Here is a 144,179-nt window from a genome sequence, read left to right as displayed (position 1 = left end):
TTTCTAAAAGTAACATCAGCATAAGAGTATAGTTAAGACTCATGTTGGTACTTCCTCATTTGAATGATGGAGCATGGTGTTTTTGTCTAGTTTAGGACCTGACTGGGGCTGTGTCTGGCTCACTACCAGACACTAAAAGGCATAATCTCCACTTGTTGTTTCTGCCTAATTGTCTCAGTTATTGTCAGTTGTGGCCAACTAGTGGACTCACAGTCTGGGCCAGCTTCCCAGTCAGCTCTCTCTTGAGGTCCTCCTGATCTAAGCCGTAAGTGTGGGCCAGTTTCAGGCCAGTTGCTGTTAGAACCTAAATTCTACATTTACACTTTCCAAAACAGATGTGCTAAATGATCTGTTAGGGTAAGCTGGACATTTCAAACGTGGTCTAGAAGATGGCCAGAAACCCCCACACAATTCACCAATGGGAAATTGCCAGGTTATCTAAATAAAATTATGCATTTACCTATGCCTAATTAGCAAAAGACTAAAACTATTGCTTTTTAAGTTCCATATTCATTCATTAGAAAAATATTTATTTATTTATTTTTAAATTTTATTCATTTATTTGAAAGACAGAGAGAGCACCAGTGGGGGGTGAAGCAGAGGGGGAGGCAGAAGCAGACTCCCTGCTGAGCAGGGAGCAGAAAAATATTTACTGAGCACTTATTATGTGCCAGGAAACTTTTCTTAGGTGCTGGGAATGTTTCTGTGATTAGAGCAGATAAAAACTACTGCCCTCATCTAGCTCACATTCTAGTAAGGTAGGACAGACATTAAACATAGTAAGTAAAACGTACATTATGGAAGGGAATGCTATAATGTCTGAGATTTACTTTAAAATACACCAGAAATAAAAGTAGTGGGGGTATAGGTTAAATAGTACTGGTAAAATATTGATAATTATTGAAGCTTGGTGATGGAAACATGGCAATTCATTATACCATTCATACACACACACAGCACATACACATAATTGTTTCTGACAAACACTATACAGAAAAGTAAAGCAGAATAGGAGAATAAGAAGTAGTTGGGGGTACAATTATAAACAGCATGGTCAGAGAAGGCCCGCATAAAGATGACAGCTGAGCAAAGATCATAGGGATAGGGTCACTCATTTATTCACTATTCTTAGACATACAAAAACAATGACATCTTTTCTTTTTCTACAACCTATCTGGTCTTCCCTGTGAGCCCCCACTTGCTTTTGGGAAGCAGGAAGGGAAAAAAAAATCTAAACTTAATCCAGCCCAGGAAAACCTCAGCCTAATCTACTTGTTGCCTCAAAGGTGTAGAATGGGACACACTAATGAGGCAATGCGGAGACACAAACTTCTATTATCCATAGTGAACACAATCTTCTCAGTTAAACATAACACGTCTAAGGCACCTAAGTATTTTCTGTACATGCAAGTCTGTACATTTTTTTGCCTAACCCAAGTTTATCATTTTTATGTTCTCATCTTTCTTCCACAATTTGTCTTCTCCTTACCTTCCAGTTGCTCCCTAATTTTTCCCCAAGGTGACAATAACTAGACCACAGATTGCTCTACCTCTGTTTAGCAATTACTTCATTTTCTTATTGTATTTTCCTATTAAAATATCATGATCATGAAGAGGGACTCCATTGTTCAGGACATCAGGAGTGGGGCCTTATACAGCATAAGTTAGTTAGAGCCTGTTCTTTGGTCAAACTCCATTTGTGGTTTTTAGCTCATCCTGTGCTTATCATCATAAGAATGTAAACATTTTGCACTTGCCTCATCCTTATCTATTTTTCAGAGTGTCTTGGTGACCTTATACTTTCCCCTGAATTCAGTGACTTTATACATTTTGTTTTTTATAACCTACATTAATGTAATTCCATCCTCCAACAGAAGATATTTTCCTTCTGATCAATTCTACTGGACACCAAGAATTTGAATACTCTGATCCTTCTGATTCTCTCCCTTAAGCATTGCCCCAACCCCTGCCATTCCCCCCAGAAGCTGACTTAACCACTCTCCTTTTCCTAATTGAATCCTCCCTTCTGAAAAACCACTAGGCTAGTTTTTTTGTTTGTTTTTAACTCTGATCCCAGTTCAGTGCATTGTGAATAGTGTATTAAAAAGAAATGAAATTGGGGCGCTTGGGTGGCTCAGTCGTTGGGCATCTGCCTTTGGCTCAGGTCATGATCCCGGGGTCCTGGGATCAAGCCCCACATCAGGCTCCCTGCTCTGCGGGAGGCCTGCTTCTCCCTCTCCCACTCCCCCGCTTGTGTTCCCTCTCTCGCTGTGTCTCTCTCTGTCAAATAAATAAATAAAATCTTTAAAAAAAAAAAAAAGAAATGAAATTGTAGTGGATAAAGTATATCAAAATACATTGCAAGTAGTAAGAGTTTTTTATGTAACAGTTTTGTTTCAGCTATCATATTTATACTATATATTATACTATATATATATACATATATATATATACATATACATATATATATATATATACACATATATATAATGAATATAATACGTACATTTGAACTGGGTCATAACACAATGTTTCCTATTGTGGTTAGTGGGTGCCTTGAAAGCCCAGTAGCTATCAGGCCTAGCTTTTGATATGTTAAATGCAAGTAAAAGGAGTTTAGGAAAACCTTTTCACTCTCCAGGTTTGCAAGACAATTATCTTCCTAGAGAGGTCAAGAAAGTCAGCTTTTGAGTCTAAAGCTCATCAATGTTCTTTTTGGGGTAGCTTCTTTTGTACAATAGCCTCCAGCTCCTTTTGTGTAATAAGCCTCAAACCCAGGGGGAGGAAGGCTGCAAAAAAGCACTAAGTTGTATCAGTATTATATTACAAACTATCATCCTCTTAAATGTGCCTTGGGCTTCCATGTGGATTTGCAGTTCCTTAAGCAAGAAAGGCATTTTTTCTCATTGACCCCAAGACATGTCTGCAGAGATGAAGCAATGTTGGCTTGCAGATCCCTAGAACAGCTGTGTGAGAAGCTGCTGGTACCTGCAGGACAAGCAGTTTCTCTTTTTAATGAACTAGTTCAGCCAGGTGGGTAGGTATAAATATTATGGTCAGCATTCCCCTCCTTCACCCTCCCTTATTTTTGGGCTTCAACGGATGCATTTACCCACTAGAACACTAGAATATAAGGGTTTTTGTTGACAGCTATATCATTAGTAGCCAGAACAGCATCTAGCATATAGCGTGTGCTTAAAAAAAAAAAAAAAAAAAAGTTCAAAAAAAATGCTGATTTAAAGTGTTTTTTTGCATGTATCTTTAAGAAACGTATGCTCCTAGAATCAACAGTTAGCAGCAGAATGTCTATTGTCCCCACACAGGGATTAAGCTTTAAGCTACCCTGGGTGGCAGACCTTCGAGCATGAGAATGACTATGATAACTACATTACCTGCATTGGTCCAGAATTAAAAAAAAAAGACAAGTCAGAATCCCAAGATTCAAGAATTAAGAGCCAGAATTTACACACAAATGCCAAGTTTAGGAAGTGGAAACGATGGAATGAGGACTCCGGGTATGTATAAGAAATGAGCCAGAAACAGGGAAGTGGGTCCAGAATGGTTTCTGCAAACACCACTGGGTAGTCTCTTATATAGGCCTATAGTTAAATGAAATGTGGTAAATTAGACTGATTAAAAGGTACAGGATTGAAAGCAAAAATGGGCAGATGGCTAAAGAAGTAAAATTGGATATATAGAGGGGCTTAGGGGCAAAAAAAAAAAAAACGAAAAAAAGTGAGGGCCTGAATAAAGCAGAAGAAAAAGTAGATTTTAGACACATTTTTTATTAGAATCTTTAAGACTTGGTGACAAATTGTTAGTAAGCTCTTAAGGAAGAATAACAATGATTAAGGTAATCTACTTTGAGGAACTGGGAAGACAGTGAGCGATCGTATTAAAAAGGAATGGAGACTATGGGGGAACAGTTTTGTTCACTTTATGAGTTTAGTTTTGAACATAATGAATTTGAATTGTCTGTAGAAAATTCAAGTTGAGAGATCAAAAAGGCCTTTGGAAATTCTCATGTAGATCTCAGAAAAGAGATGAGAGTTGGAACTAAAGATTTAGGAATCCATTTGTAAGTACTAATGAATTTCACAGGAATAATTTGAATGTAAAGATTGCTCATGGAATCAGAGAGAAAAGAGTGAAGCATGTAAGGATGAGGTAGTTTAACATTTAGGGATAAATGGAAGATCATCCAATAAAAAGAATATAGATAAAATAGGAGCAGTGGTTTTTCAGAAAATGAATTTGATATCCAAGCCTTGTTTTCTTGTCCTTCACTCATGATTATGCCACATGTGATAGCTAAAATTAATCACCTCATTCAGATTTCTTCCTTTCTCTACCCTAGTTCCATATATACATATATGTATACTATTGCAGGGTGGGATCCTAGGAAATAGACCCTGAGATTCTGAGATCTGCATGTAGGAGGCCTGTTGGCAGTGGGGTTTCCTCTCAGAAACAAGATCTTCAGTGAGCCATTAAGAGAAATAAGATTGGGCAGAGGGAGAATTTGAACTGTGATGCAGTTGTAACACAGGCCTCAGTTGACCCACGTGAGCTCTGAAGCCCACTCAGTTTGCTCATGTTGTAGCATCAAATCGGGAACTGTGTCATATTACTTAGAGCTACCTATAGGATAACAAATATAATTTTTGCCAGAAATTTTCAAAGCCTATCAAAGTTCCTGCTAAGAGTAATTTTTGACCAACATATAGATATAATGTGCTGTAATGATTTTTTTTTTGGAAGGGACTTACACTGTTTCTGCTTTGGTTCACTTGGACCTCTCAGCAGCACCCCAAGACAGGGAGGGCCAGACTCTGGCCAGGACTCTGGTGTCTGGAGGTTATGTGCACACATCCTATCCAGTGTTTCAGCTTTTGGGAGGGAGGGAGGCAGGAATGATAGTTCAGAGGAGGGAAGGCCCCAAATGCACCACGAGCAGGGCAATGTAGACTTCTCACTGGCTGAATAATAAGAAAAGCATCTAGTCGAGCAAAGCAATATAGACCTGGGATTTAATAGATAATGATTTTTATATATCATCCAAACTTAGTACTGTAGTGCAAAGCAAGCTCAAGACTTTTATGCTTTGTAAAAATATGTTTCTGGGTTGTCTAAAATCCTCTTTGTAAAGAATTCAGATGTATAAAAATATTAACATACTAATAGAAATAGTCAATGAAAATGAGGAATAGGATCAGGAAGAGGCATCAGATTTATTTGTGAATGAAGATAATGTAAATTAATATTTTTTTTAAAGATTTTATTTTATTTTATTTTATTTTATTTATTTGAGAGAGAGAGAGTGAGACAGAGCATGAGAGCGGAGAGGGTCAGAGGGAGAAGCAGACACCCCACCGAGCGGGGAGCCCAATGTGGAACTCAATCCTGGGACTCCAGGATCATGACCCTAGCCAAAGGCAGCCACCCAACCAACTGAGCCACCCAGGCGCCTATAAATTAATAATTTTTTACTCATTTTTTTGAACTATTAAGTAATTCTGGGGGTAAACCTGACCTTATTCAAGACTAAATTTCTTCAGATGTCTTCAGAATCCACTGCAAAAGTTCATAACTAGTTTCCATTTCATGGACACAACCTAAACAAATGGTTTGTTGTGGTATTAAGGACAAAATTAAATAAGTTCTGCCATCAAGTGGTTCGGTAGTCTTAGATGTATCACATAAGCTCTTTAGGCTTTCATCTTCTTACCTATAAAATGAGGGGGTTAGATAATTAGTAAGGAGCCTTCATGCTCTAAGAGATACATGAGAGGTTTAAATGATTCATTAGTAATGAATTTAAAGAGCACATAGCACATATTACCAAAGGAAGCATTTTAAAAGCAGAATTATAGGATTTTGCCTCTGAAATATATGTTAAGCTATAGAATTCTTGAAAGTAGTCTATTACTGCCCTCTCCTGTTAATTATATGGTGAAGATAAGAAATAAACCAGAAGACATGTGAAAGGTACTAACAGGTATATGTAAGTATACACAATATCACTAGTCATTTGGGAAATGAAAATTATGATCACCATGAGATATCACCTCATGCCTGTTAGAATGGCCATCATCGAAAAAACAAGAAACAAGAAATGCTGGCATGGATGTGGAGAAAAGGAACACTTGTGCACTGTTGGTGGGATTATAAATTAGTACAGCCATTATGGAAAACAATATGGAGGATCCTCAACAAATTAAAAATAGAACTACCGTATGATGCAGCAATTCCACTTTTGGGTCTATATCTAAAGGTAATGAAAACAAACTAGAAAAGATATGTGCACTTCCATGTTCACAGCAGCATTATTTACAATAGCCAAGATATGGAAACAATCTAAGTGTCCATCAGTGGATGAGTGGATAAAGCAGTTACCCCCACCCAAACACACACAGTTGAGTATCACTCAGCCATTAAAAGCAAAACAAAACAAAACAAAACAACAAGGAAATCCTACCATTTGTTTTGTGATAACATAGATGAACTTTGAAGGCATTATGCTAAGTAAAATAAGTCAGATACAGAAAAATAAATACTGTATGATCTCACTTGTATGTGGAATCTTAAAAACAAAACCCAAAACCAAAACCAAAAACCAAAAACCCCAAACTCATAGAAAAAGAGATCAGACTTGTGGTTAACAGAGATTGGGGGAAGGGGAACTGGAGGAAAGTGGTCAAAAGATACAAACTTCTGGTTATAAGGCAAACACATATTAGGGATGTAATGTACAACATGATGACTACAGCTAATACTACTGTATGATATATAGAAAAATTGTTACAATAAATCCTAAGAATTCATCACAAGGAGAAATTTTTTTCTTTTTTTTTCCTTTTATTGTATCTATGTGAGGAAATTGATGTTAGCTACCTATTGTAATCATTTCAAAATATATGTAAATCAAACCATCATTCTGTATGCCTTAAACTTATACAATGATGTGTGTCAACTAGTTTTCAATAAAACTGGAAAAAAAGTAAAACAAATATGAAGCATTTTTATTTTAAACTAACTTATAAAATTCTTAACACCCCTCCCAGCAAAAATTCACTTACTCAGAAAGGAGGAAATATATTAAAATACTGCATTCAAATAGAAACCAAAAGAACAGTAGAATAGATCAACAAAATTGGAGCTCGTTCTTTGAAAGAATTAATAAGATTGATTAAACCCCTGGCCAGACTCATCAAAAAGAAAGGAGAAATGACCCAAATAAATAAAATCATGAATGAAAGAGGAGCGATCACAACCAACATCAAAGAAATACAAACAATTTTAAGAACATATTATGAGTAACTATATGCCAGCAAATTAGATAATCTGGAAGAAATGGATGCATTCCTAGAGATGTATAAACTACCAAAATTGAACCAGGAAGAAATAGAAAACCTGAACAGACCCATAACCACTAAGGAAATTGAAGCAGTTATCAAAAATCTCCCAAAAAACAAGAGCCCAACGCCAGATGGCTTCCCAGGGTAATTCTACCAAACATTTAAAGAAGAATTAATACCTATTCTTCTGAAACTGTTCCAAAAAATAGAAATGGAAGGAAAACTTCCAAACTCATTTTATGAGGCCACCATTACCTTGATCCCAAAACCAGACAAAAACCCCATCAAAAAGGAGAATTACTGACCAATATCCCTGATGAACATGGATGCAAAAATTCTCACCAAAATACTAGCCAACGGGATCCAACAGTACATTAAAAGGATTCTTCACCATGACCAAGTGGGATTTATCCCTGGGCTGCAAGGTTGGTTCAACATCCACAAATCAATCAATGTGATACAATACATGAATAAAAGAAAACAAGAACCATATGATCCTCTCAATAGATGCAGAAAAAGAATTTGACAAAGTAGAGCATCCTTTCTTGACTAAAACTCTTCAGAGTATAGGTAGAGGGTACATACCTCAATATCATAAAAGTCATCTATGAAAAACCCAGAGCAAATATCATTCTCAATGGGGAAAAACTGAGACCTTTCCCCCTAAGGTCAGGAACACAGCTGGGATGCCCACTACCACCACTGCTATTCAACATAGTACTAGAAGTCCTAGCCATAGCAATCAGACAACAAAAAGAAATAAAAGGCATCCTAATCGGCAAAGAAGAAGTCAAACTCTCACTCTTTGCAGATGATATGATACTTTATGTGGAAAACCCAAAAGACTCCACCCCAAAACTGCTAGAACTCATACAGGAATTCAGTAGAGTGGCAGGATATAAAATCAATGCACAGAAGTCGGTGGCATTCCTATACACCAACAACAAGACAGAAGAAAGAGAAATTAAGGAGTTGATCCCATTTACAATTGCACCCAAAACCATAAGATACCTAGGAATAAATCTAACCAAAGAGGCAAAGAATCTGTACTCAGAAAACTATAAAATACTCATGAAAGAAATTAAGAAACAAAGAAATGGAAAAATGTTCCATGCTTATGGATTGGAAGAACAAATATTGTGAAGATGTCAAGGCTACCTAGAGCAATCTACACATTTAATGCAATCCCTATCAAAATACCATCCACTTTTTTCAAAGAAATGGAACAAATAATTCTAAAATTTGTATGGAACCAGAAAAGACCCCGAATAGCCAGAGGAATGTTGAAAAAGAAAAGCAAAGCTGGTGGCATCACAATTCCGGACTTCAAGCTCTATTACAAAGCTGTCATCATCAAGATAGTATGGTACTGGCACAAAAATAGACACACAGATCAATGGAACAGAATAGAGAGCCCAGAAATGGACCCTCAACTAATCTTCGACAAAGCAGGAAAGAATGTCCAATGGAAAAAAGACAGTCTCTTCAACAAATGGTGTTGGGAAAATTGGACAGCCACATGCAGAAGAATGAAACTGGACTGTTTCCTTATACCACACACAAAAATAGACTCCAAATGGTTGAAAGACCTAAATGTGAGACAGGAGTCCATCAAAATCCTAAAGGAGAACACAGGCAGCAACCTCTTCGACCTCAGCCGAAGCAACTTCTTCCTGGAAACATTGCCAAAGGCAAGGGAAGCAAGGGCGAAAATGAACTATTGGGACTTCATAAAGATAAAAAGCTTTTGCACAGCAAAAGAAACAGTCAACAAAACCAAGACAACCGACAGAAGGGGAGAAGATATTTGCAAATGACATATCAGATAAAGGGCTAGTATCCAAAATCTATAAAGAACTTATCAAACTCAACACCCAGAGAACAAATAATCCAATCAAGAAATGGGCAGAAGACATGAACAGACATTTCTGCAAAGAAGACATCCAAATGGCCAACAGACACATGAAAAAGTGCTCAACATCGCTTGGCATCAGGGAAATCCAAATCAAAACCTCAGTGAGATACCACCTCACAACAGCCAGAATGGCTAAAATTAACAAGTCAGGAAATGACAGATGTTGGCGAGGATGCAGAGAAAGGGGAACCCTCCTACACTGTTGGTGGGAATGCAAGCTGGTGTAGCCACTCTGGAAAACAGTATGGAGGTTCCTCAAAAAGTTGAAAACAGAGCTACCCTACGACCCAGCAACTGCACTACTGGGTATTTACCCTAAAGATACAAATGTAGTGATCCAAATGGGTACGTGCACCCCGATGTTTATAGCAGCAATGTCCACAATAGCCAAACTATAGAAAGAGCCAAGATGTCTATCAACAGATGAATGGATAAAGAAGATGTGGTACATATAAATATTTATATACATATAATGGAATATTACGCAGCCATCAAAAAAACATGAAATTTTGCTATTTGCAACAATGATAGAACTAGAGGGTATTATCCTAAGTGAAATAAGTCAATCAGAAAAAGACAAGTATCATATGATCTCACTGATATGAGGAATTCTTAATCTCAGGAAACAAACTGAGAGTTCCTAGAGTGGTGGGGGTGGGAGAGATGGGGTGGCTGAGTGATAGACACTGGGGAGGGTATGTGCTATGGTGAGTGCTGTGAATTGTGTAAGACTGATGAATCACAGACCTGTACCTCCGAAACAAACATTATATGTTAAAAAAAAAAAAAAAAAAAAAAAAACATAGTAGGAAGGGAAAAATGAAGGATGGAAATCGGAGGGGGAGATGAACCATGAGAGACTCTGGACTCTGAGAAACAAACTGAGGGTTTTAGAGGGGAGGGGGATGGGGGGATGTGTTAGCTCAGTGATGGGTATTAAGGAGGGCAGGTATTGAATGGAGCACTGGGTGTTATACGCAAACAATGAATCATGGAACACTACATCAAAACTAATGATGTATTGTATGGTGACTAACATAACAAAATTTTAAAAAAGTATACTTATCACAATGAACACAGAGCAATGTATAGAATTGTTAGAATCACTATATAGTACACTTGAAACTAATGTAATACTGTATATTAATTATACTGGAATTAAAAAAATAAATTTTTAAAAATCCTCAAAAAAATACTGCATTCATGTTGAGTTAATCAAACATTATAAATTTTTATAGTTAATAAAAAAGCCCATGATTATCATTGCATTAATTGATCCAAGGAAATAATATACAATATATGAAGCATCATGAATTCATGTCATTAAATGTCACTGTAATACTTACAAAGCATAGGAACATTTTTAAATGTCATAAAGGAACACAGCTGATCTGGTCATTATTTTGCCTCTGAAAAAGCAGCAAGGAAATTTCTATTAAAAACATGCTTGCCAAAATCTCAAAGTTTAAGGGTATATCCCAAATATCTTTAATGTCTCCTGACAACTAATGTTGCTATTAGGTATTTTATTTAAATTTCCTGTTTTTATTTTGTATTGTTTTATTTTTTTGGTTCTTGTTGTTGTTTTATTCTGAACATCAGAAATCAACATTTTAAAATTGCAACATGAATTCCGTTTCTTCTACGTTCAAAATGCAACATTTCATTCACTCAACAATTTTTTAAATTGGCATGTAACTCACATCCCATAAAATTCACTCCTTTAAAGTATACAATTCAGTGGTTTTTAGCTAAGTCACAAGGGACAACAACTATTTATTGAATGCCTACTATGTGCCAGGTTTCTGGTCAATTTGATATTCATGAACTAACAGAGTTTTCAAATTACAACATGAACATTCCTTATCTATGCCAGATAAATCAGGCAAATTTGTAATAATTTTTAGTTCCTGACCAGAGATGAATTTAGCCAATGCAAAAAAATGAAATATGCTTCCAGAGTTAAAGATAATGCAGAGTTGCAGTTAAGATGTTTCCCCTTTGGCATAGTCTGGCTTGCTCATGAACTTAGATTAAATCCCTGGTATCACCTGGATAGATGTGAAATGGTTTATAACCATGTAGAACTGGAGATCATAGAATTTTAGAGCTGAAAGGTGCCTTAGAGATCATCTACATCTTTTATCTTCACTGTGCAAATCAGGAAACCAAAGACCAGAGAAGGTTAATGACCAGTTCAAAGTCACAAACTCAGAGCCAAACTTTCAAATTCTTTCCTAGTGCTTGTTTCTCTATAACACTTTCCAAACTGTACTTCTCAGGGGCCCAGGATTCTTGGGAGGAACCTATGGGATTTCGGAGATGAAAGAGGAGTGTCTGAGTCTAAGAGTCTCTGCAGCCCTCCCTAACTTCAATTCTAGCATCTCCACTTTTACTTCTTTGCATACATTTCTAAACAAGCTTTTGTTTAAAGATAGCTTCACAGGGTACCTGGGTGGCTCAGTTGGTTAAGCGACTGCTTTCAGCTCAGGTCATGATCCTGGAGTCCCTGGATGGAGTCCCGCATCGGGCTCCCTGCTCAGCAGGGAGTCTGCTTCTCCCTCTGACCCTCCCCCCTTTCATGCTCTCTCTCTATCTCATTCTCTCTCAAATAAATAAATAAAATCCTTAAAGATAGCTTCACTGCTAAGAAATAAATACATTTAAAATTTTGGAAATGCTCAACACCCAAGAAAACAAATAATCAAATTTAAAAATGGGTGGAAGACGTGAATAGACATTTTTCCAAAGAAGACATACAGATGGCTAACAGACGCATGAAAAGATGTTCAACATCACTCATCATCAAGGAAATGCAAATAAAACCACAATGAAATATCACCTCACACCTGTCAGAATCATTAAAAACAACAAAAGAAGAAACAACAGGTGTTCGTGGGGATATGGAAAAAGGGGAACCCTCTTGCACTGTAGGAATGCAAACTGGTGCAGCCACTGTGGAAAACAGTATCAAGACTCCTCAAAAATTTAAAAATGGAACCATCCCAAAATCTAACAATTGCATTACTAGATATTTACCCAAAGAATATAAAAATACTAATTCAAAGGGATACATGCACCCCAATATTTATAGCAGCACTATCTACAATAGGCAAACTATGGAAACAGCCCAACAGCCCATCAACTGATGAATGGATAAAGAAGATATGGTGTGTGTGTGTGTATAATATGGAATATTATATGTATATATAATATGGAATATTATTCAGCCATAAAAAAGAAATCTCGCCATTTGCAACAACGTCAATGGAGCTAGGGGGTATTATGCTAAGTGAAATAAGTCAGTCAGGGAAAGACAAATACTATATGATTTAAGGAATTTAAGAAACAAACAAATGAGTGAAAGGGGAAAAAAAGAGACACAGAGAGGTAAACCAAGAAACAGATCCTCAATTATAGAGAACAAATTGATGGTTACCAGAAGGGAGATGGGTGGGGAGATGGGTTAAATAGATAATAGGGATTAGGAATGCACTTGTTGTGATGAGCTCAGGATGATGAATGGAAGTATTAAATTACTATGTCATACATCTGAAACACTGTATGTTAACTGGAATTAAAATAAAAACTTAAAAAAAAATTCTGGAAATGGCTTAAGTACTCCATATTGTCCAGAGGAGGTATGCACCTATTACTGCACACAGTGTGAATATTCTGTGTAGAAAACTGCTCAACACCACCTGAACACTTAAGAGGTTTCTTAGTAAATGGTGTATTTTAGGAATTTCTCCTTTTTCATGCTAGCAGAATTTAAAAATATATTGTATATATTTGAAAGTCTAAAAAGGAAAACATTTTTCATTTACTGACCTCATATTTAGGTACTGAAACTATAGAAAAGAAATACACGTGGGTAGATGATTGTATTTATTAACTGAATGCAAATCTACATCAAAAAACAGATTTCTGACTATAGTTTCTGTAGTATTAATCTGAATTGAAAATAGATTAGCATCTTCCCAAGAACACTCGATTTTTAAAAGTACTTTTAAAGGTTTTAAAGTCTAATTATGCCTAAAGGAGTCATAAAAATGTTTTGCCTAATAGCCTACTCAAATACATACTCTAGTACTAGAATAGTACTGCCAGTAATATAGTATTTATTTCCTAAGGGAACTGGTCTTCCAGGAGTACAAAGGCTGATCTGGCACCTGGAGTGCCCAACTGAATTTGGTGGTAAAAAGAGTGGGGTGCAGCCACTCAAGAGATCAATGCTCTTTGAAAATCATTTCAATAAGTGTTCTTCTGTAAACTTTGACACTTTCTTGAGTCACTTACTATATTAGTTTTCCCAAATGAAGTATCACAGATTGTGTGGCTTAGAAAATAGTTCAAGATCAAGGTGTCAGCAGGGTTGATTTCTTCTGGAGCCTCAATCCTTGGTTTGTTCGTGGCTGTTTTTTCCCTGAGTCCTCGCATGGTCTTCCTTTTGTACCTGTTTCCAAATTTCTTTTTTAATGAACACCAGTCACACTGGATTAGCTTCATTACCTCTTTCAAAACCTTGTCTCCAAATGCAGTCACATTCAGAGGGATGGGGAGTTAGGATCAATATATGTATTTTGGGAAGACACAATTCAGTCCACAGCACTTACCATGAAGCAAGAAATACTGCTGGTCAATATTTAGCAAGCAGCTCTTCAAAAAGGAAAAGCTCTGAATTGCAGCATTTACTTATTTCTATGGTAAAAATTCTCCCACCATAGACAATTTCAAGCTATCAGTGTGATATCTCCGAATGCAGATTTGGGGAGAGATATGCCACGGCACACCATTTTTTATTATTTCTACTGTAGCAATATATAGATGTAAATAACCTTAAGAGATCAGAAGTCAGCAGATTTTTCCGTATAGTGCCAGGTAATATTTCGATTTGCTCAACTCTTGCATTGTAGCAAGAAAGCAGCCATGGGCAGCATGTAAACAGATGGGCCTAACTGGGTTCCAGTAAAACTCCATTTTGCAGTTGGACTTTGCCTAATGATACAGACTTGGGGAGACGTAGTGTTGTAATTGCTTCTTCAGCAGCTTTCAATCAGCCCTCCATGTTTCAGCCTTCCTTCCCATCCCCTTGATCAAGTTCTTCGGCTACTAGTTGCTGGCACACCTATGCCTTTCCAGGCTAGATCAGCAGGACAGCCATGGAAGTGTACTACTTCTATCTTCTGTCAAGATAGAACTTGCAGTTCAGCTGCAATTAACACCATTAAGGGAACTGCCTCTACATGCAGCATTTTCAAGTTTTGATACAGCATTCCAACTGAGGCCACCTCTCCTGCTCAGCCAATGACTGAGCATGGTGATGGTACTAGAGCCCCGCCATCTTTACCCAGTGTAGGATTTCCCCAACAGGCAATATTTGCTCCAGAGCTCCACACTGTGTTGGCTGAGCTTCTGTCAGATTTGAAACCTTTCTTTCCCAATCCTGCTTTCTCTCGCTTTATCTTTTTTCCAATAGACTTCTTGTACAACTAACTTTATGTCATCTACTTCTTCTTGGAACACCCCAAATGAGACACTTGATTAAAGGAGTAGTCTGAGAAATCAGTAAGATGGGCTTTGGGAAACTGGATCAGGACCATCCCACTGTCAGTGAACCTCACCACATGTGGTATCTGGGGCATGGATCGTCTCTGGTACAATGTGGGGGCCCAGTTATGAAAACATTCACCAGGTGTCACTAGGGAGACTACTCTGAAGCAGAGGAATGCCATGGCAGGGGCAATTCAAAAGTGTGTGTACGTGTGTAAACAATAGATACAAGCTATTATTTGCTGGCTATTATTTAGTTGCACTGAGGCCTACAGAAGGTTAATGAAAACCAGAGAGCAGTTAACCAAGTGAAAACTCACTACTTTCCTAGTGGCTTCTAAAGACACCCTTACCTCCTGCCCTGAGAAAACAGAAAAAGCTTGAACACCAGGGAATATGGACAACTGCATGGATGTCCCCAAAGATTCTGGTCCTGAGAGACTCCCGTGAACACTCAGAGCCTACAGAAGTTGCTCAATTTCTGATTAAAAGCTAGCACTCCTGGGACTCCTGGGCAGCTCAGTTGATTAAGCAGTTAAGCGGTTAAGCATCTGCCTTCTCAGGGTCCTTGGGCTCCTTGCTCAGCAAGGAGCCTGCCGCTTCCCCTCCCTGGGCTCGCTCTCTCTCTCTCTCCTTCTCTCTCTGTCAAATAAATAAATAAAATCTTTTTTTAAAAAATTAAAAAGCTAGCACTCCTCTCAGGCAGAGAGTCACTACAGTGAATGCTTCTGAACAAAAGAGGGCTCTTTAGGAAACTTAGCCCACCTTCTCTCATGGCTGCCACACCAATAACTAGGGTTAAGACACAGCATAATCTGAATATGCTAGGCCTGCTCTATACTCCAAAGAAGCAGCAAGAACTAGTCAGCATATACTGACAGGAAACAGGGGAATACGTGGGCAGATTTTCAGAGTGCTTGATCAAGACAGCTAGAACATGAGAGTAGATAAGGGCAAGCTTATTGACTTGGTGGCATTCTTGGGATATGGAATTTCACACCCTGGCAGGGTCCCAGGGGATAGTGCAAATCTCCTGTTAGCATGGTTCCTAGAAATCTAGAGAAAGTAATGGCCTATGCTGAGAGATGTAGAAATGCCTGAATTGCCTGGCAGACAGTGGAGGGAAAGATTTAAAAGATCAGAGAAGTAGATATATTATGTGAGGCCAGAAGCCCATATGGAAGATTATGTTGCATGAGAGGGATCAGAGGATACACTATTCACCAAAATCAATGGGCATGCCATGGTAAGAGAGGCACTACCCTCATGAAGAAGTTCAGTGACAGCTCACTTGTAAAGGCCAGAGCTTACTGTAGGTGATACTACCATAGAACTTGGCTTATTGATTGCAATGGGAATGATGAGGCCCAGAGGCATAGTAGATCCAGAAGACAGAACTTAATACCAGAGGTCAGCATAATCACAGTTATCCTAATGACTGACAAAATCAGCATGATGGCCAAGGGAGTTCAACCCGCAAAGAGTTGTGGAGATGTTTTCTAGAACTAAGTGTCCCTAGGAGAAAAAAAAATGATGGCAGGCAACAAGGATCCTGCCTAACATATGTAATCAAGGAAAGGAAGAATGAATGAGGAGACAGAGCATGGTCACTACAGTAAGAAGTGTCAGGATCCCTTGCCCAGTTCCCAGATCGGAGCTAATTTTTAGACCCAGAAGCTGTAATCAGGTCCTAGAGGAAAGGACTCCACAACACTATGGCAAATATATATTGTAATGATTCTTCTAGTCCCTCCTGCAAAGGGACCTAGGCCATTTTCTCAGGTGACTGAACACTGAGGAAAAGGAAATATCCAGACATTTCAGGGAAAATTAGACATGGGGAGTGAGTTGACACTGATACTTAGAAACCAAGAGTATTATCTTGGCCTCCCCATTAAGAGTTGGAATACATAAAGGCCAGGTAATAAATGTAATCCTGGACAAATCTGGACTCACAGTGAGTACACTGGGTCCATGGAAAAAACTAGTGCTCATTTCTTCAATCCCTAAAGGTTATAATTGCAACTGACATGCTTGGCAGTTGGAGTAATCCCCATATTGGGTTTTAGCTCTTAAGTAAAAGCTGTTACAGTGGGGAAGAGTAAATAGAAGTCTTGGACACTAATACCCAGTGTTCTTCTGACCAAACAGCAGCAACAACAAAACAGTATATCATATTTTGGGTATGGACGGTGGAGATGAGTGCCACTCCAATCTAATGAAGGCCTGAATAGAACAAATAAGGCTAAGTAAGGGATAATTTTCTCTCTGCCTGACTGTTTTAGAGTTACGACATCAGTCTTCTCTTGCCTTTGGATTCAGACTCAGACTGGAACTTACATCATCAGCTCTTCTAGTTCTCAGGGCTTTGGACTGGAACTGTATCATTAGCTCTCTTGGGTCTCCAGCTTGTTAGGTGTAGATCTTGGGACTTCTTAGTAGTCTCTAAAGCATGAGCCAATTCCTTAAAATAAATCTCTTTTTATGTGTATCCTATTAGTCTGTTTCTCTTGAGAACCCTAATACATGGTCCCTATCCTAGGGCCCTATCATTTGTCTGCCCCCTGCAAAAACTGGATGAATCCTGGAGAATTACCATATACTACTGTAAGCCCAACCAAGTAGTTAGTAGCTTTGACTGCAGGCCAGATTTGGCCTGTCTGTTTACTAGAGCATATTAATATGGCTTCAGTGACCCAGTATATGATAAAGCAAACTGAGCACAGAATCTTCTGGATGTTTATGCTATTTTACTTTTTTTTTTTACAGCTGTTTCATATATACCCTTATCTGAATATTCTTAGCTAGTTGACTTTCAGTTTTTCAAAATCATTCCACAGAATTTTCATAGAAACTATTGCCTTCTTAGTTCATCAGTTTATGTAATTTTTTTCAATTACATAACTGCACCAATGAGTACAGCTAGCATTAACAGGCTTAAAAGAATAAATACATAATTTAAAATATGCAATTCAACTTACAGAAGCAGAAATGTATGTTGCACTAGAGTAGCTTATCACATATAAGCATTTAAAAGGTCAGCATGTCAATGACAGCAGACAGTATGTTTTACAGAGGGGATGGAGAGGGTGGGTTATTCATTCCAAGGAGTTACAGTGGATTGAAGATTAAGTGGAGCTCAGTTATGACTGTGTTTATACTCAGAAAGGACATGATCCTCCTCTCCTTCTTCCTAGTCCCATGTATGTGTATATGGTGGGAGGTGGCAGGGAGGGAAGGCAGTGGTAGGGAAATGTACTTTAGAACTTTCCAACACTAAGCAGATCTGATCTTCTCACTTCCCTGCTCCTAAACCATCATTAGTTCTCACTGCTCTCAAGATAAATATAAACTCCTTAAGGGCACCTGGGTGGCTCAGTCGGCTGAGCGTCTGCCTTTGGCTCAGGTCATGATCCCAGGACCCTGGGATCAAGCCCCATGCCCGGCTCCCTGCTCAGCAGGCAGTCTGCTTCTGCCACTCCCCCTGCTTTTGCTCTCTCTCTCTGACAAATAAATAAATAAATAAATAAATAAATAAATAAATAAATAAATAAAACCTTAAAAAAATAAGAAAAATAAAAACTCAAAACTCCTTAAAAGTGGTGTGTCCCTTCACCAGCTCAGAGTCCCTATGTTTTCAGTCATATTTCTACCTTGTGCCCCTTCCCCCACCAATCCTCCTGTCATGCCACTCAGTCTAGAATTAATTTTTCCTTCTTTTTTTAAGGTGATACATAATTTACTAGCCATACTGGTACATATTTAAGAGCAAAAGGGGACACTAACCAAATGAGACAATGGGAAAAAATATACAAACTGGGGTACTCAACAGACTTGTGATCTCCCTATTCATTATGGGCCCAATGATTTCCTCATTTCTGTGATCTCAGGGCCTAACACTCAGAGAATGCTCCAAAAATCTGGGTTGAAATTGATTATATATTCTATAACCCTCTCCTATTGCTGTTTTTATTTCCCTTTCCAACCTTGGTCACCAATAATACCTATAGAAACTTTGTGTGAATTATAAAATGTGCCCTTTCTTGCTGGTAGCAAATTCCAGAGTACATAGCAAGTGGACACAGGATGGATTTCAGCCACTACTTTCCCCTCACATGGGCACTTTTCTGTAGTAAAAAAATTACTCGATGTGTCTCCAACTATTTATCCTGTATAAAAATTAAGTGGTTGTGGAAGATCCTGAAATACTCCACTGAAATATATGTCAGATGACATTTGAAATCTGGATGAGAAAAGATGCAAAGTGAATTTGTAGTAAGGGGAGAAAAGTATCAAATGTTTATCTAGAATTTTATGCAGAGTGAACATGAGAGCACTCATCTATTGGGGGGCAATAAATTTGCTTCACATTGAAACAGGAAAAGATTTTACAAGTGGAACATGGGGCCATAATATTATTTAGAGAAAACATACTATCAATATCAATCTAAGAAAAAGAAAAGCCGATATTCTCACTGCTCAGAAATGGGCCATATATATAAAATGTCCATTTTGTTTTAAGAAATCTATCTTAACAAACAAACATTCAGTATTTTTTTTTTTGGTTATTCAATACCTCCCTAACATAGTACATATATTTTAGATATTACCCACTGGGGAGTTAAAAAAAAAAAAAAAAAGACGAGGGGCCCCTGGGTGGCTCAGTTGGTTAAGCGTCTGCTCGTGTTGTGATCTCAGCGGTCCTGGGATCAAGCCTTGAGTCCTGCTCCCTGCTCAGCAAGGAGTCTGCTTCTCCCTCTCCCTCTGCCCCTCCCCCCACTCATTCTCTCTCTCTCAAATAAATTAAAAAAAGATGAAACTTCAAACTTCTTATCCTTAAGACCCTGACTTCCTTTCTATGTCCATTCTATGTACCCCACTCCTCTATTACCATTCTCTACATCTAGAACAACAAATACTTTGATTTTTAAACTGCCCATATTAAATAGTAATTAAATAAATCATTTTTTAAAATGGACTCAATTTAAAATTCTAAACTTGGGGGTGCTGGGTGGCTCAGTTGGTTAAGTGTCTGCCTTTGGCTCAGGTCATGATCCAGGGTCCTGGGATCTAGCCCTGCATCGGGCTCCCTGCTCCACGGAGAGCCTGCTTCTCCCTTTCCCCCTGCTTGTGCCCTCTCTCTCTCTGTCAGATAAATAAATAAAATATTTAAATATATATATACTGAAAGCTATTTCTTCATTTATATATTTTAGATAATGTCTCTTCACCTGTTGTTAAGAGAAAGTAGGATTTTGTCAGATAGGATGCCTCAACTTCTAGGAATGCCAATCCCACCTCATTTAAGAAATAAGAACTGTGCTGATTTCCACAACTGGAAGCCCAGAGTTTATTGTGAACCTGCATCAACTTCATTCAGTGGCACTAGCTCCATTTCTCTGTGGTTCCCTCAGGTCTGTTATCCCTGGAATGATGTCCCCATCCTTAGACTGCCTCTCCTGTATGGGCAAATGAACTGTAGCATTTCCTGGTCTCACACTAACACAGCTGACATCCAAAGGAAGAGAGAGGTTCATTCTTTGATTTTTCACATTAGAATAAAGAAAATCTCTTTTTCTGAATATCTAGACAAATCCCTTATAGATCCTTTTTTTTTTTTAAAGATTTTATTTATTTATTAGAGAGAGAGAGAGCACAAGCAGGGGGAGAAGCAGGCAGAAGGAGAAGCAGACTCCCCACCAAGCAGGGAGCCCGACACGGGACTTGATCCCAGGACCCTGGGATCATGACCTGAGCCGAAGGCAGACGCCTAATGGACTGAGCCACCCAGGCATCCCCTCCTTACAGATCTTTACTACAAATTGGGTCATATGTTCATTCCTGAGCCATTCCCTATAACCTAGGGAATGCCATGGATTTATTGGGTCAGAACTGCCCATCCACAGATTTATTAGATTGGCAAGGGCAATCGGATTGCACTTATCAGTTTAATCAAGCTGACCCCTAGAGTGGTCTACATGGCCACTATGCAATGGGGAAAAGGTGGAATGGATGTTGGACAAACAATGCCAACCTCTCCTGTAGGCATTTAGCACTCACATACCACATCCACCCATACCACTCCAAGAGAATCACATCACCATATTTAGGTAAATCACACTTAACTTCATGATAACCATGAAAAAAGCTGGCAATAGGGTACTATAATTTTATTTCCTTTCTGTAGAACATTTATGTTTTACCTGTAATTTTTGTTTTGTTTTGTTTTACCTGTAATTTTTGATTGCTTTTAAAAATTCTACAAAATCTACTTTTAACATATCCCTAACTTTTCCAAATGTTTCATCTGATCAATTTACCAGGGAGCTTACCTTTTAGTAGGGGGGAAAACAAGAGGCAAGTAAGACAAGTAAAATGCGGTAAACGTAAATCCTAATCACTATATTTATGAAGAAAATAAACAAGGGAACTAGAAAAAGTAACTGCGGAAAGCCTCGTTAGAGAATGCTGTTTCGAGGGCCTCTCTGAGGAAGTGACATCTGACCTGAGACCCAAAGGATGACGAATAGCCTGCATGAGAAGAGCTGAGAGAAGCATTCCAGGCCTAGAAACAACCAGAGCAAAAGCCTGTGAGTGGAAAAGAATTTGTCAGGCTTGTGGACAGAAAGGAGGCCAAGTGACTGGGACAGAATGAGTAGGGGGGAGAATGATGGGGTAACACTGCAGAGTTAGACTGAAGTCAGGTCATACAGGCTCTTGGAAGACCATAGAAAGAAGGCTGGATTTCTCTGAAAGGGTGTGAAACAGCAGAGCAATAGGATTTGCTTTATGTTTTTAAAGACACCCCCTGGATCCTTTGTTAAGAGTTGATTTAAGAGGAGGGTGGGGGATGGAGCCAAAATGGAAGTATGAGAATCAGCAGGATACTGGCTGCCACTCTTCCTCATAGCAGTTCTACTAGACTGCACTCTTCAGCCTATGTTTTTTTAAAAAGAAGCTTGAATTGTTTTGAAAATGTTCAATCAGCTTTATTTATTAATGACTAGATGTTCATTTAACTACTAAGACCCAGAGAACAACAAACTTCGACAAAGTACTTGTACTTATTTCTCTTATTCACTTATTGCAGATGAATCATGTAGGCTCACCTACCATCTCCTCTGGAAGTTTTGTTAGTGACATATATAAAATGATAATTTCAATAACTTTTACTTACATTCCTCTAATTAAAGTGATCTTAATTCATCAAGGAGAAAAATAGGTGATCCACAATAATAACTAATATTAAGAAACCACAAAATCAAATTGATTTTTAATTTTTTTTAAAATAAAGCATTTATGCCTTATTATGTGATGCCAAATCCCTAAATACTTCACATTTCAGGTTGAAAAATTAAGATCTATGGAGAATTTAAAATATGAAAATAGAGAAGCTTCTAGCTAAATGAGCACTTTTACTTCCTCAGTGTTAATACAAAAATTAGTATAAACAAACAAATAACTAGTATGTGAGTGCTCACTCCACTGAATTCAAATTAGATTCCTTGCTGTGTCATAAACATAATAAGTACCCTCTAGCCTTAGGGCTTTTGTCCTCGCTCTTCCTTCTACATAGAATGCCCCTGTCCCTGCCAAATATCTGCAAGTGTCTCTTCTTCACTTTATTCAGTTTTTGGCTCACATGTCTATGACCTTATCGAAAAGCTCTCTGTGACCTTGTTTAAAATACCATCCCCATCACCCTCTATGTAAATATGTAAATATGTAAAATACATATTTTTTCTTCATAGCGCTTACCACTACCAGATATAACATACGTTTACTTTCTGGCCCCCCAAACAGGAATATAAATTAAAAAAAAAAAATGCAGAGACTTGGCTTTCTTGTCAATTGTTGTATCTCAAACATCTAAAACAAATAGCACAATACATAGATGTTTCACATACAGTTGTTGAATAGAATGTGTCCTTATCAAATTAGGAACTACATTCTTAGCATTAAATGAGTCTAGGCTGTCTTAAATTAATAATGACTCAACTATATTCTTTTCAGCTGAAGACTTTCTTTGCCCCTGTATAGTGAATCTCAGGGTCAGGATTAGGGACATGTCCTTCTTGTCTCCAGGAATATAAACTCCTTTGAAGCTGGTATGATCAGCTCGATCAAGCTGGTCAAGTCCTGTACAGCTGTTCACTTCCAGTCATTCTTTTATTTATTGACAACATTATTTTCTGGTTTACTATCATATTTCCCCTTTCCAACACTATATGTGGTCATTCTCAGTGACTTTCAAAATATTTGTAGATGACCCATCCAATAGCATAGTCTTCCAGTTCTTTTCTGTTACAGTGTTTTTGTTTTTATTTGTTTTTAAATCTGTAGCATTTCTTTCTTAGGATTTCCATCTCTCAGCTCACATTGCCCATCTGTTCTTGCATGCTGCCTACTTTATCCATTATTGTTCAGAGTATATTAGTCATTGTTGTTTTAAACTCCTTGACTGATAATTCCCAACAACTCTGTCATGTCTGGTTCTGATGCTTACTGTCTCTTCAAATTGTGGGGTTTTTTTTTGCTTCTTGATATACCTGGACATTTTTTTCTTGATAGTTGGACATAATGTACTGGATAAAAGGAATTGCTGTAAATTGGCCTTTAGTGATGTGGTGTTGAGGTGGTGGAAGAGAAGCATCCTTTAGTCCTGTGATTAAATTTCCGTCATTTAGTGAGCCCATGTCTCTAGACTGTGAACCTCACAAGTGTTTCTCAGATTTTTTTCTGTCCCCCTGTGGTGGGACAGCATAACTAGAGTGGATAGGAGTTGGATATTTCCCTTCCCCTAGGTCAATTAGGCTTTGAAAATAGCCCAGCAGGAAGAACAGAATGGTCTGGAATATTTCTGAATGGTTCTTTTCCCCTCTTCCTGCAGAAAGCACAAGGGGATTTGTGTCAGATATTTATTGTGGGAACCTAGTCAAGCTCTTGGAGGTAAATCTCACAATATTTGTGAATCTCACCCTTCTATGACTGGGTCCCCTGAAGTTTTTAACTCAGAGTTGTTTACACAAATCCTCCAGAAATTCATCAATTACAGTTCAGATTTTCCTAATCTGGTCTTGTTCCCACAGTGTTTTCTGCTCGTCTCTGCTCAGGTAAACCATGACTCTGTGTATTCGCTTGTCTTGCCAATCTTGGGAGCAGAGGTCTGTCCTGTGTTGTCTCCCTTCTCTTACTGATCCAAGAAGAGTTTCTGATTTTACAGTCTGCTAGCATAGAGGGGAGACTTCCTAGCTCCTTACCATGGAACTAGAAAAGACTGACTTCTTTAACCTTCATCATCTCCACAGACCATCACCAACCTCAACTCATATCCTGGACTAACCCTGGACCATGTAAGCACTGATAACTGTACTACCTGTGAAATATCAATTTTGAAGATCCTATTTGGTCCACCCACCACCTCCTATCTGTCCAGCTCACTTTAGCTTGGCAGTAAGTCTTTAGCTTCTTACAGACCTCCAGTTCATTGATACTCCCCTCCACTCCCACTGCTTTTTAATTATCTGTATTCACTCCCACATTTACCCAGCTTGGAATTCATGTTTCATCATATAATCATTCCTTCTGAAGTACAATCAAGTGCCTTGGCTCCCATCTCCCTCTGTTGAACTCATTTCACAAAATCTCAAACCTGCTTGAATTCAAGTATTTGTTCCTTTGTGCAGAGACCCAAGCAACTTAATAAAGAAGTAATACAATTAGCTGACTCATTTCTCTTTAAATTCATGACCACAGACCACAAACGAACACCTAAGCCAACCTGGCTGTCCTTCTATGCTTCCCTAGGAAGTTCATCTTTACATTCTCTGAGGTAGAAATGTCATATTTTTTTTTCCTGTTACCTCAGACTCCTTCATTCTCCTCATTTTCAGCTGATGATACTACTCCCTATGTAATTCATTGTGAATACAGAAATCATCAGAGAAGATTTACTTCATCTTCATTCCAATAGATATCCAAACCTCTCCGCATCTGTACTTGTCTTCTCAGCCTTCTTTTCTGTTAAAATTGAAATAGTATGATTTTCCCTATCAGGGGCAATTTTAACTCTTGACACCTATATTTTCTCTTCTTCTCAGTTTTGCTTCTTCAGTTATTACATTTGTCTACTACACATCATCAAATTTTCATTCTCTGCTTATTATTCATGCCAGTCTACCAACAGACTTCAGTATTTTCAACTAAAAAGAAACACTTCATTGACTTACTCCATCTATTACAACACACCTCTCTAACGTTTTCACAGCAAAGGTTTGTTTGTTTTTTTTAACATTTTATTTATTTATGTGTCAGAGAGAGAGAGAGAGAGAGCACACAAGCATGGGGAACGGTAGGCACAGGGGGAAGCAGGCTCCCCACTGAGCAAGGAGCCTGATGCGGGACTCGAACCCTGGACCCTGGGATCATGACCTGGGCTGAAGGCAGAAGCTTAACCCACTGAGGCACCCAGGCGTCCTGACAGCAAAGGTTTTATACACACACACACACACACACACCAATTTTTATTTAAAAATTATATAGAATGTTTACGGAAAAAAAAAATATTTCCCTCTCCCAGCCCTCTCCACTCTCAAATGCCTTCAACATTTCTAGCTCTTTGATATTTATCTCCACATTTCCAAACAACATACTTGTTTGCTATTTATTGATATATTTAGATACTAATGTATAGCAAATGATGACTGCAACTCAATTGTCGTCACTCTTACATCCCAAATTAATCTAAATTCCATCTTCTCTACATTTCAAAGCTACTCCTCTAATCCTAACAGCTATTATATATTAGAATAGCTTTTTACGTGGAGAGCTAGAGAGAGCCGCTTTCACTTTTCCTACTATTATCCATTTTCTACATAGCAGCTACAACAATCTTTTAGAAAGTAAATCAGATTATGCTATTCTTTGGGGTAAAGCCTTTCAATAGCATCTTCTTGTGTTTGGAATTAAACCCCAGTGCTTTTCATAGACCACAAGGCTCTGGTTCAAAGGAGATTCCCTGAATGTTTTTTTGACATCCAATATCAACTTAACTTTTCATACACTATGCTTCAGCTATACTTGCCTCCTTTGGTTCTTCACATATAACAAACCCCTTCTTACCTTAGGGTCTTTGCACTTATTCTCCTTCCTGCTCTTCCCATGGTTCTTCCTACAATAGGCACAACCTCATTCTACCAGTTACAGCTTGAAGAAGTCTTCTCTGACCACTCCATTGCTCTTTCCATTTGTCTCCTTTTTACTTTCTCTGACATTACTTCACCTTTCCCCTACAAAACCCATCCCAATTTGTAACCTTATTTCCTTAATGATCTCTCTTCTTTCCCTCCTCCAAAGTAGAATGGCAACTCCAAGTGAGAAAGCCCCTTGTCCATCTTAACATGTTTTCCATGCCCCTACCCCAAGGATAGGCATATAAAAAGCACCCAAGAAATACTTGAATTAATTCTGCAATATGTGGACTAAATATAAATTAAACTAGTTTAACTAAATTATATATTATATCCAGCAGGAGTGTGATAGTAAATAATAGACCCCTGAAATCTTATAAGGCATGAGCTAATGGACCCACTTCCTAGTCAGTTATTAGGAAATCTGCCTGCACCCAATTTGGATTCTCTTTTACAATCTTCCAGGGCCACTCCTGACAAAGGACACTAAGGTTCTTCATTTGGGGCAATGGTACCCACTTCTGGCTGGTGCAGATTCTTTTGTACTGGAGAATGAGAGGTGCTTGAGGGGTTGAAATAGTCTGTGGTCTGAGTCTATTTTGGGGTTTATGACATGCAACTGCCTTACTGTGGAGGACTGCCTGCGAATTTTCTTTTAGGGAGATTTGTTTTGTATTTAGCTAATGCTGAAGAACGTAGTGGGTCAGGTTTCTCCTTAAGTTGTCAATTCTTCTGAACTTCTGTTTCTTAGCAACAGCTGGGACTCTGACCATCCTCATTGTCCTCTGCTTTAGCTTCAAAGCAAACAAGAGGAAAAGTGCACAGCAGCTTGCAGTTTGCCATTTAGTAATATTCCCAGACACATAGTGCATTCCAATCTTAGTAGCTATTGATAGACAATGTAAAGGATCATCACACTTTTGTGAAGGGATGAGCAGTGAAAAATGTTTTGGAGGGAACTGAGAAATTGGAATGTCTTGATATCATTTTGCTTCTTCTTGAGAGTCCTATTGCTATTACTAAAATTTCACTCTGGAATGCAAATGTAAAACTTCAGTGTTAGAAACAAGGTGGCAAAAAAAAAATATGTTGCAATTCAATAAATCCCTTGACTAATTTCTTTTTTTGGTGGGGAGGAGCAGAGGGAGAGAGAGAATCTTAAGCAGACTCCACACCCAGTGGGGCTCGATCATACAACCCTGAGATCGTGACCTGAGCCAAAATCAAGAGTGGGATGCTTAACCAACTGAGTCACCCAGGCGCCCCTCCCTTGACTAACTTCTTGATCTGTTTATATATTCTCAGACCAAAGGCAAATTGGCTTCAATAATTGTCAAATCTGCTAAATTTGGCATAAATGGACAAATTTGGTGCAATTGACTTTCATCTGGGAACTTTGTTCAGAACTTCTCTTTTCAAACATACTTTAAAAAACCCTACAATATAGTAACCAATGCATGTGACTTTTTTTTTTTTTTAAATATGTAGCTAGACAATTCTCTAATGCCTCACCTCAGTGAATATATACTCTGAGTTTTAAGATACTATTGGAGAAAGTCTGGGTAAAAGGTTCACAATTGTATAACAGAGGCTAACAAGTTCCCATTTTAGGGCAGGAAAGTCTTTATTGCCTGCTATTCCACCTTGATTCAGCCAGCTTCAGTTTCTCTGAGGTTTGTTATTTTCAATCCTATTCACAGTTGAACTGGAGAAATACTCTTCCAGTTGCAATTGGCAGAAACCCACTTAAGCTAGCTTAAGCAAAGACATGAAATTTTATTATAAGGATAAATTATGATAAATAATTCAAAGATAGGAAGCAAACTCAATCTTCTCAAGAGACTGACATCAAGAAATGGAAACCTATCGGGAACCAAGGCCGCTTTTATAGCTGTGTCTGATATGTCAGCACTGCTTCATGAAAGCACAGACTGGAGTCAGATAGCCTGAGTTTTATTTTAGCTGCAATACATATTTACTTTAGTCAAGCTTCTGAGCTTCCTTACCTGCAAAGTGGGGATAATAGTACCAACCTCACAAAATTATAACACTTAGACCACTGAGTGACACAGTAATGTGAGATCATTCTTACTCTGCAACACAACTCAGATTCTCCACATGCTGCTCCCAAATAAGGTAGCCTTGACCTAACTTCCTTTCTCAGAACAGATTAACTGTCTGATAAACATTCTCAACCCCAATTTTAAATACTCAAGATAATTTGATTGGTTCAGATAGGGTATAGTTGTTCATCCTAGCTAAAGACAGAGGCATTAAGTTACCTAATACATACACAGCTGCTGAGGCCCACTCCTGAATGTTTATGAATATTTCTCGGTGGTGGTGGTGATCATGAAATAAGGCTAAACTCAAAACAAAACAGTGGATTTTTCTTTTTAAGATTTTTATTTATTCATCTGAGAGAGAGAAAGATACAGAGAAAGGGAGGGAGGGAGAGAAAGAGAGAGAGAGCAGGAGCAAAGGGGAGAGGCAGGAGAAGCAGACTTCTCACTGAGCCAGGAGCCTGAAGTAGTGCTCAACGTGGGGCTGGATCCCAGGACCTGGAGATCAAGACCTGAGCAGAAGGCAGATGCTTAACCATCTGAGCCACTCAGGTGCCCCAACAGTGGATTTTTCTATATTTCTCTTAACTCACAGATCTTCCAGAGCCACAAAAAATACCAATATAAGTGACTTTACCAATGTCATAATAATGGATGAAGCTATGGTTCAAAACCAGATCTGACTCCAAATTCAAAATTTATTTTCACTAAACAATGCAATGGAGTTGTTCACAAAGTGAATCTATTATGCAGCTAACCCTGTATTTAACCAAGCACTTGAGACACAAGTTTTCAAGTAGTTCAAAATTAGGTTTTCCAGTTTCTTTCCCTAATTTTTAAGAAATGGGATATAGCATATACACAGTAAAGTCAACAAAACTGAAATGTTCAGTTCAAACTTTTTCATATGTATATGCTCATATAACCAGCCAGATGAAGATGTGGAAGGACATTTCCATCATTTCATCATTTATGCCCCATCGAATACCCATGCCCTGAGAGGTTACTATCCTTTTATCATCACAAATTAGCTTTGTTTGTTCTTAAATTTTATATAAATGGAATTATACAATATGAATTCTTCTGTGTCTATTTCACTCGACACAATACCTCTGAGATCTATCCATGTTATTGTGTAGCAATCTATTCTTTTTAATTGATGGGTATTATTTCATTATATGGATATATTTCACTTTATTCCAGTTTGAGGCCATAATGAATCAAACTGCGATGAACTTTTGTATATGAGACTTTCAGCAGAAACCTTCATTAATTTATCGAGATAGAAGTTGCTGATATAGGGTAGGCATAAGTTCAGCTATAATAGATACTGCCATCGATTTTTCAATCCAATTTACACTTCCACCAGCAATAAGAGTTTCAGTTACACTATATTTTCTTTTAAACAAGGACAATGGGGCACCTGGGTGGCTCAGTTGGTTAAGTGACTGCCTTCGGCTCAGGTCATGATCCCATGGTCCTGGGATCGAGCCCCGCATTGGGCTCCCTGCTCTGAGGGAGGCCTGCTTCTCCCTCTCCCACTCCCCCTGCTTGTGTTCCCTCTCTTGCTGTCTCTGTCAATTAAATAAATATTTTAAACAAGGAAAATAACATAATCAGTCTATGGTGCTAGTTATATTTCTTTGTTCTGCAAATGTGTTTTGAGGTTCTTTTGTTGCTAATTATAAATAAGTTTGAGCTTAGGCTAAGTTATTGGGTAGAGTAGATCCTCCTTCATTAGCACCCTTACCAAACCACAACTCTACCCATTAAGATTTCACTAAAAAAACTACTTAGCTTGCCGTTCTTTATAGCAGGGTTTCTCAACAATGGCACTATTGTCATTTGGAGCCAGATAACTCTTTGTTGTTGGGGCTGTCTGGTGCATTGTAGGATCTTTAGCAGTACCCCTGGCCTCTACCCATTATATGTCAGCAGCACCTGCCATTCATTGTGACAACCAAAAATGTTTTCAGATATTGCCAAATGTCACCTGTGGGGCAAAATCTTCCCTTGCCCCATTAATAACCACTATTATAAAAAATAAGTGTCCTGGACTCTCCACACTCTATCTAAACTGTTTTGAGTCAATGCAATATTAATACAATGATGCCCATAGTTTTCCAGTGCTATAGCACAGAATCATCTTTAAGAAAAGGTGAGCTTTTAAAGAATGCATGTAAGTCAAACAGAGAAAGACATGTATCATATGATCTCACTGATATGAGGAATTCTTAATTGCAGGAAACAAACTGAGGGTTGCTGGAGTGGGGGGTGGGGTGGGAGGGATGGGGTGACTGGGTGATAGACACTGGGGAGGGTAGGTGCTCTGGTAAGCGCTGTGAATTGTGCAAGACTGTTGAATCTCAGATCTGTACCTCTGAAACAAATAATGCAATATATGTTAAGAAAAAAAAAAAGAAGAAGAAGAAGGTAGCGGGAGGGGAAGAATGAAGCGGGGGAAATCGGAGGGGTAGACGAACCATGAGAGACGATGGACTCTGAAAAACAAACTGAGGGTTCTAGAGGGGAGGGGGATGGGAGGATGGGTTAGCCTGGTGGTGGGTATTGAGGAGGGCACATTCTGCATGGAGCACTGGGTGTTATGCACAAACAATGAATCATGGAACACTTCATCTAAAACTAATGATGTAATGTATGGGGATTAACATAAGAATAAAAAAAAAAGACCATCACACTGAGGAAAAAAAAAAAAAAAAGAATGCATAGGCCAAGGACCCATCTTAAAACAATGGAATGCAATCTCTTGAGGTAGGGCTTGAACATTTTTATGGCAAAGCTACCCAAAATTTAATTCTAAATTTTGGCACAGTTGAGAACTTCTTAACATATTACTCTTCCCAGGAGTATATGCTTTAAAATAGATTTCTACCAACAATTTTTCAAACATTAGTAGAATATGAGGCATACATAAATTTGGGGAATAGAAAGCTCACAGAAACTCTCAAATCATACCGATGACCACCTGGGGCCCATAACTATAAATAGTGGTATCTAGTGTTTAGTTCCTGATTGAAAAAATTATTTTTTTTCCTAAATCAGACTTTTAATGTATTTCCTTTTCTGAATGATTGTTAATCCTTCCAGCTATCGTTAATCCTTTCAGCTAATTATTGCTAACTCTTCTCTAATCAACCTCTCTCTCAAAAGGACGTTTCTCATTGTTTTTGAAACACCTGAAGTCTTTCACCTAAACAAATAAAAATCCACAACCCTTCCCCCAACAATTCATATTCCCTCCCAAGTCAAAGTCAATGATTTTAGACCCAATGATTCATTTAACACATTCCACTCCAATCTGACTTCTGGCCCTACTATTCCAACAAAATAGTTCTAAGGTAACAGATGTTCATCATGTCACTAAATCCAGTGGATATGCTGACTTTATTTCACATGATTCTCAATAGTGTTATACACTATTCACCACTCCTTCCTTGAAGTACTTATGCCTTTGTTATACGGATTCAACCCCATATGAAGGGGGTTATCCATTCCACAACACACTTGACATCTGCAACTCCTTATCCAGCTCATCTTCTTCCACCTAGCCAAAAATTAATTCAAGTTCTTGACTGTGTACTCCTAGACTGTCTTTCAAATTTATTTCATGTATACTCCAGACTTTAATTTCTCCCCACACACTTAACAGTTTTTATTCAGTCCATCTCCCTTCTCAGCTCCAGACTTCTATACCAGACTCTTAAATGACTCAAAGGTGTCAGAAACTCAGTAAGTGCCAAATTTATGATCTTCACACCTACCCATCTCCAAATATATTACCATTGAAATGAATGCTATTACCATTCAGTTCTATTCCATTCCATTGTATGTACAGCTTCCCTCCTCCTCCTAATCCTGAATCCAAGTGCATCAACAAACCCTGTGGACATTTCCTTCCAAAACTACTCTCTCTTCCATAACACTACCCTGGTCCATCAAGTTATTTATCTTTTAGCCTAATTCACTTAAGAATATTGTTTTCTTTGACATGCCACTAATTTTGGCTAAATTTTCCAATTTGCAAATCCTTCATTACCACAGTTTAAAATCCTTCAAAGGTTTCCCTTTGTTCCAAGAAAAGAACCCACTCAATTTTTTTTTTTTTTTAAGATTTTATTTATTTATTTGAGACAGAGCATGAGAGGGAGGAGGGTCAGAGGGAGAAGCAGACTCCCTGCCGAGCAGGGAGCCTGATGCGGGACTCGATCCCGGGACTCCAGGATCATGACCTGAGCCGAAGGCAGTCGCTTAACCAACTGAGCCACCCAGGCACCCCAGAACCCACTCAATTTTTATTACTTATTATTTTTTTAGAGAGGAGAGTGGGGAGGGGCAGAGGGAGAGAGAGAATCCCAAGCGGCTCCATGCCTAGCATGGAACCTGATCTCACAACCCTGAAACCATGACCTGAGCTGGTATCAAAAGTTGGACGCTTAACTGACTGAGCCACTGAGGTGCCCCAAACCCACTTCTTTACCTGGCTTTGGGACCTGAAGAGCCTGGCTCCTATGCAGCTTCATCTTCCTCAATTCTGTCTGCTCCAGCAGTACTATGCTCCTTGTAATCCAAACCAGAGTACCTCTGAAAGTAAAAAATGCCTATCCTTGGCAAACTGGATTGTAAGTTGACCCCATCTCTCTGGCCCAGAATTTTTGCCCATCTTATTTCTTTTACCTGGAAAGCTCTTTACCTCTCTTTTGCTTTTCTACTCCATATTAATGCTTCAGTTCTCCAATAATGTCACTTCCTTTGGAGCCTTTTTTTTTTAAGATTTATTTTAGAGAGACAGAGAGCTTGTGAGAGAGCACATGAGTGGGAGGGGGGGAGGGAGAGAATCTCAAGTAGACTCCGTGCTGAGCATGCAGCCTGACAGAGGACTTGATCCTAGGACCCGTAAAATCATGACCTGAACTGAAACCAAGAGTCAGACACTCAACCGACTGAGCCACCCAGGCACCCCTGGAGACTCTTCTGACTAGGGCTCTCCATTATGAATTCTCATGTGATTGATTCTTCATACCATTTTTCTCAGTTATGATTTTGCAGTATGATGGTTTCCTCTATTAGACTTTAACTCTTGAAAGTATCTGTTTTTGCTCTATTATAATCCCCCCACAATCACCCCCACCCTAGCAAAAAGTCTGGTATGCAATTTTTCGAATAAATGTCAACAATAGTGCACTGGGGATACAGAGAGTCCCACTCAAGGGGCTCACAGTGTAGTATGGAAACAAATGCTTTATTACAATACAAAGACATGCTGCACTTACAGAATACACAATTTGATGTCCTAAAAGGGAGGTGGAGAGCTGCCTGACATGTCTCATAAGGTGTCTGTACAATTGCATCAGGACATTCAACAATCCTTGATGATTTACTTAAACCTGTAAGAGACTACTTCATAAGATAGATGGACTATATCCATTTACAATTAAAGGTAACTTTCCAATGACCTGAAGAAATGTGTGGCTAGAGTGTTGTGTGTCTCCTAGGAATGATGGGAGGCAACGCTGGGGTCAGATTGTGAAAAGACTAATTAAAATATTATTTATGCAAATTTGTAGTATATTTAAAAATACATATTTAAGGCAGGGGAGTGATTTCATTAGATTTCAAGTCTGAAGGAAGGCACAGGGTGAGCTAGAGGGAAAGAGTAGAGAAATTGGGGCTTATATAAAGTAGTAGAGATTAAGAAAGGGTGAGGAGGGCATACACCAGGTAAAATGAACAGCAACTAAAGGATCTGCAGGAGAGGAATAATACAGCATTAATGCACCAATTTGATATTAGTTAGCTAAACTTACTTTTCTTACTTGTGGGTGCACTTAACTTTGAAATTAAAGGAGGTAGAATCTTTACATACACGTCAATGGTTAGATTTTATATATATAGTTGCCTCTTGGTATAACCTCTAAGAACTTTCCATTTGAAATTTAACTTGTGATTCAAGAATTTATCAGTAAAATCCCCATATACAATGGCCATAAGCAAGGTGAACGAACTGTTGGTGGATATCTGAAAAATCCAGAAAAAAATTTCTAAACACTATCTAGAACCTAAAAATTCTGCTTATCAGAAGAGGAAAGGAAAGGGAGTGTCCAGCATGCATAGTTAGGAAAAAATTTCCTCAGTTACTGACTCCTGCCCCCTGTTCAACACTGGGAACCACAGCTCCTGTCATATAATTTTAATGATTAAAAAAATAGAAAATGTAAATATTCACTATAAGGTGACTTAGAATTTCATGGGTTCTATTTATAAAGGACTTTGTAAATTTTAAGTATATTTGGAAAGCTATTCCTCTGTTTAGGAAGGATCTGGGGGATAATGACATAGGTTTAGATTCTAGGCTACTTTAATACTGTTCTGATTGTTTTAGCAGCTTCTCATACACAAATCCTCTAGGCAACAAGAATATAATTATGGAATTAAAATCCTATCTTGGCATCCAAAACATTCATGAGAAAAGCAAGAGTCATCTTTGTCTTTATGTTGAACATCTCACAATTCTGGGTAAGTGGTTCTCAATCTATCTCCACCTATGGATACCCATCAGTAACTAGTCCTAGCAGAGCATATCAGAATCAAGGTCCCACAATGTGCTGTCCTAGATTTTGTAAACACAATATGCTTCCCAAAGAATATGAAATTTCTCAAATGGGAAATAATAAAGACTTCCTGGTTGACATTAATTTTCAAGGATTTTTGCTAGTCATGTGCTGAGATTATCAACTGTCTATTGTTTTTAGTACCAATAGAGAGAGATAACAACAGTTTGTCCAAACAAAGTGAAACTAAAAATTTAACTGTGCAGATAACAAATGGTCAAAAAAATACTCTTGCCTTATTAATCAAATAACTTTTAAAAAACTTAACTGGCAGGACTGTTCCCATTTTCCACAAATAGCTTGTATTTCTCCACATTCTCAACAGTAATTCTAAAATTCTGTGGAGTCATAAAGTATATTATGATATTACCAGAAATATAAATCTCAAAGGTTCAGTATTTTGTTACAAATTTATTAAGACTTATTTTGCAAAAAAAGTGTCTATAGAGTTTATGTGTAGTATGTCACATCCAAATGGCATAGTTTAAAAAGGTTTGTGATGTGCTTTCAGAAAACATATATATAATTCATACAATTTTTTGTAAGATAATGATAAAATGTAGTACAGATATAATTCAAGTCTTTATTATCCAAATCATTCTTGATTACAAAATTCTTTATCTGCAATGGTTACTGTTTTTCTGGAGCTTTTTCCTTTTACTTACCACTCTAGTAATCCAATAGAAAAATTAGTCTGAGGCACAGGAAGCCCCTATCCTTAAGGCACCTTTATCATATTTTCAAAGCATAACATTAAAAACTAGCAATTAGTTCCTACTTTTAGGGACTTCAGAAATGGGTATTTATTACGACCTTATTCTTCACAACCCAGCATTACAGCTATTTAATAACTAGGAAAAAAGAAAATTTTTAAAAAATGGCTGAGCACAGATCATTTTACAAATTATGCTAGTGTTACGTTTTACTACTTCATGATTAACATTTTTTTTTTCGAGTAGACCATGTGTACTTGTTTGCCTTTCCCTACTTCCCAAAGGTGAATATACCCTTCCATACAATGAACACATATTTGGAACTATGTTTTGAGATCTTTTTGAAGGCTTTAAACCAAACTGTTTCAACAGCTAGTGGACTAAAACACGAGTATTTCCCACAGACGAAAAGAATTATTTTGGGAATGCAGCTACCACATTCAAACTCATTGGGCTTGGAAGGTGGGCCTTTGCACCAAATCCAATCACTGGCGAATAGGATTAGAGTTTTATCATTAACCTCAAGACTGACCAATGGATTGGGGAAAAAAAAAAAAGTATAAAAGAATTTTGATTTAAAAAATGCTTTCAAAAGAGTGAAGCAGGACACCACCGTGCTTGAAAGGTGTTTCCTTCCACACTTGTAAAGGGTTGTAACTTAGGCCCGCAGTTACAGTTATGAAAGAAACCGTCAACTAAATTGCAGCAGGTTAAACCGACACAGTTACTAACGTCCCGGAGTTGCTTTTCTGTTGCGAGTCGGCACCGCACCCTCCACCCCGCCCTCCAGGAAGGGACTTAGAAAGGTAGTAAAAGCTTTTTACTGAACCAGGCAAGGGCTCCCCACAAATGAATCAATCACAGGAGAACAACTCGGTCTCTATTTTTCTCCGTCTCCTCAGGAGCCCCGCCCTTTCGGGGCAGGAGACCCCCGAGAGATCCCGTGTCACAGGTCGCCTAAGCGTAGAAGGCGGCGGGAGGTGACCACAGTTGCCCAACAGTTGGGTTCCCAGGCTGCCTGGTGTGACGCACAGCCCCCTCCCCACCCCTCCGGACAGGCGCTCAGACTGTGCCGAGGGAGCTATGGTTCCAGGCCTGGGCAACCAGACTCCACGCAAGACCTGCTCCCTCGGCTTATCCAACTTGGCCCTCCCGCGCCACTCCGAGCCCCAACGTAGTTTTTAGCGTTTCCCCACCCCCCTGCTTCCCCCGTAGCTTCTCAGTCTCTCCGCCGCGACGTCCTTGCGTAATCATTCCGAGTGACAGTAGCGTCCATACCCGCACGGAGCGAGCCTGCAGCTCCCACTTCCCGGAATTCAATTCCCGGCCACTAAGAGAGGGCGCCCGAGCAAGGACCAGCGGCCCACGGCCGTGGCCAGAGTCCGGCGGCCTCCGCGCGGCCAGCGTGCGCGCTCCCATTCATGCGCGTGCGCGCATTCACTCTTCGCCCTCCTCAGCACCAATAGCTTTCCTTCTACAGCCCACGACTCCACAGCGTAGCCCCTCCCACCGCCCGCGCGCCAGCCGGAGGTGTTCGGCGTGCGCGCGCTCGTTCGCCCGCCGGCCCGCCTCGCGCCCAGTGGGGAAGGGGAGTGAGCAGAGGAGCTTACGTCGCGCGGGAGGCGGAGGCGACGGCGACCTCGGTGGTGGCGGCGGCGGCTACGACGGAGACGGTTGCGCTCGCTCTCTCGGCGTCATGGCGGCTGCCGGGAGCCGATAAGCGGCGGGAGCGGGAGCGCGCGCGTGGCCGCGGCGACGACGACGGCTCGTTACTTCTCGCTTTTGCTGCCTTCGCCGTTGGTGCTTCAATAATGAATTGATTGTTGGGTCCGCTCCGCAGGGGATCGCGCATTGGTGCCGCGGCCCGGGGCTTCCCCTTCCCCTCCGCGTCCTTCCCCTTCCCCCTCCTTCTCACGGACTCCTGCTTACCCCGAGGCGCCCGGAGCCCGAGGACTCACTCGGCGGCAGAGACCGCGGGCCCGGGCGCGGGGGAGGCCGCCGACCCGAGTCGGCTCCCTCCGCCCCGCGAAGCCTGCACGCCCGCCGGTAAGAAAGGGGGCGGCGGGCGGGTCAGGATGTGGCGGGGAGGACGGGAGCCGGCCAGGCGGAGGGCGGGGGCGGCGCGGTGCCCGGGCGGCGGCCCTGCGGCCGAGCGCCGGGCGAAGGCCGGGACGTCTCTGTGAAGGCCGGCAGGGGCTGACGGGCTCGGTGCACAGGGGGCGTGTGAGTGGCGAGCGCAGGCCGGCGCCGAGGAGCGCATCCTCGCGCCGGACGGGCGGGCAGCTGGGCAGTCGAGCCCGGGCCTCCTCGGCTTGGGGCTGGCGGGGCCGCGAGGGGAGAGCGGTGAGGGGAGAGCGGCGAGCACTTGCCGGGTGCTTTGGTCCCGCCGCGACCCGGACTCCCAGCACGTGGGGAGCGGCGGGGAGGGGGAGGGGGCGGCGGCCCGGGCGAGCCCGGGAGGGCGCGGGGCGGGTCTGCGGGAAGTTTGAGGCGGGAAGAGAGACCCGGGGACCGGGATGAAGGCCCGGAGAGGGACGGGGTTGGAGGGGGGGATGGTGAGCGTCTGGTTGGGAGGCTGATTGGAGCCAAGCTGCAAAGTATGGATGAGGGAGGAGGAAGGTTTCCAACCTCCTTTCGAGTACCGCTTTGAAAACTTAGCAGGAGCGAAGCAACTGTTAAAAGACGGGCGCAGAAAAGGAAGATTCAAAGAGGTATAGCGACTTAGGGAAGAGTCATTGTTAAGACGCGTGAAAGGCAGGAGAGAGCTGCGTGCGCCTGGAGCTTCAGAATTTACGGTTGTGAGAAGGTTTTCAGAAAGAGGACTTGGAAAAGGAAGTTACAGTGTACGGAGAAAGCCATTTTGAGGGGCGAAAAGGAGTGAAAAGGAAAGAACGAAGAGAGTTGTGAACTTTCTCGGTAAAGAGAGACTTTGGGCAAGAGAGGCAGTTTGTTAGAGTACCTGGATTTTTAAGACATCATTGTTTAATAGTAAAGCTCTTTGATTAGTTGGAATTAATATTTAACGTTGAGACTAAATGTTGCGTGGAATAGTTACTTTTTGGATGACCATTTCTTGGAAAGAGTCTACTGGACTGTAGTCTCGAGAATTAAAATAACCGATCAAGATGCAGAGTTTACTATGATTGGGTTGGCAACAGCGTATTTCCCCCCTCTTTTTTGTGGAGTGGAAATAATCGTAGGAGTAAATTCTCTTTGCTGAGGTCGGCGGACAGCTCTGCTCTCAGTCGCCTGTCTCGGTACTTTCTGGCTGGGGAAGGATCTGACGTCTCCTTCCCCCGCTTCTTCCTCTCCCTCCCCTGCCAGAGATCTCCTTTGTTTATTCGTGGATGGCTTGTAGGTGACTCTCCAGTGTTGGGCTGAAATCTTGAAGGGTGGAAATGCTGTGTCTTGGCTCATGATTTCTACCCCAAGCCCATGTCTTAATTAATCCTACTGTATATTCTATTACCTTTTTTTTTTTTTTTTAATGGAACCTCTGCAAGTCCGAACTGGATAAATACTATTTAAATTTTATCACTCCACTCTCGGTTTACCTGCGAAAGAGTACATTTGTTTTGACCTATACATTTTTCGCTGAAATTGTATGATACACTTTTATTCTGTCCTCATGTGAGCATTTTCAAAACTTTCCCTCACTCAGTTATATGAAGTTCTGGGTAATAGGAATTAGTGCTTGATTAAAGGTAATGTTTTTTTCCCCTTCATTTGTTTGACCAAGTTTCTAATAAGACTTTTTCTGTTCTTGAGTTATATATATGTATATGTTACATACTACCACTTTGCTTTATCTGTTTCTGTATAATGCGTATATATGTGTATTGCTACACAGTTGCAGTTTAAAAGTTTTATCACTCCACAAATATTTTAATTTCTTCTGTCAAAAATAAGCAGTAGTGCTAAATTCTAGTAAGTAGTCAGGAATGTAGTTAATAGAAGCCTAAGTATTTTGAGTGAAAGACCGCTAACCCTTCCTTACCATCTCTAATTTAATTGGCCTAGGTAGATTTGTATGAGTTCTAAATAGACTTAACTCATCTTTTCCTGGATAGGAAATTTTCTTACTTTCTCAATATATTTTCTTTAGGTGAATCAAAAAGGGCCCAGGAAGCCTGTGAATGTTGGAGAAAATTCATCTGTGAATTTTTGATGTTTAAGGAGTTCGTATTTGTATTCATCTTTTAAACTGGGAAGATTTATATTTTATTTTAAAACCTCTTGATATTTACAATGAATGGACACAGTGATGAAGAAAGTGTTAGAAACAGTAGTGGAGAATCAAGGTAAGCACTTTATTATCAAGTATTTATTATGAAGAAAATGTAAAACTTGAATGACTCTTTAGTTTTCTTAGTAGGTGGCAGAGTTTTCAGATCAGATTCTTCCTCTTAGTTATCCAAACAGTAATAAAAAGTTTCTGATACATGAAGTTTTGTTGGTAATACAGGTTTAATTTTTTCCATTGAGATAAAGATGAATTTAAATATGGAAAGTTTAGGTGACTTAAATCTCTTTGGAGGTTTATATTGTTTGGGTCAATTATTGAAACTAAAGCAAGTAAAAAGAGACCTTTAAATTGCTTTGACTGTTAGTTCACTCTCCAAATAAAGGCAATAAGGAGTTCTTTACTCACCTTTTTCTGGCATTTTGTCTTTTATCCCTTTCCTGTCCAGTGTAGTAGCCACTAACCACATGTGGTTATTTAAACTATTTAAAATTACAAAATATTCAAAATGCAATTAGTCACACTTGACGCATTTCGAGCGCTGAAAGCCATGTGTGATTAATGGCTACCATGATGTGTAGCACAGATAGAAAACATTTCTGTCATTGCAAAAGTTCTTTTGGACAACGCTGATCTGGACATTTGTTAAAATATTGCTGCAACCCTTTTTTCCCCCCAATTTTCTTTTTAAATTTCAGTTTTAATTATATATGAATGAGTTACTTGGGCCATGTCTTTGCAAAGAAGATAGAGTTAATGGGAATAAGCCATATTAAGCTGTTTTATTGTGTAAGAAACCTCTTTAAATACAAAGACTCTTTAAATTCTTCTCTAACCCCAAATTTTGAGTTACCTGCACATTGATGGAATCCATGTCGTTATATATACACTTATCAGTAGAGATCAGGAATGTGAGCATCAGAGTCAGACTGACTGATTACTTTTTCCAGTTCTACTTTTTATTAGTTGTGTAAATTAGGGCAAATTACTTTACCTCTGAGGTTTTGTCTTTTTCACTTATAGAACATGAATTACAGTGTTATTTATCTTATTTAAAGTTGGGAATAGTGAGGTGTTATGTGGAAAGGGCTTAAAATAGTTCCTGATATAATAAGCACTCACTATTTGCTTATTATAATTAGCATCATGTTTTATGTACCATAGGATACTACATAACTGGAACATTAATTACAGTGGTAGAGAAATGTGATGGACAAGAAACAGGAAAGTTTTGGCAGTTGGGAGCGTTTCAGAAAAAATGTTGGATAGAGAAGGAAGCAGTGTTATAAGTATTTGACTTGAAACTTGGTATTTTCTGGTCATGCTAGGTGTACTTTATCAGCTTTCACAGGCAGACTGTTTGGATAACAAGAACACAGAAAGGAGCAGTTATGGAAAGCAGCATTATTTAGTTGAACAGGTATTGGTCTAAACATTACAAAACCTGAGTTGACACTCTTCTTTAACTAGTTCTTTGAATGATCGTCTCAACTTTAAAAAAAAAATTGAACTGAATGGTTTTGAAGTTTCATCCCACCACTTAATTTACAAAGTATAATAAGGTTTCAGACAATAGAGTTCAAGAATCAACAGAGTTGAGAGGCTAAATTGGAGGAGTTTTGAATCTCATATTTGATTCAAATCTCTACAGGTACATTGACTATAGTAAGTGATTAGAAGAGTCACATTGTTCACATTCTTTTGTTAGTGAACAATGAAATGGTTAATAGGTAGAAATATCTAGAGGAAACACAGGAACTAAATTACTCACAAAATAGGAAATAAGACTCTTGAGAGTAAATCCTCTAGTTGAGTGTTCAGAGAGGTTATGTGCTGTTACATTCTGAGCCCTTACTTGTTCCAATGATGTTTTATGTATTTTGCTGCCGTATCTAAAGGGGAGTAATAAGATAGATTTGGTAGTATAAGTGAAAAAAGTTAAACCCTGTGAAATCAGATTTACTTAAAGAAATCTTTTACAGTGCATATTTATGAAATAATTGCAAATCATATTCCCTAATTATTGTGAGTTATTATTTCAACTATACAGGTTTTACATGCTTCTGAGAAGTGTGGTTGTCAAGTTATCTTGTTCTTGCAACTGCCTTGGTGTTTATCAGGAGGGAGACCTGCTTCTCATCTGCTTTCATTTTCTTCCTTACTGCTGTTACGCTGTCCTTTTCCTTTGCTCTCTACTGTTATTGTTACCAACCCTCAGCCACCATTCTCCCCAGCACCCCGCCCCCCCAAAAAGCTTTCATACCAAGGCAGTACAGAGAAAGGAGATTGTGCTTAAGGACATGAACTTATAGGTAGGGGGATTTTCTTGCCAAAAAAACCCACTTCTAGTAACTATGAATATTAATATAGAGTGAAGAGAGGAGAGATATGCTCTGCTTTTAAAATTGATAATATAAATAGTTTTTAAAGTAAAACTTGATTTTTATTGGGTAGAATTTTTAAATGGATTTTTCTTTTAGATTTTCTTCCTTTGTGGAAATTCCATTATGAAATGAAATAAAATCAAGTAAGAAGTCATTTGATATTTTTGGTTGGTATAATTAGTATAATTTTATACTAAAAAATGTTCTTTGATTCTTTCCATGTGGAAAGTTGTCTATGACCATTGAGTGAAAGGAGGAAGAATACACAGGAAGATGTCTCTTTAGTTATGCTATAACTGACAATTTTGAAACTTATTTACTAAGAAATGTGGGTCAGGATGCACCTGCACATCAGTTTAAACTCAGCACAAAGTTTATTATATAACTGAAGTTAAGCTTTCTAAAGATGCTTTTGGAAGATTTTAAAATACTGATTCCCGGCTGTGGATTTGAGAAAAAACAAAAACATCAAGTTTTCCAAATCCTGGTTAGACTTTTTATTTTAAAGTTCTCTTGAATGATGATTTAATCCAGGAATAGATTTGTGGATGAAGACCAGAAATACATAGTCACATTTGCTAATTTTTGGGTGATTAGTACATGCTTAATGTTCAGAACAATTTCTCTCCTTGCCTGCAGATTAAATTTTTAATCTAAAATTGTACACGTAAATTTGATAATTTATTTGAGTCACTTTAATTAGTATCTACATATGATGCTCTTGAAAAATTTTTAGAGTGAGGGAAATTGTTTGTGATGTGCTACAATGGTCTTAACCATTTATAGTTAGTATGTGGCTGGCAGTTGAGCTTTATTAACCTGATTCTTAGAATTCTTTTGTTTCATTATTGCTTTTCATAGCGTTAACAATGCTTGATTTAATATATTTAATATATGTTTTAAATATATATGTGTGTAAATTTTATATTTATTTAGAAGAACTCTGTGTCACACAAATTTCCTTGGTTTATAGAGAATATTTTTGTTAATGTTATATACTTCAAAAATCTTTGGATCTGAACTTTTAAAATGTTTCGTGTAAGTAATGAGTAGGAAATATGATCAGTGGAAATGTTCTAAATGAAAATATCCTTTTATAGAAATTCAGCATCTTTAAAAGGCTTTGAGAAGTCTAGTCTAAAGGACCTGTTAAATTTAAGGAATACCAAGTCAAAGTTAATTTGAACACAGTCCATGTTTCTTTACCATATATTTATTTGTTAATGTCTTGTTGAAAACTACTATGGTACACCAATTTTGGCAATTTTGTGTTTATGTACACAACACATACCAGAAAGATTTGTTGTCATCCAAATCATTTTTTTTCACTAAGTAAATTTGAATAATTTTTAAAGGCAATACCAGTTAAAATGGTATTTTCTAAGCTTACTTTGCAGTTATCTCAGAGTTTTAAAGTCAATTCATTCTTAAATTTCAAACGTTTGTGCTAAGAAACATTTTAAGAAAGGCAGGAAAACATGAAATCATAAAGTCAGAATAGCTAGAAATCATTGAGTTAAGGAAACTGGTTTAAATTTTTCCATGATGTCATTATTTGCGGGAAGTATGGCTCTTTTACGCCATTTTCTGTTAATCCCTGTTTTTCAGCTCTATATGTACTTTTTTCATTTATTCCTATTAGTTTTTTCTTTTCTCAAATATCCTATACACGATCCTAGATGATCTGAGATTAAGTACCATTTCTTAACATTTTGAAAATTGAATAAACTGTTAAGCAGGAGCTTTAGTAATAGGTTACTCTCTCTCCAAATGCAATTTACTGAATTAAAATTTTCATAGTATTTCCTAGGATTGTGATTAATCTAGATTACTGTAGAGTATTTAGACTTTCAACTGGTAAGGATAAGAGAATTGTATATGATTTGACTTTCAAATACATTACTTTTATCTACATAGGCATGAGATAATGTGGATGCAAATGTTAATGGGTAATTGCCCCTTTTTTATACTGCTTAAGTAGTTATTTATTTAAGATCTTGGTGACTGGTTACATCTGGTATGGTTCTATGTTTAAAAATAAAGAGTATTTCTTTGCAGGGAAGAGATAAAGAATAAATAGAAAAAACTTTATCTTTCTTACAGAAAATTTTAAAAAATGTATAAGTAGAAAAGTTAAAGCTGCAGTTGTGGTTCTTGGAGCTTGTTGGAAATGTACAGCCTTGGGCCCCACCTCAATCCCTCTGAATTAAAATCTTGATTTTAACAAGATTTCCAAGTGATTTGTGTTCATGTTAAATTCCTGTGCGTGTGTGTATATATATCTACACACACACACACACACACAGAGGGAGCTGTTTGCCTGGAGTCATTCAGCACCTTGCCGCTTTTTTTGTTGTTGTTGTTACTGATACTGTTATTTTTTTTTTCTGGGAACCCCCAAAGGGTGGTGTCATGGCCCATGCCAGCAAGAGATTGAGTACATTTCATTTCTCTTGAAATGATGATAATGTGGCATGCAGAGCTCTTACTCTGACTGAACCAGACATGGTATACAGAGTGTACAGAGTATTACATGAATTTATCATAGTTTATCCTCATAAAACTCCTGTGATGTATGCAGTATTATGATTCCTACTCTCCAGAAGGGGAAACTACTAACTGAATTCCACACTTTACTTGGATTTCATTGGTTTTTCTATTAATGCCACTTCTGTTCCAGGGTTCAATCTAGGGTTCCATGTTGCATTTAGTTGCATTTAGTTGTCAGCTCTCTGCAGTATCCTCTGGTCCGTGAAAGTTTCTGTCTTCGCTTGGTTTCCTTAGGTCTTGAAGCGCTGGCCAGGTAGCCTATAGAATATCCCCCAGCTGGGATTTATCTGATGTTTAAGATAAACTGGGGTTATCAGTTTTTGGAAAGAATATGACAGAGATGAAGTGCTCTTCTAGTCACATAAATGGAAAGGGTAATATCCACATGATATTACTGATACTAACCTTCATCACTTAGCCATTTTAAGTTACTGCTTTTTTCTTCTCATACTGTATTCTTTGGAAGCAAGTCACTATGTCTATCCCTCTTGCAAATGGTTGGGGGGAAGGTTGGAATTAAGTTCTGTCTCCTGCTAGGAGAGAGTACCTACATATATTAAGTGGAATTCCTCTGTAAAGAAGTCTTTTCTCCTCCATTTATTCAATCATTCATTTATATAAGCCTGGACTTACGTATATGAATTTTATACTTTGGGTTATAATCCAGTAAGTTATTTATTTTGTTGCTCAAATTGTTTTAGCCTTGCCCATCAAGTGCTATCTTTCAAGTTGGCCTCTGTATCCTTTTTACGTACTCCTCTATCTTTTTGCCCTAGAATCAGCCATTTCTCCAAAGAGCTCTGGATCCTTTTATTGGAAAAAAGGGTATTAGAAACCAAGGTTTGGGTGCTGGGTATGCTTGTTGCTACCCAGGTATCACTGCTTCTAGGTCCTCGCAGTGGAAAAAGCGGACAGAGCTAGGTAGAATATGCATATATACTAAACCAAGTATATCTACATATCTCTAGTTTGGGTATCTATTAGTATGCATATTAAGGTAGACATGAGTTCGTATTGATGTCTAATTCTGTACTACAGGATTCATCCTAATTTTCCTCTCTTGCTCCTTTATAACTTCAATCTCCTTCAGAGAGAAACTTGGCTCATACCATCCACCATCCCATCATGCACTTCAAGGTCAGATACAGGTAAAGGAGTTTTAGAATTTTTAGGTCAAACTCCCAAAAGAAACAAATTTATCAACTAGAATACAATGTTTATGTACAGTATACAGTTCGTATTATATTTAGCCTTACAGATTCTAGTCAAAACACTGTTTTCTAAAGTTACTAAATTTAGCTTCTTCCTCGCACCCTCTTCAGTGTGGTTGTCATAAATTTGTAATAAAGTTAGATTCATTTGGCACAGTTTGCATTTCATTCTGTGTTCCTCAGTCACAGGTTGATCTTTTAAAGTTGCATGTATTATATTTTCTCTGTGATGTACAGTTTCATGTGTTTTGACAAATGCACAGAATCATTTATCCTCTATTGCATTACTGTGCAGAATGATTCCTTCACCTTAAAATTTCCCGTCTTTGTCCCAGATCTGCCGAATCAGAATTTTCATTTTAACAAGATTCCCAGGAGATTTGTATGCATATTACATTCATATGCATATAGGAGAAGCTGTTCACCTGGAATTATTCAATATCTTGCCATGTTAATGAAGAAAGATTATTATGATTTAGAGCAATAGCTAGTTTTTGACACACCCATCAGGTTAAGTAAGTATACTCAAATTCATGGAACCATGTAGGTAAACAAATGAGGTGAAAGAAAATGGAATTGGGCAAAGTACTGGAGTAATGTAATGGGCTATATCGAAAGTTTTCATGGAGCTCTTTAATTTTTGTAACCTTAATGGTAAGAAATGATTTAGTTTGGAAAGAAAGGAAGAACAAATAGTATATATTCAGAAGTGGGATGGAGAGGAAGGTTTTTACAGAGTCATAGGCCCCCAATAAAGAAGTGCAAGTTCCCTAATAAAGAATGTGGTGGAGATGCTGGCTTTGCAGTTCTTTAGTCTGATGTTTATTCAGTGTTATGCTGAAATTATTGTATGGTTTAGTCCCAAGTGAAGGAAGGAGTTTAAAAAGGGAAGGATACCTGAATAAATGCAATATGTGTTGAGAGAATAATACTCATATAAATGGACTGGTCAGAACCACTGGTTTAAAGAGATACTCTAGAAATTTATTGTACCAGATTCAAGTTCTTACGTATGAATGGCTGAGAAAATTGCTGTTTATAGTTAAGGGTATCTTATCTGTCATTGTGATATGAGGTGACTGCTTAGTCAAAAGTCAACTTTAAGTAAATGTTAAACTGCATTTGAGAGTTCTTTGCTGTGGATAGATTGATATCTAAGTTATCATTGAGAATAAAGTACAGAGACATGGTAAGTTCGCCTAAACAGTTCTGGCTTCTGGCAGCCATTGTCTATACAGCACAAAAATAGTGGCAGCTCTTAATGAGGAACCATTCATGTTATCTATTTCACAACTCTCATTGCTGCTTTCAGAAGTACAGGTCTCTGTCTTCAGATACTTAATTTAGATAATTGAGCAACTACTTTGTGGTAGGTTGTATGAGATATTAAAATTGGAGATTCTCCTATGAGGCTTATAGTGAAGAAACTGAATTTAAGTATTTGTAGTATCAAGTGGTTATAGTTAATACAAAGAGGTAATAGCGTGCAGCCGTTCAAAGGTGGGAGACAGAGAAGTTTGATCATATGGCAAATAGTTTCTCTATCAAGCCCAGTGTCAGAATGAGGTTTGTTGTTGTTTTTAAAAGAAATGTGTAAAACCCTGGTGATCTTAGATTTTCTACATGTTAAAAGTTCTGATAATGTGGCTTTTATGATGGTGAGGTATTTTGACAGGCTTAAGCAAAAAGCAGATTAACTTTTATACTCAGGAAAATGATGTTAGATGGCAGTAAATACTGTGCTGAAGAGCTGTTAATGTGAAGCAATGGGGCCATTGGACAAGAGTGGAGTTACAGTCTAAATTCCTTGAAAGGAGAATATTGTTTTTGTGCTTGAAGTAGATTGTAGTATGATTATTGCCATTTGATGCAACTACTACAGTATTCCCATTTCTCACTGAGTAAATCTTGCATTTATAAAAGGAGGATGTTTGATCTAAAAGAAAGTTTTTTTTTTAAAGATTCTATTTATTTATTTGACAGAGAGAGAGATAGTAAGAGCAGGAACACAAGCCGGGGAAGTGGGAGAGGGAGAAGCAGGCTTCCCGCCGAGCAGGGAGCTCGAGGGATCCCAGCACCCTGGGATCATGACCCCAGCTGAAGGCAGACGCTTAATGACTGAGCCACCCAGGAACCCCTGAAAGGAAATTTTACAAGAAAAGAATTACAGTTGTATATGAGTACGAAAAATGTAAATAATCTCTTTATTCCAGTTTTAGCCTGTATTTTATACCAAAGGATTGACCTAATGTTCAGTAACTTATCTCAGTCATATTATACTACATTGATGATTTCACCTCTTTTTTTTTTTTTTTAATCGAACTGCTCACGGTAATTGGAGGTGGTGGTTATGTGCAGCACCTCCTATGTGTATCTGCAGACTGATGAAATACCAAATTACAAATAACTTTATTAGAAAGTAAAGCATATAGTGCTGGGAACTTAGTTGTTTTGCAACAGTATCCATTAAAATAATAAAAAGCATATACATACTCCAAAAATCTTTTTTAAAACAAATTAATCAAATGGATAATATCTTTAAAATTGAGCTTTTAAATATAGACATTTATTATTAGTGTTAACTTAAAAGTTGTGGATGATAATTTCAAGCATATGCGTAAGTAGTGACAGTAGTAAAATGAACCCTCATGTAGACATCATCTAGCTTCACATTTTATCTCATGGCCAATCTAGTTTAATCTCTAAATCCACCCACTCAGTTATTTTGAAGATTATTTTGAAATACAATTTTTTTTTTTTTAAGATTTTTATTTATTTATTTGTCAGAGAGAGCGAGCAAGTGAGCACAAGCAGGGGGAGCTGCAGGTAGATCCGGCAGAGGGAGAAGCAGGCTCTCTGCTGAGCAAGGAGCCTGATGCGGGACTCGATCCAAGGACCCTGGGATCATGACCTGGGTGGAAGGCAGATGCTTGACTGACTGAGCCACCCAGGTGTCCCTGAAACAATTTCTACATAGGTTAGACTTCTGCATGATAGATAATACTAATGGGGAAAACAAATGTTACCGGTTAAGCTTTGTCTACTTGTTACAATTACAAATTACAGAAATAGAGGAGCACCTGGGTGGCTCAGACAGTTAAACGTCTTGACTCTGGATTTCGGCTCAGGCCATGCTCTCAGGATTGTGAGATCGAGCCCAGTGTTGGGCTCCTCGCTGGGCGCGGTGCCTGCTTAAGATTCTCTCTCTCCCTCTCCCTTTGCCCCTCTCCCCATCTCTCTTTCTCTCTCCTTTTCTCTCTCCCTCTCCTCTCTCCTCCCCATCTAAAAATAACCCAAAATTACAAAATTAGAGATTTGTATTATTAATATTATAACAAATTTTATATGTATTTTATGAAACTAACGTTTAGTGACTTGCAAATGTATATATAGTAACCTTTATTTCTCATCTGATTCTCTGAATGTTTACTAGAGAAACTTGAGTTTACTTTCTACCTCATATTCAACATGTCTAAACCCAAACAGTCATCTTTAAAATTAGTCATGCTAAATGTGACTCTTTCTAGCATCTATTTCTAGCAGTTTTATTCTCATTTAGACAGTTGGAGGCTTTAAGGTGGTAGAAGCATACTGTACTTTGAGTTTATAGTAGCATTTTGATTTGGATTGGTAACTTAGAATGCTAAAAGGAACTGTTGGGTTCCTATTTTGTGCCTCACATAGCAGTGGCATTAGTTGGTTTTCAGAACCATACAGATGGATAGATACATTCCAGATTTTCTCAAACCTTTGATGTTTTTTTGATGGCTTATAATAAAAGATAAGGCGGATAACAGATTTTAAAATATTTTTTAGAGATATATTTGAGAGAGAGCGCACGAGTGGGGGGGGGAGCAATAGGCAGAGGGAGAAGCAGACTTCTTGGTGAGCAAGGAGCCCAACATGGGGCTCCATCCCAGGAACTTGGGATCATAACCTGAGCCAAAGGCAGACAGTTAACCGACTGAGCCACCCAGGCACCCCAACAGATTTTAATACAATGTAATTTTATAGAATTTAAAGGTAGTCCGATCTTAGTTATCATCTAGCTGAACTCTTCTCATTTTTTAAATGACTACTCTAGGGTAATACATTTTAAATAGTAAGTTGCAGTATGTTAAAGTATTAGGATCAGTTTTTTTTTTTTTTTTTTTTTTTTTACTGAAAGAGAATAGTGTAAGCTAGAAGAGAAAATACAGTGTCCCTTTTGTACAGTACTAGTTCATCAAATTTTTATGCCTATGTGTGCATGCGCGTGCATGTGTATACTGCATCATGATATGAAATGTATTATATGTCATAGTCCAAAAAGTTTGAAAGCCAGTGCCTTTGGCCACTAATTCATTTTTTTAGTTTTAAGTATTTTCTCAATACCTACAAATTTCCATATTGTGGGGCGCCTGGGTGGCTCAGTTGGTTAAGCAACTGCCTTCGGCTCAGGTCATGATCCCGGAGTCCCAGGATCGAGTCCCACATCAGGCTCCCTGCTCAGCAGGGAGTCTCCTTCTCCCTCTGACCCTCCTCCCTCTCATGCTCTCTGTCTCTCATTGTCTCGCTCGCAAATAAATAAAATCTTAAAAAAAAAATTTCCATATTGTTTCTCTAGTCCTGTTGAAGTGAATAATGGCTTATAAAAACAACTAAAATGAAGTGCCTGACATATTGAATTCCAGGATGTAGTTAGAAGAGAGATACATGGGGGCACCTGGGTGGCTTACTTGGTTAAGCCTCTGCCTTCGGCTCAGGCCCCACATCTGGCTCCCTGCTCAGCGGGGAGTCTGCTTCTCCCTCTCCTTCTGCCTGCTGCTCCCCCTGCTTGTGCTCTTTCTGTGTCAGATGAATAAACAAAATCTTTTAAAAAAGAGATACATGTATACAAATAATTATAATACTGTGAAGGCATTACTAATAACATATGAGCAAAATATTGTGAACATGTGGGTTGGAACAGTGATGTGCCTGGAGAAATTGGAGAAGGTTACATGAAGAATGTGATAATTTTAAATAATGTTAGAGTGGAAAGTTTTATCTGTTCTTTCAGAGAGGAATCATTCTCCAGAGTGAAAAGTATGGGGAACACTACCAATACTGATCTCTAAAATCACTCCCTCCATAAAGCTGTTTCCCTCACCTCTAGTTCTTTAATCAGGAATCAGTCCATCTTTGTATCTTTGATGCTCATGTTTTACTTTTTCCCATGGTATTTTGTCTCTGCTAGAAATTCTTGCTCAATATTTGTTTGTTGAAGAGATGAGCCAATGAATTCACATTATCCATGTACAGAACTTATTCTTTTAAAATGTTTATTGCATAAACATTATTATAGTATAGAACCAGTTAAGGTATCCTATATGCTGGAAATCTCACAACACAGGGGCTCAAATAGTTACTTCTTTTTCATTCTCAGATAAGTGAGCGCTACCCCTTGAGGTTATTAAGGTACTGTGGCTAGTGAGACAGGTTTGCTAAACTTAATCTTAATACATGGCTTCTCTTGCCCTACTAGCCATTTTTCAGCCAGCAGGAAGAAAATGGGGAGGGGTAGGATTTAAGGCAAGCCACTTTATTAAGGCTGTGATGTAAAAATCCCATATAATTTCTAGCCATATCCCTTTGGCTGGAACCTGTTTACATGGCCACATGTAGCTAAAAGCTGGGCATATACCAGTGAAACCTGGAGGACAGTTAATATACTACTAAAGGGCAAACAAAATGGATACTGGGTGAGTGGGGAGGAGCAAGTAGACAACATAAACATATGGCACAAATAGAAATGTTATTTTAAAATAAATCACTCCTATCATACTAAGAAATTCATGGCTTTCATTTTCTCAATTTTTCATTTCTTTATATGTATTCATAATTTGTACACTTTGGTTATCTTAGTATTGGTATTTGGTTTTGTAACTTATTCTTCTCTGAGCCTCAGTTTATTTATTATATGAAACTGAAAGGATTAAATGAGAACCCAGGATCTGGCACATAGCACCAATTAGTAATTATCATGTCTTCCCTTTTTTTTATTTTTTATTTTTTTAAATTTTTTAAAGATTTTATTTATTTATTTACTTGAGAGAGAGAGAGAGAGAGAAACAGCATGAGAGGGGATAGGGTCAGAGGGAGAAGCAGGCTCTCCGCCGAGCCGGGAGCCCGATGTGGGACTCGATCCCAGGACTCCGGGATCATGACCTGAGCTGAAGGCAGTCGCTTAACCAACTGAGCCACCCAGGCGCCCTCTTCCCTATTTTTATTAAGGAATTTATATTGAAAATTTTAGTATATCTGTAGGTTTAACTCATAGGCATTTTACATATTTATATTTACAGTTATGACATTCCGAAGAACAGCTAAAGTAGTCCTTGAAGTAATGATTCTGATCTTGAACTCAGGAAAAAGACCCCCCCCTTTTTTTATTTCTAATAGCTGTCAGTGTTGAATTCCTACAGTATATCAGACTGTATGCTTTACATCTCTTTTAATCTTCACAGTAATCCTTAAGTATGTTTATTATTCCCACGTGGCAGAAACTTGAGGCTTGTCTAATGGGTGTACATATATAAATATAATTACAATGAGAAGAAGGAGCTAGAAAGCTAGGAAAAAATAAGTTAGGGTTGATTGAACTTCAGAGCACTCATCAGGTTAGCTCTGAATTTTCCCCATAAGTATCTTTCAAGAATTCTTTGAGAATTCCCCTAAAGAAGTCCTTTTGAATGGTATTGACTCTTAAATAGTAATCAGGGGAGGGAACAAGGCATGAAGTGAGAATTTAGTATAATATGTTTGTTCCTTAGAATAGTAAATATATTTCTTTTTTTATGTATTACTGTGTTTGTCAGGCATACAACCTTCTGTTAATATTTCTGTGGAAAATCATTTTACCTTTTATCAGTGTATCCTATAAGCCTTCCTTCCGTACCTTCTCAGAGTCTACTATATTTAAATACTACTACCAGTTTAAAAAATTTTGAAAATGATAAAGTAGGGAAATGGTATATACCAGAAAGAAAATCTTGACGTCCTAGGGACAAAAGAAGAAAATAAATGAATACATTATTTAATGGACTTAAAATGAGAAATCATTGATGTAAACCTTTGATACAGGCAGTCTAATTTATATATAATGTTTGAAGACACAGTCTTTTTTTCTTCTTTACTGCTATTGTTTTGAGAGGTTCTTTTTATTGCTCCTTGGTACTTCCACACCCACTCCAGTAACACTTTCTTTCTCCTCCCCCCCCATTCCAATAACACTTTCTTGGCTTTTTCAGTCTATTCCATCCCTTTATCAGGGCCAGTTTCTTCTTTTGCTGATCTGATGGTAAGGAAAGCAGCTGCTCATTGTTACCATTTTCTTGGAAGATCATTCACTATCTTATTCATTCTTCCTTTATGTGCTGTTGCAGACATAGTTTCCAATTTCTGTGATAAACCAAAAAATACTTGAACATTTTTTTTCTTGTAATATAGAAGAATCTTTGTTTATTCACTTGAGAATATTTTCTCATCTACCCGTTATAGGTCTTGGTGTTTTCTTTAAAGGATTGATTTGAGTGGAGAGTTGAGTGCAGAACAAGGAAGTGTTGCTATTCTGTCATATGCGAGGCTGAGCTAACATAGACTCTCCTAAAGTAAAGTACTTCCTACCCACAAACACTTGAAAATCCTAAAAAAGATTGGGAAAATGGGCAAAAAGTAAGTGTACTGCTAAACTGCAGAGAAGACCTTCATGTGCCAGAAACAAAAGGGACCTTGAAGTCAGCAGTAAGCAAGCTCCGAGCAAACATGGCAGTACAGGGGATATTTGGAGGGATACAGGGTCTCTGAACAGGAGGCTGAGGTTGGAATTGAAATTAAGTATTTGACTAGGGAATTAAGTCTCCTTAAAGTTGGGACCCCAGAAGGCTTGCCTCCTCTGGAAAGAATCTAGAAAAACTTCCTATGTGTGCTTTCAAGGACACTTTTTGTTGTTGTAAAGATAAATTAGAATATAGTTATGAAGATATTTTGAAATCTATGAAGAGCTATTAAATTCTGTCTAGAGTAAAATGAGAGAAAGGGCCATAAGAACCAAGCAGATAACATAAATGAATGAAGCTGTCTGGGTATAAGATACTTGTTTGGGGGAGGTGACTAGTGAAGATCATACAGAGATTTGGTGATTATATGCATCATTGTAAGGAACCAGTGCTACTTGGATATAGATAATTGTGACCATGTAGGGAATGGACCTAGTATTTAGTGTTCTAGATATTCTGATTCTTCAAAATTATTTTCCCCATAACAATTTTAAATTAGGTGACTTAGAGAAAGAAAAAAAAACAAAAGAAGAAGATTGGAGGTAAAGAAACCAGGAGGAAAGAACAAGAAAATTGTGGAAGATGTAGGCTTAATGATATTTTTTAATAAAAAACAGAGAGGTGGTAGTTTTAACTGTTTATTAATTCACATGTTTTTAGAGTCAGAGTTCTAGAGGGTAGAGACAGATTTAAGTAATAACACTCCTATAATACAACTAGCTTATGTTAAAACATGTACTAATAAGTGCCATGCACCCTGCTAGGTATCTTATGTAACCTGTGGAGATCTAGAAAAACTCAATTGGAGATGTGAAGGATGAATAGAGGAGGAGTACTAGTGAAGAGTACAGAAAAGTTGCAAAAATAGTACCAAGAAATTCTTTGTATATCTTTTGCCCAGATTCACTAATTTTTAACTTTTTGCCTCTATACGTATATTATCTATATACATGATACATTTGTAATACATATTTATTTTTCCTGAGTTTTTTAAGAGCATGTTACAAAAATGATGCCCCTTTAGGCATTGATACTTCAGTATATATTTTCTAAGAACAAAGGTACTCCTTTACAGAAGCCATGTATAGTTATTAAATTCAGGAAAATTTACATTGATATAATACTTTAATCTTTAGTCATTATTCCAGTTTAGCCAATCGTCCTAATCATTTTTCAGTACAGGGTCCAGTCTAAAATCACATACTGCATTTGGCTGTCCTGTCTCTTTAATCTTCTTTAATCTGGAACACTTCCTCTTTGTTTTTATGACATTAGCATTTTGAAGATGATAGGCTAGTTATTTTACAGAATATATTTCTCAGTTTGGGCTTGTCTTATGTTCACTTATGATTAGATCTAAGTTATGCATTGCCTACCATATGCACCTCTGGCTGGAGTACTGTGTAAGTGGTGATAGATCTTTCTCAAAGGTATATCTGGAGGCTCATGTTGTCTTCCTGTCCCAATGATGATGTTGTGATCATCAGGACAAGGTGGTGGTATCTGGTTTTTCAACTAGTTTCAGATTTATCTGTTACACTAAAAAGCAATTTCTGAGAAGTTACCTTGGGACTGCAAATTTCTACTCATCAGACTCTTCTTAGATTTAGCATGTCTTGATGATTCTTGCCCAAATCAGTATTTTCTATAATGATTGCAAAATGGTAATTTTCTAACACTACTCTCCTGGTCACATTAATTATTTGGCATTCAGAGCCCTATCAGAGCCCTCCTCTGTCTTTCTGCCTGTCTACCTACCTACCTGCTTATCATCAGCATGGACTCAAGGATTCCTGTTTTATTTACTGGATAATAACCTTCTTATGGTCTGTTTTGATGCTCAGGTCAGATGTGGCCAATGAAAGCTTCCTCAGGTTGGCTCCTGTGTTGTTGTGGTTTTTTTCTCCTGTTCTTTTGACATGCCCTCATTTTTACTTTTCCTTCCTTCCTTTCCAAGTATTTTGCTTTTTGGCATAGCAAGATAGTTTAGGTTCATCTTTTATTTTCCTGTTCCTAGAATCTTCCATTTCTTTTTTTTTTTTTTTTAAGATTTTATTTATTTATTTGAGAGAGAGGGAGAAGCAGGCTCCCCGCTAAGCAGGGAGCTTGATGTGGAGCTCCATCCTAGGACTCTGGGATCATTCCCTGAGCTGAAGGTAGATGCCTAACTGACTGAACCACCCAGATACCCCTAGAATCTGCCATTTCTGAAAGGACTCTCAGTTCATGTAAGTGTGGAATAGTACATAGCTATCAGGATCTGGGCGCTATGTGATTATAAATTTAACACTTCAAAGCGGCTATTTTTACATTAGTTGATAATTAGCAAATCAGAAGATACGCTGCCATAAATACAAAAAGATATATGCAAAGGCCATCTTTTAGTATCACTGTGGTATCACAGGAATGGAAGCAAAGCATGTTCATCATTGAGGGACAAGTTGAAACTGTGATGTATCTACAAAATGGAGTATGTGCAGTTGCATAAAGGAAGGGGGAACATATCTACTGCTGTGGGAATGATCTCCCGAATACTATATATATATAAAATATGTAATAGTGTAAATATGTTAATGATTATGAAAGAGGAGATATAAACGTATATTCTTACTCATAATTTGCTTATATTGAAAAAAGGGAAAATAAATTTAAAACTTTAAAAAAAGTATAGGGGAGAGAGGACATAATGTAGAGGAGATAAGGATGCGTAGTGGATTTTGACTAACTTCTATAAACTCACGTTGAACCCAAGTAAATAATAAAACAAGATTAAATTGAGATGAATAAAAAGCAGTCTCTAAAATGAAAAAAAAGCAAATGACCGTGAGGAAACCAAGTTGGTGGCTATATAGAAATAAATTATTTCAGTTGACTTTAAAACTAATTTGCTTCTAGTAGTATTCCTGAAGGACAAAAAGAATTGTAAAGAAATCTTGACATTTAGTAATCATATTGTTAATAATATAGGTATTATTTTGGAACTATTACATATAATCTAAGATAGGCAGTAATTTTGTTAATGTCATTTGGAACCAAAAAACTCAACCCAAGTGATACTATAAAATAGAAATAAAAACCCTGCAAATTTAAATTGGAAATGCTAGTATAAATTCTTAATGTATTGTCTCTAAAAGTATTTATCCTAGGTCATTCCATTAAAAAGTCTTTTTTTTTTTTTTTAAGATACTCTTTATTTGTCAGAGAGAGTGCGCGTGTGTGCACAAGAGGGTGAGTGGCAGGCAGAGGGAGAAGCAGGCTCCCCGCTGAGCAAGGAGTCTGATGTGGGACTCTATCCCAGGACCCTGGGATTATGACGTGAGCTGAAGGCAGACACTTAACCGACTGGGCCACCCAGGTGCTCCTAAAAACAAAATTAAAAACAGCGACCAATCCTGTACTTAGAGGCTCACTTAAGTACTCAGATTGTAATTTAAATTCTGATCTAAACAGAAGCAGGGCTTTTTGATGAAATGTCTGAGTTACATTCTGAAACAAGAAATATACAAGATGAGCCTGGTTCTTCTTGTCAGACCAGAAAGTGAGGAAGCTATCAAAGACTGCTTGAGTTCTTGTCAAAAGGACTCAGGAACTAATAAAGGGTTTCCTGTTGGCTAAAGATGGGACAATTTGAAAATCAACAATGATACAGTGGATTAAAATTCATCACATAATTCAAATCCATGAGTTCATGAGTCATAAAAATTATTGGCCGACTTTGAAAGGATGCATTTAACTTTCAAAACTGACAAATAAGGAAAAGAAATGAAAATGGCTTTCATGTATGAACTGTACCTTAAGGTTAACAAATATGAAAGTTTCTCATTATAAAAGTTTTCCACCTGTTAATGAAGAAATTATATAATGGGTAAATAAAGCAAGATACAGCACCATTTTACTGCCTCTAAATAAATAGGTGATAAAGCCATCATGATCAATGGCTGCTAAAAACATTAGATAGAGAGCTTATAGGGAACTGCAATGAACAGATAAGGCTGAAAATGCCATAACTTAACCTTAACCTCGCTCAAAAAGAGACAACCAAACTTAAGTTTCTTCTGATAGAAGTCCACAACAACTGAAAAAATAGTCTTGCTAAGAAAAGCTGAATTTTAATCTGAGTCTCTTGATCCAAGAATTTACAAGAACTATAAGGGCCAGAAAAATATGTTAATACCACAGGGTTACAGTAAGTGAAATCTGAAAAAGCAGAAAAAACTACCTAATTTCTTCCACAAAATAAATTGCAAGAGAAAACAAAGAGGAAAAGGGAACTGTCAAATTAATAAAGGAGACTTAGAGAAAAACAAATACCATATGATTTCACTCATATGTGGAATTTAAGGAAATAAATGAGCAAAGGATAAAAGGCAAACCAAGAAACAGAATTTTAACAGAGAACAAACTGATGGTTACCATAAGTGGGGTGGGTGTGGGGATCGGTTAAATAGGTGATGGGGATTTAAGGAGTTGCACTTGTTGTGATGAGTACCTGGTGATGTTTGGAAGTGTTGAATCTCTATTGTACACTTGAAACTAATATCATGCTGTATGTTAAGTAACTGGAATTTAAATAAATAAGATGAAAGAGACTTAAAAAAATATAATTCAAGGGCAGTATGTGAACCTTATTTGGATTCCTATTCAGTCAGTCCAGGAAATGAAATCGTGTGAGTTAATGTTTAATTTCATATTAAAATGATTTCATATTAAAATTCAGGAGTAAGTGTTATTTTAAAGATATGATACTGGTATTGTGGTATTTAAAAATAGTGTTGGTTTCTTTTTATTTGTAGTACTTAAGTATTTATGGATAAAATTTTAAAATGCCTGAGATTGTGTGTGTTTGGGAAGCTGGATTAGTTGAAACAAGATTGGTAAGAGTTGATAATTATAAGGTGGGTTTTTAGATATATGGTAATTCATTATGTTGCTCTTTTGTTTATATTTGAAGTTGAATATAAAAACAAGCCTGAAAAGAGACTTTAATTTGAATTGCTATTTTATTTTTTAAATGTATTCCTATTTAATTTACCCTCAGAAAACAATTTAATTTTATCCAAGTGCCCATCAACTTATGGTGGGTTTTGTTTTGTAAATTGAGAAAGGTAAGGAAAAGAATACAGTGTTTCTTTATTGTTAATGTGCTAGTGGGATTTAATATAATTAATAAGGGTAACTCTTAAGTAATCTCTTAAGTAACTTTGTTGTATAGAAGATCATTGTTACTGGTTTTTACCTAAATAAATAAAATGTTAGTTGGAGCTCAGCAATATTTCTTGTAGGCAGATTATATTTGTGAATTTTATACAAGAATTTGAAGCCATATATATCTTTGTTTGTTTATATGTACATCCATCCACCCATCAAAGATGCTCTTCATTTGGTGTTCATCATACAAAGGACAACAAGTAAAAATCCCAACACTCTAGAAACATATAGTAGAATATGAAAGGTAGGATACCAAAAACACCAAAGAAAACAATACTACAGTGTTCATTACATAGTGTACTCACAGCCAAGATAGTGGTATGTAATAGTGTTTTGGAAGTGCTGAGGAAGGATACCTAATTTAAGGTTGGATTGAGAATAATGGAGTTAGGAGAGAGTTTTGGAGAAATGCATCTGAGATGAGGCTCAAGTAGGAATTACATAGTGGGGGGAAAAAAAGAGAAGTACTTAAGCAAAAGCAGGAAGTGGAAAGAGAAACTGGCTCTCAGAATTCTAAGTAGTTTGCCATTGCTAAAACTAAGGATTTAAGTGGGAAACTGGCTGGAAATAGGCTGGCAAAGACAAATTCCTGAATGCCCTCATAGGTGTTTGCACTTTGTTATAGAAACACTGAAGACTTATAAAAGAAAGTTAGACCATGCCCAGATTTCTATTCTGGAAAGAGCATTTACAGCAGTGGGCTGAATTAATAGGGAGGTTTTTCAACAATTTTAGCTCAAAATTTTATGTCTGAATATAGATTTTTTTTTTCCTGAACCTGTGTGTTTTTCCTAAAATTTTTAGGATTTTCTTTTTTAAAAAATTATGTAAAACATTTACATGTTTTGAATCTGAGGACTCATTTCAAACCTTGTTCCCTCTACTCTTCCCTCTATCCCTCCTTCTGTAGATAACCATTTTTTAAATTAATTGTTGGTTTATGCTGCCATTATTGCTATTTTTAAAATATAGGCAAGTTATGTATATTTTTCCCTTATACAAAAGAGGCATACTATAAAGATTGTTTTGTATCTTGTTTTTTTTGTTTTGTTTTGTTTTTTACTTAACTATATTCTGGAGATTGTTCTGTGGCAGTATGTAAAATATTTCTTATTTAATCTTGTATATTCTTAATCTTACTAAGAACAACTAAATAAAATACTTTATATTTCCAATACATAAGGTAAAGACATTCTATAATAGGTCTGTGCCATTAGAGTAATCTAGATTCAGACTGTTTGCTTTAATCTCCAGCCAGAACTACTACAGCCTAAAGAATATGAAGGGAAAGATTCCTCCTTTCCCTTAGAGTTTTGATTTATTAACAAAGACTTTTGACTAGCCATTCATCTGGAATGACTAATCAAGACATAATCAAGAATACAGGGGTATGATAGCCCCCAAATTCAGTCGTTCTTATCTACCTATTTTTCGAGTATCTGTTAAGCATCCTCACCTGTATAAAGTTCTGTGTTTAGGTACTCTGGAAAAAAATAAATGATATCCTCAAGAAGCTTACAAGCAATTTTCCTTTTCTATCAGTCGCACTTTTTTCTTGGTTGTATATGCAGTGCTCCCCATTCACCTAGATCAGTTATCTTAAAAATAGCGCAGAACAACATTTATTGGTTGACATGACTATCTCTCCATACCGGGTTAGAGGTTTTGTTTTTTTTGTTTTTTTTTAAGATTTTTTTATTTTTTATTAGAGTACAAGCAGGGGGAGTGGCAGGCAGAGGGAGAGGGAGAAGCAGGCTCCCCGCTCAGCAGGGAGCCCAATGTGGGGCTCGATCCCAGGACTCCGGGATCATGACCCGCGCCCCAGGCAGATGCTTAACCGTTTGAGCCACCCAGGCGCCCCAGGTTAGAGGTTTTTTAATGGTAAGGATTTTGTATGCTCTTGGTCGTGCCCAGTGCCTAATACACAATACTGTCAGTGAAGTTTATTGAGTAAATGAAAGTGGATTAAAGGAGAAATAAAATTGGGTGCCTGGGTGGCTCAGTTGGTTAAGCGACTGCCTTCGGCTCAGGTCATGATCCTGGAGAACTGGGATTGAGTCCCACATCAGGCTCCCTACTCGGCAGGGGGTCTGCTTCTCCCTCTGACCCTCCCCACTCTCATGTGCTCTCTCTCTCTCTCTCATTCTGTCTCAAATAAATAAAATCTTTTAAAAAAAAATAAAATTGTATGTCAGGAAAAATATCTTCTCTTAATATTCTTGCTGAAATTTCTCTGAAGGGACCGAAGTGAAATATGGTTAAGTGGGGTTTGTTTATTACGAGGCACTGTGCTGTTTTTGGATCTCTGAACCATGTGACCAACAGTTAAAAATTGCGGCAGAAGTGATTGAGGGGTGCCTGGGTGGCTCATTTGGCTTTTGACTTTTGATTTTGGCTCAGGTCATGATCTCAGGGGCAAGAGATTGAGCCCCCAGTTGGGCTCCACGTTCAGCAGGGAGTCTGCTTAAGGATTTTCTTTCCCTTTTCCTCTGTTCCTCCTGTCACTTGCATGCACATGGTCTTTTTCTCTCTCTGTCTCTAAAATAAATAAATCTTTTAAAAAGTGATCTTGGTATCATAGACTTTAAAAGGCAAATTTTTGCTGTTTCTGTGAATATTCTACTCGACTTTAAAAATATACATATGTTTGCATTTTAAGCATTTTAATTTATATCTAACTTTTGGAATCAGAAGTCTTCTTTCAAACTTTTATGTCTGTGTTTCCTTGTGAATACTAAACTCGCTCTAGAAAAGGAAAAATTTTATAAATGAATTACTTTTAATAGTGCAGTCTATTTCCTTAGAGTCATACCTCCATCTGGTGGTATTTCTGAAAATTACAGCAGAGGACATGAAGCTTGAGTTTAGCTGTGTGTACATAAACTGCATTAACTGCTGTTTGTCAGAAAGCTAAGTGAAATTACATCAAAAGCTGAGTCAAATGTGTGTATAAAGAATTTAATGCCCCAGTTTTCAACAATTCAGATGTAAACACTATGTGAACAAATGACCTTGGGAATAATAGTAATTTACATAATCACCTGTTTAGGCCAGACCATTTCTAGGCTACTTTGGACTGAAAATTAGTAATGGGAAAAAAGGTGGTTTCTCAATGAACTGGTAATTGCTTTCACATGTGATATACAGAGGTTAGGAAGGATTGTGACAATTTACTATTATTTCAGATTTATTACTGTGGAACCGTGATAGATTCAGTGATACTCTCAGCGAAGCTATTAGTAAATTGTGTGGGCTCAGTCCCTAGGACCCCGGGATCATGACCTGAGCTAAAGGCAAACGCTTAACCAACTGAGCCACCCAGGCGCCCCTTTTCATAGCTTAATTTTAATAAATCACTTTTCCCCAGAATGGTAGAACACAGATATAATTTAAAGACAAGTAAAAACTACAATTTTTTTTTCTACGTATGACTGGGAATTTTCAGCACATTAATCCTTTTCTTCACACAATTTCTACATTAGATTTCCTATAGTTAAATAGCCTTTTAAGGATAGCGACTATGGCTTCAATTTCTTGTTTTCCCAAGTTTCTAGCCCAGGATTCTGTGTTTGATAGATTTTGCTTCTTATCTTGGAGGAAGATTGTGATCTGATTGCTTATGTTTTCACCAAAACTGTACTAAATCTATCAAGTAAGTCATTTGTTATAGATTAACATTAATTCTTTTTTCTGTTTGTTTGGCTATGGAATGTTGAAATGTGAAATAAACAAGGCTTAATGATCTGGGGATTTCTGCTGACTTTTAAGAAAAATTAAATTCCTAATAAATTTTGTTTGAAATCTGTTTATTTTCAAATTGTAGCCAGTCGGATGATGATTCTGGGTCAGCTTCAGGCTCAGGATCTGGTTCAAGTTCTGGAAGCAGTAGTGATGGAAGCAGTAGCCAGTCAGGTAGCAGTGACTCTGAATCTGGATCTGAATCGGGCAGTCAGTCAGAGTCTGAATCAGACACTTCCCGAGAAAACAAAGTCCAAGCAAAACCACCGAAAGTTGATGGAGCTGAGGTAATAAAGTATCCTGAAAGACAGATTTCTTGTACTACTACTTTGGGAAAATTTATAACATTGGTTTATAGCCTTCTTAATCTAGCTTTTAGAAGACATTAATTTTAAACATTAAAATTTACTTCTCAAACTTGTAGTTAAATATCTGTGGACTTGATTGGCTTTGAGGAGAAGCAGTCAAGCAAGTACAAAACAAACACTTTCTGTTTTTGTTTTTGTTTTTGTTTTTAAAGATTTTATTTATTTGACAGAGAGAGAGATAGCGAGAGCAGGAACACAAGCAGGGGGAGTGGGAGAGGGAGAAGCAGGCTTCCCGCCGAGCAGGGAGCCCGATGTGGGACTCGATCCCAGAACCCTGGGATCATGACCTGAGCCGAAGGCAGACGCTTAATGACTGAGCCACCCAGGCACCCCAAACACTTTCTTTTTTTTTCTTTGAAGATTTTATTTATTTATTTGACAGAGAGATAGCGAGAGCAGGAACACAAGTAGGGGGAGTGGGAGAGGGAGTAGCAGACTTCCCGCTGAGCCAGGAGCCCGATGCGGGGCTCGATCCCAGGACCCTGGGATCATGACCTGAGCCGAAGGCAGCCGCTTAACCGACTGAGCCACCCAGGGTCCCCCCAAACACTTTCTAAGGCAGAAACTGAGTTTCATAAATATTCATTGTCTCATGGATAAAAATTAAAGGCTTTGTGAGGTCTCTCTGTTAATCTTGAGTGTCTGATCTCTACTTTCAAGATCTTCAAAGGAGGTACTTTATTGCTAATAGCAGGAGAATCTAATAGAACTTGCTTCCTTGAAGATGCTTGGTAGATTAGGCTAAGGGTCATCTGTTTGAAAAAAGCTACTACAAGATTTACTAAAACCTATCTGTACCTCATAATGGAATACAGTAGTGTTACTTCGAGTACCAGTCATGATGAGATCTTTGGGCCAGAATGTACATCAACACACAGCTTCTGACATGGAGAAAATCTTACTGTCTAATAAATCAATAAATAAAAATAAAAGTCAGTTGAACTGAAACTATACTTAGTGACATAGTTGATTTGCATTCTGACTTAAGCTCTTCATCTTCGCCTCACATCAATTAAAAAACCAGGCAACCAGTTTTCAAGTAGCACTGGTGTCACATATTGTCACTTTGTTTTTTGAAAATAATATTCAACACCAAAGAATATATTGATTAATATTGTTTATGAAACTCAGCACACCATAAATTTTTTATATGCAACTAAAGCTCAGAATTTTATTTTAATTGCCATAATATTGTATTACACGTAATGTGAGTACAGAAAAGCGTCTTAACTTAGTATTTGGAGGCAGTGATAATGCTGTCCAGTAAATTAACTTTTTTTCAGTTTTTTCAAGATTTCATCCTTCACTGGGTATATTTCTGTTGCAGTTTTGGAAATCTAGCCCTAGTATTCTGGCTGTTCAGAGATCTGCAGTGCTCAAGAAGCAGCAGCAGCAGCAGCAGCAGGCTTCATCTAATAGTGGATCAGAGGAGGTGAGTTTTCACTGAAAGTCGACATGATGCCCATTTAACTGGGTGTAGGTATTTATGAAATTATTACAAACAGTAAGTGTTTGAAAGGATGAGGAAATAACTACATTTAAGTATATGTATCAGGAGCCTTCGAATATCAGTATGTTTTTATCCAGTAATTCTACTTTTAGGGATTAATCCAAAATAAGCAACAGACGTGTGTACATTTGCTCATCACAGCAAAACTAGAAATAAACTGTGAATACTATGAAAATATACATAGACAAACATGTCTATTAAATCAGTATAGATGAATAGCAAGTCACAACATCTTTTTAAAAGAATAGGCCATAGCTTTAAACAGTATAGTTCCTGTGCACACGTAAGTACACCAGCATGTGTGTTTGTGCAGAAACATTCAGAAAGAACTATATCAAAAACTGTCTAATGGGGCAGAAAAATATTACATCAAAATTTGAACATACCAATAATTACAATTCCTCTTTGAGGCCATACTGAGCAACAATAATGGTTTCTAGAGATGGTAGATTTGAAGGTGTTATACAAAATGCTGACATTGTGATATTTACCTAATGTCAATGGCTATGTTACGAATTTGTAATAGAGATGTTACTAATTACTTTATGTGCTAATAGTACAAATATAACAACATGGGAACAAAGCTTTATAGTTAGCATTATTAGCAAAGTGAATGTCAGATAGTATGACAAGCAAAAATTTGATACCATGGTCAAATTCTAATCATTAATAACATTAGCTTTGTTTTCTTTCTTCTTTGTAGGATTCCTCCAGCAGTGAAGATTCTGATGACTCATCGAATGAGGTCAAAAGGAAAAAGCATAAAGAGTATGTCATTTTGTTCAACCGATCACTTTCATAGCAGGAATACCTTATTGATGTTGTGTTACTTTTTTTATGAAAAACTGTCAAAAGTAGACTTTTGTAAAGTCTTGGTTCATGGTATCTTATTAGATTAATTAAACTATTAATCTTTAGCATTTATCTTTCTGTGAGGACTTGAGGTTTTTGTGCCACTTGTTTATCTTCTCTAACCCCTCTCTCCTATGTATTTTTAAACTCCAGAGATCTACTTGGTCATAATATCAGAAAATCTTAATAACTTGGGAAAACTATGTGGAAGTGTAGGGACCAGTGGAATTTTGAGTATTTCTGTTAATTTCTCTTAATAGCTATCTTACTGTTCATTTGCACATGAAATTCGCTTTCCCCGTAGAACTCATTTAGAAATTCAATATAATTTCCTAAACATCTTGACCCAGAAGGTGTTTAAGGGAACTTCAGATTCTCAGTTCAGTTATTTAGATGGTCTGAGTTTTTTTCTCTCTCATTTTGTCAAAAATATCATTCCGTTGTCTTAGGTCTTATTTTTCTACTTGTCTTGGATATTCTGCAGTTTCACTTTGGTGTGTCTAGCTTTGGATTTGTTATTTATTTATTACACTTTATTCACTCATTTTATATATCTTTAATGTGAAGAGTCCTATTTTCTGGACATTTTCTTATCCTATAAATTTCTCTGGTGGTACTACTATTAATATATATCAGTCATATTGGATTATATCTTTTATATATACTAATGGATCATCCATCTTCATAAATCTTACTGTATCATGTTTTTTAATCCCTTTATTTCTATGCTACATTATGGCTAATTTCCTCAGATATGTCTTCTAGTTTATGAATTACATTTTCAACTACTGTGTCTCATCAGCTCTATAAACTCTTCCACTGAGTTAGTAATTTGTAAACTTAGCAGAGGTGCAGCCAAATAATATTTTTTAAAAAATCTAGTGATTTGGGTGATGGGTGGGCTTGGTTAGATATAAAAATCATTATAATTTGTATTATAAAAAATACGAATTGGAGATACTTTTACATAATTTATCTACTGCTACTTCTAATGTGCAAACTCTAAAAAGATCTCAAGATAAAAAAGAAATTGCTTCTCATGTTTTTATCATAAACCAGATTTTAGCATATGTGCGTGCTTATGTAACTCTTGACATAGTTATAATTGACACAAGAGATACAGAGGAATGGAGTAGAAGCAGTAGCTGTGAGAGAGAGGGTATGGCGTATATATAAGAATCTAATACGTATCTTCCATTTGAAGTTTATATTATAGCAGAATATTAACATGTGCATTCATGCAGTAATTTTTCTCTACATGTGTATTAGAATTAATTAAGTAGACCCCAAGTAGACTAAAAATAGCAATAAAGGTAAGGTAATCATTGACTGTTGCTTAAAATGGACTGATTTTTTTAAAATACATTTTTCTATACTGTATTTTAAGCTTCTTAATGAACATGTACAGTACTTTAAAAATCAGTTTTAGGGTGTATTTTTTTTTTTAAATCACAGTCTCCAGAAAATTGAAGTGAGAGGGTTTAGAATCTTTTTTTTTTTTTTTTGAGATGGCAAGTATAATTCTACAAGATTTTCAAAATTAACCCTGTGATTCTTTAAATAGCATACTATGTTTTCATCCACAGTGCTAATCAGAGTAACATTTCCTTATTTGCCATTCATTGAGGTATAACTAAATGATTAACAAAACTCTGGCATTATAGCAGAAATCTGTGAAGAATATTTTCTAGCATTTTTTTTTTACTCTACTCACATTTTAATGTGTTGGTGTGGGTAAAAGCAACAATTTTTTTTTATAGTAACTGAAATGTAGTTCAGTTTGATTTTTGTACTTTTATCAGAGATAAAATTTGCTATACAATGTAAGGATAAACATACTTTATATATTCTATGTACAGTGAAGATTGGCAAATGTCTGGGTCAGGATCTCCATCTCAATCTGGTTCAGATTCAGAATCTGAAGAAGAAAGAGATAAAAGCAGTTGTGATGAAACAGAATCTGATTATGAGCCAAAAAACAAAGTTAAAAGCAGAAAACCTCAAAATAGGTGAGTATAGTATGTTCTCAACTTGACACTGAAAATTGTTGGTTACAGAAGGTATTCTTTTTGTATATAGTGTCTTGCGTCTTGTTTTCTATGCTAGTGTTTTTATAAAACACCTCTATCCCTTGGTCTTCCCTACCTAGATCTAAGGCAAAAAATGGGAAGAAAATTCTTGGACAAAAAAAGAGACAGATTGATTCATCTGAGGAGGAAGATGATGAAGAAGATTATGATAATGATAAAAGAAGTTCTCGTCGCCAAGCAACTGTCAATGTTAGCTATAAAGAAGATGAAGAAATGAAAACAGATTCTGATGATCTACTGGAAGTCTGTGGGGAGGATGTTCCTCAACCTGAGGAAGAGGAATTTGAAACAATAGAACGTTTTATGGATTGTCGGATTGGGAGAAAAGGAGGTATTTTCTTAAAAAACATATTTATTGTTTGGTTGTTTCAGTAATATTTACTAAAGTGAAGTATTTCTTGAAGTTATTTCTGTTTTGAAAGTGAAGAGGGTGGCTTTTCATCTGTTATACTTATTTGTTATAAAATATACTTTGTTTCGCCTGAGTTTTCTTCCCACAGAATAATCCATTTAACCTCACTTCATTGATTACAGATAATTAGAAAAATTTTTAATCTACGTATTTGAGCTTTTCGGTTGTCATGCCTAAATAATGGTTGTTATTTAGGTACTTTCAGTTTCACAAATAGTTTGGTTATTTTTAAATGTTTTTTCTTTCATCTCAAATTAGTTATCTTCACATGCATTTTTTTGTTTTGTTTTATTGACATATGACATACAATGTATAAATTTAAGGTGAACAGCATGACTTACATATATTACAAAATGATTACCACAGTAAGTTTAGTTTATATTTATCCATCATCTCATATAGATAAGAAGATACCACAGTAAGTTTAGTTTATATTTATCCATCATCTCATATAGATAAGAAGAAGAAAAAAAGGAAAGTTTTTTTCCTTATGATAACTTTTAAAATCTACTCTCTGAGTAGCTTTCAAATATACTGCACAGCAGTGTTGACTATGGTCATTATGTTGTACGTTACCTCCCCAATACTTATCTTACACCTGGAAGTCTGTATACATCTGCATTATTACCCCCCCCACACATCTGCCAGCTGCCTCGGGTAACTACAGATCTGATCTCTTTTCCTATGAGCTTTTCCTTTGTTTGTTTTGGATTCCATATGTAAGTGAGATCATATGGTATTTGTCCTTCTCTGTCTCACTTATTTCACTTAGTGTAATACCCTCAATGTTCATCCACATTGTTGCAAATGGCAGGATTTCCTTTTTTGTGGCTAAATAGTATTCCATTATATATGTGAATCACATTTTCTTTATCTGTTGATGGGACACTTAGGTTGTTTCCATGTCTTGGCTGTTGTAAATAATTCTGCATTGAACACGAGGGTACACATATCTCCAACATAATTTTGGAGTTTTTAAAGGTGATTTTTCATCATTTTATTTCCAGTTATCAGGCATCCAGTCATCGGTTATTATAAATTACTGTATGATCTTAGGTGTGCCACTGTCTTTTGACTTTGTTTTTTCTAATTTTAAAACTGAGGGAATTAAATTAGATAATCTTTCCATTCTAAAATTTGGAGTTTCTTTTATGTATGTATAATACAATTTTCCTTAAATTCTTGTACCCTGATTCTTTACTTATTTAAAAGCACATATATTTTTCTCTTCATATTCTTGAATTTTTGAGTTGAAGGAAACAATCTTATAGCAGAATTACATGGAATGTATTGTGTTTTCTTTTTCAGCTACTGGTGCTACTACAACCATCTATGCAGTTGAAGCAGATGGTGACCCAAATGCAGGATTTGAAAAAAACAAGGAACCAGGCGAGATCCAATATTTAATTAAATGGAAAGGATGGTCCCATATTCACAATACTTGGGAGACAGAAGAAACCCTTAAGCAGCAGAATGTTAGAGGAATGAAAAAATTGGATAATTATAAGAAAAAAGATCAGGAAACAAAAAGATGGTAAATACGTTTTATATTACATTTAATTTTTTAACAGTTCAAAGATGATTACTAAGCTTTTTGTTAATAAGGAATACATAGTCAAGAGTCCAATAACCTAAGAGGAGCCCTGGGTGGCTCCGTCGGTTAAGCATCTGCCTTCAGCTCAGGGCATCATCCCATAGTCCTTGGATCGAGCCCCACATCAGGCTCCCTGCTCAGAGGGGAGCCTGCTTCTCCCTCTCCCACTCCCCCTGCTTGTGTTCACTCTCTCGCTGTGTCTGTCGCTGTCAAATAAATAAACAAAATCTTTAAAAAAAAAAGAGAGAATCCAATAACCTAAAATAACTATTTATACTCTTAAATTGTATTTGAAGGTAATACTTTTTGGAAATAGCCATATCTAAACTTCTCAATAATAGTTGTGTAGAATGTCATCTCATAAATTATAAATTATACATTTTTTTAAATTAAAAATTAATGATGCTTCACTTTATTTCTATTTCAGTTTCTTCATTATTCAGCTGACTCACATGATAAGTGGCAAATGGGAGATTTTGTGCTACAGATAGTATTTGGGGGAATGGTTATTTAGGGGAGATTTTGAAGTCTTATTTCTGGATTAATAATCTTTCAGGTTGAAAAATGCTTCTCCAGAAGATGTGGAATATTATAATTGCCAGCAAGAACTCACAGATGATCTACACAAACAGTATCAAATAGTGGAACGAATAATTGGTTAGTAATAAATGATTCTCAAAGTTTTATCTTTCCATTTCGATCTGAGAAAAATTTAAATGTATTGCTTATACATCAAATACAGTAGTTTAGTCTTACTGTCATAGGGTATTGTAAACCAGATGACTAATTTTTGCTTGTGTAGTTTTTTTACCAAACATTAGTCCTTGGATAAGATTCATTGTGAAAATAAATAAATAAATATCTGATTTATCTCACAGCTCATTCCAATCAGAAGTCAGCAGCTGGTTATCCTGATTATTATTGCAAATGGCAGGGCCTTCCATACTCAGAGTGCAGCTGGGAGGATGGAGCTCTAATTTCCAAAAAGTTTCAAGCATGCATAGATGAGTATTTTAGCAGGAATCAGTCAAAAACCACTCCTTTTAAAGATTGCAAAGTGAGTATTGTTGGAAATTTTTAATTAATGAAAATAGTATTTACACATCATAAATATTACAAGCCCAAATAGAGAGTTGGATCTTGATTTCAGGTAGACTAAGAGAGAGAACTGTGCTTGGTTGATAGGTCTTAGGGGAGAAGGTGTTCTGGTGATTGCCATGCGGTCTTAATGTGGTGCTGTCTTTTAGCCTTGGTGAGTAAAACTGTCAGGAAGATGATAAATTGGTGGTTGTGAGGAGTGTCTTGGGGAGAACAAATAGGGGAAATTACCTGGAAAATAGATATATATGCTTGCTTTAAAAGGTAGTGAATATTTTCTTTGAAGGTAGGAAAGAAAAGAGGAATGTACCCATAAGAAAAGAAGTGGTACTTAGGACTACCTTGCCTAATATAAGATCTTTTTACTTAGAGACATTATCAGCAGTAGTTTTGAGGGTCTATGTACTATTAGAATTTGTTTTCTTACTATAAGACTGAATTAAACTGATAATGGTAATTTAGAAATCAGAAAGTTAAGCCAGTTGTATGGTTTATTTCTAGGTCAGGGCTGCACTAGCAGTTAAATGAATGAATTTAACATAGCTCTTGCTTCTGAACTGTGTAAGACTCAAGTATTTCAGCAGGAACTTACTTATTTCTATCATTTTTTGTCCAAAAAAGAGGGCAAAATATTTCACTGTACGATGTTGTTACAGTAAGAGAAAACAGTCTTCTTTGAATGAATCCTGAGATATATTTTGAGTCATGGAATTTCTGAGCTTGAAAATTTGAGATAAAATTTCAAAATCTATGGTAAAATCTGAGATTTTGATCTTTTAAGATTCTCACATTTGATAGTTCTTCTTATTACATTTATTTCTACTAAAGGTATTAAAACAAAGGCCAAGATTTGTAGCCCTAAAGAAGCAGCCATCCTATATTGGAGGACATGAGAGTTTAGAATTAAGAGATTATCAACTGAATGGTTTAAATTGGCTTGCTCACTCTTGGTGCAAGTGAGTATATTTTGAATTGTCTGTTTAATTTGAGGGCATACGAATTTTACAAATACAGGATTTGGAAAAGATTTCCACCAATATCAAGGATGAAGACTGGTATTTATATGCAGGCTTTTGAATTTCCTTAGTATATAGTAATATTTATTACATACTAAGAAGAAAATCCAGGGGAGTTTGAGTTTAACCTTAATTGCTGCACTACTTCATATTACTGTTACTCTTTAAGCTTCCTTTGGACTAAAATGATGAACTTCGTCCACTTTTTTTATACTATTACAGAGGCCTTTACACTTATTATTTATAGCTAATAAAAGTGGTATATTGTTTGTATACCTTTCAGATTAATTTTAACTTTAAATTTGTATATGGGTTATATAAAAAGGTTTCTTTATAAATTTGAATCTATTGCATACATAATTGTTGTTTTTAATTTTGTAGAGGAAATAGTTGCATACTTGCTGATGAAATGGGCCTTGGAAAAACAATACAGACGATCTCATTTCTGAACTATTTATTTCATGAACATCAATTATATGGACCTTTTCTGTTAGTAGTACCACTTTCCACTCTTACTTCCTGGCAAAGGGAAATTCAGACATGGGCTTCTCAAATGAATGCTGTGGTTTATTTAGGTGACATTAACAGCAGAAATATGGTAAGTTGTTTCTCCACACATTTAAAAATCTAGACATACTTGTCTTTATAGTCTTAGTTTCTAGTGTAAAACTTGCCACAAAGTACTCAATACATATTTAATTGGCTGTAATAAAAGGCAGTTTTCATCTGAGTGTTACTTTATGTAATATATATTTTTTCTAAGTTCTTATGGAGAATTTCAAATATACATGAAAACAGAAGACTATAATAAACCTCTGTGTGCCCATCTCCAGCTTCACAGTTCTAATGCTTTGCCGGTTTTGTTTCATCTGTACCTCTACAGAGTGCTTTCCTCCCAAATATTGTGAAGCAGACCCAGACATCATATTTCATCCATAAATGCTATGTTGTTAAATGAATTAATCACTTATGTTTTGTTAAATATGAACTTCCTTCAGTAGAAAGTGTGTATTTAAAAATGTGTCTGCTTTATTTTTATAGGTTTTGGTATGCTGTGGTATTTATATTTTATTTATAAGTAAGATGAGTGTAGCTTGTTGGACTGTGTTAAGAATTAAAATGATTTTATTATATAAACAGATTTTTTGTGTATTTTGGAGGGATTTTTTTTAGATATTCAAATGAAAGTATATTTTTCTTAATGTTTGTCTTAAAATTATCTTTAAAATTTCTTGATAGATAAGAACTCATGAATGGATGCATCCCCAGACCAAACGGTTAAAATTTAATATACTTTTAACAACTTACGAAATTTTATTGAAGGATAAGGTGTGTATTACCTATGCTTTTCTGTTTGGTGTATATCCATTTTTCCTTTACCATATATTGTGGATAGGGTGAGAAGATAAATCATGGATCAGCATACTACATCCTGTGGGTCAAATCTGGCTTGTTTTTTATGACTTTTGAACTAAGAATGGTCTTTACATTTTTAGATGGTGTAAAAACAAAGAATATGTGACAGACCATCACACATTTGTCTACAAGAAGCTAAAATATTTACCATCTGGGTCTTTACAGGAAAAGTTTGCCAACTATTGACTTATATAAAACTAGTTTGGTATAGTGTGTTGATTTGTAAGATCTTCAAAGAGGAGGAAAATACCTAAAAGAATTAAGCTACCCCTGGGTGAAGCACTAAGCTAAATGCTTTATAGATGTTGTTTAATTAGTTCTTTATCGTTCATATCTCAAGTAATTCACATCTATTTTATAAGATATTGCTATTTCTGCTTTATTGGAAAGAAAAATCCAGTGTCAAAAGAGGTTAATGTTCTTGTCTCCTAGGTCATACAACCATTAAATAGCAGAATGAGGCCTGTCTCTGTTTTAAGTCAGAGACCCACATTTATATATTAGAGATCCACAGTTCATAAAAATCATACGGTGAATTATTTCTACACTTGGAATAAGATGCTTCCAAATTTATATCATATTTTCTCTAAATTGACATTAATAGAGGCTTCTGCTGGCCTTAAGCTAAAAATCTGTGAAAAATTTTAAATACTATTTTAATGATACTGTTGTATTTCTTTTTCCTTTTTTTGAATGTGTAAGCTAGTAAAAACTTTCATTTGCTTTTCTCTGTTTTCCAGTGGGTGAATTAGTCATGCAAGGAACTTTATTTTGCATGTTGAGTTACTTTATTTGAGGATTTCAATAAATCTTGAAATAATATATAATTTTTATTTGAAAAACAAGTTTGCTTTTAATTTTACTTTGCCTCGGTTTATTAATTTGAATTTAATTTTTCTCTTAAAATATTAACTGTGTTTTTCTGTTCATTTTAAGGCATTCCTTGGAGGTCTAAATTGGGCTTTTATAGGTGTAGATGAAGCACATCGATTAAAGAATGATGACTCTCTCCTGTATAAAACTTTAATAGACTTTAAGTCCAATCACCGTCTCCTTATTACTGGAACTCCTCTACAAAACTCCCTCAAAGAGCTCTGGTCTTTGCTACATTTCATTATGCCAGAAAAGTAAGATAAATTGGGATATACAGTTTTAATATTAGTTTCATATGTTAAGCTTAGCAGGAAAATAATTAGTGTAGGTAGTAAGGTCCGTAGAAGTTTTATTGTCCTAGAACATTAGACCACAGATTTTTAAGAAGGAAAATAAAAAAAGGAAATGGGATGTAACATTTTGTATTTCTAATATTTTAATTTTTCAGTTTTGTAAAGAAGTTTGAGTCATGTGTAATAAATTAAACAGTTGATTTTGCCCTTGTTCAAAATAATATTCATTTGAAAAACTGAAACAGTATCCTTAGTATTTAATAGTAGCAATAACTACAATAATAAGGTCTTGGTAATCCCTTTTGAGGGAAACTAGACTAGATAAGGGTCATATAACTTGTTCAAGATGACAAACATTTTTTTTCAATAGATTCAGAATTTTAAAATTATATTTTTTGAGAAATATTTTAGTGATAATTCTGTATTTGAAAATACTTTAATTTTATTTAACATCTTTAGCTCAAAGAGAATCATAATTTTTGTAAAACAACTTATGTTTCACCTTTATATATATATATAGGACATTTCTTGGGAAGGATAGTTCTTAGAAGTGACTAATATTAGATCTTTTTTCCTGAAAGTCTATATTTTGTTTATATATGACTACTCTCAAAAAACTCATATGCAATATGACTTTTTTCAGTGGTTCTTCCATTTTCTTAAACTTCTAAGGTTTTCTTCCTGGGAAGATTTTGAAGAAGAACATGGAAAAGGCAGAGAATATGGTTATGCAAGCCTCCACAAGGAGCTTGAGCCGTTTCTGTTACGCAGAGTTAAAAAAGATGTGGAAAAATCTCTTCCTGCCAAGGTTGAACAGATTTTAAGAATGGAAATGAGTGCTTTACAGAAACAGTATTACAAGTAAGCTGTAAACAGACCACATATTCTGGATGTTTAATTCTAAATAACCCTCTGTAACGTTGTCTCATCGAGGTGTCCCCCCCACCCCACAATAGGTTTTTAGAGCAATAACAATTCTTGAATTTTAGAATAGGCTTATTCTATGGGCTCTTGAAGCCGAAGAGATATTGAATGGCATGTTCAAGATCATGGGTGACCTAAGACTTAATTGTGTTTGTCTATTTTATGCTCTGTTACCATATAGAGAGTTCTGTTAAGTGTTAATACTAAAGTGTTAGTGATACTAAGGCATTATTTTGTAGTTATGATAATTATATAATTGACAGAGGTAGAGGCCAGAAAAAGAAACTTAAAATTTTAGGCCCCCTGTTGAAGAATATTAATCATAATTTAAATTTATATGTAAGATCTATACAGTACTACTTCAAAGAATCAAAAGGTAATATTTGTCCTAATAGTTATTTAAACATTTAATTGCATAAAATGCACTGCTACGTGCATTTAGATTCTCAGAAACTTATTTTATGGTAACATCTGTAAAGTGCCATACATTAAAAGAAAATACATTTATTGCATGAATTTTAGGTTTGTATTGTGGAAAATTTCAAACATATACAAAAAGAGGATGACATAATAAATTACCAACACTTGGCTTTGTTTTCAACTCATAGCCAGTCTTATTTTATCTCTAGCCATTCCCACTTGCCCCACCTCCTATCATTTTGAGGCAAATCAGAGATAAAATTGTTTCAAGTCCCTTCCAAGATTAACCTTATAAAAAAAGAAAATAAAAGATGGTAGAAGACAAAGTATATTGTGGTGAGAGGAAATGTTACATAGTTACATAAATAGTTTGGAGTGATAAAATAACCACCTGTAATTTTTCTACAAGTTGCATATGTATTGTTTAATTGTAATTTAGAGAAGGCAGTGTGGGTAAACCAGGTATGTTCATGAGGTTTCTTATAGGTCTATGTTTTGGTTGCCTAATGTAGTAAAATTTGTAGGAAGGTTAATATAGATGATAGCTGACCCATTTTTGAAGTAACTTTGGGGTAAAAATGATTAATACACTACACTCACTATGTTACATTAAGCCTTTACTGTATATAGCACAGATAACAAGTTATGTGTTGTGTTCTCATTAATTTTATGAATGAAGTTCCTTAGTCTTGTGAATGAGGTTTGGTCCATTGTATTATCCAGTTGTAAACTTCATAATGGTGCAATTTTGCTTTGGTGCTTGATTGTTTTTTCATGATTTTAGAATTCATCCTGGTAAGTGTTCTGCTAAAGCTCATTTTTATGTTATTTTTTTTTTCTTTAAACAGATGGATATTAACTAGGAATTACAAAGCCCTCAGCAAAGGTTCCAAGGGCAGTACCTCAGGCTTTTTGAACATTATGATGGAGCTAAAGAAATGTTGTAACCATTGCTACCTCATTAAACCACCAGATAATAATGAATTCTATAATAAACAGGAGGCCTTACAAGTAAGGGTTTTAAAATATTGTTACTTTATAGTAAAACAAAATTCTGGGAATGCTTATTGCAGTTGTAACTAAAAGTGCCACGAGGCTTTAATAATTGGTTAGAATTTCTCTTTGGTTATGGTATAATTAAATAATGGGGTTTTTTTTAGTCTTTAAAAAAGGCTTCAAAATTATAATTTATCCAATTATTTTGATCATTTTTCTAAAAATGGATTTGTATGGACTACCAAGATTTATCCAGCAGAAATCCCTTAGTATATTCTTAATTGACAAAAATTCACATCAGTGAATGTGCTGAATTTGTGATATGGCAAATGGTAGGCTTGAGAAAGACATCTTGACCTCAGGTTTTACCATTCCTATCACTTCTGGAAGACAAATGGAAAGTATGAAGAAGGCACAACTGCCATCCAGTCACAGTAGTGCTTTGAAGTGCTAGGTTCAGTGACTGATATGTATAAATTAAAATAGGTTTTCTTACTGTTTTAAAACCTTTAGTTGCTGCTTCTTTCAGTATATTATTTTTCAAAGATTTTTGGAGAAGTAGTGTAATAACTAGCAAATAAAGTGAAACTGCTCCCCCCATCCCCTTACTCCAAAACATGACAAAAACCTAGGTGCTAAATGGCAAGGAAAATCTTAGCTGGCATACATTAAATTGATCCTAGAAAGTCCTAGAAAATTTTGAAAACTGAAACTGTTTTCCAACATTATAAAAACATAACATTTTGATTTTAAATATAAATTAAAGAAGATGAAGTATTAAGTAGAGTATTTGTTTCGTTTGATTCTTTTCACATGCTGTAACAGTTGTAATTTATTGTTTCCTAGCACTTAATCCGTAGTAGCGGAAAATTGATTCTTCTTGACAAACTGTTAATTCGCCTAAGAGAACGAGGCAATAGAGTTCTTATTTTTTCTCAAATGGTGCGGATGTTAGATATACTTGCAGAATATTTGAAATACCGTCAATTCCCCTTTCAAGTAAGCATTTCATTTTTTCTTTTTTGTTGACTTAAATTTCATCTGATTCTTGAGCGTGTTCTACAAAATTACCTTTGAAATTCTTCTGTATAGATTTTTATATAAACTGTACTTTTAAGATAATGTATCTTTTAGAAATTTATAAAAATTTAAAAATTCTGTTTATCATTATTCCTTTTTTTTCTTCACCTTATATTTCGCAGCAAAGCAATTTTTCTTTTCTCTAATTTTTATTTTAATTCTGTACTTCTCTTCTGTGCTCAAATCTAAATGGGCAGCTTTATGTATTAGGCTTTAGTTTGAGGAAGGGAAAGAGAGAGCAGTCCTTGTGAATGTTACCAGGACTGTTACACATTCTGAAGAATCATGTTCTCACAGTTATTCTAATACATAGCTTGCTGTATAAAACGATAGATGACTCCAAGGACGGTACTAAAGACCAAAATGGTCTTATATTCCATCTATTCAGTATTTATTTTGAAATCCATTCAGGGTAATTAAAGCTAATATGAATGAGTGTTTAATGTTAAGAGACAGGTGCTAGTCTCAGTACTTTCTAATAATTTAATCCTTATTTAATCCTTTTATGAACAGTGCCTAGAACCTAGTGAACACTCATATAACTAGTAAATGATATATATTTAGTGCAGGATATAAAATAGAAGCAGAGGGTGCCTGGGTGGCTCAGATGGTTAAGCGTCTGCCTTCGGCTCGGGTCATGATCCCGGGGTCCTGGGATCGAGTCCCGCATCGGGCTCTCTGCTCCTTGGGAGCCTGCTTCTCCCTCTGCCTCTCTCTCTCTGTCTCTCATGAATAAATAAATAAAATCTTTAAAAAAAAAAAATAAATAAATAAAATAAAATAAAATAAAATAGAAGCAGAATTATAAAGATGAATCTCAACAGACATAATCCCTGCTCTGTTGGAGTTTACATCATAATGTGGAAGATAGACATTAAGCAGGTAATTACAAATAAAAATAACATTATAACTCTGGTAATGTCTGCTTTGAAGGACAGGTTTTTGGTGATATGAACATGATTGAGAAATATATAGTCATTCACTCTAAGGGAAAAGTATGGAAAAAGTATCATTTGATTTTCTTAACAGTTTTATTCAGATGTAATTTCTTTCCCATGCAATTCATCCATTTAAAGTGTAGAATTAAGTGATTTTTTAATATATGCACAGAGTTGGGCAGCCATCAACACAATCTTAGAATGTTTTCATCCCCTCAAAAAGAAACTGTACCCTTTAGCTATCACCGTGTTTCTCCATATCACCCCTCTGTCCCCACCCTAACCCTCTGTTGGTTGTTTTTAGACAAACTATTACGTGTACATGGTCAAACAAATAGTAAAGAAGTTCTTATTAGCAATTCTATGCCTCTAATCCCTTCTCATTCCCAGATTAATTCCCAGAGAAAATTATTTTTACCACTCTTCTGATTTAGGTCATACTTCAATAAATGGTATACCCACTGTTTTTAAAAGTCTTTACTAATTGTAATTGTTAATGAAAAAGATACAGATAGGACTATTTAAGTTTTTTTTTTTTTTTTTTTTTTTTTGGACATCAGCTAATATTTAGTAAGGACTCCGTATATATCCAACACTGAGCTAAGTGTTTTACTGTGTTCTCTCACGGAGTGCTCTGAATTTTGTGAAGGAAGTACTACTATTATGTTCATTCCCTGAGAAAGAAACAAACAAGGTGAAAAGTCAAGATCACTTGCCCAGGCACTCATGAATACTGAAGACACTCAAATGCAGGCTATTTGACTAGAACCCATGGTTCCCCAAATCAGTGACTTTCAAACTTAAGGGCTTTTGCTGGACCCCTTTCATTCTCTCTCTCTCTTTCTTTAAATTTTGTTTTAAAGATTTTATTTATTTGAGAGAGAGAGAGCAAACATGAGCAGGGAGGAGGGACAGAGGGAGAGAGAGAAGCAGACTCCCCACTTGAGTGGGGGCCCGACATGGGGCTTAATCCCAGTACCCTGAGATCATGACCTGAGCCAAAGGCAGACACTAAACCAACTGAGCCCCTGGACCCCTTTCTCAGAGTTTCTGATTCAGTAGATCTGGGATGGGGCTCAAAAATTTGCATTTCTAAGTTCTCAGGTGACACTGATGGCTGTTGGTCCAGTAACCACACTGGACTTAATCAGCATTTATAAAACTGTGGTCTGTAACCTATTAATGGATCTGGGAATCATTTCAATGAGTTGTACCAACATTTTGAAAAAATGAAATAGATTTTAATATATGAGAGTATATCATGGTACATTGTGTCATGTAACTTGCTTCAGGTATACAGCTGTGTACACATTCATGTGTAAAATGTATTTCTTACCGTGAGACTCAGGCAGAACGATAGCCATTGTCATTACTTACTGTTATTATCTGGGGAAATAGTTTTAGTGGTTAAGAACACAGACTTGAGAGACAGAATGCCTGGGTATTGTCTTCTTGCCTCTTATGTGCCTTATACTCTTACGGCCTTAGCAAAAGCAATACTGCCTTTTCATACTTAATTTCATTGTTGATTTAATATCTTTTTTAAATATTTGAATCTGTTATATGCAGTATTTTAATGTGTTTTATTCTAGAGATTAGATGGATCAATAAAAGGAGAACTGAGAAAACAAGCTCTAGATCATTTTAATGCTGAAGGATCAGAGGTATGAATGCTTTTAAAATTGTAAATTAATCATTTTAGTTGAATGTGCTTTTTTTTTTTAATCTTACTGTTTGTTACCCAGTTTTTCTTTGTAAGTGAGGTTTTAAAATCAATATTCTATGTTAAATCTGAAGAATTTTACCCTTTCTTAATCAATACTATTTCAGCATAGGAGAGTTAATTTGATTCAAAATAAATTAGCCCACTTTCATTTACAAATTTTTAAATTTGATATATATTATTCCCATGTATATTTGTATTTAGGAGTCTTGTTGATTGGTTTTGCTAGAGGTTTTTGTATTTTATTTTTTAAAACTGCCCTTTACTTTTATTGGTAAAATACTTTTAAATTCAAAAAATCAGTTGTAAAATTCTCTAATTATTCACAGTCACGGTTAAGACGAATTTAAAATTGAGCCTATTTATAATTCCTTACAGGATTTCTGCTTTTTGCTTTCCACGAGAGCTGGAGGCCTGGGAATTAATTTAGCCTCTGCTGACACTGTTGTTATATTTGATTCTGATTGGAATCCACAAAATGATCTTCAGGCACAGGCTAGAGCTCATCGAATTGGGCAGAAGAAACAGGTATTTTTTTTTTCTTTTATTTTACTTTTAGATTCCTTTTTTATGATCATCAGTGTTTGGAAGTGATTTTGGTTTATCTTCTGGGTCAGATCATTGGAACACAGTCATGTTGCTCTTTAACAGGTAAAGTACTCAGGAACTCAGATTTACCAAAATCACCTGGAAGGTTTGGCAGAATTGAATACCCGAGCGGGGAGGGGTTGGGGAGTGGATGGAGGGCGCCCGGGCAGCACTCTGGAGCTGGCACGGCAGGCACCGCGCATCGCATACACACACAGCTCTCAGACCTGGATTTCAGAGACCTAACAGCTGCAAGGCCTGCCATAATAGGATTATGCATTCTCTTTTATTTTTTTATTTTTTTATTTTTTTTTAAAGATTTTATTTATTTATTTGAGAGAGAGAATGAGATAGAGCATGAGAGGGGGGAGGGTCAGAGGGAGAAGCAGACTCCCTGCTGAGCAGGGAGCCCGATGCGGGACTCGATCCCAGGACTCCAGGATCATGACCTGAGCCGAAGGCAGTCGCCTAACCAACTGAGCCACCCAGGCGCCCTGCATTCTCTTTTAATCATACATTCTGTTTACAGCTGTAGAGTACCAGTGTTTTTCATTCAAAACATAAGCATTAAAATGTCTTTATTATCTTAACTATGATTTTGCTTAGGATATTGCTACCTTTTTGTTAACCTGTATCTTATTAATCCATTTGCCTGTAAGGTTCTTTATGCAAAAAAGCCATTCTGATTTTATAGTTTTTGTACAGCTATCTGACACCATTGTAATAGGCCTTGAGAAAAACTGTATGTCATTATTCTGATGCCTTGGTCCTTGTATTTTAATTCATTTACCTCCATCTAGAGTAGTGCTTATCAAACTTCTCCAAAGCAAGAGATACGAACAAATAGCACAGAAAGATCACGTTTATATTACCTTTTTAAGAATCATGTTTTCTACTGAAAAATATGTCCATAATTTTAATTGAAAAAAAATATTTTGCCCAAATAATTCTCATAAAACTCTCATCAGAAATACATTATGCTTCTTTCTGTAATTTTTATACTCTGGAAGAACATTGCATACCCCTAAGTGTGATAGCTTGTATTTACAGTAGTGGTTCTTAACATCATCAGACCCAGAGACTCCTTTTTACAACAGCTGTTTTTAGCACCCCCTTTTCCTTGAATTGAATACATGAATTTGAAAATAATTTGAATGCCCTAATAGCAATTTAGGTAAAAAAACAAACTCTTTTTAAAAAATAGGTATTTTAATATATAGGACTACACTGGAATATAAAGAACAAATTTAGAGTTGGGAAAATTAGAGCAGGACTCATTCTCCATAGAAAGTACAAAGGAAGGAAAGATCGGGTATATTGGTACATAAGACAATAGAAATTAGCATTAAAATTAGATAACAATACTGACTTACACATTATATAGAGAAGCAAACTTGAAGTAGTGATAATAACAATAACATGCCAAGATAAATTATAGACTGTCAGAGAGGAGAGGGTGAGGAAATAAGATAATCTCACAGGTGAGCTGGGCCTAATGTATATGTGAATAGTCAAAATAGCCCTGTTTTATGAATGAGATAGGGGGTAGTGGTTAATTGCACTAAACCCTCCTATATTGAAATCCTCAATACATGGCTGGGCTCATATTCCATTTATACTACTTAAATACTTCTTAAGGGCCACCCCATTTTCTAATAGGTGATAGAAAGTAGAGGATACATTAGAAGAACCAGTTATATAAAATACTATAGAAAGTTGCATGGTAGACCTCTAGGAAGAATATTTGAGTAAGATCGTAAAATAATGGTAACAGATTTCTTACTATTTTGTTACAAAACTTAAAAAATGTGACATAAATATGACTATATTTTAAAATAAAAGTTATTTAATACATTATCATTTAATACATTTAAAATATATAAATATGAATACATATTTTTATTAATGATTATTGAGATATATTCTTTATTATTTCATTATTGGTGTATTAAGATTCCTATGCCTCATGTACTTGGCTGTTTTTTGTTTTTTAAGTTTTTATTTAAATTCTAGTTAACATACAGTGTAATATTAGTTCTGGGTGTACATTATAGTGCTTCAACTCTTCCATACAACACTTGGTACTCATCACAATAGGTGTCCTCCTTAATCCTCATCACCTTTTTAACCACCTCCCCTTCCCCAGGGTAACCATCAATTTGTTCTCTGTTGTTAGGAGTCTGTTTCTTGGTTTGCTTCTCTTTTTCCCCTATGATCATTTGTTTAGTATTCCACATATGTGTGAAATCATGCACGTACCTGTGGCTTTACTAGTATTTGGTTCTAAATCTGACACAAGGTATTTCATATCTCTTATTAAATATTTACGTGCAACAACTACAAAATGAGTATAGATGAGTAGTACAGATGAGTTTAATTGGTGACACTAATACTATACACATTTGGAAATAACTTTGACAGAGATTTAAATAAAAGGGTATCCAATTATCTACTGATTTATGCAATAGTTACAATGCTGAAAAAACTAGTATATGTTTTATAACTTCATTAAAACTCTTCATGTTTACCTTAAAATGGAGTTCAAATTTAGACTCAAAATAATTTAAAAAGGTTTTTAAAAATCATTTGTAAGACTTGAAAGACTGAGGATACTTTTTCTTTGTACCTGAATGTCCAGTTTAATGCAGAATGTCTGGTATCCCAGGTCCCTTTGCTCTTAAGTATTGGTAAACCCACCTAATGATTTCAAAAACTATAAAAATGTTCCCATAAATTTTCAAAATATCCCTATATGGTGGTACTGTTTGATATAGAACTGCCGACCTTTGGGTATTTCAGATGAGCAAAATGAATCCTTTTTACTACATTTTATGTTTCATTATGCATATCTTTACAGGTGAATATTTATCGTCTAGTTACAAAGGGATCAGTTGAAGAGGATATACTTGAAAGGGCGAAAAAGAAGATGGTTTTGGATCACCTTGTGATTCAGAGAATGGACACAACTGGGAAGACAGTACTACATACAGGTTCTGCCCCCTCAAGGTAGTTAATTTTTTTTTTTTTTTTAAGATTTTTTCATGTGAGAGAGAGAACATGAGCCGGGGGCAGGGGAGAGAAGAAGAGAGGGAGAGAAAGAAGCAGACTTCCCTCTGAGCAGAGAGCCCGATGACACGGGGTTCTATCCCAGAACCCTGAGATCATGACCTCAGCCAGAGGCAGATGCTTAACCAACTGAGCCATCCAGGCGCCCTGGTAGTTACTTTAATATTTAAAAAAAAAAAAAAAGTTATTTAGAATCATTCTGCACTCATTTTCCTGAAATCTTACATGCTATAAGCAGAACTTGGAGGTACCATATTTAGTATTGTAATTTTTTAAAGCACTGGATTAATTTTTAGTCAAAAGCATACATTTAGTCCTGATTTTACCACTCAAGTTTTATAAATCTTGGGAGAAATTCCTTTAACTTCTAGGTTTCAAGTTCTTAACTTTTAAAATAAGTACACTTATAATACTTAACATGTCTAACTCTGTCATATAAATTATATAAAGTTGACTGTGTCAATAATGAATAAAAGTGCAATGTAAATATTGTTAACTGTTAGTATTAAGCATTTTTATTTGTTTTTCTTGATTTAGTTCTACTCCTTTCAATAAAGAAGAATTATCAGCCATTTTAAAGTTTGGCGCTGAGGAGCTTTTTAAGGAACCTGAAGGAGAAAAACAAGAGCCCCAGGTAAAAAAAAAAAAAAAAAAACTTGCCTCAAAATGTGCCATTTCTTTAAACTTGTAAGTGTAAGGTGTATCTACTTCAAAGTATGTTAAACTATACTTAAAGATTTCTTTCTAATTATAGGAAATGGATATAGATGAGATCTTGAAGAGGGCTGAAACTCATGAAAACGAACCAGGCCCTTTAACTGTAGGAGATGAATTGCTTTCCCAGTTCAAGGTAGATTTTTCTTTTTAATTTTTCTTTCAAATTATCTAAATTGACAAATTATTTTTTGTCATTTTGCATTTTATTAATCTCTTTAAGCACAATCAACATGATAATTTCTCAGTATTTTTGGCTTAAAATTTGCTATGGTGTATGAAAGTTTTTCTCTCTCATTCTGACAAACCAGTAGCAACTTGTTTTGAAAAGGACCATTTATGAATAGGTACATACAGTGGAATGAGGAGGGCTGTTATTCTAATTAGCATCTAAAAAAGTGCTTAGCACATCCTCAAATATTTGGGTAAATGAGTGAACATGATCTCTAATGGAGATTTGTATGACAAAAGGCTTTAGCCTTCTATATGTTGGAGCAGTTTTTGACATTAAGTTAAGCATTATCACACCTAAGAAAACTCAAGTTATTCAGTCCATGTAAGCAATGAGCTCCTTTTAGTACCTGTAAATACCCCTGGTTTGGTGAGGGGTAAAAGGTTGCAAGGAGTCCTAAAGCAATGTAAGTCAGCCATCCTCACAGAGTAAGTTGTATGCCAGTTGTTTAGTGTAAAGAAGCAGGTTCCTCTATAGCCATTTTCATGAACTGAGGGTTTTAAGGAGAGCAGTTCAGTTTGTGTCATTTGTTCATTCAACAAATATTTATTGAGCACCTGTAGTGTGCCATGCACAGGGACACAACAGTGAATAAAAATGTTTGTAATTTTAATGAATCATTCTGGCTGCAATGTGGAGGATATACCGTAATGGAGCAAGAATTAAAAGCAGGGAGATAGGTTAGAGGACTATTTCTTTAATCTTGAGAAGTTAAGGTTTCTGGAACCTGTACTTAATCTGGGTATTGTCTGATTAACTCTACATGGTTACACTATTTGCTTTTAATTTGACTAATTGGCAGTTTGAAAAAATGTCACTGATAAGCTAAGTAAAGTAAATACAGATTACTTTTATAACAGTGAGTTAATTCTCCTAAACTGCTAGCTTTGGGCTTTCATCACAGTTAAATAATAGACACAGGGTGTCTGGGTGGCTCAGTCAGTTAAGCATCTGATCTTGGTTTCCATTTAGGTCATGATTTCATGGGTCCTGGGATCGAGCCCCATGTAGGCCTCCACACTGAGCGGGGAGTCTGCTTGAAGATTCTTTCCCTCTGCCCCCTCCATGCATGCACATGTGCATTCTCTCTCTCTCAAATAAATAAATCTTTAAAATAAATAAAGACATGAGAGAATGAACACTATTTGCAGTGTCATTTCTTAACACAGGATAAGCACAGGTTTTTTTCACCCACTTTCTCTAAGTTTTAATGTGCCACTATTGGCAGTTAGGTTTAACGAATCCCTCCCATGTACCAGAGTCTTCATAGTTCCTTAAATGTATTATCTTATTTAATCTTCACAAAATTTAGTGAGCTCAGTCTATCCCTTTTTTTTAAGATGAAGAAACTAGGAACCTCAGGTTATCTATGGACCCAGAGTTCTTTGTGTCTTGTCAGTAGCTTTTGTGTTACTTTTTTTTTTTTTTTTAAGATTTTATTTATTTGTGAGAGAGAGAATGAGAGACAGAGAGCATGAGAGGGAGGAGGGTCAGAGGGAGGAGCAGACTCCCCGCCGAGCAGGGAGCCCGATGCGGGACTCGATCCCGGGACTCCAGGATCATGACCTGAGCCGAAGGCAGTCGCTTAACCAACTGAGCCACCCAGGCGCCCGCTTTTGTGTTACTTTTTATGATTATAAAAATAAGAATACTGGTTTATTCTACAGCACTTTGTAGTTAACGGACTGGTGTGGTATTTTCAGCGGAAGATGATTTAGCATGTTAGTATAAATTATTTTGTTGGTCTGTCAACTAATTTTGTTGAGCAGCAGGACAAAAGAGAATCATTCTTAGAAGTTTTTTGGTTTATTCTACTTTGACCTAATAAAAAAATAATAAATAATAAAGAACTAATAAAGAACTTAGATAGTTTAGCAGTCATTTTTGGTTTAATCCATAGTCCTATTCATTATCCTGAGGATATTTAAGTTTTATTGCCGTATTCTGGTATGTCACATCCTCTCCCCTAAAATGCAAAATGTAATTTAAGGATGAGTTTTTCTTTAATGCTTATTCTGTTATAATTCTTGAATTTAAGGTTGCCAACTTTTCAAATATGGATGAGGATGACATTGAGTTGGAACCAGAAAGAAATTCAAAGAATTGGGAAGAAATAATTCCAGAAGATCAAAGAAGACGATTAGAAGAGGAAGAAAGACAAAAGGAACTTGAAGAAATTTATATGCTCCCAAGAATGAGAAACTGTGCAAAACAGGTGACTTTTTAATTTAAAAGATTATTATTGTAAGGGCATTTATACCTGGACTATCTGGTTTTGTTTATAAAGCATACTGGTCCATTGTTTTCTTTTTTAGTGTTTTCAACTGATTTAATAATTCTTGCCTCATAAAATAAGTTGGAAAGTGTTCACCCCTCCTCTGCTTTTATGAAGAGTTTGTATAGAATTGGTATTCTTCATTAAATGTTTGGCACTATTTGTCAGGGAAACCATCTAGGCTTGGAGTTTTCTTTGTTAGAAACACTGATTTCTTTTATAAATATAGAACTATTCAGAATATTTCTTTCTTGAGTGAGCTTGGTAGTTTGTTTCTTTCAAGGAATTTGTCCATTTTATCTAAGTTGTTGAATTTATGGGCATAAAGTTATTCATAAAATCCCCCCCAAATCATCCCTGGTTTCATTTATTTTTCTGTTTCAGATTCATTGATTTCTGCTCTTTATTACTTTTTGGCTTTGCTTTAATTTGCTCTACTTTTTTTTAAGTGTTCTTAAGATGTATTCTTAAGACAATTTAATCAAGACCTTCTTTTTATAATATTATTAGCATTTAATGCTACAAGTTTCCCTCTAAGCACTGCCTTTTTTGAATCTTGTAAATTTTGATACCTGTTGTGTTTTCATTTTCATTCATTTCAGAGTATTTTCTAATTTGCCTTATGGACATACTCTTTGACCTGTAGGTATTTTTTTGTTGGTTTGTTTTTGTTCTTTTTTGTTGTTATGAAGTGTGTTTAATTTCCAAATATTTGGGAGATACTCTGATTATTTTTGTTAGTTGATTTCTATTTTAATTCTGTCATCATCAGCATACCTTGTATGATAGGAATTTTTAAAAACTTATTGCTGTTTATTTTATGACCCAAATGAAGAAAATAGGAGATTTTTAAATAATGGTAAGAGGGCCATGCCAGGCTACATCAGATACTGCAACAGAAGGAAAGAAACTTTAATACTAGATTTTTTGTTTGAATTAACTTCTGTTTTTTAGAATATTACATTATATTTCTGAGCTTTTTTGGTGCCTCCTTAAATTTTGAGTCTGAGGCAAATGAGGGAATTGCTTAGTCATCCTTCTTGCTATCCTTCCCTCAGGGGTAGAATGTTTTATTTTTCTTTTCCTGCAACAGTATTGTGTCTTCTGTCTTCTTCGGTGAGGTGCCCTCAGTGCAGTAGAAAACTGCTCCCTTTCTCCAGGCCATCATCTGGAAGGAAAGTTTTTTCTGATCTCCTGCCCAGTCTTACTCATGAGCACCTATTGGGAGTTTTGCGGAGGAATATCTGAGAGGGGGTGCAGGTTCTGTTCTCCATGCCTTTCGTTTCCAGGACTCTCATAGTCACCCAAACAAAGCCTTTAGTAAATTTTAGCTAACTTCCTTTTGCCTGCTTTTATGTTATTTGATGACCACAACTCATGCTTTTCACAGGTGAGCCAGAATTCAGGTTCCATCTTTTCTTACGAGTCTGCTGTATTTTCTTATATTTTAGACCATTAGATTGCCTTGTGATTTTGACATGTGTAAGAGAAGTTAGGATTTTGTAGATGAGATTTGTTGTTAGGATTGGGGCATCCTATCAATAGGCAGAAATGGAGCCAAGTGATGTGTGTGGTCTGAAAGTGACCATGTATGTAGTTTCTTGTTAGTGTTTATTCCTGCCAACCCCATAATGATTTCCCTTTATAGTACACGGAAGCACAGCATTATATTACTACTTTTGAAAGGATGAGAGGAGGTTAGAATGAGTAAGAACTGAATACTGTCTTTGACTTTCAATTAGCTTTCAACATATTAGGGGTTCAGAAAATGCACGGTGACTTCCAGAGACTTACAGAAAATATGTTTTGATGTTTCTGTTAAATAATGAGTGTTACAAATAAATATTGTTGCTTTAATTCTCATTTAAAAAAATTTACCATTGATGTTGTTTAATTCTATGTTTATGGTATTTGATTAGTTGCTTGTTAATAATTTTTCTCATTCTTACAAAAGGACAATTTTGGGGGCGCCTGGGTGGCTCAGTCGGTTAAGCGTGACTCTTGGTTTCTGCTCAGGTCATGATCTCAGGGGTTGTGAGATCCAGCATTGGTCCCCATGCTCAGCGGGGAATCTGCTGGAGATTATCTTTCTCTCTCTCTCCCTCTCCTCCTCACACGTGTGCATTCTCTCTCTCTCTCTCTCTCTCTAAATAAATCTTAAAAAAAAAAATTTGTATTTTATTTCTGATATATAAGAATGTTTTTAAAAATGTTAGGGCCTTTAATAACTCTTTGTCATTAACCTGCCATGTTTTTCTCTGTTTTGTTTGCTTTTTAATCTTATTTATAGAAAATTTTTTGATATACAGACAAGATTTCAATTTGTTAATTCTCTCAGTCTTTTCTTTCTTAATGTTTTCTTTGCTCTTATAGTTAGAAGCCTTCTTTAGTCTAAAGTTTGATAAATTTTTGTTTTCCAATTCCAGATTAGTTTTAATGGAAGTGAAGGGAGGCGCAGTAGAAGTAGGAGATACTCTGGATCTGATAGTGACTCGATCTCAGAAAGGAAAAGGCCAAAGAAACGTGGAAGACCACGGACTATTCCTCGAGAGAATATCAAAGGATTTAGTGATGCAGAAATTCGGCGGTAAGATGACATAAGGCTATTTTACTTCAGCTTCCTTTTATTAGAAGGTGAAATTAAAATAGACAAATCCCATAATTTTCAAAGATTAAAATGAAAGTTTTAGAGAAGGCAAATATATGATAATTGTGTAGGGATTGAATGGTTCTGCTTTTGGGTCTTCATTTATAGTATGAAAAATAAAGTTTGGTATCTAATCTCTGCATGTTATTTATTTATTGTTAATCTACTTAGACTGCTAAATTTTTTTGGCTTTATTAAAAATGTGGTTCAGAATAGTGGCCCTTTTAAAAATGAATGTATATTTTAGTACATTAGACTTATTTATTAAAATTTCTCCCTGCATTTATGACTCCCAACATTACTATTTTTATGTGGGAATACTGTAGTTCCAAATTTTTCTAGTTTTTTTTTTTTTTTTTTTAACACTGAGGAGATTTGCTTTTTGAAAGTAACAATGTTAAAAGCATTTCTGATATGTCCAAGTAGGAATTGAGGTAAGATAGTCACGTAGGATAAATTACAGTTTTCTTTCAAAATATGTTTCTTTATATACATTCATATAAGGGGACTGGGATAACAGCCTACTTTTGTTTATGTAATATTTTTGCTTATGAAATTTGTAAAAAGGTTTGCTCACTGTTATATTTTGAGTTTGTTGTTTCTTTCAAGCCATTGTAGTAACTCTTTTCTTTTAATCATAGACCTGACCGATAAAGTTCTTCCTCATTCTTTCTACCAGAAAACTAAATATATTGTTAGATTTTATTAAGGGTATTTTTATGACCACCTGATTTGCTGGACTTTCTGTCTTTAGTTGAAGAACATTTCAACTTCTACTTTTCCTGGATATTTTCCCTCATCCATCAACCACTTGGGTAGCTTTGTTCTTAAGTAAAATTTTTATTTTCCATTGTTGGTATTATACCATACATCTGAAATAAAGCTATTATTCAGTAAACTTTTATCAATACTTCGAATGTGAGGAGGTGTAGTATGATTGATAATTCTGGACACACTTCCTGTGGTAGCCTTGAACTTGTCTTGTGAAAATAATAAAGTAATTTCTAAAATAAAATTTAGCTTCTATTGTTTTATTTATATTGGTTTCTAAACATCATCCTGGGTGTTAAAATATGTCTTGCTTGGTATATCTTAATGTTTTAACATTTTTGTCTTTAGCATAGTTTATTCATTTGTGTTAGTATGGTAACAGTGCCTTGAATTAATTTTTGCACTAACAGCTGTTTTCTTATTTCCACGTATTTATAAATCTGTTTTTTAATGGATAGTGAAACCCACACTTTAACCAAGCAATTATTTTCTGTTAGGTTTATCAAGAGTTACAAGAAATTTGGTGGCCCTCTGGAAAGGTAAATACGTTTGTCATTCTCATAGAATTACAGAATGTGTGTTTACATGCTGTCAACTTCATACACATTACTATTGGGTTTAGCTACTTTATTAAATTTGCTTTAAAAATCATTTACAACGTTAGTCCGTAGAAAGCAAATTTCAGATTTTTTAAAAGGTTCTCATATTCTTAATTCTTTCTAGGCTCTAAAATTTTATCTACAAATGAAGGTTTCTATAAAATACATATGTCTGTGAAATACTCAGCATTTTGTAATTGTACTTTTCACATGCCTTTATCCCATCTTTTTCATCCCAAACTTATAAATAGCAGATTTATCCTTTAGAGAAGGTGAGTTGCTAGCTTAGTCTTTTGACTTAAAGAACAGTTCTGTTTTCCCTTACTAGGGAAATTTTCTTAAGTTTCCCTAATTATGGTTCCTTTTTATATGAACTATTAAAATTCAGAATATCAGGACAGTTTGTGTGTGTGTGTGTGTGTGTGTTTTAAGTTAATGGTTAATTTCAGTACGTGTTGGTGATTTGAATATTCTTTGTCCTTTGTTGTGGCAAGCCCAATGTCTGAATATACAGTGGCAAAGACTCAGATTGGCTCAGTTCTATTTTTTCTCTCCAAAACTCCCTCTTAAAGATACTTTCTGTTTTATTTTGAATATTTAGAGTTACTATACTGTATTTATCGAAAAAAAAAAATCCGCATGTAACTCGACCTGTCCAGGTCAAGTCTGTGTCATTCAAGGGTCATCTATATTACAATGCTTTAGAATTTAAGATTTGATTGGTTATGAAAAGCTTTTATAGAATTATTACATAATTTTCAAGTTGGAAGCATACCATTTTTTTCTATAATGAATTAATTGGTTAACTTTATTATTCTTGAATATATAAATGAATTGTTTCCCTGCCAAATTTTTTAAACATTTTTTGAACTCCTTTTTTATGTATCTTGTGCCAGTTATGTGAACTAGACTTCGTAGGGCATGTAGAGTGACTTGTAGAGCTTGAGGCAGGGTGAAACTGACTCTCTCTTAAATGGCACCACTTTATTCTGCATATTTACCTGAAAATTGTATTATTTCATTAACAGATTAGATGCAATTGCTCGGGATGCTGAATTAGTTGATAAGTCAGAGACAGACCTCAGACGACTAGGAGAATTGGTGCATAATGGTTGCATTAAAGCTTTAAAGGATAATTCTTCAGGAACAGAACGAACAGGTAATATTTAAGTGAGAGTGATTTAAAGAGAGGTAAATGAAAGTTTCACATAATGCTTTTACTGAGTTAAGAGGTTGTTATATCATAGCCACCTATTCATTACTCTTAAAAGACGCTTTAGAAAACAAAGCAGGACCATTCCTGGGTAATAAGAAATGGGTAACAGAATTGTATTCTTGAAATCAATAGTGTATGTCTAACTGGTATATTCGAGCTAGTTGGTAATATCAGAAGTTCCTGTATTTTTAGTATAGATGGCTGGGAAAAGATAGTGTACATATGTGATATTGGCTTTGGGCATAGTTACCTCATTATGCTTATTTTGTAATTTACCTAAATGAAAATATTTAGTTAAGATTTAGTAATAAGGTATACTGAAAAAAATTATACTAGGCCACTTATTTAGAAGGTGACAGTATTAATAGATGTATCTTGTGCAATTGAGAAAACAATTATGGAAATGCTTTCAATGAAATGCTTTCTTTGAATCCACATCTGCTATATTATAATTTCTGTAGTATGTACTGAAAAATCTTGTAGTGAAATTTAAGGTTTGCCAGCAAGTGCCACCCCCCAATAATAGAAAGAAGTAATACTTATAAATATAGCTAAATAAGTGATGCTTATTAATGTAAATATTAGTATATCTTGCTTTGTATTTTGTAGAATTGTATATTTCATATTTTTTTATGTCTTGAAAAAAATTAAGGTGGTAGACTTGGAAAAGTGAAGGGTCCAACATTCCGAATATCAGGTGTACAGGTGAATGCCAAGCTTGTCATCTCCCATGAAGAAGAATTAATACCATTGCACAAATCCATTCCGTCAGATCCCGAAGAAAGAAAACAGTGAGTTGTTCACTTTATTCATTGTAAATTATTTCTTGTTATTCAATAATTTGGGTATGTATGTTATAAAAATGTCTTATGTCATTGGCTAGTTTGAATGAAATGTTTTTAAAAATAAAATAAGGCATAGTATTTTGAAGTTCCAATAACTTAAATATATTCTTCAAAATTAATTTTTAATATGGCAGTTAAAAACTTGACCATGGTTATTAACTTTGATACAGGTATACTATCCCATGCCACACAAAGGCAGCTCATTTTGATATAGACTGGGGCAAAGAAGATGATTCCAATTTGTTAATTGGTATCTACGAATACGGATATGGAAGCTGGGAAATGATTAAAATGGATCCTGACCTCAGTTTAACACACAAGGTACTTAAATATTTCTTGTTTCCGTTGACTACTGATGTTGAATTAGATTTTTGCTTTTTAAATTATGTTAGAAATAGGGGCGCCTGGGTGGCTCAGTTGGTTGAGCAACTGCCTTCAGCTCAGGTCATGATCCTGGAGTCCCGGGATTGAGTCCCGCATCTGGCTCCCTGCTCGGCGGGGAGTCTGCTTCTCCCTCTGATTCTCCCCCCTCTCATGTGCTTGCTCTCTCTCAAATAAATAAATAAAATCTTTAAAAAAAAAAAAATTTAAATTATGTTAGAAATAAACTTGATTAAAAAAAAAAAAAAGAAATAAACTTGATTGATAGGAAACCAAGGCTCTAACTAGCTGTATGACCTTGGCTTCTTGGTTTTCATGAGGGGTTGAATTTAAATGATCTCTGAAATTTTGCTTTACCTCTGAAATTGTATTTTTATTATTAAGGCATAGATGTATTTTTCTTTCTATTACTAGGCTTAAAGTAAAATTCTCATTCTGTCATATTATTCAAGAGCAAAATAAATTTTTTTTTTATTATCAAACAATGTTTAGGGGTTTTAGTGATTTGATACTACCACAGCTAAAATCATTTCTTTTTTTTTTTTTTTTTAAAGATTTTATTTATTTATTTGAGACAGAGAGCATGAGAGGGAGGAGGGTCAGAGGGAGAAGCAGACTCCCCGCTGAGCAGGGAGCCCGATGCGGGACTCGATCCTGGGACTCCAGGATCATGACCTGAGCCGAAGGCAGTCGCTTAACCAACTGAGCCACCCAGGCGCCCGCTAAAATCATTTCTTTGCCTAGACTGGAAAACACTGGAAACATTGCCTTATTATCATTTAAGTTATCTTTTTATATTTTACTTCTTCATAGTCACTTTTGATATTGGTGTTGTGTCATTTGCTACCTCTGAAGCCAAACTTGAATAGCTTAAATTCCTACTGTAAAAATTTCTTCAGAGTGCATGCTTTGGGTCACCTAAATAGCTGATACATTGTACCTAAGGAATTTTTATATACTTTATATATACTGTTATTGAGAGAGGAAAGAAATCTAAACATACTGTAATGTTTAATAACACTGGATGCTAAATACACTTGTATATTTGAAAGAAATTTTTAACCTCACACTTTGTATTATTATTTTGAATGGAAGGATTTTTTTTTCATGTATTTATTTAGAACTTATTCCCAGGCAAATGAAATCTTTGCTGTGGTGTAGTATAAAAAAATGTATTTTGCATTCTTAGTTGTTTATTCCTACAAATTTTAACAATTGTAACTTGCCAGTAAATTATATGTATTTCTTTAAATGAGTAAGCCTTTTATAGGCAGTAAATTTCTCATATTATTTATTAAAGACAACCTGAAAAAATTAATTTTTCAGATTCTTCCTGATGATCCTGATAAAAAACCACAAGCAAAGCAGTTGCAGACACGTGCAGACTACCTCATCAAATTACTTAGTAGAGATCTTGCAAAAAAAGAAGCTCAGAGACTTTCTGGTGCAGTAAGTTAAAATTTAGATGCTTAAAGAGCAATTTACTTTTCAGTAAGATAAATTTAGTTTACTGATAGCCCTAGACATCTGAGGCTAATATGACCTTATAAGTGTATTTTTCTGTAATTTGGTAACTTTAATTGCATATTGTGATATTTTGCCTTAAGTTATCTCTGCATTCCTGTTAAAACTGGTAAGTCCTATCTTTCAGAAGTGGGATCCTGTTTTTTTTTTTTTCCTAGTGTTTGGATAGGTACTGGGGGCAACTTGTTTAGAGTGGTATACTTTTTAAGGGGTCAAGCCTTTATTACCGTTTTATTTGGTGTTGGAGAGCTGAAGGTACAGCATAAAGATCACTGAGCTTATTTATTAGGGAGGGGCCAAAAAAGTAGGAAAAATACACTGAAGAAGAGGTGATTAGAAACTAACAGCCTTTAACCATTTGCATTATAACCACAATGTCAGTAACTGTGTACCAATAAAAATATTTCTAATGCTATCTCTGATAGGATCAAATTTAGTTCAGATAATAGTAATTTAGGAAGGTGAAAAACTTTCCTTCTGTTTCTTTCAACCTCCACTTTTCTCTAATCCTTTTTGAAAAGAATAGTTATAGTTAGTATCTGTTATTCATAATACGTACTTGATTCATTAAGTTATATCACTTTTGTTGACTTTTTTTTTTTTTTTAAAGATTTTATTTATTTATTTGACAGAGAGAGACACAGCGAGAGAGGGAACACAAGCAGGGGGAGTGGGAGAGGGAGAAGCAGGCTTCCCGCTGAGCAGGGAGCCCGACGCAGGGCTCGATCCCAGGACCCTGGGATCATGACCTGAGCTGAAGGCAGACGCTTAACCACTGAGCCACCCAGGCGCCCCTTGTTGACTTTCTAAGATCGGTGTAGCGTACTGTTAGAGTAAGGATTGGGTAGGAATATGTGTTCTTTTAGCTTTTTAGATTTAGTATTTAAGAAATTTTTTTTTGACTGAATCTGTGGAGTTGGTTAGAATAAAAATAATTATTTTTAGGGAGGATCAAAGAGGAGAAAAGCAAGAGCTAAGAAGAATAAAGCAATGAAGTCTATAAAAGTGAAAGAAGAAATAAAGAGTGATTCTTCGCCCCTGCCTTCAGAGAAATCCGATGAAGATGATGATAAGGTAAGAATGTGTTTTAGAAAAACAGACTTTGTATTAGAAAGGGACATAGCATGTTTTAGTATACTTGACATTTAAAATTTGAACTAAGACCTGAAATTTTACTTTTAGGTACTTGAAGTTCCTTTTTTGTAGTTCATTACATAGTCTCACGTATGGAACATAATTTTACTTATCTAATGAATATCACTAAGAGGGATATAGAGCAAAGGTCCTTCCTTTTCAAACATTTGCCATTTAAATGAGGTTCTGTTTCCATTAATTTTATTTTGAATTTTGAATGGGACTGGCTTCCTTTAGTTTTTATAGGAAGGTGAACATTGCATGTATCATTATTAATGGGATTCTGGGTTATTTCTTTCTGAATCCACATACATGCATTCCGTAGTCATGCAAAGAAAAGAAATTAGTCTTTGTCAAGATTTGGTTAGTAATACATTGGCCATACTTGCACTTTTCAGGATGAGATCACTTCTGTGAAACATCCAAATAAAAAAATTAAAACAGAAAGAGACAGTGAAGAAAGACCTGAGCCAGATGTTTTTATAAAGAAGGAATCAGAAGAAAAGAGGGAAGCAAAAGAAAAAGAGAATAAAAGAGAACTTAAGAGGGAGATAAAAGAAAAAGAGGATAAGAAAGATATAAAGGAAAAAGATTTTAAAGAGAAAAGAGAAAACAAAGTAAAAGAAGCTATACAGAAAGAAAAAGACATAAAGGAAGAAAAGGTATGCAAATCGTAATGTAAAACTTAGAAAGTGACACAATCAGCATATTTACATTTTAGGAAAATAAATTGCCTGTCAGCCCAAATTAGCCTGAATAACTGAGTTCTTTAAAAATACATGTGGGTATCTAGAAGAGGAGAAAAATAGGTTTGAATCTTTTTTTTTTGAATGCTTTACGTATAGGGTAACATTACAGAGTAGATTTATTTTTGGTTTCCCAGAAAGATAAAATAGAGTATGGAATGTGAGCAAACTATTGTAGAATAAAGTGAGATATTGTTTTCTGGAAGTTTTAATCATTTCACCTTTGTTTTTGTTGGATTTTTGTTTTTATTTTCTCTTTTTCTTTAGTTGAGCGAATCCAAGTCTGATAGCAAGGAAAGATCCAAGAAATCTTCAGTGTCAGATGCTCCAGTTCATATCACCGCAAGTGGTGAACCAGTTCCCATATCTGAAGAATCTGAAGAGCTAGATCAGAAGACATTCAGCATTGTAAGTAGTAGACTTGCTGGTTATTAGTAAGAATTCATATAATATTTTATGTTAATTGGAAGTTTTATCTTTTGGAGCTTTTTAATTTAGAAGTGTATTTGAATTGGGTAGTACTGCGGTTCAGATTGATAAAGGCAATAAATTTAAATTTTGTAAGTTATCTTAAATTTAGAATTAACTTGGAAAAACTTTTTAATAAATTAAAGACTTTAAGGAGAGTCATTTAGGGAATACTTGGAGCAAACTTCTTTCCCTTCAGCTTTAGAATTGTAAACTACTCTGTTCCTGAACCTTTTATCTTTGTAACATCGCTTCTTATCTACAGTGAAGAACTAGCTTTTTTCCCCAATCTTTTATAGACCAGTATTCTTAGAAAGTACAATAAAAACAAATAGTGAAAATATTTCATTAGAAAAGTGAAAATAAGGAAAAAAATGCAAAATGTAAGCCCCGTTATGTTACTAGATTCAGTAGACATAAAATTGCACTGTCAAACTGATACAAAGGTTTCTAAAATTTCTGTACCTATTCCCCCTTGTGGACTAGTACAGGTTCATAGGCCACTTTAAGTAACACTGGTCTTACATGCTGTCATGCTTTTATGTTCATCAAAGTCAAAGAGGATCTATCTTGGCTTCTTTCCAAATGAGTTATTTACTGGATATAATCAGGAACCCAAAATAGTCTCAACTGAAATTAATTGTGATAAATATTTTGAGAAAAACTTTATAGTGAGGTTGCAGTGTGGGAAAGCAGTTATGTGTAGCAATTGAATGTACTGGCTCTGGAGCCAGAGTGCTGCTGTTAGGAAAGTCAGTATGATGACCAGAAGAGTTGATACATGGAAAGTTTTCAGCTAGTGCTTTGCGCAAAAAATTGGTAGTGGTTGGGGTGGATGTTCTTATTGAATATAGACATGCCAGCAGATCGATTGATAAAGGACTAAAAAATCCAGACACAGAGCAAAATCAGGAAGGAGTAGTAATGTTACTAGAGAAAAAAGACTGAATGATATGAGACAGGTACAAATTATCCTTCAGTAAGAGATACATTATTGGTAGCACCTAAAGGGAAAATTTATAGTCTGATATAAATGTATCTTATTTATATACAGTTACAGTGTGCACAAATATATGTAAATATATATTCATATAAGATATTTCCTCTTTGGGGCGCCTGAGTGGCTCAGTTGGTTAAACTTCCGACTCTTGATTTGGCTCAGGTCATGATCCCTCTTACACATGCGAGTATGCATGCTCTCTCTCTCTAAAAAGATAAAATCTTTAAAAAAAAAAAAAAAAAGAATATTTCCTCTTTAGGATCTCTAGAATCTGCATCTTTTTGCTGTTTGGGTGTAATCTTAAGTCAGTTTTATTGCTAATATTAATCAAATGCTATACTTGAAAGATGGAAATTTTCACTTCTAAAATCATGTTTTTGTTTTACCTCTTACACCATTCTAGATGCCCAGGTTACCTGCTTGTCTCATTTTCTTCTACTCTGTACCCTAACTAGAGAATGTTGATCAGTGAACCCATTTATTCATTCCTGCTAATTCTTTGGCATGCCCTAATACAGCTTCAAATATTTTTCATGCTCTTTAAGTGTAGTAGTTCCTTAACACAATTTTACTCTCCTCCTCACTTTGGCTGTTTACATCCCTCCAATCCCTAAGCATGCTGGGGACAGTCAGAATAAGCTACTCTTGTTCCTGTCTTCCATCTTACTTGAACATATCTCTGGACTTTCACCTTTATCTCTTCAGGTTTACATGCTGATTCCTTAGCATCTTTTTAAGGTTAACCTTTCTGTTTGTGACCTGGTTCTTAATCTAGCCTCTCTATCCATTTTCTGTTGATTTTTTTTTTTTTTTAAAGCCTCTCTATTGGGTGGGAATAAGGAGGTGGTGGTGTGCTTTTGCTTTTCTGAAGTGAAGACTGAACTCTTTTGAACTGCTTCCCTTACTCTGTTCATTACTGAGAGGTGAAATTGTACCTCTTGCCACCTTTCTTTACCTACATTTCCTCCTTAGTCTTCTGCCTTGTTCATATAACTGCTGAAATGGAAAACTTCCTGTTGTACCCAGTGCACGAGTTTCTTCTCCATTAACTTTCATGATAGATCTTAAAATCACTTGTATTATGGAAATGAAGAATGGAATAGTTTTAAACATGGACTCTGGAGCCAGACTTTCTGAGCTTGCATGATTAGGATTTTACTGCTATATAAATTTTATTTGGGACTAGCTCTGACTGTTAAACTCGGTGGCCTTTTCTTGGTCTTCATTTTCCTTCCTTCACATCTTTGCCTAATTTGACACCTCTTGATTTTGTGTCTTATTGATTTGTCTCCTAAATTTCATTTTATAATTTAACAGTTAAGAAAGAGTACAGCCTTTGAGATCAGACCTGGGTTTGACAGATGTCATTTCACTCTAAGCTTCAGTCTCTTCGATAAAATAGTGTTGCATAGATCTACTACCCGAATCAAATGAGGTGCCTTTGCACAACACATAGCTTCTGATACCTAATAAGTGCTTTATAAATATTTGTTATCATTGCTCCAATTCCCAACTTCAGGCCTTGGCCTTAACATAGATTTTAGTCATGAATTCCTCTTTTTTTCTTTACCGCTATCAGTCATTGAGCAAATCATATTGGCACTCCCATACTACTTGAAGCTACAGCCATCTCTGCCCTCGATTATTTCAATAGCTTCATAGCTGTTTTTCACTGCTCCCCACTCTTCTTGTGCTTATACCCTTTTCGTTCCTTAGTGCATACTCCACACAGCAACCAGAGTGATAATGACTGTTACAGAGAGGGTCAAGTCACCCCCTCTAATTTTTTCGCTTCAAATCCTTGAGTGGCTTTCCCTCGCTCAGGATGAAAGATTCATGATAATAGGCTAAAAGATACTGCACCTGGTTTATTACTTCATCTCTTGCTACCTCCCTCACTCAGTAGGTTCCAGCCACACTGGCATTTATACTATGCCTTTGAATATACAAGTTTTAGAACATAGGTACTTGTTCGTCCCTCTGCTCAAAAGTGGCTTACTCCCTCATTTTCTGTAGATATATGCTCAAACATCACTCTTCTCTGAAGTCTTATGTGAAGGAGGAATCTCTCTCCTTTTTCTTGCTTTATTTTTCTTTATCACAGTTTTCACCAGCCAACACTCTGCATCTTGTTTGTTTATTGGCTCTTTTCTCCTAGTAGAGTACAGGTTCCGCAAAGGCAAATCTCTTGTATTTACTGCTGTTTCCTGGGTCTGAGACAATGCTGAGAACATGGTATGCACTCAAATTATATACATTTTATGAATCATTTTCTAGCAGAATAGAAACTACCAAAATCAAGCAAGAAGCAGGAAATGTAGAGAACAGATAAGAGTACTGCTAAAAATTAGAAAGGAAAAGATTTTCCCTTTTTAAAAAAAGACATCAGGCCTGGCTGAGTTCTAATAACTAAAAAGCATGTAATTCTAATATTATTTAAATTATTCCTGACAGAAGATGGATAACTTCCAAGTGATTTGGACAAATAGGTCAGTAAAACAGAATAAAATACTCAAAAGATTCCATACATATATAGACACTTAATAAGACTGGTGATAGGATTTCTTCTTTAAATAAATGGCGTTGGATCAGCTAAATATATTGTCTGTAGTTGATCATCCTTAACATTCCTGGAACTAACCCAACTTTGCTACTTGAGGATATAATTACCATTCATTTTAAATTTGTTTTGCATTTGGATACATAAATAAAATTTATGTATAGTTTGCTTTTTTAGTAATATTCTTAATTTAGTTTTGGCTTAAGGTTATAGTGTTTATTGCACATGTTGGACTTTAATTGAATCATACAGTTTTTGATACATCATCCTTTTTTTGGCATGCCAGTGATATGTAGGCCAAGGAAAAGGTTGGCTCCTATCAAGCATCCCCAATTCCCTGACCAACCAAAATATAAGAGCAAAATTCATTAGCTACTTTCTTTTTCTTACTTTCCAAAGGTTTAGAAGAATAGACAGTTTATACTTATAGCTATATTGGTTTTAATAGCTTTGCCAGCATATTTTATTTTATGAAGATCCTTTTTTTTTTACATTTTACTCTATATTAGAGTGATTCTAGGATACTAAGTTGTGTTCTGAGATATATTATTTTTTAACATTCTGTGTTTAAGACTGCTTAATGATGTGTTACAGGGTGTAAAATAACCATTTTTACAGAAGGTAAATAAACCCAAAGCTTTTACATACAGAAAGATTGAATTTAAATGATAATGGAAAACCTTACTTTCTGAAGAAAATCTGAGAGGAAAAACCCTGATATTTAAGAGCTGTGAGGCAAGCTTTAATGCTTTTTTAGCATCAAACAGTGCTGTATTTACTCATATCGATATCATTTGAAGGAAGTAGATCTTTGTTGAGTTCTTATTTTTAATACCTGTTCTTATTTTCCATACATGTTCTTATTTTCCCATTTTAAAGTGTAAAGAAAGGATGAGGCCTGTCAAAGCAGCTTTGAAACAACTTGATAGGCCTGAAAAAGGCCTTTCAGAAAGAGAACAACTGGAGCATACTAGACAGTGTTTAATAAAAATTGGAGACCATATCACAGAATGTCTGAAAGAGTATACAAATCCTGAACAAATCAAGCAGTGGAGAAAGTAAGTGATGTACTTTTCAGGAAATGTTAAATTTGTAATTATGTAACCATCTATTTGTGTCTTATATTTCAATTTATTTTTCTTATTCTGAAGTTTAGGTAACAAAATAATGTTTAAAGAGGTAATCTGAGGGTGATTGTTTTCATTTTTTTCCTTTAACTTTAAAGCTTTTATTTGTGAATGATTGCTTAATTATACATCATGATAAACCACAGGTGGCACCTCTTCCTTTAAATACAGTATAGTGAAGGGGTGCCTGGGGGGTTAAGCATCTGACTTCAGCTCAGGTCATGATCCAAGAATCCTGGGATTGAGCCCCGCATTGGGCTCCATGCTCAGTGGGGACTCTGCTTGTCTCTCTCCCTGTGCCTCTCTACCTGCCTGTGCTCACATGTGCTTTCTCTCTTTCTCTCTCTCAAATAATTACAGTCTTAAAAAAAAAAGTGAAAACTGTTTCATTAAAATTCTGGTTGCATTTTATTTTTAGAAATTTCTAGTTTGCCAAATTTTTCTTAGTAATAACTTCAGAATTTGCAGTACCAAACAAATAAATTTATTGTTACATGAATTTAGCAGTTCATCTTCCAGGTGTAAGTATACAGCCTTGTAAAAATTAATATTCTCAGGCAGTGTAAAATGCAGATTTTTATCTTCCCCTTTGCTTTAGAAGCAGCAGCAACACAGTTGGTCTTAAAATTATAAATCTGAGCTGCTATAATACTACGCAAATCACTTAATGACTACCAGACCGAGCTCGGTGTTAAGTCAAGCTACTAGACAAGTTAGGAATACTGCAAAATGACCACAGCCAGTCATATCAGTTGATTAGCCTGCTGATTTCCTTGCTCTAGGCAGTGCAGCTACACATCAAAGCAAAAAACTGTAATAATGACATATTTCTGAAGGACTGATGATTACACTAAGGATTCTATCCTTGTCCCCTTTCTCCTTAAAATCAACCATGACCCATGTTAGAGAGAGGAGCCAGGAAGTTGATTATGATCACTAGGCTTTTGAAAACAAATGAAACTGAGCTATCATGTCTGAAGACACTGAAGCCATGCATGGACAATAATAATAGCCTGAAGTTAATGTGCTTATAATGCCATGGAATGATTCCTGGAGTTGGCATCAGAAGACATGCTTGGTCCCCATCTTGGCTAATTATTGGCTTTGTGACCTTCGAACAGTTACAGAATATCTCTGAGCCCACTAGTAATCATCCACAAAATAACATCATCTGTACTTAAAACCCTTTATATAAACTATATATAAGGGACTGTATATTTTTCAATTGAATGATAACGATAAGGTATAGTAGGAGGGGCACCTGGTGGCTCAGTTAATTAAGCATCTGACAATGGATTTTGGCTCAGGTTGTGATCTCAGGGTCCTGGGATGAAGCCCTCTTCCTCTGCCCCTCCCCCTGCTCACTCTGTCTGTCTGAAATAAATAAATCTTTAAAAAAAGATGATAAGAGGAAGGAGAGGAAATAATCCTAAAGTACTATATTGTCTAGCTTAATCTTTTATTTATAGCTGAAATACATATACTGAAGTTTTAATGCTTTCTTTAGATAATATAAAACAGAATTCTATACATCTCAGGCTCTTTCAACTCATATCATGTCCCTCAAACTACAGAACCATAGAACAGGGATACAGTGAAGATCAATTTTATATATATATATAGATAGATAGATATATTAGGCTTAAATGGAAATATAGCCACATTCTCTTTTTATATTCAAGATCCAGAGTTAAAGTTTCTCTGTTCATGGCTCCCATACAGTTGCTCTTTAACACATTCTTTAGGACCCTTCTTAAACAAACTTAATCCACATTATCTAATGGTATCTTTAGTCGGACTACTACCATAGCTTGTTTCTTTTATACTAATATAAATCATAATATGAGTCCCTTCCTGATTTGTAAGTTTACAGTTTTTTGGTTTCAAATTAGGATGGATTACTATTTTCACTCTAAAAGATTATAAAATGAGGGGATTTTGGAGAGAAGTAAAACTTAGTATTTAGTCTCATTTGGAGTCTTATCCATATGGGGGCACCTGGCTGGCTCCATCATTGGAGCATACAACTCTTGATCTTAGGGTTGTGAGTTCAGTGTTGGGTGAGGAGATTACTTAAAAAAAAAAAAAAAAAAAAAAAAGATTGGAGTCTTAGCCATATAAAGTTTTAAAAATACTAGAAATAATGTCCTTAGACTTTGTTCCGTAGAAGACTAAGTATGTGTGTTTCTATCTAGAGGTTAGGGGGTTCCATGAAAAATCTAAATATTTTCCACCAGACTAATTTACCTGTTCTTCTTCTAGAAACCTGTGGATTTTTGTATCTAAGTTTACGGAGTTTGATGCAAGAAAATTACATAAATTATATAAACATGCTATTAAAAAACGGCAGGAATCTCAGGTAAATTAATGCATCATATTTTTTTCCTTTATGTTACTAAAACTGAGACATACCTCCTTATAGAAGAATTCAATTAATAGATGTAGAAGGAATGAAGGAAATATAAAATCACTGTCAGAGCACAATAAAAGTTGTTACAGGTAGGATCTTCTGAAGGAAGCTAAAATTAGTGGGCATGAAAGCAAGATATGGCATAGACTAAGAGTATCTCCTCCAAGATGTTTAATAACCACCTTAAACATTTGATCAAAGTTAACATCATAAACCCTCATTACATGCACTAAGAAAGGTACATCACTTTTATGGAATTCTTGGCAAAAATATGCATACCCTTAGTTTGATCATGAGAAAAATATCAGACAAACCCCAATTGAAAGATGTTCTACAGAATAACTGTTTAGTACTCTATGAAAGTGTCCAGGTCATCGAAGACAAGAAAAAAAAAGCTGTCCTAGATTGGAGGAAACTAAGAAAACATGAAAACTCCGTGTTGATATGGAATACCAGATTGGATCCTGGAGCAGAAAAAAGATTTTAGTGGGAAAATGTAAAATTTGAATAAAGTTTCAGGTTCAGTTCATAGTATTGTACCAATGTTAATTACTCAGTTTTGATTATGCTGTGGTGTGTGTAAGATACTGACATTAGGAGAAGCTGGGTAAAAGGCATATGGGAACTCTAGGTACTATTTTTGCAGCTTTTCTGTAAGTCAAAGTCTTTCAAGTCAAATTTTTAAGAAAGTCATGGGACAAATAGTCTATGCTTTAAAAAAAGGTATCTGGAAGTGATACATTTATACATTCTAATATATGAGGACTTCTTTCAGCATCAGGATTTTCTTTTTAGGGTGTTTTGGTTTTTTTTTTCTTTTTCCTATTTTGTAAGGGTATTTGAAGCCACTTAAAAGATTCTTACATATGTGCATTTATTTTAGCAAAATAATGACCAGAACAGCAACTTGAATGCTCAAGTGATTAGAAATCCAGGTAAGTGTTACTGATTATTTTAGAGAGTAAATTTAAAAATTGTTCTCCTCTTTCAGGTTTGTTTTACATAATACATACCCACATTTCTGTATCGAATCTGTTATCTTAAACAGTAATTCTTTTTAGCTAATTAACCTTTCCATAAATCAGCCTTTTGTCAGTTCCTAGAACTTATAGAATAATTGTTAAAGTGAATGTATTTTTTAAAAATACTATTTCGAATAATGTATTCTATTGGTGCAAGAGTCACAAAAGTATAGTCTGAGAAGAAAATGGGCCTTAAATTTTTCAGTTATATTTTTTCACATTTCAGAATACAGTAACCCTTTTGTAGGCCTTACTGTACTGCCTTTATAGACCATTTCTAAAGTCTTTAGCTGTCTGTTGGGCAACTGATTTTGTTTTTCTGGAGTTGAAATAGGAGTTCTTATAACCTAGCAGCAAAGTTAATTTTGCTTACCATATTTTTGTTTTGTTTTGTTTTTTACATCATTAACAAAAGCTGTATTCTTTTCTCTAACAGATGTGGAAAGATTAAAAGAGAATACAAATCATGATGATAGCAGCAGGGACAGTTATTCATCTGACAGACACTTATCTCAGTATCATGATCATCATAAAGACCGACATCAGGGAGATTCTTACAAAAAGAGTGACTCTAGGAAAAGACCCTATTCTTCTTTTAGCAATGGTAAAGATCATCGTGACTGGGATCATTACAAGCAGGAAAGCAGGTAAATTGGACAATTAGTTTTGAAATTTTGCTTATTCATGTTTTTTTTTAATTTACAATACTTTATCAGTCAATTTAGTATTCAGGTAATCATAACAAATCTTAAGTGAAATGAAGGTGTTTGTTTACAAATAAAAAAACTGATACATAGCCCTTTTTGTTAATATTGAGAACTGAATTTCTATAAATTTTTTTTTAATTCTAAATTTAAGATCCACGTGTGCAGTAAGAGATGAAAGTGTAGGGAGTTCTGTAATTAATAAGTCATAGGATTCATTTTTATTGGTTGGTGTTAGAATATTGGCTCAAATATTCTTCAAAATACAATAATAGAGTAAAATAAAAGCTCAATGGAATATGACTGAAATTTGGTGGGGGAGTTCTGTGTTCCATTCCATTAAAAAAAAACACAGGAAAAATTAACTCACGTGAAAACACTTTCCTGATTTTAAACTTAATCACAGCAATCTGGGAAGTCTTGAAATCAGGAAGGTTTCTCTGTTTATTGTTATTTGAAGCCTTTAAGTAGTAAACAACCTAAATAACAACAAAATACATTTTACTTGGTAAAGGAATATTTTCATAAGTTAATGATAATTATGAAAAGAAAAAGAAAAAACAGAAAAGTAAAAAATGAGAAATAAATTAGTAGATTTTCTTTGCATTTTAGTTGTGCTCACTGTAATAATTCCTTCTGTAGTAGAAGCACTGTCATTAAATATATCAATTGTAGAATGGCTCTCACAATTAGAAAAGGGCACACGAAACGAAAAGCTGTATTTGTAGTAGTAAATTTTTATAATTTCACAGGCTTATAGAACATAATTTATGTTGTTTATAACAACGACCTTTCCCCAACTAATGAAAATTCCCTTCCCACAAATTAGTCCACAGACTGCATTTTAGAGGTTTTTATTTTTTTTCTGCTTTAGAGGTTTATAAAAGGCTCTGATTTCAAGGGTATTCTAGATCATTATCTTAATCCTCACTTCCAGATAACTAAGATGGATTAGTACAGTTTTTGCATAGAATAAAATGTAGCAACTTTATTGAAAAATGGGCATGTGAGCTAAGGGAAATAACTCAGAGACAAATACCATATGATTTCACTTGTGTCTGGAATCTTAAAAAAAAAAAACAATCAAGACTCAGACATAGAAAGAACAAACTGATGGTTGTCAGGAGGGAGGGGAATGGGGGGGGATAGGTGAAATAGGGGGATAGGTGAAATAGGTAAAGGGGATTAAGAGGTACAGACTTCCAGGTATAAAATAACTTGTGAGGATATAAAGTACAGCTTAGGAATAGTCAGTATTGTAATAACTTTGGACAGATGGTAACTACACTTAACCATGATGGGCTTTTCATAATGTGTTTAATTTCAAATCTCTATGTTGCAGACCTGATACTAATGTGATATTGTACATCAGTTATGCTTTAACTAAAAATAAAATTGTATTAAATAGTTAAAAAAATAATTAAAAAATAAAATGGGCATGTAAAATTAGATGCTGCCTGAGGTGTTCTGTATGGTTCACTTTAGTTTTGTGAATTGAATGATTTTTCCAGAGAGGCATGCAGAGATAGGTCCAATAACTAAAGCTCACTTAGGAAGTTTTTGTAGTGAAACACAGAGCTTATATACAATTAAAAGGATGCCTTAAAGTATTTTTGTGTTTTATTTTTTAATAATTATTTTATTTGGAAACATTTAATTTGCATTATTAATTTAATTCCTAATTTGTCTTTTATTAGGTATTACAGTGATAGAGAGAAACACAGAAAACTGGATGATCACAGGAGTAGAGATCACAGGTCAAATTTGGAAGGAAGTTTAAAGGATAGATCTCATTCTGATCATCGTTCTCATTCAGACCATCGGTTACATTCAGACCATCGGGCAAGTTCTGAATATACACACCATAAATCTTCCAGGGATTATAGGTATCACTCAGATTGGCAAATGGACCACAGAGCTTCCAGTAGTGGCCCCAGATCACCACTAGATCAGAGGTCTCCTTATGGCTCCAGATCTCCATTTGAACACTCAATTGAACACAAAAGTACACCTGAGCATACCTGGAGTAGTCGGAAAACATAACAAAAACTGATATTTTGTCTTTCTGGACTTTTCTTTTAGCCATATATCATAAACCAACACAGTAATTGCCTTACATGACTTGAAAGATATAAACAGATCTTCTATCAGTAGCAGTATTGTTACTTCTTTCCAGGATGCAAGGTCTATTATCCCAACAGAAGAGAAAATATTTTTATATTTAAGGATTATGCTGCACTGTACTACAAATACTGTAGTACTTTTTTTTTTTTTTCTTTTTTAAAGAAATGGAAAATGTTTACTATTACAGGGACCTCAACACTGCCCTTCCATATAGGCTGGATAAAACTGTTTTTAAGTCAGTGATTTTAGACTGACCTCCATTTAAATTATGTTTGTATATGAACTTTACTCTGACCTGTGATCATGTTTCAGGAAGGAATGAAAGAGAGTTCTTTTCTTAATAAAGAAAAAACACTCAAGGACTTTGTTCACTTTCCAAAGCTACTTGTTTACATTGTACACTGCGACCACCTTGCCGCTTTTCATCACAAGCTTGAATATTTAAATTCTGTACTTATATCTTGTAAAATAGCCAGGAATTTCCTGTTTGTGATCTATTATTATGCCTTTTTACACACACACACACACACACAAATGGCTGTAAATTATTGTAAATGGATTAAATGAGCTTTCCTTACTTCCTTTCCCTTCTCAGGCTTTTTTTGACTGTTCCTTTCCCTACCAACTCAGGCCTTCTTATCATTTAAAAATATCAGTGTAATAACACTTTTTAATGATTTGTCTTGATGGAATCATTGTTTAGAATGTAAAAATGGGGAAAGGGGCCACTTAATTCCATTAGTCCTCTTTTTATATTGACTATTTTATTAGATACATGTTATTTCTTTTTTTTCTTTTGTAGTAAATATTGTGTTTGTAGTAACAAAATGGTGAGATAATATGTAAAATCTAAACTGCATGCTCTGGAAACATTTTTTTCAGATGCATTTGGTTTAAAAGGGTAGGTGTATGAACACTTTTCAGAATCCAAAATGGCCAAAAGTTATTGTAAATCCATTTGTTTTCCCTTTTCATGTGGGCAATAATGTCAAATGTGCTATGCAGCCAGGTAACATTTTAGATAAACTTGATTGACTTTTAATATAAACTGTTACAATGCACACTGATTGTATATAAAAACCTTATATATGACAAATTAAATTTAAGAAAAAGGATATGTGGGCTCCTGTAATTTTCTGCTGCATTCTTACTCCAAGCACTTAACTTTTTTTTTTCTTTTTTTTTAAGTAGTAACGTTTAGCTACCAGGAAAAAGGTATTTTGGTAAGCAGTTAACTATTGTTAATGTGTGGCACTACAACTAAATCTATTTTGAAGACTATATGAATCTATGAAGTAAAATTTAGATCGTAGAAATCTTTGTTGGACTCTTGTTGGTTTCCTGCAGATTTTATTTTAGAAAGCCTTATATTTATTCACAGATTTTTATTTTGTTATATTCAGTGGAACTTTTTGAATCATGTAGCATACATTCTTGGATGTGTGCTGTGCTGTAGCAAATTTGAATCTTAACTTTGACAAATATAAGTATATTGGTATATGCCTATAATATTCTTAAATGTGTCCCTGTTGATTAACTGTGGGAGCAATCTACAGAAATTCGTCCATAGATGGATGTATTTTTTAAACGTTTTCCTTTTATCCATTTAGGTCTAAAATTTTATGTGTACAGAACAAACTTTCCTCCCCCCCCCCCCCCCCCTTTTTTGAGTAGTGATACCTCTTTTAGTTACCCTGGAAAATAATAATCTATTTTTTCCTGGCATATCAGGTAACATAGGAAGAATAGCTCATTTTCTAAACATTAATTTATAATTAAATATAAAAGTGATTAAACAGTCTAGTGCCGGTACACATTTTTTAAGCTTTTCCACTTTTTTCCACGTTTAGTATAAATGATTATTCCACAGATAGCATTTAACAAAAAAATATAATACTTAATGAAATTGTAATATTAACACAGTGAGCAGATCAGGGTTGGCATTTTTAATTCACATTTGTAGCTGGGATATTTGCATTATATCCTATTGTACAGGTTACATAGAAGAACATTATTACATATTTTGAGGCAATGGAATGGGCTCTAATTTCTTAACAATGCCACATTTAGTTGAATATTTTAGTCACCTAATTAGTTGAGTTGAATGAAAAATCTAAAACTGTATGTAACATTAATTGATGGAAAATATGTTCATTATTTGTAAGAAGTCCACAATCCTGTAGAAGAGGAATAAGCCATAAATTTATTAAAACACAATGGAGAAGAACATTAGTGCATAAATATCACAGGGAACATTCTCTATAAAATATGCTTAAATTTTGTCTTTTACATGCTCATTCTGCTTTGCTATTTTTATCCATTTGTGTTTAAATTTTCAAGGGTGAGAGATTATGCATAGTACTGTACCAGTTAACCCTCCACTTTAATAATATACAATAAATGATTCTTATTAAAAGCAATGGCCTGTTTGCTTATAAAGAAAATATTCTTTGTTCAGGATATGTTAGAAAATAATTTTAGACTGGAAAGCTGTGGAAAACTGGAGTGTGAATGATTTGTTCATTAATTTCAGAGTGAGTGGCTTAATAAAACAAACCTTTATAGCATGAAACATAGTAGATTACATATGTGATAATTTCTATAATCCATTTTTGTAGTTAAATAATGAAAAGGTTGTATAGATACACTGATTGACACTGATTTCATTTCCACGAGATTTAAAGAATACCCACTGGGGTAATTGGCATAATTCCGTTCGTTACTTTGTTTCTGACTAAATAATAATGGAGTTTTATAGTTGTGGTTTTTTTTTCTTTTGCAAGGAGTATATTGATTTGGGGTGGGCCTAGGTGGTGGAAAAACAGCTAATTTTTAAATATGGGATTCTTTTGGACTTAACCCAGCTTCATTTGAAATTGTAATGTGAACTCACAAATGTGGCTTCATTGTTAAAATTTTAAGTAGTTTGTTACTTAGCAAATAATGCAAAAAATACTTTTAAATGTTTCTAAATTGATATTTAAGCATGTTAATATAAACCAACTATCAAACCCATTACTTAAATTCAAGACCCAATTTAAAAATACAGATCGATTACACATATTGTAGCACTTCATGCAAGATTTGTGATGAACATGTTTAAGGGCAGATAACTAGGCAATAGTACAACAAAAATATCCTGAGACAACATAATGTCAAAGTCTTCTAAATTTAGACATTTAAAACAAAACAGTTGATATTATATTTTCTCCTGACAATGACTGCAGTAATTGACTTTATAGATGCTTTATGCTAATTTTTTTCTTCTTTTTTTAACTTAATAGATTGATTTTATTACAGGAAATGTTTGGATTCTTTTATAAAGAAAGACCTAAGGGTAAGAGATATTAACTACATTAAAGAATGAAAGATAAGGTTATTTGGTAAAGTAGGATTAAAAAATACTTTCCAGATTTTTTCCAACTATCTATACAAATTCTTCAGTGGGGCTTCATGTGCCATATTTTCTATCCTAAAAGGCCATTAGCCACCTTGTCCTTTAATTAAAACAAACAAACTTAACCAATCTTTATTTGAAACAAGATTGGTAGTTCAAACTCCCAAATGAATAAGATGCTTTTAATTCTATGTCCCAGTCTACATTTGAGTCTTGACCTAAGTATTAAATTGAAATGGTATAAATAGTCCCCAAACAAAACCTGAGCTCATCATGCTTCTCTTAAATGAGCTAAGATATTGACTGCACTGATCTACATTATCTGGCAGAAATGTGGATTGCGTTGTGGTTTTACTATTATAGACTACTGTTAGGTTTCCAATCTGTCGATGAGCTGTGGAATTGACCTGGCACTCATTGTTTTTTCCCCTTTTTACCTTTCAAAACTTTGCTTTGTCTCTGGTGTTCTTCAGTTTCACTATGCTGAGTTTAGGTGTGGTTTTGTTTATTTATTTTAATTTTTTAAAATTTTATTTTGTTAGTCACCATAAAATACATCATTAGTTTTTGAGGTAGTGATCCACGATTCATTGTTTTCGTATAACACCCAGTGCTCCGGGTTAACCCAGTGATGGGTATTAAGGAGGGCTCGTACTGCATGGAGCACTGTTTATATTTTTTAGATCAGGTCTTGCCTCGACCAGTTCTTTCTACTTTCTGGAAACCTGTGGTATTACTCTCATAACATTTTTTATTTCTGTCCCCTGTCTCACCAGCTTTACTGTTTTTCTTTTTCTTTCAGTTTCTGCGCTGAGTATCTTCAGCTTCAGCTACTCCCCTGAACTCATCTCCACTTAGATATCTAATAGGCATCTAATCTTAAAATACGGAAAACCAGACTCCGCCCTTCTCCACCAATAACATTAAGAAAAAACACAACTGCCAATGTTCCGTAATTTTTGATAAATGAATGGACTTGGGATTCACAACTTTATAATATGTGGCACTTTACCCCTAGCTATTTCTAGTCTTTCTCTCTCACTCACACTACTCCATTGTTTAGAATACCCCAAAGAATACTTCTGGGACTTTGCATTGCTGGTCCCTCTGTCAAGAATGCCTTTATCCCTAATTTGTACAAAGCTTACTCCCTCGCTTACATAATTCAAGTCTGCTCACATGTCATATCAAGTCTCTAAACTGGTACCCTGCCCCTATCAATCATTTTTTAATCTCTTTTCTTTTCCTTCTAGCACTTACCATTACTTGACTTTGTTTTTTTCATTTGTCATTGCTTCCTCATGAACATGTAAGTTCCATTAGGGGAAGGACTTCATCTTACCACTGCTGTAACCCCAGGAGCTAAACCAATGCCTCACATATCAGTTGCATTTTTTTCATTATTTTGGTTCTTTCCCAGAAATGCTATGTGCTGTAAGTGGCCAGCATTATTAAACTTTTGTCTTTCCATTATTACCTGATCTGTTAGTATATTTGGAACATTTATATGCCTTATCAGTATCTCTATTACTAGAGTCTTTTTACTATCTTTTGCTTTTTAACTCAACTAATAAGAATCACCTGAAACATAGAGAAATACCTAAGTCTCATCTAGAAATTAAAATAGAGAAAGGCCTTAAGTAATATGATTTTGGGGATTTTAATATTTATTTTATTGACTTGAATAATACAGAGGTTAGGTCCCCTCTTAAAACACTATGCTTATATATAAATGAAAACTGGTATTTGTAACTTACGGCTGCTTAGGAAAGATGATACTTTGTGAAGAGATATTCAGAGGTGTGATATATAATAGGAAAATATAAAACATTTTGATTTGTCTGTTCCTTTATCTTTTGATAGGAAATATGTTGTTAGGTGGCATGATAGACTTTTTCTACTCATAAGGGAAGAACACAACTTGTAAAGACACCATAATGCAAGAGAAACATGTTGCATTTCCAATGTCTTTAAGGTGAAATAGCCAAAAAAAAAAAAAAAATTCCCTCCCTGGCTGGTTTTTGATATTTTTTCCCATTAAAAATTTAGATCACGTTTATATAAGGTAAATTCATCCTTTTTAGGTATACATTGTAATAAGCTTTGACATATTATACAGTTATTTAACCACCAACATATTTAAGATACAAAAACCTTTCCAGCACCCCAAAAAAGTTATCCTATACTAATTTCCCCATACCTAGTCCCTGGCAACCACTGATTTGTCCCCATAGTTTTACCTTTTCCATAATGTTATTTAAAGGAATATACAAAATAAAGGCTTTGAGCTGACCTTTCACCTAGTATAATGTTTTTGAGATTAATGTGTTTTTGCATTAACAGTAGTAGCTCATTACTTTTTATTATTAAGTGCTGTTCTTCATACTGAATGTTCTACAGTTTATCCATTCACCAACTGGGTTTCCAGTCATTAGGCCATTATGAATAAAGATGCAGTAAACCGTCATGGACCAGTCTCTGGATAGGCATATTCTAACCTTGGGAAATACTTCGGGGTTTCTAGGTTGTATGGTAAAGTATATGTTTTACTTAACAAAAAACTGCCAAACTATTTTCCAAAGTGGATATGCCATTTTATGTTTCCACCAGCTATAGATGAGAGTTCTTGTTGCTCTTTAACCATGTGAGCATTTTGTATGGTAGGGTTTGCTTGTTTGTTTGTTTTTTTCATGTCGCCATTCTGGTAGGTGTCTAGTGGTAACAAGTAATTTGCATTTCCCTAGTGACTAATGATATTCAACATCTTTTAATGTGTTTGTCATTCTTCTTTCTAGTCTTCAAATTTTTTTCCAGTTTTATAAATAGAATTATTGATGCAATTCACATATCAGATAAACTGCAAATATTTTCTCCTAGTCTGTGACTTGTCTTCATTTTTTTAACAGTGTCTTTTGAAATGTAGAATTTAAAAATTTTTGATAAAATCCAGTTTCTCCCTTTTTTTTCTTCTATGGTTCTTTCTTTGTGTGTAGAAGTCTTTGCCTAACACAAGATCACAAAGATTTTTCTTATATTTTAAAATGGTTATACGTTTAGGAATTACATTTAAGTCTGTGATCCATCTCAAGTTTTTTGTATATAATGTGCAGTATGAACGAAAGGAGTTATGGGGGGATATTTTTAGGTTTTCGTTTTGTTTTTTTTGGATATGCATATCCATTTTTCCAACATCATTTGTTGAAAAGACTTTTTCCACTGAATTTCTCTTTTACCTTATTGAAAATCAGTTGTTCATATGTAGGTGGGTCTGTTTCTGGGCTTCCTATTTTGTCCTATTAATTTATATTTCTGCCTATGCCAACAACACACTGTTTTGGTTACTGCAGTTTAAATAGTAAATTATGGGAGCACCCGGGTAGCTCAGTCGGTTAAGCGACCGACTCTTGGTTTCAGCTCAGGTCATGATTTTAGGGTCGTGGGAGCAAGCCCCATGTGGGCCTCTCTGCTCACACAGAGTTTGCTTGAGATTATCTCTCTTCCTCTCCCTCTGCCTACCCCTCCACCCCCCACTTGCGCGCTCATGCTCTCTCTCAGTAGTAAATACAATCTTTAAATAAATAATAAATTATGAAATCAGGTGGTAGTTCTAAATTTTGTTCTTCAAAATTGTTAGGGCCTTCTAAATTCCTTTGCTTTCCCACATACATTTTAGAATCAAATTGTAAATTTCTACCAAAAGCCTGCTAGGATTTTGATTGGGATTATATTGAGCATATAATCAATTTGGAGAATATTGATAGTTTAACAAGATTGAGATGTCCGACTTAATACAGTATATATTCCATTATTTATGTCTTTAATTTCTCTCATTGTGATTTTTCACTATACAAATCTTGCTAAATTGTTAAATTCATCCCTTATAAATGCTTTTTTTAATTACAATTTTTTAAAAGATTCTATTTAAGAGAGAGAACATGGGGAGGGACAGAGGGAGAGGGAGAAAAAGAAGGGAATCCCAAGCAGACTCCTAGCTGAGCACAGAGCCCGATGCGGGGCTTGATATCACGACCCTGTGATCATGACCTGAGCTGAAACCAAGAGTCTAATGCTCAGTCAACTGAACCACCCTGGTACCCCTTTAATTTCAATTTTTAAGTATTTATTGATTTTTGGATTTAACCTTTTTCCTGTGGCCTTGCTATACTCAATAATTAGTTATAACAGCTTCTTCCAGATTTGAGATTTTCTACATAGATTATCATATCTTGGAAAAAAGAGTTTTATTTGTATCTTTGCAAACTTTTATGCCTTTTTTTTTTTCTTGCTTTAATGTACTTCCTAGGACCTCTTTTATAATGTTGGTAAGAATGGGCATCCTATTATAAGAATTGCCTTATTCCCATCTGGGATAAATTCATTCTTTCACCACTGCGTATGGAAGTAGCCATAGCCTTTTTGTATATGACCTTTATCTTGTCAAGGAAGTTCCCTTCTAATCTTAGCTTTCTGAGTATTGAAAGAAAAATGATAGTAACCACAAGTACTTATCCTTGGGATGTGTGTACCTGTTGTACAACTTCTTAAATCACGGAATCATATTGGAGACTGCCACCCTCAATACCTATTCTACATTTATTTTCTCATAGTACTTTTTATCAAAGAAACCATCAAAAAACAACTTTGTAATGTAGTGGGATCTAATGATGAAGTTGAACTATCTTAAACTGCTGGTTAATATTTTGGACAGATGGACATTATGAATGTGTTTCTTTCAAAAATTTAACATTTCCTGTAGCACCTCTGTTTCTGCTGTTTTTGCAAACTATAGCACTAGCCTAGCACAGTCATCCTTTAAAAATCCATTAAACATTAACTGATTTCTTCTTTTTTTGCTTAAGTTTATTTTTAAGTAATCTCTACACCCAACATGGGATTCAAACTCATGACCTCAAGATCGAGTCACATGTTCTGACTGAGCCAACCAGGTGCCTCTGATTTATTCTTTTTTTTTTTTTTAAAGATTTTATTTATTCATTTGAGACACAGAGATACAGAGAGAGAGAGCAGGGAGAGAGGCAGAGGGAGAGGAAGAAGCAGGCTCCCTGCTGAGCCAGGAGCCCGACATGGGGCTCGATCCCAGGACCCTGGGGTCATGACCTGAGCCAAAGGCAGACACTTAACCATCTGAGCCACCCAGGCGCCCCTAACTGATTTATTCTTAATTGCTTTATGCACTCTTTCTTCTTGTCTTGTCAAATATACGGTTCATTTATATCAGTTCCCCTTGGAGAATCTTGTCATTTTTTAGAATTTAGTTCACTTTGTTGCCTGGTGACCTCTATACTCTAATGGGTTCAAGTAAAACTATGATTTTTTAGATTAACTATTTTTTCATGTTAGGATAGGAGGAATGTTCTCTTAGAACTGTATCCTAAGAAGAGGCACTCTAAAATGGGTTTTTAAGTCAATTTTATTGAGGCATAATCTATATCCCACAGTAAATTGCATGCACCATACATGTGCAATTTGGTGAGGTTTGAGAAATGTATACATTAACCTAATCATGATACAGAATATTTTCATCACCCCTGAAGATTTTATTGTGTTCTTTCCAGTCAATCTCCATACTTAAACTGTAGCCTAGGAAACCACTTAATGATTGGCTTTATATTACTTTATATTACTACAGATAGATTTATCTAACTAGAGTTTAATAAGTAGTGAAATCACACACTCTTTTTTGACTTCTTTTGCTCAATATAGTGTTTTTAAGATTAGTTCATGTTGCATGTATCTGTAGTTCATTGCTTTATATTGCTGTATAATACTCCATTGCATGGATCCACTGCTCACTTAATGGGTTTCCAGCTTCTAGCTAATATGAATAAAACTTCTATGACCATTCCTTTACAAGTTTTGTGCATATGTTTTCATTTCTTGGATATATACCTTGGAAAAGAATTGCTAAATCATATGATAAACACTGAACTTTTAAAGAAGCTGTCAAACTTGTACAACGTAGCTGTACCATTTTACAATACATGAAAGTTGCACTTGTTTTGCATCCTTGCCAGCACTAGCTATGGTGTTTTTTAAAAAAGTTATTATAATAGTTATGTAATGCAGTTGCATGGTTTTAATTTGCATGTTTTTGATGACTAATGATACTGATCTCTTCATGTGCCGTTGGCTATTTATAGGTCTTATGTGAAATACCTATCGAATCTTTTGCCCATTTTGTAGTTGGATTATTTGCTTTCTTGTTATTGAGCTGTAAGCATTTTTTTCTGTCCTGTATTTTTAATAGATTATATTTTTTGATAGATTATATTTTTTAAAGCAGTTTTATGTTCACAACAAAATGGAGCAGAAACTAGAGATTTTGCATATGTCCCCTGCCCTCAACATATGCATAGCCTCTCACATTATCAACATCTCTGTAATAAATATATTTTAAATAACAGTCTTTTACTAGATATATGTATTGTAAATCTATGACTTGCCTTTTTTTTCTTAATAGTAATTTTCAAAGAGCAAAAGCTTTAAATTTTAATGAAGTCCATTGTCTAATTTTTTCCCTTAATATTTCATACATTTTGTATCCATCCATATAACAAGCTTTTGTCTACCTTAGAGTCAAAAAGATTTTCTTGTGTTTTTTTTTTTTTCCCCGAGAAGAGTTATTTAGGTCATTGTTCCATTTCAAGTTAATTTTCTATATGATGAGAGCTAAGAGTTGGGGCTCATTTTTTCCTCCATGTGGATATCCAGCTTTTCCACCATCATTTCCAGAAAAGAGTAATTTTCCTCACTGAGTTATTTGACTTCTTCATATATATTAAAAAAAAATCGGTTGACCACATGTGTGCGTCTATTTCTGAATATTCTACTGACTATCCCTATGCTAAAATAAAATAGTCTTGATTACTATATCTTTATATTAAACCTCTTGAAGTCAGGTAGTAAGAATGCTTCAACTTTGTACATTTTCCAAATTATTGTGGCTACTCTAAGTCCTTCATATTTGTTGACCTTAAACAAAAGAGCCCCTATTTTACCAGCAAAATGAGTTTATTGGGGAATAGCAGAGGAATTGCATCTCAGGACAAGCAAATTATGGTGAACCAGAGGCAAGTCTGGAGGACAGAGGAGAGGGGCTTGCTTTTACAGAAGAAAGGAGGAAGCTGAGAGGGCTGTTTCACCGAGTTCTCATTGGCTGGGCTGTTGCTAGATAAGGAGAAATTCTTCCTTCGCACTGCTGGGGTACGTAAAATAAGTTTCCTGTTGGGAAATGTGAGGTTTGCTTCTTTCGGTGACTAGTAGTACATGAAAGCTCATGCTTCAGGGCTTCCCTATTCAATTTTAAATGAGGTTTCTTTTATTTATTTTCACATTTCCCCCTTTTGATTAAGATCTTTCCTCAAAACGTTGCTGCTCAAGATTAGATTTTTGATACTTAGTGGTTTTGTCCCTTGGTGCCAGGAAGGACATTTACTGGTTGTCCTGTTCCACATCAGAGGGAAAATACACAGATTGCAAACTCTTGAGGCCTCATTTAAGTAATGAGGAAGGGAATGAGGGATAACTCTCAGGCATTTCCCATCTGAGGTCTAGATCTTACAAGGTTGGAAGCATTGGAGACCATCTGTAAGTGCTGAGCTAACACCACCCTCCTGGATGCATCACTTCTGTAGAGATTTGACAGGCAACAGGTGCAAAATTTAAAAATGATTACATAGCAGAATAATGACCCCAGTTTGTATGTGTATAATAGTTCTAAACCAGGAGCCAAACTTGAAGACAACCAGCTAAAGAGGTATGGTTATGGTTAGAGAAAGGTTGAAACAGGTATGAGAGCATCTGGCTCTAACAGCCTAAACGGATAGGTCTTGGAATCAAACAAAAATTGCGTACAGATAAAACCAAGGGATCCCTGATGTCATGAAATAGATCAGAGTTTCTGGTAACTCTGATCAACAGTCAGAGAGGTTTCCTTTTTTGCAACAGATTGGGTCAAGAAAGTAAGGAAGGAAATAAGGTAAGAAGCCAACAGCAAGGAGAAGGTAAACAAGCCTGGTTCTGTCATTTTGGGGAAAGCTCTCTCCTTCAGCTGTTTTGATTCCTGGAAATCTATTTTTCAGGCCACCAGTTGGTGTGCAGGTCCAGTCAGGGTTTGGTGCTTTCTTTAGATGCAACACATGGATCCAAGAATCGATTCCTTGGAGTTTGGCTGCATAAGGGTTGGTTAACAGTACCTGAGAGGGGCCTTTCCAACAGAGTTGCATTATGAAATCTTTCTGAAGATAACGTTTCCAGTAGACAAAATCTCTGGGCTGCATGGGGAGATGTTTAAGGTCTTCATCCCCTCGGGCAAGCTGTGTAAAGATTGTTTTACTAAAGCATGGTTTAACAATTAGGTGTTCGCAATATCATCAAAAGGAGTAGACCAGAGATTTAGAAGGATTAATGGCAGTGCCTTTGGTCAGGGTATTTGAAGGGTATCTGCAAATTTTGCTAATTGGGTCTTAATTACACTGTTCTCATGTTTGAGGATTGAGGGTTGTAAGCACAGTGAAAGTGCTGTAAAACTGCCCAAACAGCACAGATCTGTCAAAACACTTGTCCAGTGAAGGGACTTCCCCCATCACTCTGAAGTTCCAGGGGCTTCTTCAGGTTGGGATGATCTTTTCTAGTAGATCAAGATCTTTTCTTATTCTGAAATGAGGTGCCCCAAATATCAAACCTCCATTCGGGAATTTAAAGTGCTTGGGAGCAGTGTGAACAGGTGTTCTTGAATCATATTTCAGCCGGAGGGGTAGGCAAGCAAAGCAGGCACTCTTTGCAGCCTTATTAATATATCCCACTGCTGATTCACAAAGATTATCATTTTTTTCAGTATACCGGTGATTCAATGCATGGATAATAATCAGTAATGGGAAATTTGGAGTCTCTGGCAGGACTGGATTATTTTTGGCGTAAGCTAGAGTTTTCTTTTTTTAACCAAATTAACAATTACTAGAATTCCAATATTGTTTTTCCTTTTCTAGGGCCAACTGCTGGGCATCTCTAGTCAACTTTTCTAGATTATCTCTTTGAAGGAACATCTCCGTGGACCATGACAGAAGTTTGGTTGTTGGTTTCTTTGAGAGCAGTGTACTTTGTGGCATTCCAAAGTCATGAGCTACTGCAAAGACATCACTCTTGTCATATATGTATATGTGGCTTTGCTGTCGGCTAAAATGCAAGCTCAAGTAAGACAGTTTGGACTGTTGGGGCGAGGTAACCAAGGTACCTTGATGACTTCCAAAGGAGTTGGAAGAGCATGCCCAGCATAATATTTACCATTTTGATCCTTTTAAATAAGAACTGTCAGTACAAAAAAGTTGGTGTTAATCAAAGGAGTTCCCTGTAAGTCATCAGGCAGGGGCAGGAGGTGACCTGTCGGAGACAAAAACTCCTGAGGAGTACCATCCACAGAAGAGGGAAGGAGGGTGGCAGGGTTAAGATTAGTTATGTGAGGAGTGGGTATGTGCAATGAGAATTCAGGAGGGAGAGGGAAATAGGAAATTGGTCATTAGGATGTCCAAGGGCAGGGGATTTTTTTAAGCTTTCATTTAGGGTTTTATTTTGTTTTTAAAGATTTTAATTATTTATTTGAGAGAGACAGAGCATGAGCAGAGGCAGGAGGCAGTGGGAGAAGCAGGCTTCCCGCTGAGCAGGGAGCCTGATCTGGGACGCGATCCCAGGACTCTGGGATCATGACCTGAGCTGAACGCAAATGCTTAACTGAGCCACCTAGATGTCCCTCCTTGAGGGTTTTAAAGGCTAAATCATCCTGATCTTCCCAAATAATAGGGTCAGGTTTGTTATTTTTTAAAGTTTTTTTTTATTTTAATTTTTTAATTTATTTATTTGAGAAAGAGAGTGCAGAGAAAGGGAGAGAGAGACCACGAGCTGGCAGGGGGAAGAGGGGAAGGGATAAGCGTGCTCCCCACTGAGCAGGGACCCCGATGTGGGGCTCAATCCCAGGATACTGGGACCATGACCTGAGCCGAAGGCAGACGCTCAACTGGCTGAGCCACCCAGGTGCCCCATGTTGTTTTTTAATACAGTAGCCTGCTAGCCAAGAAAACCTTGTAAATGGCACTTGGTTTGGGGTTTGAGCAAGTTCAAGATGCCCATTTGAATCTAAATGTAGCCCTTGTTCTGAAATTAGGTGCCCCATATAGCAAAGTTTAGTTTGAGCAAACTGCAATTTCTCCTTGAAGATTTGTGTCCCTTTAAGGCTAAAAGTTTAACAGGTGGATGCTGTCTTCCATGCGAAGAGGCCTGAGAAGGGGAGCAGAGAAAGCAAGTGCTCTGCATATTGTCATAAAGCAGAGCCTCCAGGTAACTCTGTATCGTCTAAAACTGCTTTTAAATTTTGGAAGAAGTAGGAAGGACTTTTGGTAAATCCTTGGCGCATTAGAGTCTAGTTGTAATGTTTTCGTTCCTAAATAAAGGTAAGGAGATATTGGCACATCCTATCCCCAGGGCAGAAGTAAGGAGGCCGTAAACCCCTGAATACTCCTAATAATTTTTTATTATGGGCTTGATACCCTACAGCTTATCCAATAGGGACCCATAGTTAGTATCCTTACTATTAGGTCTCGTGTTGCCAGAGATGGAACAAATAAAGATATTGAAGGGTTATTTGATTCATCTGGTCGCCTATTTTGGTTACTGCTATCAAATTCTAGAATTATCTCCCCGTTTCGGGAGAAAGAAATTTTAGTGTGTTATTTCTCTAAGAAATCTTAGCCCAATAAAAGGATAGGGCTGAAAGAAGTCAGGAGAAAAGGGTGAGTATCTCATCATAGAGGGCGTAAATAAAGGGAATAAGTTTAGAGACAGGAATGCATTGAGGTTTATTAGAAACTCCTGCTAGTTGAATCATTTGAATCTGTCGAGGCAGGGACTGTTAAATAACAGTGGGGCTGAGCTCCAACAGTGCAGCTCAGGTGTCATTAAACACAGAGAGAGATTCATTTCCAACCTGGAGAAAGATGGAGAAATGCTCCTGTAGTTCCTCAGAGGCTTGTAATTAGGAAAAGGTTGGTTGGAGGGCTGAAGGCTCCTGGAGAGCTTAAATTGGTAACAATCTTTCTTCCAGTGTCCTAGCTTTTGCAGTAATGACAAAGACCAGACAAAGTTTGGCTTCGTTTAGGGGCCTCCATTTGTTGGAGTTGAAAATTAAGGATTTCAGTGGATTTCCTTTTAGTTGAAACACCTACGGTGAGCACGAGCCGATGTTCTAACTTAACCAAAGCTAGAGTGGATGTGGTTTCCTATTCCATCCTGGTCCTTTTAACTAGAAAGAAAAGATCACAGTTCAGCCTGTTCATAAACACAGAGTGGAAGACTACCCAAGTGGATTCAACATCGGTAGAAGGCCAGAATTTTCCTTGGAAACAATTTGGAGTCAACTGCAATAGTTGTGCACAGGCTCATCGGGTTTCTGAATGCAAGTCTGAACCTTACTCCAGTCAATAGGTTTCGAGAAAGCCCTAGGCATTGCCAGGTGAAGTCGCTTAGTGATTGCAACCCTGACAGTATACAAGGCCGGGAGTTGGTCTCACACTTGCAGTCCTAGAGATTTTTCAGAATCGTCCTGCTTAGCTGTTTGCCTCCAGTGTTGGGCTTGGCCTTTGCCAAAGAGCACGTGAACTAGCTGAAGTCTGAGAAACCAGGTTGGTAAGTTCAAACAACTATGTTAAAGTCCTTGGCAATTTAAAAAAAAAAAAAAAAAGTATTTATTTGACAGAGAGAGAGAGACAGCACAAGCAGGCAGAGCGGCAGAGGGAGAGGGAGAAGCAGACTTTCTGCTGAGCAGGGAGCCCGACGTGGGGCTCCATCCCAAGACCCTGAGATCATGACCTGAGCTGAAGGTGGACGCTTAACTGAGCCACCCAGTCACCCCTCCTCAGCAAATCTGTGGGAAACCTCGCTTACTTTGGGAAAAGCTTTAGTCCAGGGCATATGCGAAATTAAGGATTTAACATTAGGATCTTCATAGGGTCTAATTTTAAAGGGGCAGGTTCAATTGGGTGCTAAGGAGGGGGATAGGGAGGGATTCTGAGAAAAAGAGAAGTTCAGCAAGAGAGCTGGAATGAAGAAGTGAAGGGTACCAGGGAGGTGCGCAGAGTAGAAGAGCAATAGTGTGGGGGTGGAAGAGATGAAGAGGCCTCCGATGGCTTTTTATCTTTTTTCAGTAGTTTATTTGCCTGGGTCATTCCTTCTTTCTTTCCTTCCTTCGCTCACTTCCCTTCTTTCCTCTTCTTTTGTCACTATTTTTTTATTGTTGTTTTGTTTTAATTGAAGTATAGTTGACATACAATTATATTCCCTTCAAGAATACAATATATTGATTTGACAATTATATACATTACTCATTGCTCACCACCCTAAGTGTGGTTACCATCTGTCACCATACAATGTTGTTATAATTTTGTTGACTATATTCTCTGTACTGTAGTTTTCATCCCCATGACTTATTTCATTTTTTTGACTTATTTATTTTATAACTGGAAGTTTGTACCTCTTAATCCCCTTCACCTATTTTGCCCATTTCCCCACCACCTTCCCCTCTGGGAACCAGCAGTTTTTTCTCTGTATTTATGAGTCTGTTACTTTTTGTTCATTCATTTGTGTCATTTTTTAGATTCCAGATATGAGTGAAATCATATGGTATTGGTCTTTCTCTGACTTAGCATAATAACCTCTAAGTCCATCCATGTTGTCACAAAAAAAAAAATTTCATTTTTTGTGGCTGAGAAATATTCCATTGTGTGTGTGTGTGTATATATATATATATACACACACCACATCTTCTTTATCCATTCATCCCTTGATGGGCACTTCAACTGCTTCCATATCTTGGCTATCATAAATGATGCTACAATTAACATAGGAGTGCACCTTTTCAAAATAGTGTTTTCATTTTCTTTGGGTAAATATCCAGTAGTGGAATTACTAGGTCATATAATATTTCTATTTTTAATTTTTGAGGAACTTTGTACTCTTTTCCATAGTGGTTGCACCAGTTTACATTCCCACCAACACTGCAAGAGGATTGTCTTTTTTGATACTAGCCATTATGACTAGTGTCTATTAAGGTCCTCTGCCCATTTTTTCATTTGTTTATTTGTTGTTTTGGTGTTGAGTTGTATGAATTCATCATATGTTTTGGATATTAATCCCTTATCAGATATATCACTTGCAAATACCTTCTCCCATTCAGTAGGTTGCCATTTGGTTTTGTGGATGGTTTCCTCACTGTTAAAAATCTTTTTAGTTTGACATAGACCCAATTCCTTTTTTTTTTTTTTCTTTTGTTTCCTTTGCCTGGGGAGACGGATTCAGAAAAATATTGCTAAGGCCAATGTCTAAGAGTTTACTGCCTATGTTTTAAGGTCTTACATTTAGGTTTTTAATATATTTTGAGTTTATATTTGTGTATGGTACAAGAAAGTGATCCAGTTAAATTCCTTTGTATGTAGCTGTACAGTTTTCCCAACACTATTTATTGAAGAAACTGTCTTTCCCCACTGTATATTCTTGCCTCCTTTGTCATAGAATAATTGACCATATAAGTGTGGATTTCTTTCTGGGCAGTCTGTTCTATTTCATTGATCTGTGTGTCTATTTTTGTGTCAGTACCAGACTCTTCTGATTACTATAGTTTCACAGTATAATTTGAAATCTGGGAATGTGATACTTCCAGCTTTTTTATCTTTGTCAATATTGTTTGCTATACATGGTCTTTTGTAATTCATACAAGTTTTAGGATTATTTTAGTTCTGTGGAAGATACTATTATTATTTTGATAGGGATTGCGTTAGATCTGTTGATTGCCTTGGGCAGTGTGGACATTTTAACAATATTCTCCTAATGCATGGACATGATCTATCTTTACATTTATTGGTATCTTCATCAATTTCTTTCATCACTGTCTTACAGTTTTCAGAGTACAGGTCTTTCATTTCCTGGATTAAATTTATTCCTAGGTATTTATTCTCTTTGCAATTGACTGTGGTTTCTTAATTTCTCTTTCTGATAGCTCATTATTACTGTACAGAAAAGCAAGTAATTACTGTGTATTAGTTTTGTATCCTACAAATTTACTGAATTCATTTATCAGTCCTGATAGTTTTGGGATGGAGTACTTAGCATTTTCTATATGTAGTTGTCATGTCATCTGCAAACAGTGACAGTTTTACTTCTTATCTACTGATTTGGATGCCTTTTATTTCTTGTCTAATTGCTGCTAGGGCATTCAGTACTGTGGTGAATAAAAATGGTGAGAGTGGACATCCTTGTCTTGTTCTTGATCTTAGAGGTATACATTCTGTGGGTTGTGACAGATGCATGACATGTATCCACCATTATAATGTCAGACACAATAGTTTCACTGACCTAAAAAGTCTCTATGCTCTGTCTTTTCATCCCTCCTTTCCTCCAACTCCTGGCAACATTGATCCTTTTACTGTCTCCATAGTTTTGTTGTTTCTAGGGTGTGATAGAGCTGGAATCATACAATATGTAGCATGTTCTGATTGGCTTCTTTCATTTTGTAATGTGCAACTTAGTTTTTTCCTATCTTTTCGTGGCTTGATAGCTAATTTCTTTTTAGTGCTGAAGAATGATCCACTGTCTAGATGTAACAATTCACTTATCCCTTCACGTACTGAAGGACGTCTTGGCTGCTTCAAAGTTTGGGCAAGTATGAATGAAGCTTTCATATAAACATTCATGTGCAGGTTTATGTGCAAGTTTTGTATGGACCTAAGTTTTCAACTCATTTGGGTAAATATCAAAGAGATCATATGGTAAGAGTATGTTTAGTTTTGTAAGAAACTGTCAAATTGTCTTTCAAAGAGAGTCTACAGTTGTGCATTCTCACCAGCAGTGTATGAGAGTTCCTATTGTTCTACATCCTCTCCCGCATTTGGTACTGTCGGTGTTTTGGATTTTGGCCATCCTGATAGGTGTGTAGGGGTATCTCATTGTTACTTTAATTAGCAACTATATCCCTAATAATGTAGGATGTTGAGCATCTTTTCATGTGTTATTTTTAAATTTTTTATTTGCACATCTGGATTAACAATGAGTTTGAGCATCTTTTCCTATAGTTCATATTCCTTTGAGTTTCTTCTGTGAATTGCCTGTTCATATAGTTTGCCCATTTTCCTATTGCTTTTCTTATTTTATTTTGATTTATTGATTATTCTCATTCCTTTGGGATGCTGGAAAATTAGTCCCTCATTGGTTTAAACTATTGTAAATATCTCCTCCCAATTTATTATCTATCATTAACTTTTACATGGTATCTTGAATTGAACAAAAATACTTTTCTTTTTTAAAGATTTTGAGAGACTGGAAAAGAGAGAGAGAAAAAGAAAATCTGAGCGGGGGAGGGGAGGGGGGCAGAGGGAGAGGGAGAAGTAGACTCCCTGCTGAGCAGGGAGCCGACATGGGGCTCCATCCTGGGACTCCAGGATCATGATCTGAGCTGAAGGAAGATGCTTAACCTACTGAGCCACCCAGATGCTCCTGAACAAAAATTCTTAACAATAATCAAATCCATTGTCTTTTCCCTACCTTATGGTTTGTACTTTTGAACTTGACTATGTCCTTTATCTGTACATTAGTCACAAAACACTCTTCTACATTATCTTCTTTTCACTTTTAATGGTTTTAGATTTTACTTTTAAGTTTTTAATTAATTTGGAAACTACTTTGTTCAAGGTTTTAGGTAAGGATATAGTTTTATTTTTCTCTGTATTGTGAACTAGTTTCTGTAACACTATATGATAATAGTCCTTCCTATTCCCATTGATTCATGGTGTAACTTTTGACCTATATCAAGTTATTATGTATACATAAGTGAAATTTTGTGCTATTTTGTTTCAGTCCTCCAGTTGTCTGACCGCATCATTACTGCATTACCAAAGTGTTACTACATGGTAGGGCAAAGCTACCCTCTTTGCTGTTCTCAAAATTATGTGTCTTTAGGCAAATGTATTTCTTTCTTTGTACATTATTTATATGGGCCTTAAGGTTTGTAATTAATTCATGCAAATTAATGTATAAGGAAAAATGTATGACACATTTAATGCAAAATTTCTCTGCTTGGATTTGTTTTTTGGTCTCTGCAAATCATTATAAAATAGTTAAAGACTTCATTATAATATGTTCACAGTATATTTATGCCAGTGTCAGATTAGTGGAAATATCTTTATATTTTAAATTGTTCTATTCTATACTTCTTAAATATTTTGGACTTAAATATATGGATGCATTTAGAGGTTTTGATCTGTATGGAATAAGAGTCAGAAATTAAAATTTATTTCATTTATTTCACTTAGTATAATAAGAAAATAGAAGCAGAAAGAGGTACACTGACCTGCCCAAGTGTTACAGGTTAATTACTGGTGAAGTCAATAGTAAGTACATATTTTTTTTTTTTTTTTTTTTTTTAAAGATTTTTTTTTGTTTATTAGAGAGAGAGAGTACAAGTAGGCAGAGAGGCAGGCAGAGGTAGAGGGAGAAGCAGGATCCCTACTGAGCAGGGAGCCCGATGCGGGACTCGATCCCAGGACCCTGGGATCATGACCTGAGCCGAAGGCAGCCACCCAACCGGCTGAGCCACCCAGGCGCCCCGAGTAAGTACATATTTTTTAACTTGGCCTTTATTATATAGTTCTGAACATATCTATGGTTCATTTGCTGCTTAGTCTTTCATTCAGTTATAACATAGGAAAACATGTTTGGCAAAATAAATTTTTCAGGTGTTAAGCATTTTTTTTTTCACATTATTTTGTTTCTAGATGACCCTCATTATGGGGTTAAATTTTCTGGTTTGAGACAACAGAACTTTTGATAAATTTGAGTAAAACTGAGAGCAGAGGATGGCCGTTTGGTAGAAGTCTCTTGACATCATAGCAAGAGATATATGTCTTTAAAAGCAACTCTTTTCAGAATTTACCTTCTCACTATCTGCGTACTCACCAAGTTCAGGGTATAGTCCAGTGCTGATAAATGGTCCCTTATTTGTAACTTCTTACTGAAATAGGAGGATGCCTGAGCAGGTGCAAGTATTTTGCAAAACAGGTGCTATTAAAAGACTCTAGTAGTCTGATACTGATATGTAAATATCAAATGTCCTTTCCAAAGGCCATTCTATGAGATTGGGAAAAAGTAACACCATGATAATATAGACTCTATTTCTTTCATGAGACTGGCAAATGTGGGTAACTCTGTTGTGTGTCAACTTGTTTGTCTACATTACATTCCCGAGAATTCCCTTTCCTGTATGTTGCTGGTAAGGCTGGACCACAAGGGAGATTTCTGAGGGGATTTGAAGAGTAGAATGAAGAGGCACCATTTGTGCATTACATATATTGTCACTTACCTGTGGCTTACCTCCTAGCATGGGCAGTGGCCAGGACTGCACCTGTCTCTGACCCCTTGGCTTGATCAAAGGCCCTATTTTCTGCAGGATACTCAATTAATGTGAGAGGCAATAAAAATGGACACATATTTTTCAGTCTATTTTGTGGGCTCCAGCTCTTGCTTGTGAGTTTGGGATTGTTCTCTTCCTCACTTTATATCTGTCTTCCCTTCCCATTCTGTCTGACATGTGCACATCAAACTCCAGCATCACATGCAAGGTCAGCTGCCTTTCAGAGACTCCTTAAGCATCTCCCACAATCAATAAGTTCAAATCCTTGTACCAAATCCCCATCTGTCCTCCTCCTTCTCTGATTAAACCCTGATACAAATATGCTTAAAATGTCCTCACCTGCATGCATTAAATTAGCACATGTACCTTAAAATTAAAGATTTTGTTTGTTTGTTTTTTTCCTTTCAGTTTGCATCTAGACCAATGACTTTTCTTCTTGAATTATTGAGAGCTTTTGACACTGTTGATTCTCACTTGCCTTGATTTTAAGACTCCAGCTGTATTTTAGGTATTAATTTGCACTTTGGGCAGCAAGTAATAGAAAATCTTATTCAACTGTTTTGAACAATGAGGGGAATTTACCTCCGATAGTCCCGAAGTACTTTGTCTCCAGGCTAATTATCAAAATTGAGTGATGTAATCAAGAGCCCAGATTACTTCCTCTTTTACTCTGCCTTCCTTGAGATAGTGCCCTTCATCACTGCATTGTTGCTTCTGCTGTTCTAAGAGAAACATCATGTAGCAGAAGGGGGCTTCTCTTCCCGGGTTTTTTATTAACACCAAAGGTACTTTTCTCAGAAGTCTCCACACTGGGTTTCCCCTCATAATCCATCAGCCAGCACTGTATACATGTATGTGTATGTGCACATGCCTAACCCAGTCTGCGTGCAGCACAAGAAAAGGAGGACAAGTGATGGGTTAGCTCAATCAGGATTTACGCTGGAGCCAGCAGTAACTCCTCCGCTCCCCAGTGGAATCCGCTAAGACTTGGACGGCAAGAGTGAAAGAGGAAAAATGTCCCCGACAAGCAAACATAGTGCCTGCTGCATAGCAGATGTTCTATCTCCCTCGTGTCAGACCTCTTTTCTCTGTTTGAAATCCTTAAAAATGGACCAACTCTACTTGTTCTCTTGACCTGTTTGCCCTTAGCAATCCCACGGACCTTTGCCCCTTTAAGTATATTGTTTCGGTGGATGGTTTCCACCTCCTTGTCCAATAACGGTGACCTCTCCCCAACTCACAAGTGTTGTTTTTAGAGTCTGGTTGTCTGCTAGCACCTTGAACTCTGCTTATTTTTATCAACCGTTTTCCTTCCTCAAACCATCTCTCCTCACCTCAGATTCTGCATTGCTTATTTTCTGCTCAGTAGAGTTCAAGTTAATTATGGTTTTACTCTAATTATAAATGATTTGAAAAAAAAGACAAGCAAAAACAAAACACCTCATCTATATTTCTTCAGTAATTTTAGCATTTAGATGAATACTTAGGATGGAATTCAAGATCGTCTTTTGCTATTCTAGAAAGAAGTGGGCAAGAGTAAAGGTTTAGTGGTGACTAACTGCTGTCATAAAGGGGGTTGGATTCCTTCCCACTCTTGTCCTTGGGCTTCCCACCTCTTTCTCCCTTAAAATGAACTTTTCTTATATATAGGATATTTTTTTTAAACTATCACCTCTCTCCCTCCAAGAATGCAGAGGGTTCTGAAGAATCTTCTGTGTTTTAATCCTAGCCTTTGAAGCTATAAAATGTAAACATTAATAGGCAGTTCTTTAAGAGATTGAAATTTTAATTAGGTAACTAATAATATTTGAATTGATATATTAAATAGTAATGAACAGATGTTAATACATTGGCAAATTTTTACTTGAGCATGCACATTGAGGTATAAATATAAATAAGTTTGAGATTCTCTGGTAATTATATGCATCATACATCTGGGGCCACTCTGCTCGTCTCCAATAACAGACTGCTATGGTCAAGCTTGCTCTTTGTGACTGTATTAGGGTTTTCCGGAGAATCAATATCTATATCTCTATCCATACCTACCTACTTTCCTACCTATCAGCTTATCTGTATTTATACAGAGAGAAGGGTGGGATACAGAAGGGGAGGGGAGAGAGGAAGAGCTGAATTTTAAGGCCGTGGGTCACATGATTGTGGGGGCTGGCGAGTCCAAAATCCTTATGACAAGTCAGAAGGCTGGAAAGTTAGGGTTTCTATGTTGCAAACTTGAGGCAAAATTTCTTCTTTGAGAAACCCATCTTTGCTCTCAAGGCTTATAACTGATTGAATAAGGCTCTCTCAAATTTGGGGGGGAGGGAGTTAATCTGCATTACTCAAAGTCTCATTTAAATATTAATCACATCTAAAAACATCTTCACAGCAACATCTATACTAGTGTTTGATGAAACAACTGGGCACCGAATGTAGCCTTGGCAAGTTGATGTAAAAATTAACCATCACAGTGACCCTGCCACTCCTTGGCCATAGCTAATTGAGAAAAGATGTGCACTTCAAACTTGGACTAATCAGGTTTCTCTCATGGAAATTTACTGTGAGAGACTTAGGGACTCTTAAGGGTCTTCATTGATCCCTTGACCTAGAAAGTTATATATCGGAAATCTTCAAAGGAACATAAGAATGAAGCAGACCTGGGGAGAGCAGGAGGAACAAGAGACCATGCATCCCCAGAGTGGCCTAGTGAATTATCTTATAGGGTTTGGCTGTATTTCCTGCCCTGAGATTTTGTGAGATAATAGAGATTTTTTTTTAAATGAATCTTTTTCTATTTAAGTTACTTTGAGAGAGTTCATATTCTTTACTACCAAGTCATCCCTAAGATACCATTACACATACCAATTTTTTTTTTTTTCTCATTTAAGTGGTGAACCATCAGAAGCTGCTAAGGAATCTGTTAAGAACAGAGAAAGTTGCATTGGAATTGGTATCAGAATCAAATTTCTGACTTTGGCAAGTTTCAGTCAAGGGGAAGGACTTTATTCCACATGGTGTAGATTGAAGAAAGCATGCGAGGTGAGGAAATAGAAACTGTGACTATGAACAACTCTTTTAAGATGTTTAATGATGAAGGGGAACAGAGAAATAAATCCTTATCTACAGGGTTATGTGGAATACAAAGACAATTTTTATTTAGGGGATAGAGGTTGTTTGATTGAAAGAGAAGCAAATACCTGAGGATATTTCTCATTAGAAAGGGAAGCAACATGATGCTGAGGAGAGGGGCTAATTGCACTGATCAAGCCTCCATGAAGGTGAGAGTGCTAGAGTTTGAGAGCATATGGGGAGAAGCTGGTCCTCTCCATCGCGAAAGAAGTGAGCGTGGCAGTGCTTTCAGGCTGTGATTGCTGAAAGGCTGGTATTTGTAGAGGCTGCATCTGTAGACTCCTCATAAACCAAGTTCCATCCCCTGAGGAAGGGAGAAGAGCAAGCAAGTTTAATAAAGATTAAAAAAGGGTGAAATATTTCTCTCCGAGATTAGGAAAGAAAATTAGGAGGGAAGATATATGTGATAGCATTGCTGTGACTGAGTAAATAAAAATGACTAAGATAATGTAAGTGACCCCCTGGGGCTATAATCTATATCCTCCATATGGGCAGACCTGCTAATCTTTCTCATGTGTAAAAGGGCAGTAATTATAGTTGGTTGCTATTGTTGAGCGCCTTACCTATGTGTTTTTACAGTTGTACATGTCATTCGTGAGGCTGATATTTTACTGTTGTAGAAATTAACCAGGAGAATTCTATTAATTCTACCAAGATCACAACTAGTGATGGGTGGGGTAAAAATTCAGATATTGTTGTTGGAAATTTCATTATCCCCTGCTCTGTCTACCATGCCACACTTTCTCCATAATGAATATCCTAGTTGCTGACAGCACCAGGGTATGGGGTTCCTTGGGGCAGAGGTAGGAGGAAGGGGGCAAGGAGGGAGGAAGCTGTGTGGAGGTTTGAATGAAGGTAAATCTCCACATTTGCCCTGAGAGCAACCTGAAACTATAGGCTGATGTTACATTCAGCTGATGGAGTGTCTGTGTTTGTCTCTGGACTCTAATGTGTGGTCTGGATGTCTGTGGAAATCAGAAATCTTGTTATTTGGTCAATACCAAATCACAATTATTGAAGGCAAGTAAGCTGATTTTTTTTTTTTTTGATCCATTGGGTTGTCATATCCTAACTTTCACAATCCTTTTACTATAACCACATTTCATAAAACTAGGGAGAATATGTGAGATGTAGTCATCTCTACAAGTTGCTATTTATCCAGTGCAACAAGAAGGAAATGCAATTCCTGTTGCCAATACACCCCGTCCCAATGGTGTGTTCCATCATCATAACCACAAGAGGGCGGTGTGAATCCACCCATTAAACTTGGCAGGTGTTCTGCGAAATGTATGCTCTCAGACTCCCCTCAGATAATTGATAACTAAATTTAAGATATTTAAAATATATTTAAGTTGGTATCTAAAAATTTTCAAGGGCATAATTTTTATGTAACAAAAGATCATTTCCAGTGTATTTTAAATACTGACATTTTAAAATAAAAGGTATATCACTTTTTCCATATAGCCAAAGAAAGATAACCACATGACAATTTGCTAGCCATCACCATCCATTTATTTTATTTTATTTTTTTAAAAGATTTTATTTATTTAACAGAGAGACACACAGCAAGAGAGGGAAAACAAGGAAGGGGAGTGGGAGAGAGAGAAGCAGTCTTCCCGCTGAGCAGAGAGCCCAATGTGGGACTCTATCCCAGGGCCCCGGGATCATGACCTGAGACGGAGGCAGACGTTTAATGACTGAGCCACCCAGGCACCCCCATCACCATCCATTTAAAAGTTAGATGGTGGGGAGCAAAGGAGGGAGGGGCCAACAACTTGTGCTTTCTATGGGTGGTACTCCTCTACTCCTGCCCTGCCTGGCCTCATCCTTGCATTTATTTTTAAAGATTTTATTTATTTATTGGAGAGAGAGAGAGCGAGAGAGAGAATAGGCAGGGGCAGAGGGAGAGGGAGAAGCAGACTCCCTGCTGAGCAGGGAGCCCTATGCAGTGCTGGATCCCAGGACCCTGAGATCATGACCCAAGCCGAAGGCAGATGCTTAACCCACTGAGCCACCCAGCTGCCCCTTATCATTGTATTTAATTAAAAAAAAAAAAAAACCTTTGTAATATGTAAAAATATTATAAGGAAAATCTTTAGCATTTAGAAAATTTGTATTTTTTCTACTTCTCGTATACAAGCTTCCATCACAACATATATATTTGTAGGGTTTTCTAGATTGCCTTCTCAAACTTTTCCTGCAACAAATATAAATTGGAAGAGTTTTAAAAAATTTTCAAGTGAGCATAATTACAGTTATTACTAATATATAATTAAGCATGATAGCATAAATTTAAGTGTTGATAATTATTAAACCTAAAAAGTAAAGTTGCACTCAAAAAGTAGATATTGATGAGATGGATGAGGATATATTTATTTTAGAATGATACAGGATTCAGCATCAATTTTATTTCTTCTGACAAACAATCACATAAATATGTAGATAGAAATGGCAGGTGTTTTGTCAAGGCAGTAACAAAATTCCTTAAACTCCTCCCCTGTCACATGCAGACAGTCACAATGATTGATCATCAGAAATGTTTTAATGGTCTAGTAGTTGATGACTGGTTTAGATACTCCTATATTGCAGTAAGAAAGAATTGAAAACTACTTGATTTGTGAAATGAGTGTTACCCATTCATTAGAATCCATTCACTTGCTTCAGCAGTATTTTGACTTGTCCTGTGGCTTGATGCTCCAGAGGTTTTTCAAATCATGGCATTGTCCCACGGTAAGACTAGGGATGAGTGAGGGATATGCATTTCATTTATAAATTGGGAGAAAGGTGATTATATAGAGGGAGTGGGCAAGGAAAACCAGCAACATCTTCAGCCCCAAGGATGTCTTCAGGTAGAACTATTTTAGGAAATACTACATATGAAATAAGAGAATCTGGAAATCATGTGCACTGTGAAAAGTCTTAATGTAAGCCAGCTGGAAGATCATTGTCCTAACTACCTTAAAACAAAATATGGGCTTTTCTCACCTCTGGACTTTTGAAATCAATTGAGTTAAGAACATGTGAGGAACACTGAAAAGTATACAAGCCCCAGATTTCATTTCTATCTAAATAAACATATTGTTTAAGGCTCAAGGAAGACATTTCTTTCTCCAAATCAATGTATTAATTCATACCTTCTTTTAATTCTTGCTTATATTACAGTAGATATGATTTTGTAGTCTACATTTCAACTGTTTGAAATATACATCTTTAAATGTTTGGTAGAATTCACCTTAGAATCTGTTTGGTCATTGACTTTTGTTGGGAGTTTTTTGATTACTGATTCTATTCATTACTAGTAATCGATCTGTTTAGATTTTGCATTTCTTTTTGACTCTGTTGGAATATTGTATGTTTCTAGTAATTTATCCATTTCTTCTAGGATTTGTTGGCATAGAATTGTTTGTATTATTCTTGTATAATCTTTTGTATTTCTGTAGCATATTTACAACTTCTCTTTCTTATTTAATTATCTGGGTCTTTTTTTTTTTCTTGATGGGTCTGGCTGAAGGTTTATCAGTTTTGTTTATCCTCTCAAAGAACCATCTTAGTTTCATTGATCTTTCTGTTGTTTTTAGTCTCTATTTCATTTATTTTTGCTGTGATCTTTATTATTTCACTCCTACAAAATTGTGTTTCTTTCACCTGATTAGGGAAATTTTCTTTTTTTTTTTAAGATTTTATTTATTTATTTGAGAGCGAGAGCATGAGAGGGGGGAGGGTCAGAGAGAGAGGCAGACTCCCTGCTGCGCAGGGAGCCTGATGCGGGACTCGATCCCGGGACTCCAGGATCATGACCTGAGCCGAAGGCAGTCGCTTAACCAACTGAGCCACCCAGGTGCCCTGATTAGGGAAATTTTCATCCAATATTTCTTCATACAGTTTTTCTCACCCTTTTTCTCTCTCTCCTTCTGGGACCCCTATTATGTGAATGTTAGTACCATTGATGTTCTTCCAGAGTTCCCTTAAGCTAGCCTCTTTTTTTTTTTTTTTTTTCATATTTTTTCTTTTTGCTGTTTTGATTGGATGATTTCCATCACACTGTCTTTCAGATCACTGATTGGTCTTTCTGTGTCATCTGTCTGCTATTGATTGCCTCTAGTGTATTTTTCACTTCAGTTTTTGTATTCTTCAACTCTGGTTCTTTTTTATAGTTCTTATCACTGTTCTCATTAATTCTTTTGTTGAGGTCAGTGAGTATCTTTATGACCATTACCTTGAACTCTTTATGTGATAGATAGCTTATCTTGGTTTTAATTCTTGTTCTGAAGTTTTTTTTCTTGTTCTTTTATTTGGAACATATCCCTCTGTCTCCTCATTTTACCTAACTTTCTGTTTCTATGTGTTTGTTAGATCAGTTATGTCTCTCCATCTTAAAGGAGTGACTTTGTGCAGAAACGCGAAGGGGTTCAGTAACCCCCTTGGGGTTCAGTAACACAAACCCGTCTTATAACCTGAGCCAGCTGCCCCAGGACCCCCTGTTTGGACTGAACGCACCTCCCTGTTGTGGCTGGGTTGTGATTGGTGCAGACTCACTGTTGTGTAGGACTCTTCTGTCTGTGCAGAAGTGTGACAAAATTAAAAAAAATTTCCTAAGACACTAAATGAAGGGTTTTATGATCTAAAAAGTTTGTGAGGTTTGGCTGTGACAGCTATTGGGTACTAGCAATTGGGGCTGGACCCTGGCCTCTGTCTCTGAGAGGCCTGGCTGTAACTGTTGTGGGCCCACTTGGTCGTGGTGCTAACCCGTGGTATAGCTGGCTACAGGCCTGGCTATGACTACTATAGCGTTCTAGTGAGCAAGACAGGCCTCCAGTGGGGCTCGCTACGGGGTCTGGCTGCAACTCCTGCAGGTGTTTTAATGCGCTGGGCTGGACTCCGGGGACATGGATGTTTAGGAAGTGTTCTGGTGCTGGCTGAGGCCACCTGCTGGGAATGGTAGGATGATAAGACACTTTAAAAGGACTCTGGTGATGGCCATGGGTGCCTGTCAGGTGTGGCAGGGTGGTGAGTTGTTTAGGAGGGGCTCTGGGTCACGTGGGTGGGATGGGCCAGTGAGTCCACAGGGAACTCTGGGGCAAGTAAATAGATAGTGTCCAAAACATCTCCACGAGAGCCAGGCCTGCTAGTGCTTTCATCCTTAGAAAACTTTTCAATAGATGCCCATAATATATCAAATTCCTACATGTACTTAGGTCAATTTCTTGCCTTTATTCTGTTCACTAGTTTATTTATTGTCATAGTGCTATATAAGTTATTGATACCTGGTAAGACCCGTTGTTTGAACATTTGGTTTTTTTGGAAAATAATTCTTTCCAGTATAACCTATGACATTGACCTTTTTTGGTTTTAAAGTCTTCACAGCTGGAAAAGGTAGCAGGTGTATAAATACAAGTATGTAGTTGGTCATTCATCTGCCCTCAGAAAAAAAAAAATTTAGCAACTGTGTATTGAATAGCATTATTTTGCACAGTGTTGCAAAATTGTGATGAAGTTTACAAGAACAGTCACTGTGCATGAAACCCTCTAGGACTGTATGCCACCATAGACAAGTGTTTTAACAGATAATGTACTGGGACTGGTGGCAGGGGATCAATTTTCCAATAAAGTTCATTTATCTTCTATTCATTACTGTATTTAATCACACTTTTTTTCTGTCGGCTGCTTGTGCAAAATCATTACATGTCTAGATTTTCTTGCTCTAGCTTGTTCAGATTCACTTTCTATATTCACAGAGTCCCAGGAACTCTGGAAAACTAAAAACCTAAGAGCAGAGTTAAAGATACTACTAGGTGTTTCACACCCTATTTATATATCTACCTTTATTATGAGACCCAGTACTTACATTACCATTTTCATCACTCCTTTTAATCTTTAATGAGCTACTTCATGCTATGGATATATTTTCTTTGAATTAGGATGGTAAGGATGAAAAATTCAAATTTAACAAATTTAAATGACAATATTCAATTGACTTGAAAATACCATGAGCAGACAATATTTCAATGTAGTTGAATGTTAAGCAAGATTTTGTGATCAGTCCAAATAGCACATGTAAAACTCTAAAAGTTTAGAAATTGTTAGAACATAACGGGATTTTAGCAAAAATAAAAATTCACATTAAATTTCAAATGTGTGAAATACATGCAAACAGTTGTAAGCATTAAAAAAATGTTTTAATTGCCAAACAGAGGATCCGTCATAGATTCAGGAACCGCCCAGGGTCTGAGGAAAACACTTCGAAACACACTGTCCTGAGGCATTTACTTCAGAGATTAAAAGCTCCAGATTGTGTTTCAGAAAAGTAGAACTCAAACAGTCCAAAGACTTGTACTAATAGCCTCAAATGTAGACAGATCTAGATTCTGACCAGTACTACCTTAAATTTCACTTTGTTACCCAGGAAATCCCCTATGATGTATCATCATTACTATCCATATGCGTTCTGTGAAGAATAGACATTTATCAAAGGATAGTCATTTTTTTTTAAAGATTTTATTTATTTACTTGACAGAGAGAGACACAGCGTGAGAGGGAACACAAGCAGGGGGAGGGGGAGAGGGAGAAGCAGGCTCCCCACAGAGCAGGGAGCCCGATGCGGGACTCGATCCCAGGACCCTGGGATCATGACCTGAGCTGAAGGCAGTCGTTTAACCAACTGAGCCACCCAGGCGCCCCTAGGATAGTCATTTTTGTGATCCGAAAAGTCTGTGTAGATGTAGTAATTGTATTTTTCAGTTTTTAGGATAATCATGCTCCTGTTTTAAAAATTGTCTTAAGGAAAGGCTTCAAAAAACCCCACACGGTTCCCATGACCCTCACACTCAGATCCCATTCTTCAAAAGCAACCACTTTAAACTGTAAGATTTTGTCCTGGCATTTACCGCTATATTTCTATATATTTATTGCTTTCTCATAATTCATCAATTTTAAGCATTTTTTTAAATTTTTATAGCAGATAATAATTTTTGCCCTCTTATATCTTTCACCCACCTAATTTTTCCAATATGGTGCAATCACAAGTTTTAGTTAAATTCATGTAGTGTTTCAATTAGTATGCTCAAATATTTCTCTTAAATGGCTCAGTAGTGCGCGGTAACATTTTTTGTATGACTTTGCCCAATTTCCCCACCAGGAGTGCTTTCATGTTTTATTTGCTTTCATTCTGCAACCTTTTTTGTCTTTTCCAAATTATTTTTTAGTTCAGTCTTTCTGCCACTGCTGAGAGTCAGTGTTCACATCCAGGTTTGATACTCTAAGTAAAACCAAACCAAACCAAATAAACCTTTTCTCTCTTATTTTTCATTACTTGGTTTTTCTGTTCTACCTTCTTGGTGATTTCCTAGACTTACTTTCCAATTCTCCTAGTAGTATCTTTAATTCTGCTCTTAGATTTTTAGTTTTCCAGAGTTCCTCATTTGTTCTCAGGATTTGAAAAAATGGAACCCAGTTCTTTGGCTGTGGTTGTGAAAATATTTTCCCTGCATTTTGTTTTTCCCCTCACTTGCCCCCTCCCCAGCACCTTTTAAGCTCAGGGTAGGGTTGGGGGGGTAGGATAGAGGTGGGGGTTTGGTCTCATTCATGAAGGGTTGTCTCCTCCAGGAGTAGTTATCTATAGGTTGTTTCTCTGGGCCAGTTTTTGACTGGGTTCTCACGGCTTCATAGGTAATAACCCTCTGTTTAGTTGCCCGAATGACCCAGGCTTTTCTTGATACCTTGTTACTCCCATTCCTGAGGCTTTCAGAAATGCTTCCGGGCAAATTGACTTGCTTTCTACTGTATCTATCTTCACCTGCATTGGATGTTTCTTTATCTGGTAAATGCATGATCATTCCACTATTCACTTCTGATTTAAACATGGTTTAGGGAATGTGAATTTATTTTAGTATCATCAAAAATGGACTTTCTCTTTGTACTCATTCCTGGGCTGATTTTAAAGGGAATAAGGAGTCAGAAAATATCTTCTTTGCCATTTTGTTCTCATAGTGGGATTAGTCTTGTCAGAGCCAATAATGCCTCTGCTGAATTGTCCAGAGTTAAACTCAAGGGCATAATATCAACCCAGGAGAAGAAGTGCTTTGGGTGTAACTCATTCAGATTTCTCTGCTAATTAACCCAGATGTCCCATGATTTTTAATAATTCAAGGAAGTATTCACAGTATGCTGCACTAAAAACCTCAAAAAGAATCCTTAAAATACTCACGGAAATTCTGTTCCTGGATTCTCAGAACTTCTGAAGACTTGGAATACTTATTCTCAGGCACGAAGAGCACTGTTAAGCTGTGAGTGACTGAGGCCATTCACTAGGGCATGTATAGGCACCATAGATTTCTTTTTCTTTTCCTTTTCCTTTCTGTTTTTCTTTTCTTTTCTTTGAGAGAGAGAGAGAGAGCACACGAGAGGGGGAAGGGTCAGAGGGAGAAATAGACTCCCTGCTCAGTGGGGAGCCTGATGCAGGATGCTATCCTGGGACTCTGGGATCATGACTTGAGCCCAAGGTAGATGCTTAACTTTAACTGACTGAGCCACCCAGGGACCCAGGCACTGTAGATTCCTAATAAAGAAGTGGGAAGCACATCCATTGGAAGGCCAGGAGGAAGTATTCTCTGAATCATCAAATCACTGATTTCCCACCCCAAGGTCTTTGATTAGATCAGGGTGTATTTTAAGGGCCTCAAGAATCCAATAGGCACTTTAAAATCATCTGAATTTAAGCATTGTATCTATATCTCTGGTATATTTGACCCTGCTGGGAAATGAAGATATGTATCTGTAAGTGTATTTTCCAGTTAACTTTATTAATTGTTTAAGGATTGCTATATATTTTCTTGTTTTCCAAAAATATTTTATGTAGACTAAAAGATCTATATGATAACTAATCTTTCAGTGCCTCAATTTTTGATCACCTCTAAGTGGATATAATAGTACCTACTGCATAGCATAGTTATGAGAAATAACTTGAGTTAATATTTGTAAAGTTCTTAGAACAGCGTCTAGCATGTGGTAAATTCCATACAAGTTTTTAAAAATAAAACAACATAGCAAAAAGAGATAAAATAAGTGAGGATGAGGCACCTAGAAAACAAAGGGTTTGGAAACAAAATCCAGTACACAAAAATATGCCCATGAAATCCCTTACTATTACTAAGACGTGGAGGGGCACCTGGCTTGCTCAGTCTGAGGAGCATGCAACCCTTGATCTCAGGGTCACGAGTTCAAGCCCCACGTGGGATGTAGAAATTACTTAAAGAAAATTTTTAAAAGTAGTGGAATCATTAGTTAGCTTTGAGCTTTGTGGTACAAGACAAAGACAAAATAGGAAAGGCAATCAGCTATATGATTCATAGAGCCCATAAATTAAAAACAAGAGATAATACTGTTTCTTATATTAAGAGCAGAGAGAAAAGTACATCCCCAGGTCCTAATATCTATCATTGCCACTAAGTTTCTCACAGTTACTGAAGCAGTAGGTTTTATTGGGCTGTGTCTCATCATCCTTTTCTGTCACATCATAAACAGTCCATGGAGAGCAGCCTGGGGCTGTGGCAGACCTGCAGAAGGGAGAAAGCTGTGGGCTGGCTCAGTGACATACTATCTTTATGTCCTGGCTTAGTCTAGGATTAACTTGGAGAATATCCTGAGGATCATAGCTGATCTTCCAACGCTCAGTTATCTAAAATTAAAAACAAAAGGCAGGGGGTAGGAGTGGAGCTTGGCACATGATAAACACTCAAAATCCATTTAATAAAGGAATGAACAAAATCCTTTATTTCAGCTATTTTTATTGGAAAACATTACATAATGGGCAGTACACATTTTGCCTTCTTATTTGGTGAACTCAAAATGTAATTTCACCTACTCTCGAGGACTCGGTTCCACTGTCATGAACATCCCCGATGGCCTCAGGGGAGGTCAAGAGGCAGAAGCCTGTCTGTGCCCACACTCTCTGCACTCTACTTCACAATGATGTGGCTTTTACTCTGATGGATGTTTTAATGTTCGCACTTCTGCATCTAAAACGGTTGTCATGTTTATTTTTGGTGATTTCTACTGTCTGCTTCTCTTAGCCTTCTCTTTTCCCTCTGTATATCTGTTATTTTCCTTCTGATGGTGAATAAGAAGTTGGCTGATAAACATGTAAGAATTGTGTCTAAAATAGAACTAAGCCCTGAGTGATGGCCAAGAAATTTTCCTGTGGGTAAAAGGCGTAAGATTTTGTGCACATATTCTGTTAGATTCCTTTTGTGGCTCACCTGACCTTTTATCTTCCTATTTACTCGTGGTTGTGTTCTGGATAGCCAAGTTTTCCAGATAACCGATGCTCCGACAAATGTAATATTAAGCTACACAGAATACAGTATTATGCTGAGTAAGCTGTCAGAGGGAGAGCTTTCTTGTAAAATATTTCAAGAGCAGGAGATTGCAGAAGTATTTCTGGGAAAGTCCTCTTGTAAGACATACATAATAGATTAGTTAATCAAGAGTTCCAGGTAGGGCGCCTGGGTGGCTCAGTTGGTTAAGCAACTGCCTTCGGCTCAGGTCATGATCCTGGAGTCCCGGGATTGAGTCCCACATCAGGCTCCCTGCTCGGCGGGGAGTCTGCTTCTCCCTCTGACCCTCCCCTCCTCATGCGCTCTCTCTCTCATTCTCTCTCTCTCAAATAAATAAATAAAATCTTAAAAAAGTTCCAGGTAAGTGAGGACTAGATAAACCAGACTGTAGCACTGAGTCATCCAGTGTGGGAGGCAGAGGTGTTAAAGGCTCAGGGCTTAGAGATTGAATGTTCTAGATACCCATCTGTACCCAATTGAAACATTGCTTGCCTGTCCTTAGAGCAAGTGTTTGGGGTTAGACATTGCCTCTCTCTATCATTTTCATATTCTATGGGTAGAGTTAAAAGAACACTCCTTGATTCTCTGAATTTTTGGTATATTACATCTGATTTTCACTTAGCGATTTCATTGTTTACCCTTATCATTTTTAGTTACCTAGAGATTTTTGGGAATGGCACAACAAAATGTGTAGACAATAGAACAAAGTATGACCTTAAGGAATTCAATTTTAGCATCATGAACAAGAGTAACTGAAATCAGCTTAATTTTATATTGCATCAGTGTAGTTCAGTAAACTTAAGTGGAGTAAGATTCTCAAGAGAATAGGGATATATAGTCTGTAATGAAGAAGTAAATCCTTGAGATTTTTTTTTTCTGGCCAAAGAAGTGTTACTAACATATTATTGGCACAGTCAGAAAAGAATCCATTAAGAGTCCATTAAAATCTTATAAAATTTAGACCACATTTCCCACCTATTTGGATATATTATTTTTCCCATTTTAATAATTTGCTACCAATTAAGCTTGTTGATGCTCCTGCCAACTTGATTAATGAACTGGAGTGTTGGGAACACTGACACATTTAGTCCTCAGAAAACAAACCCTTTATCTTTGTTTCTGCAATTTCTTCCCACGCTTCTACCATCTTGGTCCCTATCGAGTTCTACCCAAGACCTAAATGCATCTTTCCTGTAAAAAAAATGGGCTTCATAATGCGTGATCATTGCATTATTAATGGGCTTGTTCAATTTACTTTAAGGTCATGTTATCACTACATTATCCCAACTATAAATAAATTGCTTAGATTGAGGTCAAAGGTAGCCCAAGGAAGTAACCTTCTTCAGTGAGCCACCTGAGCCCACTCCCAGCATTCATTGACCTGCATACCCAACACATGTTAATAATCGATTCAAAGTGCCCTTCAGTGAACCAGCCTCCTGCTACTTTCTTCCTAACCTCATCATTCAGAGAGCTTGGGAGCCTTCAGGACTCTCTATACTGATAAATGGCAACTAGGCTTACACTGGAGATGGGAGCTAGGAAAGAAGACTGA

At 36.2% G+C, this 144,179-nt stretch overlaps 1 protein-coding gene across 4 annotated transcripts; it reads left to right on the top strand.

Moving 5' to 3' along the window:
• The first annotated feature begins 37,187 nt into the window (after window positions 1-37,187).
• CHD1 (chromodomain helicase DNA binding protein 1) lies at window positions 37,188-109,426 on the top strand. Of its 4 annotated transcripts, none has more exons than XM_035014950.1 (36): window positions 37,188-37,466; window positions 39,526-39,721; window positions 62,639-62,840; window positions 64,249-64,353; window positions 65,135-65,199; window positions 67,143-67,292; window positions 67,433-67,704; window positions 69,094-69,319; window positions 69,936-70,036; window positions 70,258-70,436; window positions 71,306-71,433; window positions 71,875-72,091; window positions 72,733-72,822; window positions 73,846-74,036; window positions 74,748-74,936; window positions 76,268-76,430; window positions 77,262-77,414; window positions 80,026-80,097; window positions 80,535-80,684; window positions 83,602-83,750; window positions 84,348-84,444; window positions 84,565-84,660; window positions 86,795-86,971; window positions 89,458-89,618; window positions 90,947-90,988; window positions 92,077-92,207; window positions 92,917-93,055; window positions 93,280-93,430; window positions 94,817-94,939; window positions 95,960-96,088; window positions 97,162-97,302; window positions 101,802-101,980; window positions 104,312-104,408; window positions 105,343-105,394; window positions 105,918-106,128; window positions 107,883-109,424. In XM_035014950.1, the coding sequence occupies exons 2-36, from the start codon at window positions 39,669-39,671 to the stop codon at window positions 108,226-108,228; spliced, it is 5,127 nt and encodes a 1,708-aa protein (XP_034870841.1). In that variant the 5' UTR covers window positions 37,188-37,466; window positions 39,526-39,668; the 3' UTR covers window positions 108,229-109,424. The 4 variants fall into 4 exon arrangements, with proteins under 4 accessions (XP_034870841.1, XP_034870843.1, XP_034870844.1 ...); XM_035014952.1 differs by lacking the exon at window positions 37,188-37,466 and adding an exon at window positions 38,114-38,131 and having other exon boundaries at window positions 107,883-109,426; XM_035014953.1 differs by lacking the exon at window positions 37,188-37,466 and adding an exon at window positions 96,547-96,810 and having other exon boundaries at window positions 38,207-39,721; window positions 107,883-109,426.
• The last annotated feature ends 34,753 nt before the right edge of the window (window positions 109,427-144,179 follow it).

This window comes from Mirounga leonina, unplaced genomic scaffold, assembly GCF_011800145.1.
Source record: "Mirounga leonina isolate KUSES-001 unplaced genomic scaffold, KU_Mleo_1.0 Mir_168, whole genome shotgun sequence".
In the NCBI taxonomy this organism is placed as follows: Eukaryota; Metazoa; Chordata; class Mammalia; order Carnivora; family Phocidae; genus Mirounga; species Mirounga leonina.
This window is presented reverse-complemented; position numbering and strand designations above follow the sequence as displayed.

Coding starts and splice junctions, on each gene's coding strand:
- CHD1 (XM_035014953.1), top strand. CDS start 39,669: ATGAATGGACACAGTGATGAAGAAAGTGTTAGAAACAGTAGTGGAGAA. Junction 83,751..84,347: donor ACAGGTTCTGCCCCCTCAAG/GTAGTTAATTTT, acceptor TTCTTGATTTAG/TTCTACTCCTTTCAATAAAG. Junction 106,129..107,882: donor CATTACAAGCAGGAAAGCAG/GTAAATTGGACA, acceptor GTCTTTTATTAG/GTATTACAGTGATAGAGAGA.